This window comes from Lichenostomus cassidix, chromosome 12, assembly GCF_008360975.1.
Source record: "Lichenostomus cassidix isolate B80296 chromosome 12, HeHo_3.0, whole genome shotgun sequence".
Classification (NCBI taxonomy): Eukaryota; Metazoa; Chordata; class Aves; order Passeriformes; family Meliphagidae; genus Lichenostomus; species Lichenostomus cassidix.
This window is the reverse complement of record NC_139493.1, coordinates 6485800-6621252: the sequence shown is the minus strand read 5'-3', so window position 1 is coordinate 6621252 and position 135453 is coordinate 6485800. Positions and strand designations below refer to the sequence as shown.

Here is a 135453-nt window from a genome sequence, read left to right as displayed (position 1 = left end):
GTGGCCATCGAGCTGCCCATAGCAGAGCCTCAGTGATGGGTAAGACTTGGAGAAAGTTTGTGCTCCTGTTGCATGAATTCGTGTTGCAATTGCCTGACCTGATTAGGTTAATTATTTCCAATCTTTATATGCTCTCAAATTGAATGAGCAATCCAGGCTGTAGCCCTGAATCAATCTTGGCTGAAACTGTGATGTGCTGATGAAAGAGGCAGTGGCATCAACACTCATTGCACCTCCCTGTAGTCTGCTCCTGACAATATCTCCAGAGTTTCACAGTTAATATGACAGACAGATTAAGAACTACTGAGTAAAAACTGCCATGTATTGTTTCATCCTTTTCTGAAAAAGTTCTCCCCATATTATGCCATATCATGTCACAATCATTTATTTCTTTGTCCACTAGTTTTAAGATATAGATTTGAGTCAAAATTCTTTATATATGTGAATGGATGGTCTATTTAGCTTGTGCTTTCCCTAACTTAACTATTGTTTTTTTAAGATTTCTTTCCATTCCCTGTGTCTGCTAAATCTAAAAGCTTTTCCTTTTGGAACTTTCTAACATCAGCAATAATGTATTTTGCTATTAATATCTGGTGCTGACTATCCCATCATTTGTCAATGCCATCTATCCTTATTATGAAGATCTTAGCATTTTGATACGAAATGTTAATAGTTCAGTGGGGAGACATCCCATTTGTTGCCTTTAGTTTCTGTTCTTACATTTTTATTATTGTATCCCCCTTTAATGAGATTTCAGGTTTTTCAGAATATAGCTGCCATCCTGAAGTCTAAATGTCCTATAATACAACACTTCTCAGAAGAAAAATTATTTGGTAATAATGCTTTCAGGATTAAAGATCATCTAGTTCCATGGGCAGGGACACTTTCCACTAGACCAGGTAGCTGCAAGCCCCGTCCAATCTGGCCACTTCCAGGAATGAGACAGCCACAACTTCTCTGGGTGAAGAATTCAAGCTCCTACCTGCCTGGGTGCAAGTTAGCAGCTCTTCTCCTGCAGCTCCTGAAGGCTTTGCTGATGAAATGAAGTCTGAGAGTCTGAGTGGTGTGAATGCATCTCCTGTTTCAGGTATTCCCTTGTGCCTGTGTCCCTCAGGTCCTGCCCACTGCAGGCAGTGCCTCACCTGCCCTGCCCATGGTCATCTCCAAGGCAGCCAGGGCTCTGTCACACCCCCACGTTTCACAACAAAAGCATTTCCTTAAAAAAGGAGGGGAAAACTCTGGGAAAATACCAAAAGTGAAGCAGAGGCTGTGGCTTTTTGCAGTGGCAATTATTTTATTTTAAGTGAACTGCCTGTAAAGATTTTGCAGTTTGAAGTGGCAGGTTGCGTATTTTGCGCAGACAAGATTGTTAACGTGTGAAACATGCTAAAAATTGACCGATAAAGGCACCTGGATATTTCAAACATAAATAGTGTGTATCAAAATAGCTACAGAGCAGATGGCCTGGCTCCCCACACACCTTGCTGACCAGAATACTCGAGCAACACGCACAGCCAAAAATCTCAGTCTTCAAAGCTGATCATCTGCAAAGGCAAGGGTTATCCTCATGCTACCCTTTATCTGTCAGGCACAAACGCTCCTGCATGCACTAATTAGTGTATCCTAGAGGGATAATGAACCCCAGGCTTGTTTGAACTTGTTACTACCCCAGCAAAGCAAATCACCTGTTCTAGAGCTCAGGCTCTCCAAAGTCGGTGAGATTAGAACAACTGTGAGCTGAAATCTGATCTGCGGTGGAAAGATCCCAAAACACAGAGGGCTGGGTTTGCCAGCCCGCTCACAGCACTGCCTGCCACTGATAAACAGGCAACTGAGTCTGTTTCTCACTCTCATTTTTTACCTTGGACGCTAAGACCAAACATTCCCATTCCACAGATTAAGAGGGATGTAAGGCTTTTCATGCCTTGTTGTATGGTTCAACAGATGTGAAAGGGAATTATCACTTCAACATGATATCAAGACTCTTTTTTTTTTTTCTTTTTTTTTTTAGCTGATGGCAGATTACTAAGCCTGAATTCTTGTTTAATTTTAGTGTGTTAATTGATGGGATAATGAGCATTGATTATATGTGTTTTGGCTGCGTCATTGCAATTACAGGCTCTGTTTTATTCATGAGCCAGTCCTAAAGAATGCACTAGAGATCTAAGACAGCTTAAACCTCTCAGAAAAAGGCTCTGAATTGTTTGAGTAATGACACTCTTAGATGGAAAATTAAAGGTTCTCTTTTCCCATGCTTTTTAAGATAATTAAAATCCAGGAACGGTAAGGTGGTGAACATCCTTATTCATTAGCCTTCAGTAATTTAGCTTCTACTAAATGAGGAAAACATTTTAATTCTCTAGGCCATCTGTTGCAGTCTCCTTTGTGTGTCCTGTTACATAAAGTCTCATTCTGGATAGTTTTAACATCAGTATTGTATCCTTTCACCGGGAATGATGAGCTGGATGAGGTAGTTGAAGTCACTACCTGTTAACAGACCACCCTGGGGTTAAAGTGGCTGCTTGGTCTTTTAAGCTGAAGTTATCCTGTCTAGACACCTCTAGGCAAAGGATGTGCAGAGAGGAGCCCGTGCATGGAGCTAGGCAGTGTGACAAGCTGTGTTTTCTAATAGCAATATCCATGCCAATAAATAACAAAGTTCATCGGAGCCCTTCCAGTTCCTCTGATGTGCGACTGCTCTGCCATATGGCTCCGTGCTGCTTTTGGAAGCAGGCACTCTGTTCGGGCAGAAACCACAGCAGAGGCTCCGGGCTGGATGCTGCTTTGGAAGTGGTTTGGAGGCACAGCAGGTCTCTTTGCACTGTGACAGGGAAATAGAATAAATATTAGAGCAGGAGTGTGCTCACCTAGGATGAATACTGGGTCAGGAACTGGGAAATGCTTAGTTTCTGACTCTGGCTGTAGGAATAACTCACTTTATAGCTTGGGGCAAGTTACAGTATCCCACACCAGAAAAGTTGCTCATTAAAATTATAATTTGTATAGCTGAATGGATGCAGTGTCTAAGTTATTCCTGATGCAAAGTAACATCCCCACAGGTCTAAGAGGATCCAGGCTCCTTTACGAGTTAGGCTTGTTTCTGTCAAATTCTCCCATACAATACAAGCCCCACGACTTGCAGGGGCTGCTGTAGCCCGGTGTGTTCAGCTGGCTTCACCATTCCCAGGCAGTGTTTACATTATTGATGGGCATGGCTGCGAGCAGGCTGCTTTCACTGGGCACAGCTCAACCCACCCGCTCGCTGTTACTCCAGTTGCTTGGAGATCACAAACACCCTGCCTCGAGATGTGTGGCTGCAGAGCGAGTGTTCCCAGCACCAAGCACTACTCGGTCAATCAGCCAGCTCCTGCTTCCACCAAAAAAAGCATGCCCAAGGGGTAAGTCATGGCTTTGTTCTGGCGGCTGGGTGGTCTGCCATTTGTCTTGAAACTCATTGTCTGGATGTGTTTGTCTCTATCATGTGCTCTGTAGTTTCTGGGACTTCAGCAAAAGGTAAGCAGGTTTTAGGTTTTGATTGAAAGGAGGGTGGTGATTCTCACAAATGTGAGTCCTGCTGGGAATAAAAGCGATGTGCCTGCTCCAAACGGAGAGCGCTGGTGAGGAGGGCATTGCAGACCCCTCTGCACTTTTCTGGGGGTGGGCTTAAAACTGAGAAACTTCCTGGACTACTTTCATGTTCTGAAGAAATTACATGAAGGGTGTTGCAATGTCCCTCACTTAAAATCAGTTAATAAGCAGCTTTAGTAACAACTCCAGGCTACTTGCCTAGGTGAGGGATTAGAAGCTGTGTGACGTTCTTGTGCTGCTTGTAGAGACCATTTTTCTTCCCACTGTGGAGGAAAGACTGTCTCTTGGGAAGCCCTGAGTTCCTGGGGGACTAAATGAAACAGAAATGAGCAAGCTCATTGATGGAGAAATTAAATACCCACACACAGTTCACCAAGTGATAACTGTGCCTCTCTTCTTTCTCACCACCAGCATACCCATAGCCAAGCAGCTGGCATCAATAAAAGGTAAGGGAAGCCCTTCATTGCCCCTTTGGGGTTCAGGTCTTTCACAGCCCATGAGCAGAAATTTCTGGTGATCTCACAGGGCTGCAGAGGCTGTGCAGATCCTCAGCTGATGCAAAACAAGAGGGTCTCATGGATCCCTGTGCTCCTGTGTTGTCACATCTCCTCTTCTGCTTGCCTTTTCATTAAAAATCACAACATAAATTACCTGTTTAACCTCTGCAAACAGAGGGTTGTGTGCATGCAGTCTTTAGGAGTCACACAGGAGTGGGGAGAATGAATCCAGCCAAAATCCCAAGTGTACCACAGTGCTGAAGTGCTGCACTGATGCTCAGACATGGACATTCCTGTGCAGCCAGGCTTCCCAAATGGGCCATGTTTTCCCTGATGCAGGACTCTGGGAGCCCAAATGTGTCCAGGAGATGGCCACCATGGCCTGTCCCTGTGGTGTGGCAGGTCCTTGCTGGATGCCCAGGGTCAGGATAGACCAGATGGGGTCCCAAGTCCCATGCTGTGCCACAGCCTGAGCTCCTTTGGGGTGTGATTCCACGGGACATGAGGCATGTTGCTGGCCCACTCCAAATAAAATCTGGGCCAGGTCCTCTGTGGGTATAAACAGTTTCAGTCTCATTAATTTTAATGAAACTACACATATTTCCACCTACCCAGGATGGTTCTAACAGATTCCTTTCAATTATATCTCAAAAGCCACTTTTTTTTTCTTTTTTTTTTTTTAAATAAACTTTTCCTCCCTCCAGCTCTAGGAAAAGGCTCAGACCTTGAAAAGGCTTTTGCCACAGCAGCTTTGGTGTATAACAACCATGCTGACCCCCAGGGCAAGCTCAGCAAATCTGAAACCAAGAGCTTACTGCAATCCCAGTTTTGGCATTTCATGCAGGTGAGGGGGTTTGCTGGGTGGGTGGCACTGGGACAGCCCTGGCCAGGCACTTTGGGGGCAAGAATGGCACCTCAGGCTGTGTCCTGCAGCTGGGCAGACCTCAGCCCATGGGGTGATCCCAAGTGAGACTGCAGGGATTTGGTACAAACATATTCAGTGAATGAGTTGCTTTCTGTTGAGCCTGTGTCTAACACAAGGCCGAAAGAGGGGGACAGCAATAAACCACAGCTGATGCCTGCTGGAATTTGTTTAAAGAAAACAGAGACATTAAAAAAAAAAAACAAACAACAAACCAAGTAAGAACCCTTGGATGATGACAAGAGGCTGTATTTCTGAAGAGAAGAATTAATGAGGTGTTTGGTGGTTTGCCAGAGCACTGACCCAGCACTGAGACCAGCTCTGTGCCGTGGAACTTCGTTCACTGCAGTCACTAGTGGGGCTGCTGGGAGACAGGGGCAGAAAGTCCTCACCCATCCAGCTGGCTATGGGGAAAAACAGCCATAGCACCACTTGTGGCTGGAAACTTCCTGCAGGGTTTTTTTTTTCCCCTCCCTAAATTAAAAAAAAAAAAAAAAAAAAATCAATTGGTAGGAAAAGCTATATATGACTAATAAAAAAGAGCTCAACTAAGTAAACGAGAGAGGTAATACCTTTGCTTCCAAAAATAACAAAATCACATGACTGGTTGGGGAGGGGAAATTGGCACCAAATTAGAAACTAGGCACCTTATTGAAAAAGAATTGAAAATATCACTAGCCAATTAAACTTGGGATCCTGAGGTGATTTGGTGATTATTAAGCTAAAAAAACTGTCCTGGAACTCTAGCAAGGTTTTTTCATAAGGAAATATGAATAATAGATATGTTATATAATTTTAATAATCCATTCCAGCAGGAATGCCCAACAGGACCAAGAGTATCAGTACTAAAGTTGTGGCTATAAAATCAACAGTTTCTAAGACCTTCACCATATATATTTGTATATTTTTTAATATTAAATTTAGGAGGGTGGGTTGGTTGGTTGGTTGGTTGTTTCTTCCTTCCAGTTTTATCAAAACACAGTTTTCTCCCAGCATTTACCAGCCATATCATCATCATTGTCAGATTTTCAGTTATGATTAGATTTCTTATAAAAGATATATTCTGGATTCTGGTGGAAACTTTGAGGACTGGTTGTTCCCTTTTCTGATTGCAGTAATACTTCTGTTTGAATTTCTTTGGATACCTTTAGAAAAACTAATATGAATGTGGACATAAAAACCTGAATGGGAGGATAGAAAAATACATTAATAATTAGACAGATGTCTCTTTTTAAAATTATGTCATAAAAAAGCAACTTCATGGTATTTTGTTCTTTTTTTTTTTTTTTAATTCTCCATAGGGCCAAGAAAACAAACCAAAATACCAGGAGATAATGTCTTCCTTGGATGAGGAGTCAGAGAACAAAATTGATTTTGAAGATTTCATGATCTTGTTAGTCAGTCTCACTCTAATGTCTGACCTGCTGCAGGAGATCAAAAATGTGAAAACCACAAAATGATCTGTGATTTTTAAAGAAGAAATGGCTTGGCACTGTTTGAGGAAAGCGTGAGTGAGCTACCCAGAGAGATCCCACTGCGTGCCTGGACACCCTGTGCTGATCCCTTTCAAATGGAATAAAGTCGTGTCCAAACCTGGCTGAACTTACTCCTCTTTAAACACTCCAATAATAGGTGCTCAGGGGGTTGTGTTGGTGCTTTGGGAGAGTGACTGACTGGCTCCTGCTGGTCCAAGGCCAGTGAACAGCTGGGGGAAACCCCAGCCCAGTTTAGTTCTCACAACAGGCAGTGACCACAAAACTCATTGCTGTCTTTGGTAAACATTGATTTTAGCCTGCGTGGTTTCCACCCCACCAGTAACCCTGCTGAAAGGAGCTTTCTTTTTTACTTTTATTTCCTGCTTCAACTGCTGTCTGCATTTAGAGATCACATTGGAAGGTATTTCAAGTCTAGCATGTGCAGGGTATTTTGACAGTGCTGTGGTTGTACGGCCAGGAAAAGCATTCAAACATGTCAGTTGAGTCTGCTGCTCCATGAAACTGAAAAGCAGAAACCAGATAAGAGGTGGTCTGGACCAGGGGTGGTGGGGAAAAAGAGTGGCCAATAAATTGTATTGGTACTAAGTGACATTGGTTAGGGCCAGAGCCTCAGTACTAAATGCTCATCATCCTAATATTTGGTTTGATTCCTACCTACAATGTCCTGGCTCAGAGTCAACATTTATCCCACTGTGACATCCCTTTGGGACACAAAAAGCAGTCTCATGCCCCAGGAGCAGAACAGCCTCTGTAAGGATTTAAAAAGTCTCTACCAAGATGAACAAGCCAGCAAAACGCTGGAGCACTTTTAATTTTTTCTTCTTCCTTGGCTGGAAAGGAAAAGACAAGAATGATTTAACTTTGGTGCATGAATTTTTAACAGGAAGGGATCAAACCCTTTGGTGTTAAAAGAGGGAAATTAACGCTAGCTGAGTAACGAGATTTAACTCCTTGACATAAAAAGGCTCTTAGTGTTTCCAGGAGCTAAGAGGATGTTTTGTAATGGATTTTGATGTGAAGAAAAGACACATGGCAGCAGGAGACCAGCAGCTAATTGTTTGGAGAAGGAAGGCCTGTGCCTGTGTAGTGTGGGATGGAGCTGAAAGAAGAAATGCAAATGGATATGGTGGGTTTTGAAGTGAAGCTCAGCAGGTAAGGTGCAAGGTTTGGACCTCAACCAGGACATGGCCTGGTCTGGAGGCTAAACATTCACAACTTGTCCTGCTACTAATAAAACCTTGCATTAGCAAAGCCCCTTTCTGGAATGGTGGCTTGCAAGACCAGGCAGCATCCAGCCTGTGGCAAGAAGGGACAAAGCCAGCATGCACTATTTCTGTCTGTTTGACTGCTCTGGACATGTCCCTGCAGTTTAACCTTATACTGTGTCCCTGGTGTTCCTCAGTCTCCTTCCATGTCCCCTTGTTCTTTGGCCAGGTAGATTTGTGAAAGCTTAAAATATCAGCACCTTTTCTGGGGTAGAAAGATGGGTTGAATGTGAGTCTCTAGGTAGCTTTCCCATTACTAAAGCAAAGAAAATACAGCACAGCTCTGAAAAGATTGTTTGGGAGCCACTGGTGATGCTGGAAGCATAAATTTCCTAATATCCCTCTGTTTAAAAAAAAAAAAAACTGAGAGGAAAAATATTGTGAAGCCAATTAAGAAAAAGTTCTTTGAAATTGCTAAGGCTCTAACAGAGTTTTTGTTATTGCTGAAATGTTTCTAAATCTTGCACGACTTGAATTAATGACTTAAGAGCCTTTTATCAGATCAATTCCCTCTGTCATCTCATCATGTGCAAACCCTTTTTATCTGCATGCAGTGTGTTGAGAGCAACATCCTGAGTCTCTGGCTTGGATCAAAAGCCCCTTGTTCTAAGCACAGTGAAAATTCAAAGTGCGAAGCAATTCCTGAACAACTCAATAGCAAAGATATTCAAATGGTAGGGAAGGAATCAGAGGCACAGAAAAATCAAGTGCCTTGCTGAGCGCATGTAGCAGAGCTGGAGTTGGATTCCAGCCTACACTGTGCTCCTCACACAGAAGCCAAGAGGCACTGTGATGGTTTCTGCAAGAGTTTCTGAACAAAGGGAATGGGATGTGCAAGGCTCGAGCTGCATCACTCCTTGAAAGTCCCATCTGATGCTCAAAAGCAGAAGGACATGCTTGGAAGAGCCCCAGCATCTTCTTTTAGTTAGGAGTAGGCAGAAGTTTGCAGCTTGACTGTGGAAGATGCTCTTTTATTAACTCAGACTATTTGTGGCTGCCCTGAGCTATTGGTTTTGGAGCTGATCTGCTGCAGACAGCATGTCTGGCTGCATCCTCAGGGAGCAGGCTGTAAGCTTGCTTAAAAGGCTACTGTTGTGCTTTATTTTGTTCCTAGCTTACTCCTGTTGGAAGCAAAGGGAGTTTGTCATTGATTTCTCATAGCAGAGCCCAGCAAGGTCTAAGGAGTTGAGCAGCAGCTGAATTGATGAAATCTGCAGGTTCCTCTGCCTCAGCAAGTGGGAGCATCCTGTCAGAACCTGATACCCTCAGAAGTGAAAGTGGGATGGAGAGCAGCCAGTCAAGGCCTGACCTCTGTGTGCTTGGGGTTGTGTTAGGATTTGTGCTGTCAGAGTGTTCAGGTACAAACCTTGGCAGGTTCTGCAGACTTTGGATCTAAGCTTAAAGTTCTGTTCTGAAAAGTCTGAATCATCTCTGCAGCTACATGAGCTTTCAGATGGCTGCCAGAGGAGAAAGAGGGGTCAGGAAGAGTTTCAGACTCAGATCTTCAGCTTCCATTTCCAAGTATCAGCTCAGGAAGGCAGGCTCATTCTCATACTTTAATTAGCACACCTGCAGCTGCTTCCCATGACTTCTTACTTTGCATCTGGCCTTAACTCTTTGGCCTGCTGTACTTGGAAAGTTTTTAAAATCTGGCTTTAATCTAATCTCTGAGGTGTTCTTGCAGATTGCAAGAGAACTTTTGTATCTCAGTGCATTGACTTTGAGGAGGTGAGTCAGGGCAGGGCTTTGCATGTTGAATTTTATTCTGAGAGCCCAGGGCCACACACACTGTATGTACAAATTTTCATAAGTCTTTCAGGGAAGAGAAATATTTTTTTTAACTGTCTTGCTCTCACTGTACCTTCAGTAAGACCTAATGTCTGGGGCACTGGAGTCTGGATGCTGAGGGAATCCTGCAGTCTGAGGATGTTTTCTGTCTCCTCCTCCCTCAGAAGTGTTGTGTTACTTTTTCATATAAGTTTAAACTTGCCCTGGGTGCACACACTTTCCAAGTCCACATGTGATGCACACCCCACTCAGTGCTGCCATGTGTCCTGGCCCATGAAAGCTCCTCAGCAGCTACATCCACCCAAGTGGTTATTGCAGCAGCTCTCTTTGCAGAGAGGTAGAGGTTTGCATCATAGCCTGCCAAGGAAGTGGTTAAATTGTGGCTCCATGGCAGGAAAACCTTCTCCAGGAGTGCTGGAATGACTCAGAAAGATGCTACATGGTGCATCCACTTACGAGCTCACAGAGGGCAGATGAAAAACTTTGTCCCAGAATTATGTTCTCTCCAAAGGGTGATAGTTTGTGAGCCTCAATGGAGTGTCCTGAAATGTCTCTTGGAAAAAAAAAAAAACCACCTCTTTACTTCGAGCGCAGTCAGGGAAGATAGATGTAGAAGAGGTGGTGGTTTATGGCTTTTTGAACTGATAGTTTTTAATCATGCATTGACTTCTACTGCAGTCAGTGGTTTACAAGGTTTCCAGGGAAGCTGTGTCTCCTCACTTTGCTCACCTGCTCTTCCCTCAGCCCTATGTAAGTGTTTATAGCCCTAGAACTGAGTCCTCATCCAGCAGAGGGAAACAGCAAATTATGTTCAACAGCCCCTGGGCCAAAAAGCACATTTGGGTTTGTAATAAATGAGTGTGTGATGGTTTGTCAAAGATCCACTGAGTCTCAAACAGGACCTGGAGTACTGAGGGCCTTTGGGCAGGGAGGGACCCCAATGCCCAAGGTGTCTCTCACTGATGGCAGCGTGAGCAGCTGCTCCTTGCAGGGATGGGTGACACCCTCACATCTCTCACACCCACAGTGCAAACCCTGGAACCAAAGCACCCATTTCATTTTGTGATTTCCTCTTCATTTTATCCCACTTCAATGATCCCTCTTTCTTGGCTGCTCTCTGCTGGATCTTGATGTGCAGAGAAACACAAAACACAGCACATGCTCCCGGGAAGCTCCTGCTGGAATCAATGAGAGGGCAGGACCTCTCTGGTGGAGACAAGCAGCTCCTCAAGTGGGCTTGTTTCCAACCCTCCAGTAAAACCAGCAGCTCAAACAGATGCAGCAGCTCATCAGGGGGCAAAACCAAGCCTCTGATTGTCCTGAGATGATCAATAAAAGACATACAGGATAGCAGGAGCTATTCCACTCCTGCAACCTCTTGCACACTGCTTGGCCTCTGGGCACTCAAGCATCACTGGAGCAAAGGAGAGCAAGCATCATGGTAGATGATCTTTGGTTTTGGCTTGATGTATGTGATTGCTGGGAGCCTTGTTAAGCATTAGTCGATGATACAAACTGAAAAAGGAGCTCTCTGCAAAGGCAGAGTTGGCTGGATAAACTGATGGATGCCAGGTCTCTGCTTGAGTTTGGGAAATGAGGCTGGCTAGTACTGGGAACAGTCCAAGTATTCTTACAGCAGGGACAAGCAGAAAAATCTACAACCCAGCCTTGAGACCATTCCTCCTCCTCCAGCAGTGGTCCAGAGAGCCTTCCCATTATTTCTTTGATTCTTTTGCCCAGGAGTATGAGATTGTTTACTTTGACATCTTTACTTTGACACCTGGGACTGCAGGAGGAAGCCTGTGTACAAATGCAGACCCATTCCCTGCATTTGCTGGTGAATTTTTCTTGACCCAGTTGTTCTGCCTCCATTGCCACATAATGCTCTTTTGAGGTTTGTTTGAAGAAAACCTGCGCTAGCAGAGACATCCAGGTTAAGCATTATATGACAGCTTGTTTCTCTGAAGCTGACAGGGGCAAAAACCCCACTGGGGATAGAATGTCCACAGAAAAACATCCTTTTTTCCTTGGACACTGTAGCTGGTGTCATGGCTTCCCTGGGTTTATACACCACTAGGTGGATTATATAGAGTTTTGCCTAATTAATTAATGAAAACAAATTGTAAAATTACCTTCTTATTAAACTGATCTCACTGCGGAAATAAGGCTGATTACTTCCCTGACAAATTTTAATTAGGCAACTACAACAAACTGTAATAAAGAGCACAAATTAAAAACAGATCATACTAGATGTGCCTTTGTCAAACGCTGTGTTAGTATCAGGCAACATACACAGTGATTAAATTATACGGAAAAAACTCATCTTTTTTCCTCTGGTAAAAATCTATCTTCTTTCTAGGGGAAGAAGCATTTATATAAAAACATCACATTAATAACCAACACATCAGTGAGTGTTTATTAGTCATTGCTTTCCAACAGCAGCTCTTAACTTGCACATTCTGCAAGACTCAGCCATTACAATGTTTTTTATCTCTCCTCTAAATTTATACTTGTAGTACACACGACCCAAGGTTACTGCAAAGCCTCTGAGGACAAGAAAGGCTTTATTACCTGCACATATACTCCTCAATTTGTCTTTCCTCTTTTAGCTTTTTAGGGCTTGGATCCAGCTCAGCTGAAAACAGAACACAATTTGATAAGGATTTGCATAAGAATTGTAAGCAGAGGCCCACACAAATTAAGCATTAATTAATGAGCACCTAAAGCCTTCTGCTGAATGCAGCCTGGGGCCAAGCAATGCTGGGAGTGCTCAAGTGTACGTGAGGGGAAGTGTGGGTAAGCACAGCAAATTAAAGAGAAACGTTTAATTCTTCTCCAATATTTATTCCAGCCCTTGAGACTGTAGAAGAATTGCAGACTCCTTATCCCTGTTAGAGGATAACAAAGGTCAAAAGAAAAGCTCTTCCACATGGAACTGAATTAATCGAGAAGCTCCCAGGCTGTGTTGTGTCTGGGATGCTGGACCCTGGCTGAGGAGCAATGGTGCTCTGAGCTGCCCCTGAGCAGTGTGTGGGTGCAGAGTGGGGCTGGGGGTGCTGGGTGAGTGTTTGGGGTCTGCTGATGTCCCAGGACAGGCAGACAGGACCTGGGAGAGGCAGCAGAGAGGCAGCATTGTGCTGCCTGGTACAGGGTCTGGGGGATTCACCTCCTCTGTGGGAGCAGAGAGAGCCCTTGTGCAGCAGAACAGGGGGCTTTGGGCTTGGAAGAAAGCCAAGAGAGTCTGGAGACTTTTGAAATCTCAGGTGACCATTTTCCTTATGATGTTGAATGTATACATCTAACACATTGGAAAAGGACTGCTAAGGAAACTGGGTTTGGTCTTTCATGGGTGGCAGCCACACTCTGGACACACCTGCTGCCCCCTCACCCCCACCTGTTATAGCCAGAGCCTTCTCAGGAGAACATTTTGGCTCTGGTTCTCTCCTTTTTCTGGCACAGAAAACTGTTTAGCAGGTCTTCCCCAGGCATTTAACTGGGAGCTCTCAGCTGCTGCATATTTCAAATCAGCTCAGAAATTCTGATAAAAGGAAAACACCATTTTTCTGCAGAGCTTTTGGGAGAGAGGTCAGGGCACTGGACTTCCCAGGCTGAGCAGCTAAAGAGCTATTTTGTGATGCCTTACAGGTATGTGAAATATCTCCTTGCACTAGAAATCTGTTCATATACCAGAAAATAAATGTTGCTATTAATTGGAGATGGGGGGTCATTGGTGTCCATGACCTAATTCAGTTGTGTAGCTGTCTTGAGAACAACACTTGCATCCTGGTAGCCTTGGAAAGGTCCAGGCAGGTCTTGTCTTTTTTTTTTTTTTTTTTTTTTTTGTAAGCCCCAGAAGCTTTGAAATGTCAGGACTGTCCCCTTGAGCTGGAAGCCACTTGATCTTTCTGTGTGCTCTGCTGCAACCTGGGAGCATTTTGCTGTTGACAATTATTTCATAACAAGACTCCTGGCTGCATGTGTGCATCCTAATGAATACTAGGAGCTAACAGGGGCCAAGAGGTGCTTTAAGATCAATTGAAGCACACAGTCAGTTTGTTAAAGTAATGGAGGAGAGCCTGAATTTCACTTAATAAGCGAATGAATTGAAACAGTTGTGTACTGATTGCTGCAACATCTCAGGTCTCTGTAACAACTCGAAAGGTTCTCATGGAGAGATGCTGTCCCTGCCTGCCTGACCCGTGCTGGAGTTGGGGTGAAGATGGGCTGATGATGCCCCGGGGCAGAACAGGAGGGTTTGGAGCCCAAGCAGTTGGTTTGGCTCTTGGTTTGCTCTGAAGGAATGTATTTAACTTGTTGCTGAGAGGCTTCTGCCGATGAACCCCCATGGAGCCCCACAAGCTGCTATGCTGCCTCCCTCCACACCTGCCCTGGAGCCTGGTGCCCAGAGAGAGATGGCAGAAAAAGGTATTAGCTTATGTATACCTGTGTATGTGTGTAAAATATATTAATTTAAAAATGTACATAATATACTTTGACTTACCTATACACAATCTATAATATGGTATATATGCAATGTGTACCATATGTAATGACTAATATACACGTGCTACATATAAAATATCTCTATGTGCATATACACATATAAAATCTCTTCCAGTTTTCACTATTCTGACTTATCTCACCTAAAAAACTCTGTTTTGCTGCTAAATGACTTTCTAGGCCACTTATGACTACAGTGAGCAGTACAGATCCCTGGACACTTTCCTTTTCTGTTGAAAAACTGGGGCTTATTCCTAGCCTTGTGGGTTTTGGTTTTTTTATCCCTCTATTTACTAATGCATTAAAGGATACTGCTTCTCATCCTGTGACATCCTAGCAGCTTTAAGTGCCTTGGAGATGGGCTTTGTTAAAAGCCCTTTGGCATTAAAATGCTGCTAAATGGAGTAGGCAATCATTCTGCTGGTCACTGCTCCTCTTTCCTGCTGGTGTGACAGTGCCTTCCTGTGCCAGGAGCAATCCTGGTCTCTCCCTGCTGCTGCTGATCCTGACAAAGCTTTTCCTCAGCTTGCAGGAATTGGTCCCCTAACCCTTAGCAGGCTCTCTCTTAAAGCCAGTCTCATATTTGTCATTTCTCTTGTCTCTGGTACTGATGCTAATGAGGGCAGGGTTGTCACCCACCACAGGCAGCTGTGACTGGCATCTGTGGTGGAAGATCCTTGAAAAATACTTTTTTTCCCCTTTTTTTTAATATCTGTGAGCCGAGTACTAGTTTACTGGCAGTGAGAGTATAAAGAGTACAAAGCCAGTCTTTTTAATAACTTAATATTTCTCTTCTCTCCTTTCCTGCTAGTTAAAACCCAAAGGGTGGCAAATATTTCATAAGGGTTTGGGAATTTCCCAGCACACACCACTTTATTTTTTAATATCCTTTCTTTGTTTCTGGTTTTTTTTCCTCCTCAGAAGCTCCTCCACTGTAATATAGCCCATTAGTTTAGAGGGAGGGGGCCATGATGATAGCAGAGCCTTGCTGCTTTGCCATTTTGCCTGTGACACACTGCTGCATTGTGACTGTGTCTTGCTGAAGGTAATTACCATGGAAAAGTCATCAGCTCCTTCTCCAGAGAGCCCCTCTCACAGGTGCATGCAGTGTGAGCTCTGAGGCACTGCTCCAGAATGAGGATTTCAATTATTCATTAGTTAATGGTTCCCTGGGGTGTAAGGAAGGCTGGGACTGTATGGAGCCTGTCTGGAAACTCAAGTCCAAAGATACAAAGGGTTTGTCTTTACAAGAATGGGTGTCCTGGAGGTGCCCTGTGTGAACCTGATTTCAAGGAGGAGCACAGCCCTGTTTGTGATCTTTGGTCATGAGGAGCCTTCACAGTGACCTGGGCATGTGGCCAGTGGGGCCAGAGCAGTGACTGACCCCTTGTACTTGGCACTAGTGAGGTCACGCCTCGAATCCTGGGTTTAGTTTTGGGCCCCTCACCAGAAGAAGGACATTGAGGGGCTGGAGTGTGTCCAGAGAAGGGAATGGAGCTGGGAGGGTTCAGCCTGGAGAAAAAGAGGCTCAGGGGAGACCTTTTCACTCTCTACAACTCCCTGACGGGAGGATGCAACCAGGTGGAGGTCAGGCTCTTCTCCCAGGTAATAAGTGACAGGACAAGAGGAAACAGCCTCAAGTTGCTCCAGAGGAGGCTTAGACTGGATATTAGGAAATGTTTCCTCACTGAAAGCATGGGCAGGCATTGGAACAGGCTGCCCAGGGCAGTGGTGGAGTTTCCACCCCTGAAAGTGCTCAAAAAATATGTGAATGTGGCACTTAGGGACATGGCTTTATGGTTTTGTGGCAGTGCTGGGTTAGAGGTTGAATTCAATGAGGGTAGAGGTCTCTTCCAACCTCAACTATTCTATGATTCTCCACACCCAGACTTTATCCCAGGGACTGCTGAGTGACTGCAGCACCACAGGGTAGGGATGCTGCTGTTTAAAGTATCCAAAACAAAGTTGTTGGGAATGTTTAACAAGCTTGCGCTTTTTTTTTTTCTCCCAACAAGTTTTCTCTGCCTTACTGCAGGGCTCTTAATTTGATGAATTAATGTGAGATGTGCTAATGTAGCAGCAAAGACAGCAGGCAAAGGTCTGTCTGTTGATCCCAGGCACGACAGATTTCAACTGTGCTGCTGAGCTTGGTGTGTGCTGATGCCACTAAAAGCTGCCATACAGATAACAGCAGTATCTGTGTAGCCTCACAGGAAGGTGTTTGTAGCTTCTCATTTCTCCTCTCCCTCTGGGATAAGACTGTGAGTAATTATCTTTGAGACATGAGTGCAGGCTGGTGGGACTCTGCTCTTGAGCACACAGGGCAGAGGTGCCCAGGCTTTGAATGGTGACACTCACACCTCCTTTCCAGAGGGTTTCTTTTAGGGCTTTGGAGGATGAATCCCATCCTGGACCCTGCTGCAGGCCATGATCCTCCTGCCCTGGCTGCCCAAGTGCCTCCTCCCTGCTGCAAGGGCTCTGCTCCTGCAGCAAGCAGCTTTGATTGCCCAGTGCTGGAGCCTGAGGAAAGAAGCTCACAGCTCCAAAATCTGCAATTCAATCCCAGAGAGAGATCTAGAGTTGAAGACAAGTCAGAAGCCTCATGCTCCTGTTACTGTGTTTGAAAGAGGTCAGGTTAAGGTGTCTGAAGGGGAGATGCTGCCTTGCTCCTGATGTGTTTGGGTAGGCAGCTCGTTGGCTCAGGCTTTCCACATATACCCTGTACAATTTTACAAGGCTTATTTAAAGGGCATGTAGTGATAGGACAAGGGGGAATGGCTTTAAACTGAAAGAGTAGGTTTAGATTGGATATTAGGAAGGAATTCTTTCCTGTGAGGGTGGTGGGGCACTGGCACAGGTTTCCCAGGGAAGATGTGGATGCCCCATCCCTGGAAGTGTTCAAGACCAGGTTGGATGGAGCTTGAAGCAAGTCTGATCGAGTGGAAAGCGTCTAGAGAGGCTGAAACTGAATGATCTTTAATATTCTTTCCACCCAAACTATTCTATGGCACAAAGGCCTGTTGTTGGGTTCTGAGTGTTTCTAGAAGCAGCTCTCCCATGGTCACTGCACACTGTGACTTGTTGGTGCTTTCACAGCATAAAATAGCACAGTTTGTGTATGGAGAAACACCTTTACAACTTTCTGCCTGGCTGAACTTGTCCACAGCAGGTTCTCAACTGATGCATATTGAAATGGAGCCACCTCGAGATGCCTGTGTCTCGAGAGACCTCCAAGCAGGGAGGACAAGATTGCTCTGCTGCTCTTTTGAAAGATAAATGACCTGACTGAGTGACAGTCTGCTCACACAAGGAGCGTTTAGTCATTTGGCATGAAGCAGAATATTTAAACCATTAAGGTGTGTGGGCTCTGCAGTGCATAAATAAGTTACAAATTAAGGATTCTGAGTGGCTGCTCACCCCTTGCATGCAGTGCTCCAAGTGATTACTGTTCTCTTTGTCTAATCAAAGTTCCTCAGCTCAGAGCAGGTTTCTAATTTAAACACTTGAGCACAACATATTTCACTAAATTAAATAACCTTTACCCAGGCAAATCATTGCAGAAATCTGTGTCTCATGCACAACAGATTCTACCCCCACCTTATATATGACTTTTTTCCTTGACTCTGTAACACATTTTCCTCTGAAGGGTAAATTATTCCTAATATAAATATGAATAACCTTGGCTTTGCAATATTGTATCTCCAAACAACTCATTTAAGATGTCTTCTAGAAAATGCCAAAAGCAAGTTATAACATAAAGCAAATATTGTAGCACTGCTCCAAAAAGGAGCCTTCTCTGTGTAAATGCACTTTTATGTAAAAAACTGGTAGTCAAAGCAGTAGGTGGTCATCAACACAGAGGTTTCCCCCAGAGCCTTAACAGCTCATGAATCTTTCCTGCCCTGCCTTGGCTCTCAGCTCCTGGCATCCCTGCCTGCAGGGTTGAATGCAGACTTTAAGCCTGTCTGATGGAAAAACCACCGTGCTACAGCTGGCTGTGATCCAAATTGGAGAAGGCTTTGGTTCCATATATAGTCTTGGAAAGATAATTTAGGTGTCCAGGGCTGAGAAAACCTACAAATGTTAACTCCTGTGCTTGACCCGATGAGAGTGTGCTGTGCTTTATAAATGATGACACCTAGCAAAATGTACATCCCAGGGCTGAGGGATGCAAACAGAGCATCCTTGTAAGCAGAGGGAGAGAACATGGCAATGGATGTGCAGGGGGAGAAGATTACCCTTGCCAAGAGGGATTTAATTTAGAGCCTGACATAAGTGTGTGCTTGGGCTGTAACTCACAAACAGTGGCTTTGTAGGGTTTCTTTTTCCCTCTGCCAGAGGCAGAGACATCTCAATTGGCTGTACAGCAGCTGCTGAGCTGCTGCACTGGGCAGATGAGCACATTATTGCACAGCTGATGCAACTTGGCTCAATTTGCTGAGCTCAGAGCTGTGGCCACTCAATAGATATAACACAGCATCCGTGGGAATGGGAATGCTGCAGCCAACAGGTAGAATTTATGTGTGGGGGTTATTGGTTACCTGGCATATCCCACAAGGGTAGTGAAGCAGACCTTTATATGCTTTGAAAAGATCTGTGAAATTGTGGTTTAAAAATTATCCTTAGCAGAGGATTATGGCAGTTAACACCTTCTGAGACTCTCTGTGAAAGAGGTAAGCCCTGTGCTTTGCTCATGGAGGGACTCTCATTGCCTTTTCTGACTCAGTTCTGGCTTTTATGGAGGTCAGCAGCTTATCATCTTGGGAAGAGTTACATCTGCTCTGTTGTGGGTTTGGCTAAGCTCTGCTATGAAGAGTGGTGCTGTCTTGTCTTTTGGCAGGCATGAGGATGGATGGTGGTTGGACAAAACCCCTCTGTCCCTGCCCAGCTCTGAGGGACCAGCAGGCAGAGGCTCATGTCTAGAAGAGCTGGACTTCCCTCTGGGTGTGACAGAAGAGTTCAAGGGCACCTGTGCCAGGACACACTCGTATTTCAAGTACAGCTCATCACAGAGAAGGGACAGGTCTGGTTTTATCTCTGGTCTGATGATCTTTCTGCCTGTTCTGTAACCCTCTGTGCACAAAGCTGGGGGGAGCACCTCCAGTCTGTGCTGCCTTGGCCCTGGGCAGGGAGCAGGATCATCACAGCATCAGCAGTCTCAGGGAGAAGTGCCATCCATCAGCAAGGTGGTAGCAGCAATCAGAGCGGAGCTGACACAGTCAGGTGATGAGCTGCAAATTAGATCTCTTTCTCAATAAGCAGTTAACTTATAAAGCGTTTTCAGGGTTGTTGGGCTTTTTTTATTTTTTTTTATCCAAGTGATCAACAACTCATCACTTCTGGATGTGTATCCTTCAGACAAGGGACTGCTCACAGATCGTTGACTGGAATTGTTCCTGCCTTCTGGTTTTGATCTAAACCATGCGCTGATGAATGAGAGAAATATTTTTAAGGACAAGAGGATGGTGGATGCCATATTTTTGGGGTAAACTGAATAAGGAGGCAATGTGCTAAAACTCATGGAAATTTTGTGAGCATCTCTCAGAAATGCCAATCTCTCCTTGGCATGTGAATAATCCTTAATAATGAATAAAGCTGTTAATACACCAAAACAAATGTGAGGGAGTAGTTTGCCAAAGGAGCAGATGCTGTGTTGCATCCCATTGTATGGTTAAAACTCCCAGAAATGACTTATCCCCAAACATTATGCTTTTCTATTAAGTGAGAATTCCCAGAGTTGTCTCATTCTGCAATCTCCTAGCTTCTCACAAGAAGCAGAGAGCACTAGATGTAAGACAAAGCAATAATTTCTGCCTGTGAAATTAAGAAGTTCTGAAGATTTTTTTGGTTGGTTAGTGGGTTTTTTAGTATGAGAAAACAATTCTTTTTTTCTTTAGCTTCCTTTAATCATTAAATACATTTCTTTTGAAGTCTAGATTATTTTTCTTTTAATTTTTCCTTCCATTTTCCCAGTCAGGCCACTAATCCCCTGCCAACACTATTGTAGGAGATACCAACATTCTAGTGCAAAATTACCCTGAGAGAGATTCCACAGAGTCTTTCCTCCTCTTGTTGCTGGGATCAGAAGGTGAAACCCCTCCAGGTGTGTTGAGTAGAAACAAATCAACCTTTGCATCATGCCTGTGAGCCCAGTCCTGGTTTAACCTTCCCAGGGGAGGCCAACACCACCACTGCAGCTATAAACTCCTGGAGCACAGTGGAACCTGCTGTGTTTGTAGTCAGACAGGGCAAGGGGCTGCTGCTCTAGCTTGGCAACATTTTATTTTCACTTTGCCATGGAATAGAATAAAAGAAATCAAAAAGATCCCATGACAGATAACTGTGTGTGCAAAGTAGCATCAACTGGAAATAACTAGTCCTTGTTCAGCGTGGAGAAAAGGAGGCTCAGGGGAAATAATATTGCTTTCCAAAACTCCCTGAAAGGAGGTTGTAGCCAGATGGGGTCAGCCTCTTCTCCCAGGTGAAAAGTGACAGGACAAGGGGAAATGGCCTCAGGTTATGCCAGGGAAGTTTTAGGTTGCATAATAGGAAATGTTTCCTCACTAAAAGGGTTGAGCTGTGGGAACAGGCTGCCCAGTGAAGCGGTGGAGTCACCATCCCTAAAGGTATTTAAAAGACACATAGACATGGTTTGGTGGTGGGCTTGGCAGTGCTGAGTTAATGGTTAGACTTGATGATCCTAGGAGGTTTCTTCAACGTGAATGATTCTGTGATTTTTGCAATGTTAATATATTTCCACTGTTGCTTTACAAGCCTGTGTTGGTCAGCCTCCATCTCAGTGTTGTCTCCACTTCACACACAAACACTGAAGCCCATAGGCAGAGATTTCAGTGTGCAGGCACAGAACAGCATTCAGGGTAACAGGATGGTTGAGATGTCTGAATTAGCCCCATCCAGGCATGGCCAACCAGACTTTTGGAGTCTGATTCTGCAGCTCTTCGTGGTGCATTGTGTGTCACAAAAGGGTAGGGGGTTGTTTCTTCTACAAGTGTGTTACAGAAGATGTGGAGAACCCCTGGCTGGGCTGCCCTGATCAACCCAGGGGCTGCTCTGTGAGTTCACACTCGTTTTTCAGACACTGAGTTGCACCCATGGGCTTGGCAATAGCTGTGTGGGTTTTAACCCTGTTAACATAAGTGAAATTAGCATGGTTGATAGGCTCATTATCCAGTCCTTTTAACACATTTTCCTCTCTAAATGGGAGGTAGGACTCTGCTGTATTGCACAGACAAGTTTATCCAAAAGAAAAATGACCAATAACTCATCCCTAATTGCAGCGAGCACAGGAGAGCACAAAGCACTTTACCAACTCTCTGAATCCACAATGTAGAGCTGCTCCAGTCCCTCCCATCACAGTTTAGCTGGGAGCTGTGCAGCTCTGTCCCACCAGTTCCACTGTCGGATACAATTGCCTTTTACAGGGAGGGCTCACAAAGTGGCTGCTCATCACTATTCCCCTCAATGTCAGTTGTAACCTGTCAGGCATTGAAATAAAACAAGCTGTTGGCACTGTAATAGGTATTTATGTCACCTTCTGTGCACATCACGGATCCTGTAGACCACATGAATCTACATAATCAATTTACTCACTGCAAAAAGCCGCAATTCACAGGGCTGACATGGCTAAAATATTAAAACTCTCTGGAGAGGCCCTCCCTACCATCTAGACAGCCAGATACCTGCAGATTTCACCCTTTATCTGTCAAAATGATGCGTTTCCTTTGATGTTGCAGGTACAGCCCAGGGCTGTGGTATTGGAACAGTTTACATCTCTTTCAGCAATGTGAAATCCAGTGTGTTAAATGATTTTCTCAGGAATTTAACCAAGGGGGGAAATGGTATAAACATGTTAGCCAGAGATGCTATAGGGGAACTTGAAGCCTCTATTTGACACTCAGGGGTCTGTTTGCCATCATTTTAAACACAAAGATCCCCTGTGGAGGCAGAGATGCCTGCGGGGCTCCAGCTGCCAGCAGTGCTGTGGGATGGGGAGGGAGGCACTGGGAAGCAGGCCAGATGTCCCAGTTAGGACTGGGCTGGGGGGAAGCTGAGGTCACAGAGTGTTGCTGGTGGAGGGAGGGACAGAGGAATTGGAGTTGGAGGAGGCTGGTTGGTGATAGCAGTACCTTGAGGTGCTCCCACGAGGTGTATTGACCACCACCTCTCTGGTAGAGTCCTAGCAAAGCAGGTGTGAGAGTCCCTGCTAATTGCTGCAACTTCTGAAATTTAGAGGTGTTTGTTTTCTCAACATGTTAAAAATGGGCTCCAGAGCTTTGCTGTCTCATGATCCTAAAATGCAATTGTATTCCCTCAGCCTTGAAAATCCTTGTCTTAGCTTCCCCTGGAGCTCTGGGAAGCTCTCCCTTCTGGCCACAGCAGGAGGGGCTCCCCAGGCCATGCTTCCTCTGCTGCACATATGCTGCACCAAGCAGCTCTGAGAGCTGGGAGACAGATGTTGCAGCTGAGGTGACAAAACCTGGTTTGTGTGTATTTGGGAAGCTCTTCAATTGCACTGATCTGTTAGTAGTTTGAATTTTTTTTTTTTTTTTTTTTAAAGAACTGGCATAGTTCAGAATCCCCCAAAAGATAAAATTCTGCTTTGTAGTGCATCCTAATTCACAATCCTTCCAAGCAGCTATCATTTATTCAGGAAAATCAGATAGTAAAATGACCATGACTGTATGCTTGAGAGTGATTAGAAGAATGTAACTGAGCTGTATGAGAAAAGCTGAACAAGGATCCCAGAGTCTGATGGCAAACGAATTGCTGGTTGTTCATAGGAACTTCTTTATCTGAGATTAATGACAGGAGGTTAGTGGCATCTTGCTCCAGACCCTTTTTTGGCTCTGGGACCCTTGCCAAAGTTTAGACTCCCATTCTGAGTGTTGACAGGCGGAGAGAGCACTTCAAAATGTGTTATGGACATAATTAGTTACTGTTATCACAGTTTTCTTAATTAGAATATCATAAAAAGGGGAAGTGTGATGATTTACATGAGGAAGATCGGAAGAGTAGCAGTTCTAAAGGCTAGAGACTGAATACCAGAGAGGAATATAAAGGTTACCTGCCTTTGGAATGAGGGATGCTGCTCACCTGGGACATTCAGAGGGATGCCTGGAGGTGCTCTCAGTGATGACTGAATTTTTTTTTCTTTTCAATCTTCCCCTAACTCTGCCAAGCTGCCGGGGCCTTTGTTCAGCAATTGCCCATCCATCTCTCCTGCAGGATGGCTCACCCGCTGCCAGGATCCTGGCAATGCTGATAACTTGCAAATGTTAAAAGGAAGCCTTACTTTTGAAAAGACAGTGGCTTCTTTCATAAGCTACATTTTTCTTGCTGTTTCTAGACGACAGAATCGAAGACATAGAAGTTATTCATTCTCATAATTGTGGAGAGAACTTATAAACCTATTTTAAAAGGAATGCAAGCAGCTAAAGAAACCCAGTTATTTTATCACTCTCTTGCCTGGCAGCTCCTTATCAGGGCTGTGCCTCACTTCCCAGCCATAGCAACCTTTACAAAGGCAAGGTCTCACCTCTCCCAGAGCACAGCTTAGGAAGCACTGGGCTCTCCCAGCCTCCACACCTGGCTGAAGGCTGCTTCTCCAGGCTGTTTTCTATATCCCCTTGCTGGTGAGATCTGGCTTTCTCTGCCATGCTGAGGTTTGCTTTGCAGGGAGGAGCATTTAACTGGCTTTGAGGCCAACACTCTGGAACATGGGATGTCCCCACTTATTTCTTTGGTGCTGTGGATCTAAATCTTGCAACAAAATTTTCCCAAACTGCCACAAACCCAAGAACGAGCTACTCCCAGATTAGCCAGATTTGGAGAAGGTGCTTTGATGCCTGAGCTGTGCCACAGTGCCTCCCCTGCACCTCCCTGCTCTGCCACAAGGAAGCACAGGCAGGGATGCAACTCACTAACCAAAAAGGCTTTCTTCTGTTGCATTAATCCTTTGTCTGCAAATAGTGATTAAATTGTTCCCAGGGAGCCTGGGTCATGGCAGCCCACACACTGTGATCCCAGCTGGGTGTGTCAGCGGCCATCACCTCAGTCAGATGGGGGAGATGGCAGCTCTGAATGTCCCCTGAGCCCTGGAAACAATCCCTCTGTCCCTTGTTCCTCAGGCAGGAGCCCCTAGCAGTGACAGGGAGCACTGTGCAATGGTAAACGTGCCTTACACAGAGCCATGGTACCAGGATTCATTGGGATAAAATAATCCCCTCCCTCTTCCTCTTCCCCTGACAAATAATTTCTAGTGTGACTGAACTTAAAATACCTAAATGAAATTCAGCGTGACTTTCTTCCCTCCCATAAAGTAGTGACTGAATCATGGTTTTCTTGAAGGCAAAAACTATGCTTTTTCCCTAATGTCACTCCTTGTGCATACGGCTGCACAAACTCTCCTCTCTGCCTGCATCCACCCCCTCGGCACTGTGCACGCTCACGCTCACACATGCACTTGTTGGTGGAGCAATGATGGTTCAGGAGGTGTCTGTATCCATCAGAGGTAGCTGAAACTACTGCTACAAGTGCTCTCTGTGTTTAATTGCTGGGAAGCTGGGAGCTGAGAAGCAGAGGGGGAAGCGCTGGTTTTGGGGAAGTGGAGGTTGCCAAACTCAAAACCACAAAAGCATCGCATTTGCGCAGACTTTCTCGAGTTATGGGAGGCTGAATTTCAGGCTGTGTTAGAAAATAATTACAGCAAGGTATTTAGCCATAGATGCTGAGAATTGTCCCCTTGGGACTCCTGTGGCTCTTCAGGAGTGGCTCCAGGGAAACATTTCCTGACCCTGCATGAGTGATGGGCTCAGCGTGCCTTGGTGGGATGGGATGCTGCATCAAGAGAATCAGAAGTATTTTTTTGTTTTTTCCCTAATCTTAACCCTCCAGTGGGAGATGAGAATGGGAGCAGCATGGCCCCCAGTTTTGCCCCAATAGAAAACAGAGCTGATGGGGTGGGAAGGAAAATGAGCACATTTCTTGTATACCTACCCCTTGTTTGTCCTTCCCTAGCAATAAGGTGAGCCCAGAGATGCAATGGTGCTTTTTGAGACACCTTGGCATAAATCTGTGAAGAATTAGTATTGTTCAAGCCTTGTCCCAGGGAAATGTCCCCTTTTGCCTTTCATGCTGGGTGTTTTTTAGGTGTGGGCTACCTCACCCTGCACAGCTGGCACCCAAATTCCTGCTGTTGGTGTCAGTGCTCCAGGCAGCCCTGTGCCTGCTGTGCCTTGGCTCCACTGGGAAAGAAGGGAAAATCAGGATGGGTTAAAAATTCAACAAACTTTGCACATTCATAGGAAGGGACTGTAATTTTCACATTTAACACTCCGTTAGATCTAATGGAAAGCTGATATTTTTCTGTAGGTGTGAAATTAACCTTTCAATAAAACTAAAAGCTATCTTGAGCGTTTTCAAGATGAAGTTTAAAATAGAGCAATTATGAAACTTGCTGAAAGACTGCCAAGTTTTCTTGTTGAAAACTGCTGCAAATGAATTATGTTTCCCTTGTGATTTACAGCACAGTGTGAAGGAACTATAGTTTGTATTTAAATCTGTTTCCATTAAAGACTATTTGCATCTTACAGAAATGATTTTTTTTCTTTTTTGGACAAAGTTGTCAAACTCCATCAGAGAAAATTCCTTTCAATGTTTAATGCTACAAATTGCTAAACATGGCATTGTTTATGAGTGCCATGTGTAGTAATTGTATGCCTTGAAAGAATATTTTCTTTCTGAGAGAGGATGGCTGACACTAAACAAATTAGCTCCGTTACTTGTGGAGACTGCTGGAGGCAAGCAGGGGGATGAGGGGGGTTTTATCTTGTCTTAAATCCCAGCAAAGCCAGGATCTTCCATGCCATGCTCCTTATCCTCATTTAGGTTAAAAAGGAAGCTGAAACAATGTAGGTTTTGCACTCACACGTGTCCATGCACTCGTGGTGTCTGTGTAGCGATGATGTTTGCCAATGGGATTGTTACAGGACACTGGAAAAACTCATTGAGTCAGCATCCATTCTGGAAATGCAGCCAACTTTGCAGCCTACTCCTAGAAACAGGGGATTAAATACCAATTCAGAGCTCACTGCTCTCTTTTACACAGTGGCATTCACTGCAGACAGCAGAGAAGAAATTCTTGGGGATGTGAAGTATGGGGAAGATGATTAGTCACATTAACACAGCTGTAGTGTCTGGAGTGGAAGCTGCTTCATTGACCAACTTTCTAGGAAATTCATCAGACTTTCTGTGAAATCCAGCTGATGGGTATGAAGGATAGGAAAATCAGATGGGTCTGCAGCAGGGATTTTTAAATAGGAAGTTAACATTAAAAATATTCCTGTGTGGAAAGGCCTCATGTCACATTACACATACCGTAATTTCACTTACATTGACACCTGCAGCTTCAGTTGGATCCTCATAAACTCACTCCTCAGTGACCTTGAAAGCTTGACAAAGCAAGCCAGACCTCCAGTTCTAGGTGGTTGTTAAAAATATACGTGGTTGGAATCACATTTTCCATGTAATGACAAGGTAATTCTACGAGGTATTCATATCTGAGGTCAAAAGCAAAAGAGCATTTATCTCTTTATTTTTTTAACTCTGAAAATAGTATGTTAGAGGCAATAATCAATCTCCTGCTCAAAGCCACCTCTATCCTCTGCAGTCCTGAGACAGAAGCATTTCTATTCAGATATCTCTCATCCTTTCCCTGCTTCAACCATGTACCCAAACCCTGTAGCACCAACTGCTTTGGAGCACATCCACCTTGCTTCCAGCTATGTGTGGGCTTGGGTCAGGCTAGACACCACCATAAACTGGGTAGTTTTTGGCAAACAAGGCACCAGGGCTCAGGTTTACTTCACAGATGGTGTTCCCAGCCTTGGTTTTGCTTGAAGAGCTTTCCCATGCTCCCTGGCACAGAATGCAGTACATCTGGGGACCTGTCCTGGTAAAGACACAACCAAATTATTTGCAGTCACCCCCGTGCCTGTGCATCTAATTAAAAAGAAGCTATTAACCTGTCAAAGTAACTGATATACTTGCAGTCTCCATAATTATGCTCCATAAATGTCTGTCAGCTGTACAAGGCTCATATTTTGCCATCCATCCTAATAGAAGACAGGCTGCTCTCCTGGCTCCTGTAGGTGGGCTTGGTGCTTGCCACTGGCTTCATCAAGGTGGTGCTGATTTACATCGCTGGAAACCTGTTCTGAGAAATGTAATAGCTACTAGGTAATTGATTTCTTGGTAAAATTCGGCTGAGTGAGTGTCATGATTCTTGAAAAACACAGCGAAGTGGCTTCTAAAAGTGATGAATCACACTTGGGATTGCATTTATGTCAGTCTTGCATCAACGCAGCGGTGAAATTTGTTGGCTGCAGGTTCAGCTGTGCTGGCGCTGAAGTCAGCACTGATTTAGATGGTTTGAATTATTTAAATGATTTAAATGATGCTGTGTCTTGCTGTGCTGTCCCAGAGCTGGGTGAGCAGCCCCACGAGGGGCAGGGTACAGAAAACACAGAGGAGCTGGTTCACTGCCAATAGAGCTTGAATGGAGTGAATCAAACACCCAGCACAGGTACTGAGGATGGGAAGCAAGTCCCAAAAGAGCAGGAAAGGGATTTTTGTGGTGGTTGTGCTGTGTGTTGAGTCAGTCTGCAAAGGGTGAGTCACCAACTGTGCAGAACTAAATGCTGAAGTGCAAAGCTCACCATCAGTGCTCCAGCACACAGCTGTGGGCTCCTGGGGACTCAGCTTGACAGTCACAATTGTGCTGTGCAGGAACACTGGCATTTCTGGTGTATTTTTAGCATGCAGAAAATCACTAGAGGCTGTAAAGGAGAGAAAAATTGGAAGTTTTTTTCTTAAGGGGAAAAAAGTGCGTTTTTCCACATGCACATGCTCTGCAGGAACTTGAACAGCAGGAATGCTCCCTTCTCCACAGGGATGGTTCTGCCCAGTGGATAACTCTGGGAAATTACTTGCTCTGCTGTCTGAAATCGCTTGACTGCACTTTCAACCATAATTATTAGTTATCAAAAGGCTGCAACAGATACTGATACCTTGCCAAAGTTATTCTTGGAAAATGAGCTATACCTGGGCTTGTGCTATAAACAGCAGCAAGAGTTCATCAGGAGCTCCTTGGTATAATGAATATTGAAAACACTGCCACACCAACAATCAGGAGCTTAGCAGCAGCCGTGGGTTTGAACTGCTCCTGCTTTATGGTGCATTGCCAGTTACAGGGGGAGGTTTTGGCTGCCACTTGATATCTGACAGTTCCCCTGTAATTCTTCTGTCTCCAGTTCTTTTCCTGCAGCCTTGTCACAGTGACCAAATTAACTCAAGTTAGGGTTAGGGTTTTGTGTGCCCCCTTTGCCTGAATATTTTGCTATTTGAGCATCCACAACTTCTCCGGGTAACATGTTCCAGTGCCTCACTACCCTCATAGTAAAAAACCTCTTTTTCTTTATATCTAATCTAAGGTGCTAGAGGGAAATATTTTTTATTAATTTCTGAAATTACCAGATTCTTGTAAAGCTACTAATCTTGGAAGCTGATAAAAGAGATAGAAAATCCCATTTCCTATTTCATGCTATAACACTGTTCCTAAGGCAGTTAACAGCAAAAGAGGCATAATTTTCACAGAAACCTCCAAAGCTCTAAGTCTTTTATTGTTAAGAAAGCAATATTTTCTTCAACACACCTCTTCTCCCCAAGGTCCTTCAAAACTTCTGTCCACATGAAAAGCTTTATTCAATGGAACACAGCTGAGATTTTCCAGCCAGCTCTCATCTTAGACAAATAAGTGAACACAACTCTCTTTACCCAGTTGAATAAAGACTTCTTTGGTATCAATATACTTGCTGTTGCTGCCAAGTCTTTCTGCTTTTGAGTTACTTGAGAGTATCTTCAGTTAGTTGTGGCTGCCCTATCCCTAGAAGTGTTCAAGACCAAGTTGGAAGAGACTCTGAGCAACCTGGTCTAGTGAAAGGTGTCCTTGTCTATGGCAGGGAGGTTGAAACTGGATGAGTTTTAAGGTCCCTTCCAACCCAAACCATCCTGTAATTCTGTGATCAGTGGTGTTTGGTTGGGTTGGGCTGTGTGGAGTGGAGCTCTGGAGAGGATAAGGGGTTGTGCAAGGTCCTTCACATTCACCGCTTGCACTGTTTGTGATCATTATTTCCTTTTCTTACCACTGGACCCTGTTTAGACACACATGTAATGGGGATAAAAGTTCTGCTGGTTAAATTATGCCTCCATAAAGTGGAGAAGAGAGGCATGCAAAAATGTCTAAATTAGCCATCAAACTAGGGGTAAAATCACAATACTTACAGAGGTAGATGGCCTGCCCCAGCTCCCCAGCAGCAATAAGAAGCCATTTAAGGAATTTCATGAGTTTTTTGGAGGTGGGATAACTATCATTGTCAATTATTTCAAGGCTAACCTTAGGGGAAAAAATGCCTGTTAAAAACAGATTAAAGAGAATAGGCTTCTATATTTGACAAGGCCAGACAATATTAATATGCAAGTGCAGAGACATGGCTAATGAATAGGATTTGTTATTACTAAGGCAATCTATAACTTCTTTGAGTGCCACAAGTGGCAGGGAAGTCACTGCTAAAGTGACTGGAATTAATGAGCTGTCTCAGGAATTTTATTGAGGTCTCTATAGAAGTCTTTCCCTTGCTCCCGAGGAGATGGATATATTCAGAGAGAAGCAGAGAAAAAATTTCTTTGTATCTGCTTAAAGGCTGAATGATCATGAAGGCCCTGAGCTTAGGAAGCTCTTCATGCTGAATTTTTATGGGAGCTTTGAACAGCATCAGGCCCATTAGCAAAGAAATACATCTAACCTCTTCAGTCTGGTGGTTTACCTCCTACAGCTCCAATCCATCAGGACTCTCTGGTGTATGAGCATGGTTTAAACAAGAGCAGTGACATGAATAGACTGGACTGGGCAGAGGTTTTGATGTAGTTTTTTAATAAGGACTCTACTCTGCAGCTTGCACAAAAGTTATTGCTTCGTGTTTTCCCAGGGCTAGATTGATTGAACCATCCTACACCAAACTGATTATTTATGTAGCAATTATAGGAATTTTAGAGGAACACAAAAGCCCAAGGGTGTCAATGTAATTTGTCAGTGACTGGATCTCAGGTGGAGATGCCTCATATCTTTGTTAGCTCCACTGAAGGTGAGGAGGATGTGAAACCCCACTCACCTCTCCTGCAGAGAACAGATGATGCTCACAGTTGTCACAGAAAGCAGCTACCCTTCCATATGTCCTACCTTGCAGGAACAGGAGGGTAAATGCATATTTATTAGAGTAGCTGTGCTATGGCTGACTTGGAGACAATTTATTCCCATGCCCACGTCACAAAATGTTCTCTTTACAGGTTCTCTGTTACATGTTCTCTTGTATCAGAACCCTTGAGGAGGGCTCAGGTTCACCCCCTTCCTTGTTGCTGAGCTCTTGGTTCATGACACTTCTTTTAAAAGTGTTTCCTTGAAGAAATTGAAAAGTCTCAAAGGCTCAGGGTGCATGTTTCAGCGAATGTATATATGCATTTATTCATAATTTCCTGTGGCAACTGTCATCCTCTTTTTATTAAAAATTTCTCACACATATCTACAGATATATATAAATTGCATGTAGGAGTTGCTCTCTCCTGTATCCTAAGAAGAGTGCAGAATAAGTAAGGGAAGATACAGGACAAGAAATGTGCTTTCCTGACATTACACTGTGCCTGTGTTTGAAAGTGCCACCCATAATTAGACAGCACTAGCAAAGAGCAGCACTCTTTCTCCTGGTTTTTGCTCCTCGTTTACACTCAAGACCAGGGGTCATTTCCCAGCAGGTACAGAAACCTGCCAGGCTGCAGCAGGTGGATCTCTGGCAGCTGAGCATCTCTGCTTCCTGCTGGGAAATGATGCTGGAGGAGCTCTGCTCCAAATGTTATTGAGATCTGAGAAGGTTGCAAGGCAGCCCTAAACAGACAGCAGAGATACAAGAAGAGAGGAAAGTGAGTCCTTTCACAGGGTCGGGTTTTGATTATTTTTATTTTAAAAACATGAAATAAGGTGCCTGAAGAAGGAGCTCAAAGTAAATAGGTAAGAACCTTGTGATGCCTAACGAGTTGTATGTGCAGAATAAATGAATGACTTCAGGATTTGCCATCAGACTTTGTTAGATGCAACTTCAGGGTTCAAGAGGTTGTTTTCCAGTTAGGAAAAAAAAGGGAAGTATCTGTTTTCAACATTTCAAAGTATTTTTCTAAACCTCAGGTGGTTAAGCATGATTTTCTGTGCTGGAGAGCCCAAATACCAAGAGTGCAGGGGTCTGTCAGCAACCAGCATCTCACAAATCCTTCAGTTTAGTGCAGACACAAACAAGTCTCTGCTGTCAGCTGAGCCCTGCACAGGGAGAACAGGTACATGGGAGCTTACCTGCTGTCCCCAGACAAAGATAACCCCAGGGCTCAGAGCTGGACTCCTCCAGGAGGGCAAAGAGTCTTTCTCCCTTCTACAGAAGAATGCAGACAGCAAACACACTTCAAATGCAAGCTTCTAGCAGGCACTAGTGACATTTAAGCTATTAAAAAAAAATACTTTTGTTTCCTACCGAAACCTTCTGAACCATGATTTGACACCTTTTCCAGAAGCTTTGAAGCTGTGCTGAAGGAGGGAGGATTAGCCTCGAGGCAGGGCATGAGCAAGGACAAAAACTGGGGCTTGCTCATCACTCAGCTGATCACTTCTCATTCCAGGGCTAGTTAAGAGATATGTTAATTTGAACTGGCAGCAGATTTTGCATAAATACATCTCAGAACACCAGTCAGCCCTAACATTTGCCATGGAATTTAGTTTTCATATTATTAGAGCCTTATAATGAAGTTTTACATTGTGGATCTTTCTTCAAGCTTTGCTGCACTAACGTACAATGCTAGTAGAGAATACACTTGCTCCAAAGGGTGAAGGCTGGGATTTTATTACTATTAAGTGTCCTGTGCTTGGCCCTAATGTCTTCACAGTGGAGGACACTAAGAAATGTGGGGGTTATGTCCATAAAATTTGCAGCATCCTTCTTTTCATGTATGTGACAGAACTGCCTAGATCTTTTATGCAGGAACAAAGCACTTAGTGTTGATATTGGAACCGTTTCTATGACATCTTCTTTTTCTCTAGAATGTATGTATTTTATCCTCTTTTTGTAAAGGCAGTTCCACCAAAGTGGTTAGCACTCTTCAGGGAATCTTCCCTGGAAAGTTTGCATTTCCCTTCTGGAGCAATAGACACCTCTGGAAAACATCTTCCCTGCATCCCCATGGAGTCTGAGGCACTGCAAACAGCACAGCTTTGTTCCTGCTGTTCTATGAGGGAGCAGCTCCCAGAGGGGAAGGGGATACAGTGCCTGGGGAGGGCAGGCAGGGAGGCAGCAGCTGCTGGGGGTAGCAGAGCTGCAGGGCTGGAGGGGTGGGAAGGAGCTGGTGAGTGAACTTTGTGTAGCTGGGGTCGATGCCTTGTCCTTGCCTGTTAATCATGGCCCTTCTCTTGCCACCCAGCCTGATGTGGGGGTCTTTGGGGGGCTTGATGCCCCAAGGGAGATGCTTTGGATGAACACAGAGGCCTCATCCACCTGAGGGACCCCTGCACTTGGTGCATTGTGGTAAACTCACTACCTGACAGGCTTCAGCTCTTATCTTCCCATGCACGTGTCAGGGATGCTGGGAATTCTGGCTCTGTAATTAAGACACAGCACGTCTCGTTCAGCAGGTTTTCATTCCCAAGGGTTGCTTCTGCTCAGCTCTGTGGGGACCTTTCCCTTGAGCCAGGCCTGCAGGATGGAAATGTGTTCTCAGAAGTGCATGCCAGTGTGGGTGATTTTCCAGGCAGTGAATGTCTCTGTGGGAAGTGTGAGCATCCCTGGGTGCCCCCAGGCAAGGGATGAGGGAAAAGCCTGTATGCTGATCCTCAGTGCAGACCTGAGCTGGAAAAGGCAGGGAGGTGAGATGGGGGCATGCCCTGGCTGAGGTTTTGTCGCTCCTGGAGCAAGGGCAGGGCTAACTGAGCAAGCCAGAACAGCTTGTAATTTTGGGTTTCAGATGAGAGGGAGCTGCACACTCCTACCTTGCAGACAGGTAACATCAGCTGCCAGGACCAATTCCTGCTGCAACCCCTATGTCCCAGGAGCAGCCAGCAAAATCCAAGCCAGCAAAGGCATGACTGGATGACCACTGCTGTGCCAACCAAATGGCCACAGCCTGTGCAAATTCCTGGGATCAGAGTTTGTAATTTCTGTTATCCTTTTTTTCAGCCTGGACTTGGCTTGAAGCAGTTTGACCTAACAGCAGCATTTCCTGGGGGATGTGCAGTGGCTGCTGCAGGCTGGGGAGGTTTTCAGCTGCAGAGTTACAGAGAGGGTGATGCTGCTGTGTCTGGTACCTGCTCAGGGCCCATCTCTGGTGGCCTCAGACCATCTGTCCTCCTTGACCTGCCCCACTGCTGGGTCAATCCTGGACTTGGAGAGTGGGAATCCTTGTAGGACAGTCCAGAGGGACTCCATTTTCACAACATCTGAGCACTTTGTCTGTATTCCTAAACGAAGAAAAACATAAAGTGAACCACAGTTTGGTTCTGCATTGGCTCAGAAGCAGAAGCTGGGGAAGGGATAAACTTCAAATTGTTTTTAATATTTTTGTTATTGCAAACTACTGAGTTCTTAGCCTTGTTACGCCTGACGATGTTTTAGTGCTTAAAATGTAGTTTTGAATTTTATGTAATAACTGAATAAGTCCCCCTAAACAGGGTTCAGCAAAGCTGCTTGGTCATACTGGGCAATAGCTGGACCAATGATTTGAATGTGGAAAATGTTATAGCAGCTCTGAGCTGGCCTTAGTGTGATGGGAGAAGGTCTGGTGAGACACTTGCTGGCCTCAGGTTGTCACCACCCCATGTTGTGACAGAAGAATGTTGTCATGTTGTCACTGAAAGTGAAAGGAAAGCTCAATACTCATTCACATAAGGACTTTACTGAAATTTCCCCAAAGCATTTAACAAGCAAGAGACACATCTTAATAAGCAAGAAATACAGAAAACCTCCTAAAACTTTAATTGCTGGTCTCTAACTCTGGAATTGGCAATCTCACTTTTAACGGGTCTGCTGAACAGCTGGATCCTCAGCCACTGAAGATATTAGTTTATAATTAAAATGCTGGCAGTTCCTTAATTACAGGCACTGCTACTGTATCATTCACTACTCTAATTGTTTGCCTTTCTGATGGGGAGCATAAGTAATTATTTTTCTTCAAGATTTTCAAATAAAATGTTATTGGGAAGGATATGTTCATCCTGTCCCTGTGCAGGTGGGAGGATTGTGCCAAGCTGGTGCAATGCACAGTGTGAGCATTCAGCAGGCAAAACTGCTTCCAGAAAGAAAGGATCAGGGTGAGGTTTTCAGCCATCCAGTCTGATGGGAGACGAGGATCTGACATGATAAATGGTGTGATTGGTCTCTTCCCTTGGCTACTGGAAATCTGGGGTGGCTGCACTGATGGTAGGAAGGTAATAACATTGCCTGAGAGCTCAGTTCCTGTCTTATGCGCAGCTCTAACTCTTCATCTCCTATTTTGCCGCAAGAAAAACCAGAGCCCCACTGACAGAGGAGCTTTTTTAACCTGTTCCATGCTTTGTCTAAATGAGCAGTAGCAGACTTCTACTCTAACTTTGGGGTTAAAAAATTTCCCAGTTGTCAAACATTGGAACCAGGACCCATAGAGGCAGTGGGACCTCCACCCCTGGGGACACTCAAATACCCAGATTCAGGCTTAGAGCAACCTCACCTAAACCTGAACCTGGCTCTACTCTGAGCAGGAGGTTGGACTAGAGACCTACAAATATTCTTTTCAGCTGGAATCATTGAATGATCCTGCATGGCCAGTTTAGGTACCTTCCTTTTACTTGTGAGCTAAAAAAAGCTAAAGAAAAGCAGGTGCAGGAGGGGACAGGGGGACATGCAGCAACCCCACAGTGTGTGTGGGTCCTGGCAGGCACAGCAGGAGCTGCTGTGGAGCCCTAAGAACAGACAGCTCAGTGTGACTCAGTGTCTTTCTGGCTTGAGCACACCATGCAGGGAGCTTTACAGCGTTTTAGCAAACAAACACAACTTGCTGCTGTTTCACGCCCTGGGAATTGCTGCTGAAATTAATGAGCAGGAGAAGGACGGGGTGCTGAACCCAGCCTGCTGAGTCTGACGTGGTTAATCACAGGCACAGCGACTGGCAGGGAGCAATTCGGAGATAACACAACTGGGAATCATTCTTGTCTCCTCTGCACTGACGCATCCATGTAAACAGTACATTTTGGTGGGTTACTATTATTTCTTGGTGAAATTGCAGCTCTCTGCTCCATGTGCCAGTCTCATTCCCAGCCGCTACCCCAAGGGATGAGCAATTGTAAAGCAAACAAGGGGAGGAAGTTTGACAATGGGTGGTAACAGGACAATGCGAAACAGCAAACTAGTTGAACTTTCCAGTGCTTCCCCGAGTGTCAAGACAAATAATAACCAGTATTTACTCCTCCACAGTAGCTCTGTGTTTGTACTGCTTGTGGAAGTGTGGGAGTGGAGGCAGTGGAGAGGGCTCTGGGCTGGCTTGACTGAGAAGCTGTGGCAGGGATGGGTGCAAGGCTGTGAGCTGCAGTCAGAGAAAATGGGAGTCACTGAGACATGTGTTGGTTTAATCATTTTAAGCTTTCAGATGTTCTTTGTACAGTATACCCAGCAATCTGCAAAGTTTCCAGTTGCAGGGGGGTGTGTGTGCAAATGTGCACATATGCCTCCATATATGCACATCCAGAGGCTCTAGGTCTAGTCCTGGAGAATGGGAATGAGGAATGGACAATCAGCTCGCAGTTAATTGGCTTTGCTTTTCCTTTCCTTTTGCTTCCTTTCTGCTCTTCCAAGACCATAAACCCGCTGGCTCACATCCATCCCGCGGTCGCTCCCTGCGGGCAGCGCAGCAGTTTGATGCTGCAGCCTGGCTCTGAGCACTCTGCCCTGAGCGTTTGTTGTGTTCTAGCTGTTTGTCCCTATGGAGCTGTGTCCCGTGGTTTCTGTTTGCCCCCAGCCAGGCTTGCTCTGCAGCTGACCACATGCAGGTTACAAGGGTTTTGAAGTCCCCTGCTTGCTACTTGCATTAGCAGGAGAAAGTAAATATTCCCACTGCTTTTTAGCAATTCTCCTCCTCAGGCGCTGTTAGTGGCATAAACCATCTATCAGCTGGCAGCAAGCTACAGCGGCAACTGGCACACTTGAAAAGCCCATGACATTGGATTAAAAGGGATCCACAGGCCAAGTAAACAGTGGTGAGGATCTGGCCTGTGGGAGCAGGGAGCAGGCAGCCCTGGGCAGAGCCTGCAGTCCCTGCCTGTGTCACCGAGGCTGGGTTTGCACAGTGCAGCCTTGCTGCTGCTGCTGCAGCCCAAACTGCATGGAAATGCTGTGCTGCCAAACAACCCTGCTGCTTCCCTTAGGATTTTGTCTCTAACTATGCTGTGATGTTTTTGTTCTTTCTCACTCTTTTTTTCTTTTTTTTTTTTTAATCTGAGTGGTTTTGCAACCTCCCTGCATAATTTTCTACACAACCTCTCACCCAGATCACAGGAGCTGTGTGATTTCCTTCCTAAAACTTGCTCATTGGGTGCTAGCTGCAGCCCTGATATGATATCTAGCAAATTAGCATCATGTGAGAGGTCTGAAATAGAGTTGAACAGTTTTCTTTCATTGATTTGGTGTAGGATGGCACAGTGTTAGTTGATGTTCTTGTAGGATTGGGGTCTGGGTTTAGTCCTATCAAGCTTAGGGAATGTTTCTATGTGCATCTTGAGAGACAATGCAGTGGAGCACAAATCTCCTTTTTACCTCTCTACAGTCACTAAATACGCTGGCTATTTACTGTATTGGAACAAGATTACACAAGAGGTTTTCCCCACATCCCTTGAGATCCTTTGCCATTGCTGGTGTGCTTAGTGCAGCAGCTGGCAGGTTTGATGGGTTAGGCAGTAAAGAAGAGAAAGGGAGAGAAACCGTCACAAGTTAATACAAATATAATCTTTCTATTCAAAGAGGGATTTGCTGACTCTTATGCCATTCTCCTGAGTGATAGTACTGGCAAGTCCACCCCTAACATAGCTCTCTGGTCCCCCATCTATTCAGCACTGCTTTTACATCCAGGCAGGTCTGTAGAGCACTGCCCATATGGCCAGCCCAGCTTCTGTCCCAATCACTGCCACCCTGTGCCCCATGTTCATGAGCAAAGGAACCCACAGGCATTGCCAGAGCCACAGTGGGGAGAAAGCTCTCCTCCACTTTGCTGAGTATTTTGGGGCTGTGAAAGATTGGTTCTGGGCATTTTGTTCTCTTTACCAACACGCCAAGAAGTGCTGGGAAGAACCTGTTTTTCTGTATAAGAAACTGAATGAATGTGTGCCTCTGACAGGCTGAGTCCTGGGGTGAAGAAATTCTCTCATTCCTTCAGTGAATCCTGCTGCTGCTACATACCAGCAAGTTTTGCTGCTCACATTTTATTTGACCGAGGCACAGGTCTCCCAGGGAAGGTTTCTGTCATCAAGACCACCAGTTTGCCTTCAATCTCTCCTCAGGTCACCTCAATAACATGACATGTCAGTATGTCAGAAGGGCAGAGATCTCACACAGATGTACAAGCTTTGAAAAATAACCAGCACGTGTCAGCCACTGAGGGAAAAGCTCCAGCACAAGCAGTTTCCTGACACCAGGGCATTTGTGGGTGTGTGGCAGGTAGTGGATGCTCCCACTGCAGGAGATGTTCCCACTGTAGTTTTGCACCTTGCTGGGCACTGGGGACACTAATGACATGGATGGCAGTGTGGTGGCCCCAGTGCTGTGTGACCCTTCCCATCTCTAGCAGCCACAATAACAGAGCAAAAGGGAATTGATTTAAAGCTCTCTGTGAATTCATGCAGAGTGAGTAGGAAGATACTGACATTAACAGGCACTAAGAAAGAAACCAAGACATTTTTATCCCCAGGTTTTCTCTCATATAAGTTAAAACATCTTCACCTCTGAACTTCCACTAGGTTGTCAAAGTTTCCTTAATGTAGCTGGGAGAAGCTGCACTGGGCAGTGGTGGTTGTTTCTATGTGTTATGTCTAAACTTGTCTCAAGCTTGGTAATCAGCCAGAATTTTCAGCTTTGAAGCTTAGTGTTGTTTGGGAGTTTTTCAGCAACAATTCAGCACTTTTAGGAAGATATATAGTTTGGAATAGGAACTCAAGCATGGGATTTTGGTGCAGCAAATATAAATGGGAATTTCATTTAGGTTCCTATAAGATTTAAGTGTAGTAATGTTTTGTCTAAGTCTTTGGGAAGGTGGCTGCAGTCAGCTTGCCCTGCCAGATCATAAATTATATATTTCGTTTTTATTCCAAATGGGCTCCTAGTGGGGCCTATTTTTTACCTGCAGCACACACAGTTATTTCCAGTATACACTTCTGATGAGACTTTTGAGTTGAGAAGAGCCAAATCCTTTCCTCCTTGGAGCTAAAACATCATTTCCAATTCTCTTGATGGTGACTTTTTCATTGCGAGCAAACTGGCAAAGCATAAAAAAATTTGTTTAGGTAGTTATGTTTTTATTTTCCCTTTTTTGTGAGAGCAATTTAAAAACACATGTCTTTGCTGTTAAATATTTTAGGAATTCTCACACACTATAACACTTTTAGCAAACTTTTGCTAAGTTTCTCACTGTGATGTTGTAAATTCAGAGCAACCCAGTATAAAATGTTCCTGAAACAACTCCTGCCCTGGTTTCAGGATGATGGGGCTGGATGTGTTGGAGGCAGCAGAGTCTTGCATGCCAGAGGGTGCTTGTTTCCTGCTGCAAACACTGCCAGATTCTGCTCTTCCAGCCCTTGCTTTGGAGAGGCAGCATGGAGGGTTTGAGATCTGTCATCATCTGCAGGAAAATGAAATATTGGATACACTTGTGTTGCATCATGGGGTATCCCAAAGAGCAGAGGTTTTGGGATTGCATCTTCTGCTCCTGGGCAATGTTTTATGTATTTTGGGGCAGTTTATAGAGAGGTTTTGAGAATCAGGGTAGTTCGGGCGAGACAATGAAAATGAAGACTGGGCGTGAGGACAGGAAGACCCTCTCGGGGTTGTGCTGTGCAGGGTCAGGACCTGCAGGACCTGGGCTCCATGAACATTGTGGGTCCCTCCAGCTCGGGATATTCTATGATTCTCTCGGGTTTTAACCCCTCTGCACACGGGTAGGACTGGCTGCGAGTGCGAAACGGTAGAGAAACCAAAAATGAAAGGTCTGAAAGGGGCTCGCAAGGCTGGGAAGCGCCGGCAACGGGGCCGGTGGGTCCCGGGAAGCACGAGGAACGGGGCCGGTGGGATCGGTGGGTCCCGGGAAGCACGAGGAACGGGGCGGGTGGGATCGGTGGGTCCCGGGAAGCACCAGGAACAGAGCCGGTGGGATCGGTGGGTCCCGGGAAGCACCAGGAACAGAGCCGGTAGGATCGGTGGGTCCCGGAACAGAGCTGTGCGTTCCGCGGCTCCGCGAAGCGCCGGCAAAGTTCGGCGTCAGCCCAGCCCGGCCTCTGGTGCCCCCTGGCGGCCGCGGCCGGCACCGCGCACAGTCCCACGGCATCGCCGCCGCGGCTCGAGTGCTCCGAACGCGCGGCTCCTCGCAAAAGCTGCGAGTGTAGAAAAACGAGTCTGTTCCCAAGTTCTTTCCTCGTGTGTTGCTTGATTGAGACAGCAACGGCTGCCCAACACAACCCGTGCTCTGCCTCCGGCCAGGGCAGGTCCAGAGCTCCTCTGTCCATCGTTTCACCTGGCACCGAGGTGTAAGGTCTCTCATCCTTCCCTTCTGGACTCTGCTAGCCCAGGCAAAGTCCACAGTATACTGCACCCATGACTTTAGGATTACTCTTGAATGCCTGGGAAGCTCCTTGGTACAAAGATGCTGAGGTTCCCTGGTGGGGATGTGTTGGTGTCCCACTCCCCATGTCCCTTCAGCCTCACACAGCCATGCCATGCCATGCCACGCCAGCAGGACACTTTCCTGCTGCCAGCAGGCAGATGAATCACACGAGGCAGGCAGGTGAGTCACACGAGGCCAGGGTGGACACAAACCAAAGCCAAACCTGGCTTTGCCTCCTGACTGCTGTGGCACTGCTCAGCACACAGGGACAAGAACAGCCTTTCTGTTCTGCCTTTGCACACTGCCCAGCAACACACAGGCCCTGGGCTATGAGTGGAGAGAATTCTGCAACAATGCTAATAACCTTTATTAAAATAGACTTGGGAAATGAAGGCTGAGGTAAGTCAAGAACACGTTTGACAATTGGGGTGAAGCACAAAATGTGGAACACTTCTCTGTTGCTAACTTGCTTTCCCCAGTGTCTGTTGCATATAGATCTATAAAGTAGTTCATGCACTGGTATCATGTGTCCCTAATGCAGCTAAGTCTAGAAAGAAAAAACCACACAGGTTACCAGAGCAGAACTAACAGCATTTGCCTGCATTTCTGAATTTTTTTTCTTAGTTTTTTTAAACTCACATGAAAAGGAGACCCTCCTCAGCCTCAAGAAAAGGAGTAAGGGAAAGTCAGCTGTGACATCTGAAAAACTTACAAGTATCTCAAATAACTCATAATTTCTAGCTCATAAATATCTGGGATATATTTTTTTGCAATTTTCTTTGCTGGCAGCAGCTTTCTTCAAATTAACATGGTTTCAGAGATATCCCATCACTTGGCAGTGTGTCATGGTGACATTCTTTCTCCTCCTTCTCCCATCCCTTCATGAAGCTTGCTAAATCTGTCTTATTAAATTCTGCCCAAGTTACCAATTCTGTCCAATGTTCCACTCTCCCTCTGCTGCTCTCATTTGGACAGGACAGAAAAACAAGTCCTGGCATTGAAAATGTCAGTTTATCACTTCAGCAACTCTCTTTCTGCTTGTATTTTCGCATCCACATGGCAAGGGCACTGAGATGGAACATTTAGGCATATAATAATCTTTCAGCTTAGATAGGGTCAAGGCAAATCAAAAAACCAGGAAAGATTTATTTTCAAAGTAGTGTGGTTGTTGAGATTTATGTACCTATATTTTTATACACATATATTTAGAGTCAGTGCAGGTAAGCAGCATGGCAGAAGTGAGCTTTCAAGGCAGGGATGAAACAGTGACCACCATCTGTGCCTTGGAAATATGACACACAATAAACTTCAGGAACAGAAGATTAAAGGAGATGCAGATATACATTTTCAGCATATGCAAGGCAGATTTGAAATTGGAACCTGAGGGTGGTAACAAAGCAGGTTAAATATTGTCTGGTATATGAGTTCCATTTGATTTTGTTTCTTTTTTGGTACAAATCTAATGTTCAAGAGGTTAGATGTAGAAATGTTTAAAAAAATAGGGGCAAATATTTTGGGTGTCCCACTGAAGTTGTTTGCAATAATTGATGATGCTTTTTTATTTGATTTGCCTGGTGACATCACCTTTTTGCTGCCACATTGCACTGGGGTAACTTAGTTTTCTAGGGCAGTAATTTGTTTTCAAGATTGTGTCACTGTAATTTAAACAAGAATTTATTCCTTTGCCATGCATTTGTATTGTTTCTCTCGTGTACAACCCTTATTTCTCTGTAAATATTCCTTACCAGAGGGACAGACTTAGGTGTTAACATGTTTCTGTTTAGGTTCCATACAGAGCAGTACAGGTTCTGATTACCTGACTGATCCAAGCAATTTCCAAAGAACTGTGTAAAACAATGAATGGAAAAATTTGAGATTTTCACTGTTATAGAGACTTTTTAACTGGTAAATGTCATCCACTTCTGCACCCAAATAGTCTGGATAGCTCATGAAGGGTATTTCAACCACAAAAGAAAAGGTTAATATGGTTTAAAAGAGTCCTTGACAATTCGTATGTTCATGACAGTGACTCCTCCCTTATTAGGCAATAATTTATTGTTGCCACTTTACAAAATATTTTACCATTCCCTGTTGTTAGGAGGGGAAAAATCCAGTACACTTAATACTTTTTGACGGTGTACTTTTCCTATTAAATGCCTGTTTGCTTAGCCACCCCCCAACCTGCCAAATTCGTAGTGCATGAGAAGCACTGCATGTCTGCACAGGCTCCATCAGGCAAACCTGAGCTTCCCCTGTGTTCTGAGCTGACCAGCTGTGAACTAAAAGACATTTGACAGCTTGTTAGTTCAGGGCTGCACTGAGCTACTGAAGTTGTGTGACTTCTTGTTCAGCTGGCTTGCCTTTAGCAAACTTGGAATGTGAGCAAAACAAGCTCAGATATGTCTGTTCAGCCCGACTCACACAGATCCACAGCCACTGAGAGTGGGAATTATGTGGCATTTAGATTATAAACTTCCAGAATCTCAGTCGTGGAAATCCCCCTCAGCTGTCACCAAGTGAGACAGCAGCTCTGCTCTGTGTAATGGTGTTACTTCACTTGAACTATGTATGCTTATGGCACAGTCTGAGTGAGATCCAAAATGCTTTCCTTTACCCAAACCACTGGAAGGCTCCATTTAGTGGCTGTTTTTGTGACTTGATCTACTACTGGCCCTTGGTCCTCCCTGCCTTACAAAAGCACTGAGCATATTCCATTAGCTTTTTTTTTTAGAGAAACTCATATTGAAACTCGCATTTCCTACTTCCCAACAGACTGCTCAGACACCAGGATGATCCAGGTGGATAAATTCCACTTTCCCTATTAATAATAAAAGTAATTCTGATACTTTAACATCATGATTACTGCTCTACTGCTTCAGTTTTTCATCATGAGAAAAGAAGGGTTCCACCATCTGTTTCAGAAATTATTTTCAGAAGTATTTTGATAATAGTCAATAGAAAGATAAAATCCAGAAGCAGATTACAAATAGTATCAGGATTAGATTCCCGGTTCTTCAAGAACAAAGCTTTTAAATTTCAGTTTTAAATTTTGATGTGGTACAACACAGCAGAACAAGGCTTGGATCACTGTGGTTCTTTCGATCACTTTGAGGAAAAAATTAAAGCTAGTACAGTATCATTTTTATTGTTTTACAACCCTTAACAAGCATCAATTCTACAGAAGTAATTTGTTTTACATAAAGCTATCAAATTCTAGTCTAGACACAGTAAGTTCTAAAATGGCACTTACTTGAAAAACTAAGACCCTACTTAGATCAGATTTAGGTCCCATCTCAAACAGGGTATGGAAGCTGGGACTCATGACAAGATGCACTGCCCTCAATCTGATGTCAAGTAAGAAAAGAAGCCCTTATTATAAAACTCAATCCCTACTAAAAATAGGAAAATCTGTGAAAACACCTTTTATTGGCAATGTTTTGTAAACACCATAGTTCACAAGCTTCATCCTTTGTTTAACAAAGTATGTTTGTCACTAATTAAAATGTTTGTGGATTAACACCGAGTACCTGACACATCTGCAACTGTTTTCCCCTGCAGCATATGCAAAACATGTATTTTTGTACAAAAATTCACAGAAGCAGTAGAAAACTATTTTCAGCTCCATCTCTCTTACTGTTGATTTCAACACAAAGTGAAGATACTTGGACTTTCTTAAGCAGAATTGTCAGTCTTCGTATTATATCTACTGCTTGGCCTCTGTTTCCATCTGAGTTTCTTGGGATTCCTCAGCTTCTGAAAGTTTCTCATCATCTAAAATTCAATATTATTGTTAGTCAAACATCCTTGGCCATATATAAAACTATATTGCAGAACTGTAAGTATTTTATTTTGATTGCCTTAAATGTGTAGTTGAGTATCTCATTCTGTAAAATGCTATGTTCAAATAAACAAAAAAATCCTTCAAAGTTTTTAAGGATATTATCTCTAACAGCTGTTACTGGAAATATGGGGTAAATTCTATAGTATCAATTCAAGCAAACAGTACCAGATTGCTTCAAATCACTGCTTTCTCTCTGCCTACTAATGGTTTATTTATTTCTAACTGAAGCTGTGCTTTCCACTAAACTGCTACTTCCTTCACAAAATCCTGAAAGCTGAAAGGTAATCTATATATTCACATGAAAATGCATTTTAAAGACTAATACTTAAGCAAGTGTTAGTAACACATAATAACAATAACCTTCTGCTAAAGTGCACCTAGGATTAATAGTTCATTCTGTTTAAGAAGATCTAGATGGCCTTAGAGAATGAAAGTTGGTTCTTATAGCCATCTCTGCATTTAATCAGGTCATGCTCAGAAGCTGCACCAATTGTTCTGTCTTCAAAAGACATGGCAAATATCCAGCAAATAATATTTAAAACAATATTATCCACATTAGAGCATGTAAAGTTTGTGCAGATTTGAAAATGTTAGGTATTTGTATGACAAAAGATGAGTATGACTAATTCCTGAATTTAGCTCGTGTCTGACAGTTTTAGTCCTCGTTCTATCACAGATTCTCAATCTGAGTAGATCATCATTTACCTCCCTTGTATTTCAATTTCTTTTTACTAAAGCCCCAAATGATACCATGATACCAATGACATGTTCAAAACTAATGAAATAGGAATTATAAAATTAAATTTGGAAATAAGCACAAGAATAATTTTCTGTAAGAAATATTTTCTGTTAAAAAAAACCCCTCAAATTACTTTTCTGCATTCTCACATTTTAAAGAATTCTGCTGCCTACAAATTAGCCTGAAGCTAGTCAGGAAATGACACAGTGGGTAGCTTGTAGAAGAAAAAAATTCTGAGCAGTCTCAGGCTCTGGACTGCTACTGGGGGAAAAATTCTGTCAATGCAAGAGGTCATCAACCTCAATTGCACAGAGCTATCCCACTGCTGGAAGTTGTGATTCCTTTTGATCCACTGAAACGTAACCCACTTATATCTATTACCAAAGAACAGCACTTACTCTCCAGGGTTTGCTGAAGTTCATGGATGGTGCTTAGGAGAACATGGAATTGCTTTCTTCTCAGCTCCAACTGGAATGATAAAATATATGTTGTAAGAAACAGAGCACATGCAGCCAAACAACCCATAGCAAATTCTACATTAATTGTGCTCCTAATAAATTATTATATAACCATCTCTATGAAAAACTTACCTTATCTTCAACATTTTCTTTAATGTGAGAAAGATTTTGCAGTTCTTTTCCCAAAGCTTCTAGCTGCCTGAAAAGAAATAGAGTATTCTTAAAAAGCTCTGTAAAACTCTTACAAAACAGATTTGATCTAAGTAGAGGAGAAAGAACTATAAAATAAACAGTTTATGTAAACACCAGCTCCTACTGGCAAATCTCCAGCTTGGTCCTTCTACTTCTAATGCCGACCATAATTTATGCACCATGCAATGAGAACAAACAGTTTCTTTAAAGGTAAAGTGGACTGAGGCTGATCATCCCTGATTAATTAGCAGGCAGAATCATAGTGGGGTAAGCAAAGAAATCAACCTTTTTTCCTGAAACATTGACAGCTGCTGCACCTAGTCTAGGTAGGGAATGACAAAAAGCCCTCCAGTCCTAAGTACCTCACTGTGGATGGGAAAAAGGTCTATTTTAGTGCTGGGGGTGTTATCTGTTTTTGAGCCATTATGTTTGGTACCTCAAAGAGAATGCCTGAGACAGGCTTGGGTGTGACATTATCCCTTTCTTTGATGGAAACAGGCAAACAGCTTATAAGCTCATACACTGATTTTGCTCACATTTGGTTTCCAGTTTCTGAAAAACTTCAATTTGGCCAAATCTTGCTGTGTACACTGTGCTGTCAGGTGAAAGCAGAGTGTGAGAGGACAGGAGGCAATTTTTTTTCTAGTAACATCCAAGCTACATCCACCTGCTTTACTCCTTTTACTTTACATTCCAGAGAATCTTTGCTTAGCCTTCTTAATTTTACATGTCCTTTTCTAAAACTCAATGTCATTTCTTGGTCCTCTGAACAGCTCCTCTGATACTGCATCTAATTACACTGTGGGCACTGTTGTTTAATAGTTCAGCTCCTGTCACTTCCTGAATTGGCTCCTGTGCACTACTTGTGACTAAGCTGCTAACAGCTTCCTTTGTGCTCTATGACTTGTTCCAAGAAACAGACTCTTAAAAGCATAAAGAAAGTATTTTTCTAAACTTTGTTCTATTGTGCCACATAACCTGCAAAAGCTATAAATGTAACTCTTACAATAAACCTTTATGTTTCTTTTCACAAGTAGTTTTCTCAGGTGTTTTTAGTTGATTAGGAGTTCTATGGAAAGTGTGACATTGTTAGTGAGGCTTCCTCTATTCTGATTTAAGGGTGGCCTTCGGTTCATTGTATCATTTTTTGTATACTTTCCTATATACTGCGTTCTTACCAGCTGTAACTTACCACTCTTTCTAGCTTTGCTTAAGAAACTTGTGCTTGGATGTGTTAAGCAAAATTAGAACAATCCCTGCAAACCTAAACAACCCAGTATCCTCTAAGATAAGAAAGCATAATTTATTATAGAATTATAGAATAGTTTGGGCTGGAACGGACCATAAAAGATCATCTAGTTCTAACCCCTTGCCATGGGGAGGAACATCTTTCACTAAATCAGATTGCTCAAAGGTCCATCCAAACTGGCCTTGAACCAGGGATGGGGCAGTCACAACTTCTCTTATTCAGTTGTTTCTATTCTTAATTGACTTATCTGAAAAACTGCACTTCTGGTAGTTCTTTATTAAAGCCTCACTTGATAAACACCACATGCTGACTAATGAAGTAACAAGTAGTCAAGCCTCATGAGAATTGCCTGTAATAATCAAAGTTGTGGTAATGAAATCAAGGCACAGAAAAACAACATACAAGAAAGCAATGTGTGAAATATTGTCAGTGGCTTATAGCTATAAAAATGCTATTACTGGGGTAATAATATAACCAAAGCACTTCCATTTGCTATGAAAGGCTATGCAATATGAAAAGGCAGCCTCCCTTGGCAATTTCACTGAGAGTGGGCAACAGGATAAGTGCACAGCTGCACTTAAATGGGACCATTAACCCCATACTACATCTTTAATCAGCTTAAGAACAAACTCATAGATGCAATAAGTCCAGGACTGTTTCTACGGCTCACTAAAGTTAATCTCCCCACAAGTACCCCAAAAGCACAGATAGTGATGCAAACCCAGAATGTGACAAGCAGCACTGTGAGTTACACGCCAGACGAGTTGGACATGGGGCAGGTCTGACCTGCATGCCAGGGCAGGTTATATGTGGTGCACAGCACAGCCATTTATAACTGGGCATGCAGGAACAGCTACCACAAGGAAAACATAAAAAAGAACCCTCAGAGCTTTCTCTGGCTTTCTCTCATTCCACCTTACTTGCTTGTGTGTTATGCATTTCGAGTGACTACTGAATCTTTGCTGGTGCAAATTTAAGGACTTCCCACTATCTCCCTTTTTGGAGCAACTCACTCCTGGTAAACTGACATCAGATGGGCATTCATGTCTGAGTTCACTTATTCACCCCAACAGTGGAAAAATTTCAACTACAGAACAATTAGCAATGCTTCTGACCCATACAGATGGAGATAAAAGAAAGCTTGTAAGGGCACAGAAACACAAGTTTTTATTGTGTCAAAGAAACTATATAAAAGTGAGGAAAAGTCAAACTGAAACCAGGGAAATGTCAAGTCTGGTGACTCTTAGCTTACTGTCCTATTATAATTTAAAGTAGTTTTATACTTACTTCAATGTTTCGTGTCTATCTGGATGATGCTGTATGACTTTGGCCAATGCATCATATTCTGAAAGACATTTAAATAGTTAATCTAAATACTTCTGAAAGTACTGATTCAAGAACCAAACCTCAGGTACCACAGATTCTTTTTAACATTTTTCAAAACACCTTATGATAGCATTGCTGTACACTTGGTCTTTTTCATCTAATTCATAAACATTGGGTTTAGATACAATCAAATGTATATGTACAGAAAATGGTGCTGATGTTACGCATGAACATTCAAGATTTTTAGAAAAAAGTACAAAATGATGCATGGTTGTGTTTTTTTAATTTTTAGGATTTTTTTTTAAACTGTTACACATTAAGAATAGTATTATGGTTACACAGGCAAGTAACACAGCCATTTGCTGATAGTAAGACTGTACATATGCCAACTACCTCGTTCACATGGAAAAATCTGTGCTGCAGACTGGACAGAACATATCAAAAAGCCAACACTTGAGACCTCTGTTTGTGAAGATGTAAGAACTCTACATTCCTACTGGTTAAGGTTATTTTAATATCCAGTTCAAAATTATCCATGGCATTGATCAAAGAGTTGTATTTAAAATCTTTCATGTTATGTTTCTAAAATTTTTCATTGGTATTTCATTTATCATGAAAAAATCAATTTTTGCTTCTTTTTGACTGCTCATCTTTTAGAATGCTTGAAGTTTCAACTGAATTATGAACATATACTTCTAAAAGTAGGGAAAATCCACCTCTTGTAACAGGTATTCAGAAAGGATGCTGTTGTAGGTTTCCCTGATGTTCCATGTCATTGAGATCTCCTGATTCAATCTTGCCTGTGTCATCCACCCAAACCTTTCAGTAGTGGGTGTGGAACACAACACCTTGAGTACAGTAGTCATGATGCCTAGCACTTTCAAAAATTTGGAATCTATTTTCCAGTACAATGCATTTTAAAAAATAACAAAACAATGAAGCCCACCAACGTAAATACTCATATTGCTCCTTACCCTGGCGATTTTTTCGAATCCTTTTTGCTTGCAGGATTTGTTTTTTGCATTCAGAGATCTTCTCATGAGCTGCAGCTATACTGTTTTCTTAAAAAAAAAAAAAAAAAGTTATATTGAACTCAATAAATAAGTCATTCTGCTAAATTATGAAAGATAAAGAGTTGGTTTTGACATTTTCTCATAGTTACCTATATCCTTATAGATTTTTTCATAATTTTCCATCTCTCTCAGGTTCATGTCATACACCAGAAGAGTTTTTCCCATTGAAAATTCACACTGTGATAAAGTACTCAGCATTCGTTGGTACTGGCTGTATCTGAAAACAGACATGACATTTATTCCCAAGCAGCACAAAAACACTTCCTGACTTTACAGAACAAGAAAGCAAAATTTCATGCAGCATAAGGGACAGCTAAATAACAATTATTCAATAAAGAAAACATTTCGAAGATTCAATGTATAATTTCGTGGGAGTTAGAAACACTGTACACATTAATTCTACCATCCTGTCCTTATCAGTGTACAGTGGGTATTCCAGCAGTTTGACCCAGGGCTTAGAAATTTCCCAGCTCGGTTTGGCTCTGTGACCACCGAAACAGAATTTTAATACTGCAATGCTTCTCTGTATACACACTCGTAATATTGTGTCCTCTGGGGATTTCTATCCACTACTAACAGAGACCCCACAGAAGGCTGTCACTCATCCCTTACTACTTCAGACTTTTTTTTTAAAAAAAGAGAACCACAGCGGCAGAAATACCGGCAAGTATTTCCCTTCCCTAACAGAACAAACGCAGAACTGCCAACTAAAATATTCGAGTCATGCTCCTGTTATAATAGCGGGGCTCCCGGCTGGATCACGCAGCAGCACAGCAATCCTGCGGGCATTCGAGCGGTGCTGGCAGATTTCACGATACAGCCCGCAGCCTGCAGTGGTTCCTGACCCGTGTGTAGCCCTGCTCTCCCAGCACAGCGCTCGCCGTTTGTCCTGGAAACACCACAGAGCCACGGGAAAAACAGCTGGGCACGTTTTAACGCGGATCTCTTCCAAATGGATCGAGCCCCGTTTCCTATTGAAAAGCGAGCTGAGCAGTTCCGAGACTTAAAAAACCAAAACAAAACAACAGATACCCTTCCTCCTGAGATCCGGAATTACACCACTTAATGAAACTCTTCACCAACAAATTGATCCGCCTGTCGTCGCCAGCTCCATCGCCATCGATCAGCAGCCGCTTGCGGATAACTTCATCTGAGGGAGAACTCCCGTTAGCCCCTCACGCCATGGCAGCCGCCTCGCAGCGCCAGGCGCGGCTCCCTCCCGGCCCTGCGGGGAGCGATTCCCGCAGCCGGGGCGGGCGGATCTGCTGAGCCGCGGGGCTGCGGGGCGCACGGAGGGCCGCGGGGCCGGGGCCGCGATGGAGGCCCGAGTGCGGGGTGAGCGGCCCCGGGGTGAGCGCGGGGGCCGCGGGCAGCCGCTCCCCGGAGGGAGGGCGGGCGGGGGGCGCGGCGCTGCGGGGAGCCCGGGCGGGGGTCGCGGGGCGGGAGGAAGGAGGGGAGGATGGCGAGAGGGAGGGAGGGAGGTCTCACCGTCGGTCACGGCCCCCATGGCGGCGAGTGCCGGAGCCGGCGGGGCGGCGGCAGCAGCGAGTGAGGTCAGCTTCCCACAATGCAGCCGGCGAGAGCGGCGGCCATGGAGGGGGAGGCGGCGGCTGCTGGGGCCTGAGCCGGCGGGCGGCGGACGCGCGGCCCGGGGAGGGCGGGCGGGCGAGCCCCGCGTGGAACCGGCCCCCTGGCGAGGGGCGGCCCCGCCAGGTGAGCGCCCGACGGGGGAGGGAAGCGGCGGTCCCGCAGCCAGGCTCCACCTCCCCGCCCCCGCCACCCGCACCGGCCCCGCCGCCCCCCGCCCGGCCGCCCCGCCATGCCCCCGGCACATGGTCCCGCGCCATCGAGGCCGCCGCGACCGGGGGCGCCTCGGCCGCGCTGCCGCCACGGCCCCGGCTCGGGGTGTCCTCCCCGCGCTGCCCTCACCGTCACCCTCGGTGCTCCCCAGCTCCCCGCGCAGGGCTCCCGCACGGCCGCGGCGGTGTCGTCCCACCTGCGGCGGTGGTGGCGATGGCACGGGGGAGCGGGTGGACGGTCCCGCCATGGTGGCGGTGACCCGGGGAGCAGGTGGACGGTCCCGCCGAGGTGCCCGGTGACATGGGCACGGCGCTGTGCGGGCGGTGGGATCCGCTGCGGAGGCTGTCCAGCCCCTGCGGCTGGAGAGAGCGGGAGCGCGGGCTCCTCGGTGGCTTTGGCTAGGTGAGGCTGTGCAGGACGTGCCCGTGGCGCAGGTGACGGGGAACTGGGCTGGCCTCCCTTGGGCTCATCCTCGCTCGATGCTGGGAGGACAAGCAGCAGGGCCCGGGGCGTGCTAAAAACCATTATTCTGGTATGTTTCCTGGCGAGTTTGACTGTCATCAGCAGATAGGAACAATAGTTGTTTCTTCCTGTCCTGGCAAACTAAGCTGATGCTGGAAAAAGTGTCGGAGGTAACCTAGAGGAGTCTGGAGAAAAGAGATATTAAGGTGCTACCATGTGTTGAGTTTTAGGCTTTTGGTCCATAGACCTGAACACTTGGACAGTTCTAAAGCTGGAAATGTTACTGTAGTGTATTTCACAGTACCTGAGGTGTTGCTAGAGCTTGACACCTTCCTATTCCCTCTTTGATTTGGTTTGGATAGTTAAGTGGCTTATGGTCTTGTTCTGCTTAGCTCTGTTCATTGACAGTTTTAGGGTGGTGGGGAAAATCAGGGTGAGAAAAGAACGAAGTTAATGTGTGCTGTAATCTGTTAGTTCCTGGTTTTAGAGCTCAGGGAGATTAAGAGGCGCCTTTTTGTTCTGGATAGAGGCATTTAACAGCTCTTTACGGATTTGTAGATTGTTTCAAGTCAGTACTTTGTCTTCAATGGGCAACTGGTCGAGTCCTTTGGAAGGTGCTATTGGGGAAGCATTACTGGGAGTGGTCATTAAAACTGCCTGAACTTTTAGGAATAAAGAGTTTCCAACATGGAAAACTTAGATAAGTGGTTTCTGTTCTTGAAATTTTTATGTACTCTTTTGTGGTTGGTGAGTGATATAATTTTATATGAAAACCTACCTCTCTATCTAGTTACCCAGGTTTGAGCCAAAAAATGTGCCATGCATTCATGAACTATGTAAATGCTATTAAAAACGCTCACTTATGAGCTCTGATTTTGTTGCTATTTAGTATAGTTGGTTTGAGTAAATTTATTTTTTTTCTTTAGGCTTTGGTCACTATAGTACAGCCCTAGTATTTTGCAATAGGGTGAGAAAAAGACCTAGCTGAACTTCTCTATGCAAATCTTAAACAGTTACTGCCTTTCCCTCTTTACCCACTTCCTTTTGGAAGTCTTAAGCATCTTGAAACATCCAGTTTAATCAAGACTTAATATTTTTCTTTTCTCTCTCTGAGCTCTTTCCATTTTCTGAGCCCTTTTAGTTCTTACCACAGAGAGAAGTTGGTCAGAACTGAGGACTATTGTAGCTTAAAATCCACAATTATTTATTTAATCATCTCGGAATTTGTGTGATTTTCTGTCATTTAGTCAAATACAATCTTTTCTCACTTTTTGTTCATCATTCCACTCTTCGTGAGATATTCTTAAGCTCTCCACAACGACAAATAGATAGTCCTTGAGTAATTAATTTAGGATACAGCAGTCCATATGACTAGTTAATAATATTTAATGACTTTTGTGCCATTCTTCTCTTCATATGGGTTACTAATTACAAGCTTCTATGAATTTTTTTGTTCTGGGTCTTAGGCTCGTAAGAGCAATTTTGAGAACAAAGCCATTATTTTTCTTTTTAAGACAGGGCTTTCAGGCATCATCAATGTTCATTAACTTTTCTCCTTTAGAATGGGAATTAGAACTTGGTAAATACATGATCAAAAATCTCACTAAGGCTAGGTATTGATGCAATAGCCTGTTCTCTCTCCTGCTCTGTTTTGACATATTAAATATCCATGAGATGTTTTTGCCTGGGAAGCCAGTTCCAGCTTGCTGGATTTCTATGCGCATTTGAGAATTCACTCTGTCTTAGCAGTATTTGTTTTGCTTTGTTCCATTTCTGAGCAGAATTCCTTGTCTTGTAAGTGTGAAAAACAACCCTCGTTTCATGTGTGGGGAGTGTGTTGCACTGGGCTGTTTACAGCCTTGTCTTTGCCATTAATTCAGTGTGATGTATGATGTAGATCTCTGGAGCAGGGTTGACCTACTCTTATTTATTTGTCCTTCACCACTTCGGGTATTCTCTGCAGATTCTATCAGCTGCAGTCTTTTATATAATCCTTCAACTGACCAGCAGACACACTGAGTAGCACTGGACCTTTCCTAAAGCATCAGTAGTGGAGATTCACAGGATAGGAAAAAATGTCTTGCACAGGGGATAGCACCTGACTCTGTGCCAGCTCTTCTGGAATAAGTACCTGTGTGTGCTTTCAACCAAGCTAAATGTGATACCGTTTTCCCTCTTTCGTTGAGTTCCTTTATGTGTGCCATATGCTAAGACCCTGGAGCAGCTTATACATAATAATTTGTTGCACATCTGTCCTTGTCAAAAGTGTTCAGTGATCCTCTCTAATGTTTCCAGGTGACTCTGGATGCAAGAAGTATAACGTAGGTGAGTTTAGTACTGCAAGATGTTACACGTGTGTGGAACTGGCTCTGATTTTTCATTAGTATCTTTTTTTTTTTTTTTATCCTGAAAATATGGCTTTTAAGTGCACCAATGTTTTCTTTGTTGAGGAAATCTGTTAATGCTGAAGTTTTCTTTCCTGAAAAACAATCTATGGGAGTCAAAGTTTAAAGTGACTTTATACCTCCTCCCTTTTTCCTTAACTGTGTGTATATATTTTTTTTTCTCAACTGCAGAAAAAGTTAGAGGGGAAGAAGCTTTTTATAGTATTCCAGGCTATAATGAGCTATGATTTTTAAGAGCTAAGAAAACAGCTTTAACTATTGACGAGGTGGATTTAAAATATTTTTCTTAAGCCTCCCTAATAATTTATGAGGTGGTTTTAGATTCCAGGTTTTCTTCATGTTGAATAACTTCTAAATCAGACTTCTGTGTAGCACTAAAACTTACAGAGATCTAAGTATAGTAGGTCAGAAACTGCAGGGTATTTTTATCCAGTCCAACCTATATTCTTGTCAGAAAGCCATACCAAATTTATTTAGCGAGACCTATTTTCTGTAAGCCTATGTTTAGCATTACTTTTTACCACCATCCTTTATTTTTTCTGTTGATTATGTACCAAGACTTTGTGCAAGACTGATATCGAGCTAACCTAGCGGGGTCATGCTGTTTTTCTCATTTTAAATTATGTTAGTGTTTTATTTTCTTTGCAGTCTTCTGTAGCCTCAGCATTTACTGAAAATTAGCATTAGTGTTCCAAGAGCTTGTCATCTCGTTCTGTAAGAATTCTAAGACATGGGCTGTCTAATTCTGCAGATATTAAAATAGTCACTCTTGGCAGATAAACCTGAAATTTTTCAACCCAGCGATTGAGGTATAAAAAGTAGTGAGTGGTTCTTAGCCTCGTAAAAAGCTTTCCTGACATGGACCCTTGTGTTTCTGCAGAGCCAGCACATTTTCATAGAATTACAACAGAACGAGAGAAGGGAGGGTGAAAATACTTGTTGTGACTGTAGTGACAGTACTAATAATTTAAAAATGCAACATTTAATTATCTGAACAGTAATCAATTTTGCTGTCTACTGCCTGTGTTACCAAGATTGATTAAATGTACTGTTAATCCCATACTTTAAAAACCAGGCTCCTGTCAGATAATAGTGTAACCACAAGTCGTGGTCTACAGTATTGGTTTTATTTGTTATTTTTTATTTTGTAACTGAAAGAAGCCTGTAAAATTCCAGAAGTTTTGACAGAAGCACTTTGCAAAATTCTTGTCCTGGAAATATTTTGTTCATTAGAAAGACATTTTATCACTATTACTTTTCTCCTGAAGGGAGAAAAGCTTATCTTAGTTATAAAAAAATGGGTGCTGCATGGTCCTTTGAAATATTTTTCTTCCTAAGTAAGGGCTCTGTGTCTTAGTTAATCTCAATTACACAGGTGGCATTTTGATATTGTCCTCTTTCAACTATCTTCACAGGAATTATGTAACAGCTTTCTACATTTCATATCCGGATCCTACTGAATATTTATGAAGCTTGAAGATCAATTATTGTACATTTTAGGATGATCTGTGACTAATATATTAAAGCTTGTCAAACTCAAGTTGAAATTTCATGATCCTGGCAATGTGGGTATTCAGTGTAGAAGCCAGAGATTTCAGGTGCAGGGCTGCAAAGGAAAATGTGCTTTGTGTGTGTGCCAAAAGGGGCTCTAATTGAGGAGTGGAATTAGCAGGAGTGGCACCATGGGTCATGATACCTTTTCCCAGGGACTTGGTAGATTCCCACTTAGCAGGAAAGTCAGGGTGTTTTAACAGGTGTCTTGAGAAACTCTCTGTCATGAAGCTACTGCGAGATGGATTAGCTGGTTAGAATTTTCTTTTACTCTAAAAATCATTAACACTGTAGACTTGAGCTGCCTGTGCGATGGCTCGAATATCCCACATGATGTCTTCTTTCTGTGACTTAAAGTGACTCAGGTAATGTTAGGGGTGGCATTTCATGCTGTTCTGTGATTCTGTTTCATGTATTTTGTAAGAAAGCAGTTTATGCTTTTGGAATTATTTTTGACAGGATTAGTCAGTTATCTAGCATTCTCTTCATTTGTTGGCAGGATGTTTTCAGGGTGACTTTATTTTATTTTACCAAGGAAAAAGGGCATATTTTTATTTTTTCCTTCCTCAGTCCTTCAGTTCATGGCTTTGGTAGTGATCAGTGTCATGCCAGAGTTTTCAGAGGAAGAAGTGGATGTTTAATGAGGTTTCACCACTGACTTAAAAGAAGAATTTGTCTTTGCTGGCATTGGGCCAAATGGTAAATGTTTGTATTTAACTGTGGTTTGAAACATTGGGTGAACAATAAGAGAGCTGTGAATATCATATTTACTTGTATCAAGTTTAAATAAATAACTGCTAGTGCTACCGAGGAAATTTTGCACAACGATTACAAGGGAAAACAGGCATTTCCTCCTTTGGAAAGCAGCTCTTGCCCGACTTCAGAGTGGTGTTTTCTGAATCACGTGGCCAGATGCTTTGACTCTGCTAAGAAAGCTGAATCAGAGCTATTGCGCAGCTTCTGAGTCAGCTTTTCAAAGTTTAATAATATTGTTTGGTCAAGTTTGTTTTCTTTTATTTATTTGTTAAAAGCAGTCCCAAACTGTAAAAGGAGACATAGAAATTTTACAAGGCTTTAAGCTTGGCCACATCATGGAGAGATGTTGAAAGAAAGGTTTCTGTCTCAGGAGATGGAGAAAGAGAGTATCAGGTCTATCGATAAACATCTGTTTCTTGTTTGAAATTGGGTTTATATTTTGCTTTGAATTATTGTATGGTTTATTTTCTTGTAATAGTGAAACTGGCAGTGGGTAATGTTCAAGCACAACTACAATTTACAGTTCCAATTAAACATGATACACTGACACATGTTCTCACTCTCTGATTTCTTAGGTACAAGCCTGAGCAGTGAAATAGAAATAATTGGAGGCATGATTGCATGCTTGGGTGATACCTGCTCGGGTTGAGGTTTTAGTTTGTAATGTGTTGAATGAAATATGGGTGGCACTGGTCAGGCACTGAGCAGGCTTCCCAGGGAATGGCCACGGCCCCAAACTTGCCAGAGCTCAAGGAGCGTTTGGACAATGCTCTCAGGCACAGGGTGGGATTGTTGGGGTATCCTGAACAGGGCCAGGAGCTGGACTTTGATGATTCTTGTGGGTTCCTTCCAGCTCGTAATATTCTGTGGTTCTGTGATCCTGTGAAAACACTGAACTTTGTTTCTGACCACTGTTAGCCTACCAACAAGGACTGCAAACAGTGTAAAAAAACCCAAAGTGAAGTTGTAGCCTTAGGAAGATGGTGTATTCTCTTCCCTTTCTTTTTCTGGGGTGCCAAATGTAGCTCCTAAACAACTGCTTCAGTTGGTGTCAAAACAGATGGTTTAAACAAATATTTGAAGAGAAATGTGATGAGAGGATAACTGGGCATTTCCAGCAGAGACTGTGAGACCCAGAAGAAGCAGATTCAGGTTGTGGCTCAAGCTGGTTGTACCAAAGGGAAGGTTGGTCTGGCTGAGGCCAGTTGAGTCATGTTTCTATGAAGGTGCGGGGGCCAAATTCTTCAGTATTTACTGGCATTTTGTTAAAATTATACAGCCAGAGCAGCTTGAAGGAGATGATGAATCTGCACATTTTCTACGCAGTAGCTGAAGTGGGAACGTGCTTAAATCCTGCCTCTATCCAGGGCTAAGCACCTTTCTCTAGGGAGCATTTTGGATTCATGCTCTCTTGAAATTAGGATCATAAGCCCTTTCTTTCAGAAAGGGAGCAAAGGTCAATCTTTGCTTTCAAAACCCAGGAGGTGGCGGTGGTTCTGGTTCCCTTTTCGTCATTAGCAGAGCTGTTATCCGCTAGACTGCTCACCACATGTGTGGGAGACTTCAACCCAGCTATCCTCCTTCCTGAGGGGATTAATGCCCATAATTCTTTCCATCAGAGTGAGTTTTGTAATCACCAGACTGTTGACTAGTACGAGGTGGTGTTGCTGTCAGAAAGATAGACTGAGCACAGCAGTGAAACCCAACACAAAAGATATTCAGTGACTGAGGACTGTTTAAGGGAGCAATTCATAAAAGCAAACCAGTAATTTCAGAAGTGCAGGAACAGAACAATCAAGATAATTTTTGCATTGCAGGTCAGGTTCTGTTCAAAGATGCATGAGTGCCTCCCTGGTGATTTCTGTACTTTATTTTCAAGCAGGGATAGAATTTGAGCTTGAAAAGTACAAGGAACAGGAAAAAAACCCAACAAATTGTGGAATAAAATTATCTGCTTCATAAAATGTTTTGGTGAGTTACAAAAGGTAAATAGATAAATTTATGTCAAACATTAGGAAAAAGAGGAATTGGACACAAAATACATTGTTTATAAAGTATGTGTATATCCATATGTATGTATATATACATGTAAATTTTCAGTTGAGATATGGAAGTGACTGTATGTGGGCCCAAAACACTGAGCCCAAAGTGTTATTTCTCTTAGTAGTAGTTACAAAACTAGGTAACAATGTATCTGCTTTTAAATTTTTATTTTAAGTTGGATACAAGGTAACATTTCCTACTATGTTTTAGCTATGATGGTATAACAAGCATTTAGATTTGCTTACTGGAGTTTTGGGTTTTTTTCAGAACATTAGCGCAGAGTGCTTGAAAACCATGAGTTCTTTTTGTCCTCTGCCTTTTGCTTTTATTTTAATAAAAATTGAAGTTTTGATTATACATGGAGAGAAATGAACTAATAAAAGAGGCAAGGAAATAAATTGTATTTTATAACTTAGATTAATAAAGATTGGCTTGTAGGAGATGAGAGTAAAACAAAGCCATGCTAATAATAAGTATGCACCTGTGATTTTGCGGTCCATGGTAAATATTTTCACTTCAGTTTCATTCCAGTGTCACTTTGACAGTTATGAGTTGGTGAGGTTTTTTCATTTTTGGGAACTGCTTGTGGTTTTTGGTGGGTGTGTGTGTATATATAAAGTTAGGATGGTGTTGAACAATAACATCCTGAAATAAAAATGTACACATATATATTAAAATAAACCACATGAGATTTTTTTAAATGTCATTAGTTTGAAATTTAATTGTAGAAGTACCCAAGTTGCACTTGAGCTGCAGCACTTTGGATTGGAATTGGAGGATATTTACTGTCAATTTTTCTGGTGGAACTTTTCTTTCCTGCTATTATGTGAAAGACTTGCACAAGCAGGAGTGACTGACTTTAACTGTAGTTTATGTCATCAAACAAATGGAAGGAAATAGCTCAAGAGCTGTCGTTTTCAAATGTTTAAAGAAGTCTGTCCTGGTCTTGCAAACCCTTGAAGGGATTTTGAACCTTACTCATCCTCTGAAATGTTGGCATAGACTTATGATGATAATAGAGGTAACAAATTTCCCAATAACTGGATTATTCTTATCGAATCTTGATTTGTAATTGCCTCTTCAGAGTGTTTCTCATGTCTTTCTAGGACTGGCCTACTAAATTTGGCACAGAGAGTTTCGACTCTAAGACAGCCATTTTGCAACCTACATTTTCTTCTCTTTCTGCTAATATCAGTGAGTGAAACTGCTGTTCTGCATTTATTTTGAGATGGATGCTATGAGAATGTGTTGCTTCTTTGCAGAGACCTCTAAAAGTTAAGTTGCCTTTAAAGAAGCAGCTGTTCTCTGCTGGCTTTGGTGCAGGTGGTGTCTTTTAAGCAGCTGCACTACTGTCAGGGCTTGGGGAAAAATAAGTAACAGGCAGCCCTAGCACAGGGCACCTTCTGGGAGGTGTGGGTAGGGTACAGCACCATGTGTTGTGGTTGAGAAATGTGTTACAGCAATTCACAACAAAATGTACAATTTCTTTTTGACACAGCTATAGAAATAGGAAAATATTACCTTAACTATGTGTCAGTGTAGTTAAAGGAATGGTTTCTGCTAATCCGGTTGTCAGCAGGGTCCAGACTTGGCTACGCTCCATTATCCTTTTTGTTGAGAAAGGAGGAAGGAGTAATTGGAAATTCCATGATCTCTGGTGTCGAGTCAAAGATCTTCCCAGGCAAGTGTCTCATCGAGAGCAATGTTGATATGAGATATAGTTGTCTGTTGTTATCAGAGAATTTAAAGCCTAAGAGTGATATTTGCCTTAGAAATAGAAATACTTCAAAAAGAGAAAACATAACTATTGAGACTTTATGCACATAAATATAGTACTATAGGACGATATATAGAAGAAAAACCTCGCTTTCATGTGGTCATATTTTGTGAAGATTTACTTTGAAGCTTTGAGATCAATTTTTGACTTTTTATTTTTCTTGCCATTTGATGAGTATTTTTATGCATTTCTGGTTTTTCACAGCTCTCCTTTGTGCACCATTTCTCATATCAGTGGGAAAGTGCATAGCTTTGTTGCAGGGCAATGGGACCAAGCTTCTTTTTATATTTGTGCTCACATCATAATAGTGAAGTTTTATGAACTCAGGAACAGGATTTGAATTTTTAAAGTGATAGGAATATCATCTATGCTTTTGTTTTACTTATATGTAAAATTGCTGCATAGAGTAGGAGTGCCTGCTGTGTTCTAGCTGAGCTTCCTAAAGTTTCTTAGACAAAAACCCCAAAATAAATCTATATAATAATATTAAGGATCCTGAATTTGTGAAAATAAGTCTGCTCCATCTGCTTTACTTTTGAAATAAAATATTCATTAACTGCACATATGGAGGACATCAGGTCAGGAGTGAGTGAAATTAGGAAAGAGGAGGTGTGGAGATGCCAGTGCAGTTGCTTAAAGATCTAAAAAATCATGACACATAAACAATGTGTGTCACAGGAATGCAATTCCTAATGGTAAAAAAGAGGGGACTGAGAGGATGAGAGCATGGATGTGTTGAAGGGCATTGCAAAGCAGGGGGCTTGTGGCAGGTAGGGAAATAAATAGATCATATTCAAGCAATGAAGATTGATCATGGGCAAACACAGTTCTCTAGTGGAAGTATTGAAAGGCTGGAATAATCACCTGTGGGACAGTAGCCTGTCCATTGCCCCAGGTCTTCAGGAACAGGTTTGATTACTTGTATTGTTCCCATCAGGCAGTCCATCCCACTCAGCACCATGGCCTGGGGCTGAGGGATGGACTGCCTGACCTTTGGAGGTTCCTTCCATCTCTCCTTTGGTTAACAGATCTCTAACTACATGTTGGTCACATTTTAATAGGATCATGCTGAAACTTATTTTCCAGCTCTGTAACCTGTTTATCAGTTCTGTTTCAAGTGGAATTTGTTGTATCTGTAAAAAAAGGCTGTGGTAGTTGTCAAGGAAAGGTTGTGTTTTTCAATGGATTTTTTTTGCAGTGCTTCTTTCATGTCATCCTTCAGGACAATTCTACAGTGAGTCCCTGTCATCCTTCTGTTTAAATATTCTTCTCTGCTGTAGTGTTGCATCTAGGCCAGTTACAAAATTGTTATTCTGCTTGGAAAAATGATGGGGATTCATGGAGTGCCTTGTGGGGAAAATCATGTCCTGAGTGTGGATCAGAATGAGCAATTGTTCCAGCTGGCTGCATTCAAACTGTTGATTTCGGTAACTACAGCTTGACATTTGGTTCCTACATAGGTAGCCGTGTTCAACAGTGAGATCTGTAATTCCATTTAATTTCATTTTATCTGTGAATGTGTATCCCCTTAGGAGAAATTAATTTCTTAGTGGGACTAGCAGTAAAAGGAGGGATACTGTGGAACCTGGAGGTTGTGTATCTAATGGAATGATAAATGTGGGAAGAAATCCTGTGTTTTTATAATGCTCCATTACCAGTCTGCCTGTCCATGAGCAGCAGAGTGAGGAAACTGGAGAACTGATTTCTTCACAAGGCATTATTAGTCATAGCTAATAAATTATTTTAATAGCTAAAGAATATGCTAACACTCACACAGCTTTGGCTTTGCATCTGTATATGGTTTGCAGAGAAGGGAACTGCTACTGGGAATATTTTAAAATGCAAATTATTATATTCTCCAGGTAAATGATAACAAAAAAATCCTTCCTTTTATTCTGTTAAAGAGTATCTAGTGGTTGTTTGACTAATGCTTGAGTATTAGGCACCTTATTAATAGTTACATAAGTAGTAGTTAGAAAAAGATATGATTTTATACAGTATAATAAGCAGCTGTGAATTAATGCAGTATATAAATATGTGTCAAGCTTGCAGTGTGTCAGAAGTGCTGTTTGCTTGGGTGGGTTTTTGCAGATATTTAAGCCACTAGTATATTTGGGTCAGTATGAGTGTATTTCTTAAAAGGACAACATTAGTATTTTTTAATTAAATTTCATGCCACTAAAAATACATTTCTTGTCTTATTAATATCACTAGTGTCATGAATGTTAAAGCCTTGTCAGCATTTTAACACAGGTAGTCTTTGAAATTTCACTGTTGCATCTTCAGCTAATGATGAGATTTTGTAGTCAGTTCTTAGCATGACCCTGCATATTTCTTAGCAAACAAACTGAAACACAGTATTTACTTGAAAAGCAGTGTAGTGCTATTTTATGTATATTTTCCCCATCTTTGCACCTTAAATGTTTATAACGAAATTGCAGTTTTCAGAGAAAAACAGGGAGACATGGGCCAAATTCTCATTAGTCAGAAGGCATTTTTAGAAGAGAAACCTAACTAATTTAATCTTGTAAGTTGGTTGTAACTTTCTAGAGTGAGTTCTCGGATTTTTGTTTGTTTGTTTGTTTGTTTTTCTTTTGACTAGGGGTGACATTTCTGTCATTGCTGTAACGTTTTTCTCCTGCTCCTGCGAGGCGATGCACTCTGGCTCTAGATGGCAGTCACTGGTAGGCAAAGGGAAGATTCCTTCTGAGGTGGATGCTAGGCTTGGTCCCTGCACTGATTGGCTTCTCCAGCTGGAATTTTTATGGTGCTGGACAGCAATAAAAGTGTCACCTCTGCTTCTTTCCCTTCTGAGCTGCAACAGAGATACTGTGAAGAAAGGGGGGAAAAAGAGGGTAAAATGGGCAGATAATGTTGCAGTGAAATGTTCTCAAAAGAGAGCTTTAGTAATGCTGACAATATGGAAGAGATTTCTTTTATATCAGCAGGACTCCTGTCCTACATTAACAGAGATGAATTTGTTTATAAGGGAAGAAATACCATTTTTTTACTAAATTCAGTTTCATAGAAAAAAATAGATTGACCAAAGTGCAGTCAGGGATAATAGGAGTGGAGAAATGTGTTATTGTAATTTCATTTAATTGAGTGAGGATTTCCCCACAGTCTTATGGGTAAGTGTTGAAGCAGAAATAATTCTATTTTTTGCTTAAGATCTTGTGTCTTCCACCCTACCCCCTGCATCCCCATCCTTCCTTTGCAGTGTCCATCCTTTCTCAATTTCCAAACTCTCCCATCGTTATACAGGTAACTCCCTTCCTTCTTCATATTTGTTACCAATCTGTCTCTTGCTTCTCCACTCTGTCTCTTCTCTTTAGAGCAGGATGGGCTTTAAGGTTTTTCTTTCTCTTGATATAGGTGATGCTTCCCTCCCTAGCTCCTCCCTGCTAAACTGTTTGATAGAGAGCTGCTGTTGGAAAAGGCATCAGCACTCAAGCAAATGAGCAACAGTTTCTCACCCCTTGCTGTGTTGGACTGATTGCACTTCAAGAGATGAATGCTGCTTGATAAGAAAGCTACTGTTACCATAAAAATCTCAGTTCAAACCCAGGATTAATCTATACATGTTATTGATCTCTGGTTTCAAATACAGTGCCAAATTACAGTCTTGTTTACTTATCTGCAGATCCCGAGAAACTGTTTGGAAAGAGCTGGAGTAATTTTGGGTGTACAGAGGTATACTAAAGATCATGTTTTGGCCTTCAGTTTTAAAGATAAAGAAATTATTTACTGTCATTTTGCATGTTGTATTAACTACCAGCTCTAGTAAAAGGACTCTGATCCTCTAAGTGCTTTGCAGATATTCTGCAGGATATTTTTGCACTAAAAAGATCTTGATTTTTGCTTAATACAAGCCTAGCAGCAAGCTTTTAATTTCCTAACATACTACATTTAACTGTGGAAAACTACAAATTTTTGAAAAGAAAGGTGTTTTAGCTGCAGAAGAATTTTAAAAACCCCAAACCACCAAAAACCCGCCCCACAAAGATTTAATTAGGTCTGTATTTTCACATCTTTATAATGAAAAAGACCATTAACATTTCCAGAGCTGAGTTTTACAGTTCAGTCAAGTGCATTTTCAGAGCCAGTTTGAGAAATGTGAATCATCATCTGTGAGGGAAAGCTTTCTGAGAGTTAGAGAGTAATTTAGTGTGAACTTCATGCGCAAGAAATACAAGATAGAGGTAATTCTGGTATTATGTCAAGATTATATATTAGGGTGACAGGTATCAGAGTCCCTAATAGATCGCAGAGGACAGAGATAATGAAGAGTGATGCTTTGTGTTCCCAACCCTGCCTTGGGCCTGGTATGTAACTGCAGGCAAATCACTCCTCCCTCAATTCCTCTGCCTGTGAAAATGATGACAATGATGTGGATTATTTTGTGTTTCGTTTCGAGATCTTAAGGGAATACACGGAAATGAAGTGATAGGAACATGAGAGGAAGTACAAGGTGGCAAAATAAGCATCTGTATTACAGACAGCTTTGTTCTGGCAACTGATTATAAAATTATTGATTCTACTGTTCTTTCCTGTTGAGGGTGTCACTATGTACTTGTTCACAGGATTGTAGGAAAGAAATTTGCTATTTCTTACGCTTGCCTATCTTTCAGCTTCTCATTCAGAATTTACAATAAGGTTATTCTGCTTTTATTCTTGCCCATTACCATCCCCATGAGGCACAGTTAAGGCTGTAGTTGGTGGAGGATGACAGCAAAGGTCTGTCTGTCTTTATTTTCTCTATCTCCTCCCTTTCTATCTCTCTGTCTCTCTTTGGCCGTTGAAAATGTAGGTCATATTGCATCACCATAAAATGGAACAGTCAGAAAGGTGTTTGAAAAATGCTGACATCCTTAGCCTGGGGTGCATGCCAGTGTCCTTTGTTTACATTGGGAATAGTGTTGTTCCTGTGTAGGAACCAGCATCTCTGTTAAGGTTAGTGGTATGGTACCTGAATTATGAGTCAGATTTTAGGATGACTTTCATCTGCCTGCAGTAATTTAAATTAGACAGATAAAATGCAGCCACTCAAAATAATGATATACACAAGGAGCTAATTTGAAATCCTTAATCTGCAGTAACTGTGACGGTGTCGTTTGAATAATGTTACCTTTAACAGAGAAGCTCAGTAATAAATTTTGCAAATCATATTAATCATGTACTCTCAATTGCCTTGATTAGCTGTGCCTTTCTGCCTTGAAAAGTATGTTTAAATTATATGTTTGTATATTCTTCTTAGTTTTTTGCTTCGTTACTGTTTTACTTCATGCACCCTTTAAAATGATCCAGTCAGGATTTTTTTATTTTAAAAATGGAAAATCCTGATGTCCAGTGTCATACTGCTAGCTACCAGGCTTTTATTGTTTGTGTTTCTGATGTAATACAGGTTGTAATTGGTGTGAAATATTCCTGTGGCTTAGAATGCAGAAGATATCTTTTTCTTCTCTACAGACATGTATAAATACCATTTTCAAAGAAATGTGTATATATAATATCAACTTACATTTGCTGCAGTAAGGTAATGTGTTTTATGGATTGAACTTTGAAATAAACAGTGGCATAAATCATGCTGCAGGATGTAGGTGTTTTGAAATATAAGACAAAATACTTGCTTATAGAAAGTCTTGCCTTATTTCTAAAACCAAGTATGTTTTTTACCTTTCTGTTCAATGCTTTGTGTAGTTTTACTTAAACTGGTGAAGTGGAATATGCAAAAGCTTTGTTAATGACTTTGTTAATCTTGCTGCTGAAGAAGACTTCAAAGTTAAAGGAGAAATTGTTGGAAGATAAAAATAAAATCAGTGATGACATGATTTGTTGAGGAAGATAATGAAAGTTAGTCTTTTCCTGTTGCCATTAGACAAAGGAAAATTATAGGAGTCAGAGTTAAGACCCATCAAGTACACTTTTCTGTGCATAATTATTTTGTAATTTTTAATCAATTTTTTTAGAATTATCCCAAAAGTGTTACTGCTTGTCCATTGATTAAGATATCAGTTATGTAGTAACTAGAATATTAGTTATTAAAACTTGATCTTTCTCATTATTAATTAAGATACCTATGCATGTTTGAAATAGTTTCAGAATAACTTGTATCATTATTGTATTTTGCACCAAATATTCTGTTGCATTTGTGTTTGCACAAATAATAGTAAATATTTAGGTAATTCTGAGAAACACTTCCTATTGGTGTACATAGGAAATAGACGAAATCTTGAGAAGCTGCAATTTTGTAATTGGTGTTTACAAAAGTTTGGTATTCAATCTCTGTTTGAAGTATGGAGCTGGTAGTTGTTTTTCAGTCTGTGAAGACGTGAAGAACTGTGTCTCCTGGAGGGACTAGCAGGGCCAATTATGCAATTGGTGGCTCTGATACCATCTTTGACCCCCTGAGATTCTGTGGTTGGTGGGTTCAGAGTCAGTCTCCAGCACAGCTGGGATTTATGTGGATTTAGCTGGGTTATCTGAATATTTAGTAGATAACGTAGGGGAAAGAATGCTTCAAAATTTAGGCACATTCTTTGTTGCATATTTCTGACACCTGAAGAGGAAAAGGACCTAGGATAGCTGGGGCATTAATTTTGATGCTTTCAAAAGTTAGGGATGCTCTATCACATCCATTTCCATTTTCTTTATTTTAATGAGTTGATTTGCAATTACAATTTTCATCTAAATGTGTTTTTCCTTAAATGGATAATACACATTTGTAATTGTAGCTGTGCCTATATTATATATCATCTGTGTAGATACAGTTTTGACTGGCTATAGCTTTAGTTCTGCCAGGCTGTGGTTTCCTGTCTTACGTATCAGTAACTCCTCAAAGTATTAAACAGCAATTTCATCCAAGTTTCTTTGATAGTCAGTCAGTGAGAGTGACATAATGCTTCACTGGTTTGGAAATGCAGGCCTTTTTCCATTTTCCTGGATTGCTGCTTTGGCTATTTTTGTCATTTTTCCACCTTTTAACTGGCTCTTCCTTTTCCAGGGGACCAAGCAGCGAGCTCCACCTGGCTTGTTCTCAGTCATCCCATCACTTCCTTGCATTACTCTCTGCTGACAGTTGTGGTTGTAATTGACCTGCTGTAAATTCTCAACAAGAATCATTCCTGTTCTCTGCCACCCATTATCCAGAGAGAGTTCTCTTTAAAGGGTCGTTAAACTGTCAGTTTACTCTTTTGAAACTTACTCTTTTAACTTCCTTTAAACTCAACTGCAGGTGTAATCCCTACAGCAAAATTCACAGGTGGTGACATAGTATGCTCTGATCTTTCATACACAGGAATAAAGTTGTTGCTGATCCTTCCTTCACCCTTGTCTTGTCCATTTCTTTACTACCCTATTTCTGGATTTGTAAGTCTTTGGAGATGTCTTCTGCTTTATAGGTTTTGTTTTCATTTTTGCATGAAGCAACAGAACTTGCCTTTTATCTTAAAAGTAACATTTACATCAGGACAAAAAAAAGAACATTTTGCATGCAGAGCTCTCATATCCCCTAAAGAAATAAGGGTGGAGATGGAGGAGTGAGTTACTTCCACAGCAGGGAGGTCATATGCTCGAAGGGATTGGGGCTTTGGGGCTGAACATCGAATGATCTTCTGGGAAGGGGATGGTCCGTATCAATTCTGAGTCTCCTGTCCTAAACTAGTGAGGGATGAAAAGGATTTTTGACAAGCACTGTATTGCATTTTTCTAGTCAGCAGCAGCAAGAGTTGAAGAGAAGGTTTTATACTGTAGTATTCAGTGAGACTCGTGTGTGTAACAAGGAAATAAAGTGTTTTCTGAGACTTCTACTAGTGTAGAAATTTGCTACTTTTATTAAGCATAAAGCAAAACAGTGCCTGCAGGGGAGAGACAAAAATAATACTGGACTTGCTCTAAAGTCTTGTCCATTGAAAACAAGAAAAATTTGGATTTTCTGCAGTTAACTAGAATATAATTAAGCGAGGATGTGATTCTTAGGATCAGTTACGTCAGTGAGCAGAGTCGATCTTAGAAGTAGTAAATATATCTCTAGGTGATCTCAGTCAGGGGAATGTTAGCTGCTAAGCTGCACTTTAAAGGAAAAGATGAAAAAAGAGTTTATCCTCAATTCATAAAAAGACTTTAAAGGCATAAACTTAATTGGCAGACATCTTCCCAGAGGAGCAGCCAGAAGCCAGGAAAAGCTTCATTCTGCGCCTTCCACTGGAGCAGAGCCCTACAGCGTGGGGGACAGCTTGGATGCCCTCTTGGACTGCATTCCTCTTGTCTGGACTTTAGTCCTTTGAGGGGAAAAACAGTTTTCTGTGAAGTGTCATCCAGGCCTAGTGCTAGGCTGGCTTATTAAAATGTATCTTCATGTCTTTTTTGTGATGAATAAAACCCACCAGTTTCATTTCCAAGCACTTGTAAAAATCAATTAATTGATCTTATATATAATCTGTGCACGAGAATAGTTGAACTTTTTTCTAAGTTTTAACAGGGCTTTGGTTTAGCTTTAACTAGTTAGGCATTGATTTATGCTAAAACAAAGCAAACTGGGCTTAAGTTTAGTTTATATAAACACACTTATAAGCATCTAGTGAAGGAATCTTTAAAACCTAAACTTGAGATGATAAAAGTCCCTTTATTCTCAGGTCTCTGAATTCTTCGTTGGTGGTACAGTGATAGTCCCTGATGTTGATTATGTGAAGGATTGTTTTTAGCTCTCCACACTCTGTGGCACAGTAGTAAAGCTGTCAATGGCTGCATCCCAAGAGCCCCTCTTCTTGGAGTCGTACGTATGTTAGAAAAATCCTGTGCAGAAAATCCAGCACTGTCATGTTCCCAGCCTGTGCTACAGACACAACCATCTGCTTGGGAATCTGGTCAGTAAGAGTCAATGCAAGTGCAGTAACTGGGCTGAAGATTGAGGTTTCATCCAATGCATACCTTTCTGCTAATGTCAGGCTGCCATTTAAAGAGCTGCTCTGTACAGAAGAGACCATAACAGCTCCCTGCTTACCTTCCAATTTGAAATCCATTGCAGAAACTGTGTTTGCAAAATTGATAAAATGCTTCGGAGTAGTTTTTAAATGGATACATTTATCGTTAGGAAACAGACATAAGGTTTCAAAGTCTTAGTGCTGTACTCTTTTTTTTCTTTTCTTTCAGAATTAATCAGGTACAAGTTAGGAAAAGCTTCCAAAATCTGAACAGATGAAGATCAATTGATAAGTCAACCCAGCGATTCACCATACTTTCAAGGTACTGTGACATGCTTACCCAAATATCTTCCTTAAGCATAAGATCCTCATGCTTTAGACGTGAGAAGCGTAGAGAACAGGATATTAGCAGGGCTGCAAAGCAAGTCTGAAGTGTTACCAGATGCAGAGGGGAGACTTTTTAAATGCAGATGTTTAATGTATGTTTCAGTGGGAAATAAAGCAACCTTACAGTCAGCCTAAAAGGAGTTCAACCTGGCTTGCAACTGCCAAACTTAAAAAAATAAAATTAAGCTGGATTATATCTTTCAATCAATTAGGTGAAGTGGTTTGGAAAAGTAAGTTGTGGCAGACATGGAATTTAGTAGAATCAATATTTTAAATTCATTTACTTTTTGTATTTTAGAAGAAGTAAACTTCATTTTCTGAAGAATTATTTTTGTCTATTTCCTCATTTCCATGATATGTTAAAGCATTTGAAGGCTGTTAGGCTCTGGTTTATGCCGTAGCCTACCAGCTGCATCAGTCCTGTTATCTTACAAGTTCAGAAAGTGGAATTGTAATCTGAGATAAGACTGTACAGTTGCCTGACACAGTGGGTTTATTCTGCATGACTAGTGTTCATAGCAGAATGTTAGAAAAAAGAGAATATTATGATAATAAATTGAAATTTTGTCTGAAGGGCTGCTAGTGCAAATTATTTTATCAGGTACTGCTAATTCACTGAAAGGTTATCTGTTTCTTTCTCTGTTTCCCTTACATTTATCTCTACTCTTTATCATCACGTGCATTTCACCATTTTGTATATTTTTGCTTAACTCCATGAAAAAAGAAGACTTCACTCTTATGCACAGACATGAAAAATCCAGACTATTACAGGCTGGCCAGTATTTGCTGTGCAAATCATCTTTAACTATATTTTTAAATAGATTGCAGCAGAAAGAGCCATTACAGTTAGCATGGATCTGGCCTGCAGAGCTTATTTAAGTGGCAGAGTTAACCTGGGCTCAAGAACACTGAGGAAATTTTGTTACAGCCTGAATCTTGCAATATGTAACATTGAAGGCTGCAATACCTGAAGTTTTTATAGCAAAATGCTTCCCTGTATTTTCCAGCAACCTAGGAGGTGGCTGTCTTAGTGAACCCAGAGTGTCTAGGGTTGCAAAAACTGGCTTTGTTCTTATCTACTTCCTTGCTCCTCATCACTGAATAGGGTCACAACATCTATCAGGCTTTCATGGAATCCTAGGAAAGTCTAGTGTGGAGCAATCCTCTGGACATCATCTACTCCAACCTTCTGTTTAAGGCAGGTTATCTGAGGCCTGGTCAAGATAAGGGTTAAATATTTTCAGCAAGAGACTATTCACCATTTCTCTGGACAGCCAGTTCCAATATTTAATTGTCCTCACAGTACATATTTTTTTTGTTGCATCTATACAAAACTTCTGAAGCCACTTATGCCTGTTGGCTCTTGCCCTGTCGCTGTGTTCCTAGTGAAGAGAGTTACCTCCATCTTCTCTATAATTATCTTTTCCTTCTTGGAAGACTGTGATTACATCTTACCTGAGCCTTCTCTTCTTTAGGCTGAACAAACCCAATTCTTTCTCATTTTTTCCCAAAGTTTTCTAACCTTCTAATCACCTTGTTGGCTCTCTGCTGGACCTTGTCCAGTATTTAATGTACCTCTTGAAATGGCTCAGTCTTCCAGCCTGTCACAGCCTTTGTACCTAGGGACACTTTGGGTGGATCTACTTGTCTTCTGAGTTTTTGTGTCGTCTGCAGACTTAACGATGCATTTATTCCAATCATCCAGTTAATTCTAAAAGATATGGTATAGGATTGAGCCCAGTGCCCTGAGGAACTCTGTGACTGATTGCCATTTGGATTTGAGCCATTCCCACCCTTTGAGCACAGCAGTTTAGCCAGTTTGCCAGCAATCTCATGGTCTCCATCTGTGACCTTCCAAACTAATTCTCTTAGCATCCTTACATGCATGCTGTCAAGTGCCACAGATCTGCCCATGTCCAATTTGTGTGATATTTTGTTGGTAAATTGCTAAGCATGTGGTCAGAGCAGGTAGCATCAGCAAAGCATCAGCAGGCAGCAGTCAAACATGAAAAGAAAGTTTAAATTTAATTTCCTTGTGCCAGGGTTCTTAGGATCCTTGGTTTGATGTTAACAGCACATCAAGGAACTCAAGTCCTGTGAGCTGTGCATGGACCCAGAGTCTTAAACTGGCAAGAAACCAGGCAGGGTTATGAAACCTTGCAGGGTAGTTAAGTTCCAGCAGAAGATCAGTAGTACCAAATTGTTTCCATCAAGTGCTTTGGTTTCAATAAATGAAAATCCAGCAGTAATGTTTTGTTACAATTGGCCTGAACAGCTGTGTACTTTAATAATTCTAAGTTGTAATATCATATTTTCTGTGTATAGATGAGAATCTAAAAGGTCATACCTGTTTATGATTCCTCTGATTAAAATGATTCATCTGCATGGCTAGGTTGCTAAAATTGTTTTAACATTTCCGAATTCAAAAGGTGATTTCAATACCTTATGTAGAATTAGTAAACATTAGTTTGATTTCCAGATCATTCAGTGGATGTATTTTGTGTCATTTTACCTATTTACCTTTAACACTTGGAAACTTTATATCACTACACAGTGTTTTCTCTGTAAATTTGTCTTCAAGAATTGACAGTATGTGGTGACATTAAGCAGGGCAAAGACCTGTGCTCCTCTATTCATTGTTCTCCTTTAGATCACTGTGTCACCAATTCTTGTAGACATATTTGAAAGTTAACTAAAGAAGGAAGTGGTTGTAATGTTTTGCTGGTTTATTAATGCATGGCAATGACATTGGCTTATAATTTGGGTGTAAAAGTTGTTATTGTTATCTTTGGATAAACATATAGGGGCATCTATTGCATTCTCATTCTAATGCAGAATTCTGTGCAGATTTACTTAGTAGCCTCCATTCCCTAATTCCTTCTTCTCAGAAAAGGGTACCTTAAGTTAGTCTTCTAATCTTAACAATATTGTTCTTTCCCCTGGTACAGGTGGTTTATAGTAGGTATGTACAATACTTTATATTCCAGCATTTAAAGTAGCTATATTCCTGCACTTCTGAGCATCTCCATCTTCACCTTTGAAGTGTTACTCATAAATAAAATTATACACATCAACCTGTTCCCAGGATCTGTGGGAAAAAGGATAATTGACTGGCATGATTTCTTATATAATTTTTTATTGTGTGCTGCTTATGATTAGTATTATTTTGCAGGATCACATTCCTGTGTATAGTTATAAAGGGAGAAGTTGCTTGATTTCCTGGAGGTCAGACTGAACTCTACATTACCATAATGTGTTTTTCTTAGCATATTAATATTTTTCCATAATGGGCCTTAAATTAAATGGTCTGTTTGTTATGGCTGGGTAGTTCTGTCTTCATCTGGATGTTCTGATTTATGTGAACTTTTTATCTCTTGCTTCCATACTTGCCCAATTATAGTCTTACACTTCTCATGCTGGAGATATATTTTAAAATGCACAGAATGTGCTCCCTGTTCCAGCGCTGTCAGCAGGAGCTGATGGGAGGGTCAGGACTTCACTTCAGCATATCAGCTGCTTGAGTTGTCACTTCATCCTGAGTCCCATCTACCAACAAGTCTTCAGTAATAACATTTGTTATTAGTTTTTAAGCCCGACTTGATCATTCCATACCTTTTGGCTAGAATTAACTTACTTGATTTAGTTTAGTGCTATAGTGCCCCTCAGAGCTTCTCCTTGACAGACCTTTTGTAAATTGACTATTTTCCTTTCTTCTGAGTACTGATAAAGTGACAACCCTGTGGATTCTCCCTGTCTCTCCCTTTGCACTTCAACTCTCACATCCTTTCACTTCCATTGTGGAAAATCATCGGTGAATTGTATCATTGTACTTCTGCTCATAAAAGAGTTCAGCTGCAGATTCATCCTTCCTTTTTCATTCCAGTTAAGAGTTGTCATATCTCAGGTCCTATATGGAGGCTGTCATACAGATTCTAACTGAACAGCTGAAGTAGGTGTTCCCTGTTTGAACGGCTTTCCTGGACCACCTGGCAAAAGAATGAAACCTGCTGGTACAGGTGAAAAAATGCCTGCAGTGTCATGCCATGAAATAACCATCCGCTGCAGTTTTCAGCAGTTGCATGCTGTTTGTAGGCATACATTTGATCATAGTGTCACCAGCCATGTTTAATATATTATTAAATCTATCTGGTGAGCTTTAAAACTGTGGGTTTTCCTTTTCTGTATGTTTTGTTCCCTATTTTTGTCTCCTTTCTTTCCTTTTGCAGGCTGTGTTATATGTTTTGTTCGTTTGTTTATGCTTTCTTCACATCTTTATTTGGCTGTTTTCTCTACATCATCCACTGTTTTCTGCTGTTTTCCTGCCTCATATTTTTCCTTCTCCACTTTCTCTCTGAGCTTAACTTAATTCCTCCTTGTGTTTTCTCTCTGTTCTCCGAATACCTGTTCTCATTCACAGGTATGAGTAGTTTATGGTTTTTCACACATTTTCTCAGTCCCAATGCTACTGCTTGGGCTATTTCGCTTCCTCAGATAAGTCCTTAGAATCAGTGGCATTTCCAAGCTCCTTTTTGTTCTCTTAAAGAGAAGCATTGGCTTCTAGGCAGTTTTCTACACTCAAGTGTTCTCCCCACTCCTGGCCAGATTCACCCCACTTAATTCTGTATGTCTAATGCAGGTGCCTAATTTATGTGTATGGTCATCCATGGTTGCTTCTGTGGTCAGTGGGAAGAGAAGGTCTTCTTCAAATATTGTTTTGCACCAGGAGGGACCAAACTGATCCCAGAAGTATCCCTTCCTCTCTGCTGACCACTAAGGGAGCTTTGGATTGTAACTCTGTTGAAGTCTACAGCTTGTATGTGTGTTTTCAATTCTGATTTCCTTCTAACTTGGTGGATTTTCTGGGGTTTTCCTTTTTTGCCTAAAATAATCAATGCATCTATGTACAGCATTTTGGAAACAATGTAAGAAAATCGAGCTAGTGTGCTTTAAAGAACCCAAACAATATATTCAGCCTAATGACTCTGTGGGAAAAGAAAGTTCTCGCCACTTGCAGTCCTTGTAAAATTAGTTTTTCATCTGCCCCTATTCCTGCTGTCTGACTAATCGGTCTTGTGCACTGAACTGATGAACTGATCCTTCTGCTGCCACTTCCCTCCCTCTGCTGGAATACTGATGTACTCACGGCACAGTGAGAAAATATTTCAGTAGCGGAAGGTTTACTAAAGGACAGCCTGAGGCCCAGACTGCAGAATTAGATCTTGAGTGGGAATATAGAGGGAAAGAAGAAAAGCTGTGAAAGAGGGAGGGAAAAAAAATGCAACAGCCAGATTGAAAGAGCAAAGAGCCATAAAGAGGATAATCAAAGCTGTGTGAAATAACAGTGGCTTGTGCTTTTTACCTGTGTGGCTGGCACTGCTGAAGCAAGAGGCGCTTCTGAGTAACTTGATGAGTGTCAACTTTGGAAACTAAGAAGTTGATAATCTATTGGCTTGTTAAAGTAGTTAGCTAATTGATGTAATTTTGCCAAATTAAGCCATTTTACTTTTTGTGTAATTTGACGTAAATACATTGGTAATGTTTAAAGAATTGTGTGATGTGTGAACAGTGAAGTGATCTGCCATAGCTGACTCTGTCACTGTTAAAGGGTAGGTGATGGTGTTCTATGATTCTGTTTGGTCACTCATCACTGTATTTATGACTTTTGTAAAGTAAATAATAGAAAAACCCTTTAGGAATTTGATGTGCACGTGGACATACCAAGGTTTCTTTTTCAAACTGCAGCTGAGGCAGCTTTCTGACAGCTTACTCGAGGACAAAGAGGAGCTGCATGAATGAAGTTTTTAATATAAATGAGAATATTTGACACAGAGAACGTGTTACCTGTCTGTAACTTGCTTTATCCTATGGCTGGAGTCTGAATTCAGCTACAGATGATATCTTAGACTCCATTTATGAACCACTGTTGAAGAACTATACTGGAAAGAAATCAGGCATAGGTTTTTTTTCTATCTAGCTTCTACACCACAAAAAAAAAGCTGATGTTCAGAAACTGTTCAGCATCTGCCAGACAGTTTTCTTCCATGATGTTCTTAGCTTTAATTATAAGTAGTTTTCTATATTATGAAGTATTCTATTTGATAATTAATCAAACAGTAATGCCCTCCATTCATAATTTATCTTTAGACTCTGGTTCCATGAGCACCTTTGCTCAGGCTCACACTAAGAGTTTTGAGAAGGTACAGGGCAGCGAAGAGCCAGTGTAACTGTCTGAAACATCAGGGCCCAGCTCAAGAGGCTGATGGCCTTTGATAATTAATCCTGCTACAAATGTCTGCAGTAGAAGTCAGTGTTGCTCTCTTTATCTAAATTTTATGGTGTTGGCCTTTTGTGAAGGAGTTAAGTTAGACTTGCAGTGATCAGGGGGAGAGAAAAATCACACTAGCTGTTCTGTATTAGATCTACAGTTTTATGATATGCATTCTGAGTGTGACATAAATTATCAGTTGGGTGGAACACTGAAACTGTTCTTATAATTACAGCCTATCCTATTCCATATGACTATGGTGTGATGAGCTTGAATTTATAGATCTTTTATATGCATAAATTTGGAAAGAGACATCTCTAGCTTATATAGTCTCACACTTCAAATGAAAACAGAAAATGAAAATTAGCTAAGCCCGCATGTATGTGCACCTCTGCAGGCTAAACAAATTTATTTACAGTTCTGATTTCTGCTGTGTGGTTTTGCAAATACGTGTATGAGATCTGTGAGCAGTCCTGTGCTCTCGAGTACCTGTAGAGGAGGCAGCACCTCAGATTTATATATTTTTAGCTCTTCTTCGAGAATGTTGTTACTGGCAGTGGCATCAAGTGTGGCCAGAAGTCTTAACAGATTGTGGTCTGTCACTTTAATTTGACATTGGTACTTAAACGTTTCAGTGGAGAGAAAACCCTCTAATGAACGAATTTTAAACCCAGATTTTTTAAATCAAGTAACTTGATTTTGCAAAGCTCAAACTTTGTAACTAAGAGTTATCAGGTACGACAGCATCCTTTAATCCTCGCTTTTAACACGGCTCAACGTCATCGCAAAGTTTAGGCAGGGGAAAAAAAAATCAGTTTAAAAAAGAAATGTGGAATAACAACGACAAGACCCTCCCCCTGGGAGACAGGTTACGGGTGTAAGGAGGGCAGCAGCGCGCAGGAAACCCGCTCGGTGTCCCCCCTGTGCCCGGGGCCGGGCGAGGAGCGGAGGGAGGGGATGGGAGGGAAGAGCAGGGATGGCAGGCAGGGAGCGGGGGGACGCGCCCGCCCAGAGCGAGTTTCCTGCTCGCCGCTGCCTTTAAGGAGGCGCCGGCTTTAAGGTGGAGCGGCGATGAGGGCGGGGCGCGCCCTCCCGGCTCCGCCCGCCGCGACGCTCTCCGGTCCGCCCCCTCGCCGGGGCAGCGGGTGCCAGGCGGGGTTGTGATGCGGCCGTTGTTTTTGTAGGGTCGCGGGGCCGCGGTGCGGAGGGAGCGAGGCGGCCCATGGAGCCGGGGTACGCCTGGCAGGCGGCGTAACCCTGCCCGCCCCCGCTCCCTTCCGCCGCTTTGTTAGCGCGAACACAAGCGCGCCTCACTTACACGGTGAAGAGGAAGGCAGCGCTCCCCGCACAATAATGGGCACCCGGGCGCTGCCCCCCGGGCCGCCGCAGAGGTGAGTCGGCGCCGCCGCAGGGCCGCAGGTTCCCCGCAGGGAGGAAGCAGAGCGAGCGGGCGGGCTGACAGCGCCTCGGCGCTGCCTTAAGAGCGCGGCGCCACCTTAAGCGGCTGCTGACTTTTCTCGTTACATTGTAGCAGCGGAAAGAATGTCGGCGCGGGCCGCGGGTGACGTCAGGAGGGAGCAGCGCGGCGCGGCCGCCAGGCAGCGGCAGCGGCGGCCCCGCCACGGCGAGGGAGGAGGCGGAGGAGGCGGGAGCGGCGCCGGCCCCGCCGCCACCGCAGCGGCAATGGCGGCCGTCGGGGAGCGCAGGTCCCTGCCCAGCCCCGAGGCGATGCTGGGGCAGCCCTGGAGCCACTGGGTCGATGCTGCTAAACTTCACGGGAACGACGGTGAGTGGCCGCCGCCTCCCCCCCCCAACCCCCCGCCCCGCTCCTCCCCAGCGCACCCCGCGGGGCTGCGGGTGCCCCGGGCGCGGCCCCGGGACGGCACGGCGGGGTGCCGGGCCCGGCGGGGAGGTTGGGTCCGTTCCCCCCCCCGCCGGCATTCGCGGCCGAGTTCGTTGTCCGGTGCGCGCCCCCCGGCCGGGCTCGGGAGCGGTGCGGAGCGGGCAGCGCCTGCCCCAGTTCCTGTAATCCGGGACACGGTGCGAGGAGGTCGGAGCCGGTCCCCGGAGCCCGGCACCTCTTGCCCTCGATTCAGCAGCGGCGTGGGGCGGGGAGCACCCGCCGCAGGTGAGGCATCCCCGCCGCTGACAGCGGCTCCGAGGGCCGGGAGAGCTCGGTCCCTCTGCACCCCTGTTTACCGCCGTGTCCCTGCGTGTCCCTAGGTCGGGAACGGGGGGTCAGCCCTGCCCTCTGACTTCTCCGTGGATTGAGATCTTGTGGCTTTTTGGTTTTAGGAACAGCATTAGAAGAAAGTTTCAAGGAATACGGAAGAAACCGAGAAGCAATGCGACTTTGCCGAGAAGGTGAGTGCGATTCGTTCTTGAAGAAAAGTACATGGAGAAGTTTTCCTGCTCATAACTACTTAGGAGAGGGTCAAGCATGGGAAAGAGACAGGATCGGAGTTTCCTATCAATTTGGATTTGGGATAGGTGCCCTGTGATTAGCTGGTGTTATTAGCCTTATTATCAAATTATTACGTATTCTGAAAACTACAACTAAGAGCATAGACTGTCTTTACTGTGTTTCTACATGGCTTTTTTTTTTTTTTCTCTTTAGCCTATAAATAGTCCTAAGGAAGCTCTGAGACCAGCAATGATAGTATCTTCTCTGGAGTTACAATATTTTTTGTTCTTGGTAGAATCCATGTTAGCATTTCAATACCAATCCCTTCCTCTGTCATGTCAATGTGTTATGTTTATTGCTTGGTGCTCTGCTAAATGAGAGTGACCTTTCACCTGTGATTAGCAAAAGCCCATTACGGCCTAGTTTGTTGCAAGAGTAACAATGCTACTTGGAGTTGTAAGCAGGTGATGAATGAAAGCTATAGATTATTGGTTACTTTCTAAGAGGCGGTGGAAAAAAGGAAGTGATGAGTCTGATTTGTGATATTAATTTTTGTTTGTTTGTTTTTCCAATTTAGCGATTGTTTTATAGCAGATAAAGCTTTAGAACCTTTCTTAATATTGTTGGTGCTTGGTTCCCTCCAACTGCCTGAGACGTGTGCCAGAGAACAGGCCCAGCTATTTTAAATACTAGTTAGACCCTAGTCATTTATTTGATATTGTAAGAAATGGAAGACTGAGTTTGTAAACATGGTTTACAATCACAGGAGGCAGAACTTGCCAGGGACCTTAGGAGATGATCTGATTCGGCACTTAGCGACTCGTGAGCTGCAAGCAGCAAATGAAACCTAAAGCAAGGTGGCACAGACCAGTAGGATTGGGAGGCAGTGATCCATATGGAGGCTGAATCAAAATAGCTATTTCTTGTAGAATTCCTAATGTTGCAAAAATTTGGAAAATAGCTGTTTCCGGGATCAGAGTCAGTGGTCGGTGGCATAGAAGAAAATGCAATAGGCAGCTGTGCTGCAGCATTCAGATTCACTTGTGTCATTTTACCATATTCTTAAGTTCTTAGGCACTTGAAAAATAGCTTTAGTACTTCATTGCCAAATTCCAGTCTAGTAATTGTGCTGGATAGGTAATTCATTTTTCTGAACAGGCAAATCTTTCAAGTGCTAAAACAGCATTTACAATAATAAACACACACATTATCCTAGTAAAAGATTTTACCAGTAAGAATTTTCAATAATTTGCTCTTATTTCTGCCTCTTAAAATGCAAGCATCTAAGGTTTCCCGATTCTAAAGATTAGCTGGCAGGGTAAAGAATAATCTATCCTATTTTTTTTTCCCTCTGGAGAGAGATCATGAAACTGTTTTTGCACAGGCTGATCACCGAGACACGGCTTTTCTGCACTGACTCCAACCATGTGAATGATTTGTAGGGTTATGAGTTGAAGGAAGTTCATGAAATACTTTGAGAATTTAAAGTGAAACTTAGTAGTCCTGTCAGGCTTCCAGAAGTCTATTTATTTTGATTGCTTTATGACACATGAATAACACTGACTTGGCGTATACCTGTAGCTTGTCTGTAGGGAGCTTGGCCCACTGCAAAATGGAGCTAAAGTAGTATTAATTAAGTTTAAATTAACTTAAGGAACTAGAGGAGCAGCAAAACATACCAGCATATGTATGTGTTGTGTTACCATATAAAACTTTGAAAATACTGTAACTGATTCCTTTTCCCAGGAAGAACTTTGCATTCAAAATTGAGGAACAAATGTTTATTACATAATTGGCCTGCCTAAACCTTGGTTCTTAACACAGAAAGGTGAACCAAAAGTATAAATTTTGTCAAATCCACTCTAACCTTAAGACTTTTGTCATGCTACCACACAGTATTTAAAATACAGCAGCGTAACAGCAGAGCTCCTTGTGTAAGAAAGTTATTTCTCTATGGATTGGGAGTTGACTCTGAGGCCCAACTTCACAAAAGGATTTCAAGGTTATTTAGGCTAATTTAACCTTGCATTGCAACTCTTCCAGTTTGCATAGAAGAATTAAATATTCATGGCCTGGAGAGGGAGCGAAGGAAGGAACATGACTTTACAGCCCACATATTAGAATTGGGTTCAAAACCAAGAACCATTTTCTTTATTTAACAATTGTCAGGCTCCCACTGTCTGTGTACCCACTGGGGTATGGGTGGTAGCTGTTTCTTTTCCCACATGCTGTTTCTCTGCCTCTCCTGGTGGGAATGGCCTCATCCTCAGCATGCCTGGTGGCGAGAGGTGGATTTCAGCCTTGCAGGCATTTGAGTCTGAGTCTTCTGAATGAAGAGTGAATGTTCCTCTTGTAACACCGTATTAAAAAAGGGGCTTAACATTGCCAGCTTCTCCTTTTGTTAAGCTTTAAAAGAAAAGAATGATGCATGTTATTTCTTTTAAAGGAATAAAGGAGGATGTAACTGTGTCATTCCAGGGCAACATTTGCAAGCAGTGGAGAGAGGCAGGATTTCAGACACACCTTTGTCACTGGCACTTCCTATTTGCTGATCAGGCAGCTCCTCTCTCAGCATGTTAGTGGTTGTGAAGCCTGATGAGTCCTTAATACCTGTCAGTGATGCTAGTTCCATGCAGGGATCAGGAAACTAAAATTAGTTCATACTCTCAAACATGTTTTTTTCTGTATCTAACCCTCCTTGTCATAAGCAAGCTCGCATCGAAGTAAGAACTAGAATTTCAATTTGGGCTTCCCAGACTCCTGGTGTTTCTTTTTCACTGCTCTCACATGCTTTCTTGTTCTGCTAATCCATAATATTAAATCATTCCTGCTGGGATCCTCACAGACCTTCATCAAAGTGAGAAACTCACTGGATACTTTCCTACGTGTTGCTTTTTGAGACAGTAACAGCCCATACTGAGCTTTGATGCAGAAATCAGAGCGGCAGGGATAAGGTATGGGCCCAATGGACTTGAATTGCTTCTGGTATGAAAAATCACCAGGAGGTGGAACTGAGAGATGGATGTCCAGTGTGATGGGAAAGTTTTGCTTTAAAATAACCCTTAAAATTTACTTTGGCTTTGTACACTGGAACCTCCTTGTGCTGAGCAATCTTATCAATGTAAGAACATGTTAGAAACAATTGTGCTTATTAGTTATTTTCATACGTAATTGACATGACAGGATCTTTTGGCTCATGCAGTCACTGAATTACTGCTTGTGAACCAGCTAAAGGTGTGAATCCCCTGCCACTCACTCATGCTGTGATGAAGCAAGGATAGCATGCTGTATTATAATATGTAGATGAATTCCAGAGCTCCAAGGCAGAAAAATCTCATCCTCTTTGTGCATTTTTCCTATATTTTAAAATGAAGCTTTGCTGAAGTGCATTTTCCAAACTTGTTTGTGTGATAGTGGGAGTGAGTGCCATCGGATGCAGCCAGAGTGTTTTCAGACACTCAGTTCATCTTGGAGGTGCAGTAGATCTTAAAAAGAGGTTGATGTGTCTGTAGTACCTGACACTGTTTGATTTGAAAAAAAAAAATATTCTTAGTATCAAACTTCATAATCAGTACTTGAAGCAGTTTTTCAGGAGATCCTTGTTAACTTGTGCTGAATTTAGTTGGCTTTTAAAAATATTTCTAGCCCATTGTTGTGAAGAGGATCTCTAAATAGAGCTGTTTGTGTGAGTGTAGAGTTCATGTGTGGTGACTCTGACAGAATTCAACAGAGGCAACTTTTGCTTCTTGCAAAATTTAACAACAGGTTGGCTCATTTTGCTCTGTGGAAGAATGGAGAAGTTCTGGATAGAAACAGTGAGGACCAGAGTTGTTTATTGGGGCTGGGGGCCTAACCCTGTCTCACCACCCAAGAAACTCTGACACTCCCCACAGTAAATTTTCAATTGCTACAGGTTATCATGTATTTTTTTTTAAATAAAATGAAAACATGGAAAAAGAAAATCCAAAACAAGAAACCCAAAAGCAAGCCATCCCCACCCCCAAATCTATATTGGAGAGTCAGAGAGAAAGGGCACATGTACATCATCATTACTTACAGTATTACTTACTAATTTGTACAGCCCTTTTGAAGTGGTTGGGATAAAAGTCTGTTATATTCTTATATTGACACATAAAATAATTTTGAAATACTTAAAACTATAAAATTTTTTAAAAAGGAAACTGCAGCATCTCAGATGGGAAATTAAAAACATGGGGAGCAGAAAAAAGATTTGGTTAGACAATTTAAAATTGAGTGTTTCTTTTTAGTTGTGTATTCAGTGCATGCTAAAACTATGGTGTGTTTGCTAGATCTTAAGCACCTAATTCTTTCAGTTACACGTACAGCCCCTTTTTTTAGTTTTTTTGGCTGTTTTTGTGTGTGTTACATCCTTTGAGAGGTGAGCCCCTTGATACTGTCTATTTCAAGCACTTCTCTCGTACTGTCACCATAGCTTAGAGTTAACTGGCAACAAAGTAGAGGAGGAGGAAGGCAGAACATCTGTAACTTGGGTCACAGTCAGAACTGGTGCTGACTGTGGCCTGATGTAGCACAGTACCAGTCTTACTGCTTTTAGATTATACTGTCTTAATAAAGCAAGTGCTGAATTTTCTGTGGGAATGCAGATTGTCAGTTTTTGGTAGACACCTTCAGAAGATGCTCTAGAAGGCTTTGTGACAGTAGGAATCAGTCAGGAGAGCAAGTGGGAGCAAATTCTGTTCAGCATTGTGTCACCTGGTAACAGTTGAACTTCTGGTCTTTGACAGTTAATATGTCTTGGGGATTAAAAAAAAAAAAAAGACTCTGAACCTCTAGGGCATTCAGCAGAAGCTTTGAGGTTTGATTATATTAATTGCTATTAATGGTAGTTACCAGAGCTGTGACAATACTAAGAGCCATGTGATGAAACCCTTGTTCTTCCTGAGATCTTTCTACGCAGGGTTGAGCAGTGAAATCCAGGCCTGGAAGGCTCACTAGAAGCATCTTTATCACATAGACCCAAGGTCTAGAATTTTCGCAGCCCCAGGTTCCATAAATAATTAAAGCACTGGTGAAAGTTCTGTTCCAATATTAAGTTGTAAATACAAGTAAGAGACAGCATCTTATTTCAAATTTAAATTTGTTTTTATTCAGCCTTGGGAGGTGCTCAGTTGAGTTGATTTTTTGTTGTGTCAAATCATGTTAGAGATGCTTAGAGGGCTCTGTAGACCCTGACTACCAGCAAATACACGTGTGAGAATTTTTAATAGATTGAAATAAATATTTTAAGGTAGCAGTACAAAGTGCCACGCTTCTTTTTTGACATTCTGTGTACCTCTTCACAGTCTGTAATCAGATAAATCTCTTCTTCATTTCATTGCATTTTAATTGCCTATTTACACAAACTATTTTAAGGTTTTGTCGACTGGTTATCGTAAAACAATTACAGGGAGACTTTAAAATTGCATTGAACTGTTAAAGAAAATTGCAGAGGTTTTATGAGATTGCTTGAAAAACAAGCAATTTGAAAGGATGCTACTTTTGAAATTCTCTGCAGTGACTGGCCCTCCTATTTTTCTTGTTATTTTTTCCTTTAAATCCAAGTTCTGTTTACAATATTTAATTATTTCTGGCGAGATGAGTCAGATGTTATAAATAGAATATTGTGATGTTAGACTGCAAGTTAGAACTGTGTCATCTCATATGCTTTAAAGATACTTTGCAGGTTTTAGATATTACCATAGTATTAGTGTGATATGGCAAGGCCTTGGGGACATTGACTGGAACTGCAGCCACAAAACTGTCTTGATCTGTCCATAATATGTGAGGAGGCAGGATATTTTCTTTTTTATAAGAACCTTTTGAAATAGTTGTCTGTACACATACGTAACAGTCAGGAATTCACTGTTATCTAATGCTTCTTAAGTGGTATGTATGATTAGCTAGGTTATCCCTGTGCAGAAGACATGATGTCTTGATAATGCTTGGCTAAAGATTGGGTTTTGTATAGTTTCTGTGCTATATTTATCAACAAATATTCAGTGAGGGAAGAACAATGCAATAAATATGTAGAAATGTGACTTTCATACAATTTGGTAACTTTATCGTCTAATTAGAGCAGGAAAGACAAAAAGGCTTAGTGAAAGATACTTTTAAATAAATTAGGTTAAGAGGATGCAGATTACTCTCTCTAAGGTAACTATTTTAAAAGGTATTTGTTTCATTGCAGAAGATCTATAAAATCAAATATGTCCAGTTCTTACACCTCTCCTGGCTATGCCCAGCCTGGGACTGAACTGCTGGAGGTTGTCTGGGGATAGATGTGATCTCTTGCCTCTTACAAGGCAGAAAAGATTTCATCTTTCACAAACTGTTATAATACTTGACTTGTAATTAACTGTTCTAAATAATCTCTTGGATGCTTAAAAATTGTTTCTCTTCCTGTGCAATGAATGAAATCATCCACTGCTGTGGAAGTTTCCCTTATGTGTGATATTCAACGTTATTTCCTAGACATTCTTACAGTGTAGGTGACAGCACAAAGATGAATAGAGCTTTGTACTTACACTTCAGGCTTTTTAGCAGCAAGTGTTAAAATCTGACAAAGGGAATTCAAAGTATAATGCAGCAGAGTAGCACGACTATAAAAGCAGTTGTCATGGAAGGCAATAAATTTATTGTAATCTGTGTTCCCACTGCTAGAAGGCTTTGCACAGTCAAAAGCTGTCCCTGCTTGTGCAGGCTGTATGCAGCTGTGAGCCAGGACTGGTGCTGGTGGCTCTCACACTGATTCTTGTGGCAAGTCAGACACTCATGGTAACCTCAGATACTGTGAGGTATGACAGGATATGACTTCATCAAAGTAAACTGCACACACAGCTGCTGCCACATTGCTCAGAGTCACGATTGCTAGCTTTGGAAATGGCAAATATTCTGGTTTATTGGCTCAGGTAGATTGGAAATACTCAAATGTTTAGTTACTTGTGTTTGCATGCTGCCCATCAGCCCTGTGGAATAAGCTGGTTTGTGGTAAACTGTTTTCCAAATGAGAAAGATTGTTTATTTACAAGCTCACCCCTACTCTCCTACTCTGATCTCCACTCTCAATAGCTTTGGTATAGTGCATGGACAAACTTCATTGATAATACAAGGGGAAAGGGATAATTGGTTATACCTAATTTTTCTTCTGGGGGGATTATACCAGGCAGAAAACTTAAGCAGTGTTCTTGATCTGCTCTTCCTTCTGTTGCTAAGCAGGACTTGAATCTTCATCGACTGTCTAGTGCAACAGAAAATGCAGCATTCTCAACTGGCACTGAAAAAATGTGTACAAAGGAGCTGAAGGACTAAAATCCTGTAGGGAACAATTTTAAGGTTAAGTCCATGTTGTATGCTTTGGTTCTGAAATCTAGAGCTGAAGGTTTTCTTTGCAGGCAAGTTGGTTGGATGCTTTCTAGCTGATACAGTTGCCTGGAAGTCCTATAGCAGCTTGCCTTAAAATGAAGTGTGGAGGCTTTAATGAGTTAAATTTGAAAATCAAGTCCTGTGATGAATACACAGTAAATTGGATATTTGCTTTCCATGGACATCAAATTCTGGTTTATTTTACCCTTCGTAAATTTAACTTTCAGTCTATGGTTTTGTTCATTGACTGCGTAAGTGGCATAGTAGAAGTTTTGAGTAGGAAAATGGGAGTTCTGCTGGTTTATTAAGTGTTACCTGGGGATGTAGGGTCTTGTGAGCCACTGAAGTCAGCAGAGTTTTTCTTGTGAATGGAAGGAGGATGTAGGACCAGGTAGTGGGGGTCAGTGGGTGAGAGAGGAGGCAGCCACGTTCTCTGCAACCTCGAGATCAGACAGACACCAAAGTACTTCACTATGCAAACATTTAATTGTCAGTCCCTAGATATTATAGCCATGGCTTTGTCAAGGTATATATAGCCTAAATTACACCCTCTGGCTATTGTTACAGGTGAAAATACGGAGGAAAATCTGTATCAGTTTACACCTAGGGTGTGGTTCTACAATCTTTTTTTTTCCTCCTAGTAATGCTGGATTAAGCAGCTTCTCTGTTTCTGCTGAGTGAAACAATTGTGAAATAATAGTTGTATTCTAACTGTAAAGTTGTTTCCAAAACAAGGTGCTGGCTGCTTAAAGAATGTGAATTTTCCATCACGTATTTGGTCTGGTAATCCTAGAATCCGTTGGACTGTGCTTGATTATGTCTCTTTTCAGCGTGAATCTGATCTGAGTTTTACATGTCTGCCTACAAGGCTGTATAGCATGGTAGATCTCGTATCTTGGTTATCTTTGAGTGTTAAAGATGTTGTGTCAGTGAATAACTGCAGTGTAAATCAGGATCAGTCGTAAGAGGTATATTGTGAAAACTAAATGAAAAATAAGAACTAGTTTATATTATTATCATTAATTAGTATGTTTTTAATTCCTTTTTTGTAATTAGTTATGTCAGGAGATCGGGTAATAGAAATCAGAAGTTTTTCTAACATTCCTGAGGTGGTTCTCAGTAACTTTGTGGACTGGAAAAAATACCATTTAAATTTGGGTTACTCCACTGAACAAGACTTACAGCATCATTTATCTTTATCTCTTACCAGAGGGTTGTTGCAAATGATGCCAAAAGGAGAAAGAGGCATCATTTATACAGTATACATAAATGTGTTCCATACCAAATATTATTTTTATGCCTTCAAAACAAATCTGTAGTTGTGTGGAATATCCAGAAGCCTCAAACGCTGCAAAGATTTGGGTTAACTGGCGATACTTTTGATGGATATGTCAGAGAAATAGAAAGTATTTCCAATAGTCAGACAGTGTAGGTGTTGGATTATTGAGACAGCCCTGTAAAATAATTTGGAAAGCAGTTTTAAAAATAATAAATTTTCTGAAGAATTTTCCCAGGAATGTTGAAATTGTCTGTTTCATTCGTGTTCAATTAGAATGACTCTAGAAATGTATTACAGGAGTGTAACTTGCCTCTGACAACTAAAAGACTTTGCTGTGCTTTGGTTTATAAGGAATATAATTTTGGAGTTTAGAATGTTCAGAAAATTTGTTTTTTAAAGCAGAGAATCTGTGTTTGAATACGTCTGTTCTGCTCTGCTGAGAGATGGCAGTAGTCCTGCTCTCACTGGTATCAAGTGGAAGTATTTGAGAGGAAAGGCCTAAATTAATTTCCTGATAGGCAGCATTTACTTCATAAAAGTACTTAAAGATGAATTCCCAAAAGCAATTTTGTTTTTCATTTCTGTGAAGTTACGTTACTCAAATCAACTGTCTAGAAATTCTGCTTGTTAAGGAGCTTCTCTTCCATACTGTAGTTTGTAATTTATAGAGGAGAAGTTTTGAGCCAAATTCAATATATCTGTGTTGCCTACCAAAGGCAGTGTAGTATGTGCTTATATAACGGATTGCAAATTTTTGTCCTAAATACAGATTCTGGGTTTTTTTTGTGGCCAAGTGACTGAAGAAAGAGTTTTACTACCAGTTGTGTTATTAGATTGTGGGGGAAATATCAATGTCTGAGCTGTACCTGATATGATCTGATTATGGTTTGTACCTAGGCTGGGTAGAGCCCTCTCCTTGTCTCATATTTCTTCCGTAGAACTTGCTTTAAGAGCCAGCTGACTGTGCCTGGCTGTTTCAACACCACTACTTCCATGGGGTGTTGGAGAAGTCGTAAATGCATCAGTTCTTGTTTGGGAGGTTTTCTTTTGGTTCTGCCTGACTCCCACCTTATGCCCTGAAATGTACAGTCAGAGACCATCGTGTCATTTGCTAGAATAAAACTTGTAAGTCACTTTTCTTGTTTTTGTGGCCTGAATTTAATGATCTGAAGCGTTAGCTCGATAGCCTTGGAGATAAGAATACTATTTTTATCTGCAGAGTAGGTAGAGCACAGGAGTAAAATCTTCAGTGCACTGTCAACATGTCTCATCTGAGGCTTGTTTACAACTGCTTGGAATGCAAAAGGGGTTCTCTGTGCAACACTGCAATTCTCTGTCCTCCTGCTGACGCCATCTGAAATTGTCATGGATAACCACAACAATGTGAGGAAAGGCTCCTGTCCCAGGAAAGGGCCAAAATCCCAGCCTGGATAGATGGTGCTCTTCATTGTGAAATAGGAAGACATGATTGATGGTAAGGTGCGGCATCATCAGTTTTATTTATAATTTAATCCCTCCAAGACTTCTCCAGCACTCATGTGAGAGGTGTTGTGACCGAGGTCTCGCAGGGAGTGTGGCATCGTTCGTCATCGCAGTGACTCAGGGTGATGTCACCAACTCACGGGAGCATTTGGGGTGTCCTTACTGTTATGGTGGCCTGGCAATACCCTTTCCTGGACTCCTTTGGCATCTTTCCCCAAGTGCTCCACGCTGTTGCTGGAAGCAAAAGCTTTTGAGCAATTTCCAAACACAAAGCGGTGCATTGTGGGCCAGCGCTGGGAGGACTGGCTCAACAAGTTTGGCAGCAGCAGCTTTGGCTTCCTGCCTACCCTGGATAGGCACCAGTAGAGATTGCCATAGTCTCCCAGTGAGTTTGAGCTGAAGATCCCAGCCTAGGTCCTGAAATTCATGTGTGTGCAACTGCTGTGGCTGGCAGAGGATCTGCTTCTGTTGTAAACCGTGGTTTTGTTATCCTAGACGTGTTTGCAGTAGTTATCTTTTGTCTGCTTTAGGAAGGTGGATCTGTTATTTGTTTTCAGTGTACTGGAGGGTGGTAAACTCTGCAAATTTGTTAAAATATCAAAGGATCCTGTTTACCTTTCAATTTTCTGTTGTCTGTTTAATCTTACTGTTTTCATCCTGAGTCATCCAGGGGCAGTTAACTGGTGCTCTGAAAGGTCCTTTTCTGTGTGTTTTTTAAATACCAGTTCTGTGTTCTTTGTTTTTCTGTTTCTTGATACTGACCCCATGTGTCTTTTGTGACTTCTTCTTTGCAAATAGACCTCATCTTGTAACATGATGCATCAGGACCCCTATTGAGGTCTGGGGGGTTCCTGGGGGAGCAGGACACCACCTGCCTGTGTCTCATTGCACAGTTTTGTTCTGAATATGTCTAATCTTATATCGGTGTATGGATGACTTTATATTATCAGGTTTATTGGGTTTATGTCCTTTTTGACGTGAGATATCTGAAAATTAAAGCTGGTGGCCATTTCAGTACCTTCTCCCAAGGGTAGAGCATTTTGCTCCCTAGCTGGCCTACAAAAGGGAGAAAAGTTCTTTTTTTCACCTCCCACTATGTGTTTAGGTCCATTCATACATATCCAATACCTTCTTCCCAATTGTGATGAGTGCTGTTATCTGCAGACATACCAGAGGAGGGAAGTAGTCTTAGAAGTATCTATCAAAAATGTGACTTGGACCAAACCAACCAAATCAAAACATTAATAGTCTGAGCAAATTCTTTTCTTCTTTCCTTTTGTTTTGTTCTGCTGGAGGCGTTAACTTCTGTGTACATCCCAAGTGGGCTGGTGTTCTGGTTATGTTAACAAGGCCCAGACAATGAAAGAGCAGAAAAGCTACTTTAAAATGTGCCAGTCCGTTCAGATCTTCTGCATGTATGATCTAAGGGATCTTCATTTTTTAATACATCTTAATTTAAAAATACTAAAAGTTGCAGTCCTTCCCAACCTGTTTTTATTTAAGAGTGAAATGGGTGGTTTCAGTAGTGGAAAGCTAGTGCCAGATATGGAAGATAATACCTGGTGCAGATTTGTTCACCCAGTGTTTTCAAAGTTTTGGGGTTTTTTCTGTAACACACATTTAATGTGTTTTCTGTATGTCTGGAGATGGAATTCTGGAAGATTTTCTGAAGGCAGGCTCTGAAAATAAGGCAAATCCACTCCTAACAGTGAAGAAATAAATCTTAGAATAAAGATAGCAATGGGTTTATTCTAAAGAGGAGGTGACATGCAAAGGCATTTCCTAAATTTCTTCTTTGAAAGAATCCAAAATTCCATAACTATAAAAAAAAATTCGCTTCCACAAAGATTTTTTTAGGCTGAATTGTATTTGTGTTGTATTACAAATAGCCAGCAGTGAAATTACTGACCTTATTGGGTGAACGGGTAGCCTGATTTTTGTTCCTTGCTTACCTATTTAGTTCATATAACTGTGTCAGAGGACAGCTAGCACTGGTTTAAAGCTAACCCTTCTGAGCAGGTGGATCCCCTCTTGGAAGGAAGGCTCTGATGACTGTAGCTCTGTATGTGCTGGAATATAGCAACTGTAAGAAGACTCAAGGTTTACTAGTTCCTCAGCTAGATAATTGAAATAGTCATATTTCTTTGTCTGAAGGTATGCAGTAGCCAAGTAGAAAATACTTTGTGTAACTACATGTGTGTTCAAATACATAAGAAGTAGGTTAGCCCTTTTGCTGCACTATAATAACAAAAACACTGTTTTATTTTCCACTTTATCTTTTAATCTTATTAAATATCACAGTGCTGTTGGGGTTTTTTTGCTATAGTGCATTTATATGCCTGTTGCTGTGCAACTCACGTTATTTTTTTTTATTGTATCAAATCAACTCCCAGTAAATCTGCAAAGCAAAGGAAGTAAATTTTAATGGAAAAACTAATAGTGCCTGCCAAATTGAGAGGAGTGAGGAAGTGTAAGCTGGTATGTGAAAATCAACAGGCATCAGTTTCCTTATGGCTATATTAGGCATGACTGAAACAGTCTTATTTTTGAGGTGGATATTGCAGTGCATGGAGAATGGGAGTGGCAGGGGTGGGGTGATTTTAGGTAGTTGGGTTGCCTAATAAAAGAAAATATTGATATACATTCAGTTGACAGATCCTGTGTATTATTTGCCTGACTTCTTAATTTTTATTATTATTATTATTTGAATATGCTGATTTGCTCCGTCAAATTATCAGGTGCATGATGTGAAAAGTGGTCAGAGTATTCTTTGCACAAAGATGTGTTGCCCTTGCACAGTCAAAGAATTAACACCATGCTGTTGTCACTCAGGAGCTGGGGCTGTGGCCAGCAGGGAAGAAAGGGAAGAGATGGAAGGGTGAGCGCTGTGCAGCAGGGAACAAGATGCACTTTATTATTGCTGAATTTTGGTGTGTTCTATCACAAAAGATGTAGTCATGGGCACATTGGATTCCTCCAGTTCCCTTTAGTAAGAAAACGTGTAAATCTGAGTGGCTGTTCCTGCTCTGCTCCCTCAGTTACTGAGTTACAGCCAGCACCCAGCTGCATGGCTGGGTATGGACAGTCACACAGCAAAGTGACAGCAAAAACCACACACGCCAGGGTTTTTTCCATTAAAAGCATGTCTAGGTAGGAGATGGGAGAGGCTGAGAAGCCTGGAACGTGTTCACCATTTGCAGTCACGTCGTATCAAAATACTTCTGCTGCAATGAGCAGTTTTATGTAAACTGTGAGTTTAGGTTTAAATAAAACAAACTTCCTTTTTCCTACTCCAGAAGTACAGCTGCTGCAGAGTACACGGAGTGCTGTGTGTGAAACAGGAGAAAAATACCAAACCTGTTGATGTTAAAACAATTCATAATTGTGGTGTGCTTCAGGCTATGTGACTTAAGATACATTTTAGAATATTCTATGGATGATTTATTTCAGTTTAATTGAGGTTGTGTTTGACTAGTGGCTTACCCAGAACTTTTCTCTCCCCTCATAATAGACCCTGGTTTTCTGAATAATAATTGAAGTGTTTCTCTATGCACTTTCATATTAGCTTAGTTCAGATTTTAATTTTACTGTGCAAATTATAGGGTTTTTACTCCCTGAATTCAGTTTCAATTTTGTATCATAATTGCAAAACTCAATTCATTTTTGAGGGTTCCTTAAGCTATTTTAGAATTGGATTTTTAATTTTTTTAACAGAAAAACACAAATAATAGTTTGGCTTTTCCAAAATACAGCAGCGGCACGATGAGATCATGCCACCTAAAAATAATGGATGACTTTGAATGAAGATATCTTACATGACAAATTGTGTATTCAACATTTTGTAATATACAAATTGGTTGGAGAAATTTAAAATATCTTTAGGTCTGAAAACTCATTAAAAAGTAAATGGGAATAGTTTTTGCAGATGACTGACTTCATTCAAATTGCTGATGAAAAATTGATGTAACAGGATACGATGTGTGTGGGGAGACTTATAAAGCTTTTCAGCAGATTAAAATATGCTACTTGTATTTCATTGAGAAATTTGCTCATCAGTCTTTCTACAGACAATCTTCTGTAATCTTGTTCACTGAAATTATGTATTATTCTGTATAATAAACTTAGAAAACCTGTTTAATGGTTTGAATGAACAACTTGACATGCATTTTGTGTTAGATTTTCCAAAAAATTAATTGTGTGTAGATGAATTCATATACAAAGAATTTAACTAAATACTTAGATGTCTGCTTTAATATGCTTTATATATAATTACAGGAACATTGAAATCTTGGGAGCCTAAAATTAGAACTCCCAGCTGCACGCTAGGCTGCAGGTGCACGTGTGCATGACACACTTCTCTCTGCTATCTGCTGCTCAGTTTTTATCCTTGGGTACGATACAGACATTTCCCAGAACTGGTAAATTTTAGAGAACTAAAATTTAGTGTTTCATTCTGCATCCTTGCTGAGAGAGAGAGGAATGGCTCTGGGGGAATTGCTGTGCCCATAGCCTTGCACAGGGATTGCTGTTTGGCTTTGCACAGAGGATTGGTGCTGCCTGCAGCAAACCTTTTTGCAGGAGCTGTGAAGCTTGAGGGGATGGAGCTTTGGGAATGTAACATGGCTGAACCTATGGAAAAGAGGTAGGTCATCCTTTACTCTTTCACCAGGCATCATTCTGGCTTGAATTTGGGGAAAGTGAAGTAAAATCTACAGAGTAGTAGCTTTGAAAATACAAACTGTCATGAATTTTGAAAGGAGACTGAACAGAGAGGACTCCACTTCTAGAGATGAAATATTCTATCAGTAGTAGAGATTTATGACGGTGATCAAATCTCATAATGCAGCTCCTGTGTCTAGTTAAACCAGATTGTGGGGATTTTTTGTCTTGAACTGAAAGTCATTTCTCTGAGCCAAAACTTTGAGGTTTGAGGATTCAATAAAATGCTGGGTAATTGCTGTGTTTGCCAATGTGGAAAACACAGTAAAATCAGTTAATCAAGTCTTCAGCTGTTCCTTCCTTCAGCTGATCAGTCAGCAACTGTTCAGTGAAACAAAGTTCATGCACTTGTGCTCAGAACCCAAGGAGAGTTGTGCCTTTCAAATGTCCCTTCAAGTGGCTGGGCTTCCAAAGCTGTCTGTGCAGGAAGTGTAAGGTACTTAATGTACGGAGTGGAGTTGGCAAGGAATTTAAAAAATGGGTAACCTTGAAGAAAATACTTCAGCAATTCTTTCCTCTGAACCTAAATGAAACAGCTCAGATATGGGAATGTGCATTTGGTTTGTTCTGTTTTGTATTATAAGTCTGTTTTGTATCTGAGGCAACATGACCACAAACCTTATGGGAGAGATTTTTTTAAAACAGTGTTTCTGTGTGTAGATTTGATCATTTTATGTTTGGTTTGTTTGACTATATGTATGTTCTTTGCAGGCACAAATTTGTTAGGCCTGCACATATGGTTCATAAAATACTTGTGTTCTATTAATACCTAAGTGTTCATTACTTGAAATTTTGCAGAAAAACCCCAAGTATGTATGTTTTATTAGAATCTCTTATTTTGGTTTAAAATTTGTGTTAACCAGAGCACTCTAATTTCTATGTGGGTTTAGTTATTTTGTTCATCTGTTTAAAAATATTCTTCTTTCATTATCATCTTGCATGTGTAGTAGTTTAATTTTACTTCAGCATTGATAAGTATACAAAACCACAGGTGTTCGTGAATGATAAGCACTTGAGTGTTTCTCCAAAATATTTTGGAAAAATGTTGTTTAGAAAATAATGTTTTAGTTACAGAAACTGAAGGGTATGTATATGAAAGGGAAGTTTTGAGGTCCTAACTTGGATCACTTGATTTTTTTAATAAAACATTCATATCAGTTAAAATAAGGGCATGTATTACTTCGAATAGATGGGAGCTTTACTCAAGATAACCAGGTTAGTTAAGATACATTGCAGTGCTGTTTGTAGCTGCCTCAGTTTGCAGCCAAGATCCTCCTTGTGCCTGAAGATTACCTGTTATTGACAATTAATGATGTCAGCAGTAGATTCAGCAGGACTTACCTGCTGTGCAGATTTCTTGGCAGAAGTTTAGTTTTTTGGGCCAGCTAGGAGTCATTAGTCTGGCAGTAATAGCTGAGCTTTCTGTCTGAAATTGGCCTGGTTTTGGTACAATATATTTCATGTGGTCCTCGGTGCTTGTTAGTCACCTTCCTTCTCCCTCCTTGTGCCTTTCCCTCAGATCACAAGTTCTTAAAAATAGTAATTTGAGAGGTTTTGTCTGCTTTCAGATGCTAAATGACATTCATCTTCACCAGAGCCATAAAGGATAAAACACTAGAAGTATTTTTATTATTTCATCAGGTACCCGAGACACGTGTTACCAGCAAATTATGGGAGCTATCAAAAATTTCTTTTCCTTCAAGGTGTCAACTGCGGAGAGTTGTGTTATCTTAAATAGAAGTTCTACTAAAAGTGTGCCTGTAAGGAAGAGATCTGCTAGTTAAGTTAAAACAAGGTGTACTCGCATATTTTTTACCTTCGTATGATCAAGACTAATTACCTTCTAATGAGAAGAGAAAACCCAGCTAGTACAGAGCAAATGTATTCAAGATAGCTGTTGGTGTACATTATTTGAATTTACTTGGTCCATGAAGTAAATAGTTCAAACAATCCAGATTTTGGCAACATTCCAAAATAATGGGATCTATTTACAATTTCCTTAAATAGTACTTCTGAAACAGTTCCCTGATGTCTTAAAGGAAAACCTAGTGACTTGATAAAAGCTGGTACATTTACTTAAGGTAGATTTGGATCAAACTCCACTAAAAAAAATTAATTCTGTGTTTGGGAGGTTATAAAGATAATAGGGAGTTATATCTGGTCTGTGAGTATAAATTTAATAGTGTAGGGCACTGTGGTTTTAATGCATCTAATATTAACTATCATGATTAAAATTTTCTGGAAGTATAACGAGGTTGGTGTAATGCTGAAAGCATGTTATGCTGTGCTGTGGAATCTTTGTAGCCAAAACCTTTTACTGTTCACATCAGGCATCAGCCTACAATGTCCATTGTCAGATTGCACTTAGTGGTGAGTAATATGTACATGTTTGTCATAGATCAGACTTGGACTTTAAAAACTAATCTTAATAAGCAGGTGTTTATGATGGGAGTGGATAGGGAAGAATGTGCATTAGCAGTGTCTGGCTTAAAAGTATTTCTGCAGAGCTCTTACATATTCTTGTCACTTTGTTGATCAAGTTTTCTCTTTTGTCATAACCTTGATAGTTTGTTCTTTGCCCTTTCACTTCTGCCCTCTGTAGTTTTGCTTTCTCTTCCTCTGGTTCAGTTTTCGCTCTCCTCTTTTTTTGAGTTGCAGTAAGCAGACTTCTGGCAAATAGGAAACTTGTGTTCTGCTCTCTGCACACAGCCAGGATTAGGGCTCCCCTTACCCTCTTCCTCCAGCAATTGCTGTCCTGGAGATCATAACCTCACTTTTTGTTGATATTTCATATAATTTCTAGAAGGGATGTTGTTTTGTTAGATACTAGGATAGATGGATTGTGCAATGGTCCCAGTCTGAAAAGGGACAAGATTTGTAGGAAATTTGATAAATTTTGGGAGTTAGAAAAATCCAATTGAAATATGCAGCTGTGGTAGTCACTGAAGTCTAGTGGCTCAATAAATGCCAGCTGCTGGCCTGCTCTCTAACTGAGGTGGTTTTAGCCTGTTTTATGTGTTCTGTTTTATGTTTTATGTGTTATGTGATGTTAAGTAATAGAATTGAGAGATTGAGAGTACACTGGCACAGTTAGTTTTAATGAGCATGAGCATGAATTTCTGTAGTGTAGCTGTACTGAAAGAGAATGCTGGAAATACTAAGAAGTTATTCAATCAGCTGTGTGTTTCCACAAAGTGTTTCAGAGAAGAAGAGATGGCAGATCAGTGTAAGAAAGTTTTCCAGATGATGCATGCTGAGCTCCATTTTTACTTGATGTACAATATGCCAAATTATCCATTATTGCTTTTTCTTTTTTTGTTAGAAAATGATGCTACATTGACCTTTTACAAGCAAGAAGCATTTTCCTTATTACATGCTAAACAAGCGATGCAGTTTTCTCAGCATTGCATTTGGCATGGGCTTGTTCTAGTCTTGGTAAAGAGTGCAGTAATGCATCACTTAAAGTTACTTATTTTAAAATAACTAAGTTACATTTGAAAGGAGAAGTGAATTCTGGAGGTCACAATGTCCAGAGGCTTCCTATTATGGAGGTAAATGAAGTTGTTTATGTTGTTAACAGAATTAATGTAACTAGGAGCTCTTATAATACTATCTGTGTGTTGATACTATGAATACTGTATGGAAAGATACATGGAAAGTTTGAAGTCTTGATTTAAATTTTTAGTTTGACCTTGAAAAATATTCCCAGATGGAGGGAGTTAAATGAGCCCAGCTTTGAAAGAGGAACATATGAATCATGGTTGCCAGGCTCTTCCTTCAGAGGCACAGGCTTTACATAGTGAAGTATTTCAAAAAGTAATCTTCAAACCCAGAGTAACAGTGCATTGAGATGACACTGGTGAAATACTATAAACTTCATTAGACTTTTAAATAGAGAATGAGCATGTCATGCAGTAGAAGAGGTATAAAGTATTAGAATATCAACTGCTTGATATATGTGATCTTTCATAAATGGCTGAGGGGGGACAGGAAAATTGGTACCTATTCATGGTACATGCTTCTTATGTAAGTTTTGTTAAGCTGTAATGTATATTGTTCTCTAAAATTTGCATGGCCTAATTTGTCACTCCCCAAACAGTGCCACATAGGTATTTATCCTGTTGGAACACAGAAAGAGAAATAAGATTTCCCTGAAACTTGAGCTTGCTCTGCTCAACTAATGACAGTGAAGCACAGTAAAGATGTGGGAGCTTAACTGCCTAAGAATGAGGCTCCTGGGTTGGGAAGTGTGGACTCAAGTGTCTTCCAGTTACCTTAAGTGATCTTGGTTGGGTCACACTCCTTACAGTTTCAAAGCCGTTGTTAAATTGCATTTAGTCCTCTAGCCTTTGCTGCTTCCTCACCAGTTACGTTGAGATGCTGCTCTGATACCAGTGCTGTAGGAGAATAGATCTTTTACATTGATTTGTGTGGTCTGGCTGGAGTCTTGTACATGACTTCCTCTGGAATCAGGTTGTGATCTTGAGTGTGCAGCAAATCTTTTTCTCTGTGTCAAGTGGTTTTACTCTTAGAATGGTCCTTTGTGAGTCTGTGAATTTGCTGGTATTCTGTCATTGCTTTCTGTCACTTGGAGCTAAGGTTTTAAAACTGAAGGTGTTTCACAGTGTAAAGGACATTTGTAAATTATTCTTGGGATCCTCAAGCTGAAATAGGAAAACACTTTTATTTACATTAATTTCTGTCAATTTGTCTCAGTTAATATTTAAAATTGCCATTCTGTATTGCCACCAAATATTCATAGAAGGTTTCTTAGAGTGGTGGTACTTGGATGTGATGTCTCAGAGTGGTGTGAAGGAGTGCTTTACCTTGCAATCCTTCTCTCAATGATTCCCCCCTGCATTCGGTACAAGCTGGTGTAAAATCTGAAGATCCAGCGTGGTCTGAAAGGTACAGCCATGGGAACAAGTTCCAGGGTGTGGATTTACAGTTCCCTAGGCATCACATGGGAGCAGCCTCTCTGTGGGCTATTAGCAACATAAATGTCAGGCAGTGCACACTGTCACTGCCCCATTCATCCTAGTGTATTGGTACCCAGGTGAAAGTGACCCTGGAGTATTTGCACATGTGTGGAATCTTTTACATGCAGGCATACCCAAAGAGCTCCTGCATGAAATATTAGCAGTGAGATCTAAGCTTATACTTGTTTTCTTATGTAGCTTAATATTAGATCACAGAAAGTAGATATTGAAAAATAGAAGTTTGTTATTCTTACCTGATCTTTTCCCCCATAGCATATATTTACTAGTTTTGCCTAGTTTGCAGTAGTTGGGTGTGCCAGAGGTCTTAATGCTTTTTTCAATAAATATCATATAAATAAATAAGCAAGAGTTGCTACTTAAAGAAGGGCAAATCAGATTATTTGTTTATTTGCTGTAACCTCAGTTGAGAAAAGGTGCCTGTGACTTAGGTGAGTGTAGCTGTGATCTCTCTCAGCCAAGTCAGATGTCTTCGGTGATTGCATTTGCATCCAACTGCAAAATCCAGTTGGGGCTGTTCTTGCAGGTGTCATGCTTAATTTTGATGTAGCACTGGTAAGATTTTTGGAACACGTGGGATAGACCTTATGTCTTTAAATAAAAGTGTTTATTTTTTTATGATGAAGATACATACTAATTCTGGGAGCAGTTTTGGTGTGGGTATGTTCTCTGTCTGCGAGAAATAAAGTGGGCAGGGCTGATGGTGTCATTCTGGCAGTGGTTGCTTTGCATTATGGCACACTCAATGTGCAACATGCTCATTTTATTTCATAATTGCTGTTCTAATAATGAACACAACAGTGGATGTTGCTAAAAGTATACATAGGCAAATTAGTAGCTGTAAAACAAAACTCTGATGTCAGTTCTAGCACAGGAGTAAATAAGTTTAACTTATTTGATAAATTACTTTTGATAAAGTAAATTTATTTTGATAAATTTGTATTTATTTTATTTGATTAAATTATTTATTAAGATAAATCTAGTACTTGAAGGTTTTTATAAGAAAATAAGCTTGCGTTTGTCAATTTTTTACCTTTAAATAATGTTAAATAGTCACGTATTATGTTTGCAATTTTTTGTCTTTAAATGATTGAATAATGGTTTTAGTTATAGAAATGTAGTATACCTTTAAGTTGTGTAGTGAATTCTGTGTTTATTGCTCCGGTAGTCTCTGAATGCAGTTATAACTGTTAAATATATTCTTAAACTGTATTCTTAAAAACAGAATTGTAGAAACTAATTTTATTAGTAAAAGTCTACAAGTATGTGTGTTATCTCTGCAATCCACACATGCTCTGACATACTGTTATCTCTAGTTCTCTCTCCTATATAGCTGTTACATGGATCTCTGGCAGCAGATGGCTGGACTATAATGCACTGTTAAACAAATAAAACCATTAGGCATGTAATTCTGCCCGGTAAATGACTGTGTGTTTAAAATGGTTTAAAAAAAATTAAATAGAAAATGAAGTTCACTTTTGAATTCATTTAATGACATTGGAAAAAAATCCAAACCCCTTTCAGAATACATAAAACATCGCCTCTTATGTCATGTTTGTCTCAATTGAAGTCAGTCTTTTTTTATTGCATTCTTGCATCTGGTACAAAATAATCAGTCCTAAATCAGTTTTTTAATAGATGTTTTCTACAAGTAATCGCTCATTTTACATTTATCTTTGTAGGAAGATTTTTGCTTTTGTAATACTGCAGCACAAAATTATCTATTGCATTATATGCTCTTTTTTCCTCATTTTCAAATTTGATACAAATGTCTCTAAAATTATGATTCAACACTAGTGTCATGGCTCTGTAATTAAACTGTTTTTCAATAATTGTCAGCAGCTGAGAGATGCCATTTTGTCTTTTTGTTTTTAGATATGCCAATATTTGGTCTTTGCCCGGCTCATGATGATTTCTATTTGGTGATGTGTAACCACTGTAATCAGGTCGTAAAACCACAGGCATTTCAATCACATTATGGTAAGTGCTTAACTATTTTTAATAATTAAGGGTGAGGTTAAATCAGGATTAAGCCTGGCAATTTTTTTTTTTAAGTTGATGGTACATAGATCATTACATTATAAAAAATGCCAAAGAACATAACATGTATTTAATAATTTTATATACATTGTAATGCAGTTACATAAAGATCTTGTTATTTTTAATTTTTTAATGCTTTAATGAAATGCTGCATAGCTCCAGTTCAGTTTTGAAATGACATATCTAGTGTATTTCACAGCCAATATGTGTAGTGTGTTTGTGTCTCTGTGTGTCATTTCTCTTTGTGTATTTATACAGATTATTTTTACATGGGTTCTGGTATAGCATGAACTGTGAACTTGAGCTGAAAGCTAAACTTACAAGGAAATTTGTAAAACATAGTGAGCTTGCAATAGCCAGTAAGCTTATTTATGTATTTTCAGAAGTATCAATTTGTATTTGTTTTACTAGTCCAATGGTTTTGTATATAAACTATGTGAGGAAGCTCTTGTTGTGTTGGTTGGCCAGTGTTTAGAGAGGACTGAGAAAATGTGAAGTGCTACGCCAGTTCAAGTGCTCAGTTACTTCCTCCAAGCCTGACTGGGGGAGGTTGGCACTTCTGCTTTTCCATGCTCCTGGCAAGACTAGAAATTAACCTCAAACAATTTCATGCCAATATTTGCATAGGAGTTTTTTCTGGAATTCGGCTTTTTGTTTCTTAAGAAATTCATGAGATGTTTTCTGACCAACTCCTAATAAACATGATCGACAAAGCATCTTCTGGACTAGTCCTTCCTCCCCCTGTGTCCATGTATTTGTACATTCTCTCGTTTCTCCAGGCCAGTGCACCTGCTGATTGGCTCTGTTTATAAGGATGTGAGCTGGGTATGAGCAGGGAACCTATTCTAAGTGTTGAGAACAAGGGATAACCTTTCTTGCATCTTAAACAACCCAACTCTTTGGCAAGAAAAGATATACTCATTTCTGCTTCCTCGAGACTGGAAAAGGGTCTTTGAGCTGTGTAGAGGGTGAACTTCTTATCCTTTCTCCCTCTCACTTGGCTTTGTGTTATATTGCCATATGGATTATAGCCCTACCCTTGCTGCTGGATCCTGCAGTTGTGTCACACAGAGTGACTCGGAGAAGAACCTGAATAGGTTTTGTGTCATAATTCTTAATAGTTTGCTTGTTATTCTGTGGATGGCTGCACTAATCAATTTTTTTTAAACCCACAGTTTTGTGGACATAAGTCTCCAGAGCTGTTGGGAGCCAGAGGAAGAAAAGGCCATCGGCTTTTCTTGCTCTGGTTGCAATAAGCCTTTTTAATAGCCAAGAGCAAGTTTACCCCTTGCCAGTGAGATTCCTCACGTGTCACTGAATATCAGCTTAAGACGTCCAATAACTCCTTCTAAAATATCATACTAAATTGATTCTGACAGCTAAAAATAAATTTATGGGGGAGGACTGGATGATACCCAGTTCTGAGTGATGGCATATTGAATATTCCATCTTGAGGTCAGTAATGTGGTAGTGATGGAGAGCTGTGGAGAGCTGCAGACACTTAAGGTTGTCTTTGTGAAATGAGCAGGTGATCTCCAAACACTGTCTGACAAACAGGTGTCTGTAAGGTAGGAACCAGCATTGTGTCTGTTGGTGTGACAGCCTTATGGCCACGTGGCAGAAGCAGCTCAGGAGCTGAATAGGTACAGCATTGTGTCTTGATAATGGACATGAAAACATGGCAGGTTGTAATGCTGCTTGTACTACTGTCAGACTTACTAGGTGAAGTTAATTCAAACTCTTCTGTAAGCACTGTTTGCAATTTAAAAGGGGCAGAGTGAACTGCAAAATGAAGGTATGGAAAGTATTTTTAAAAGTCATAATAAATACTAACATAATGTTTCCATTCTGTATCACTTTGTAGGAGTGTGATCTCTAAATGTGAAAATTTCTCCAATGCAAACTGTACATCAGTGGCAGATTCATACTTTAAGAGAGGTGTAGAAGGAGAGGATAGAAATGACGAGGTTATTCTTAGTATTTCTTAAGCCTGTTCTGAACAATGAAGAGGCTCAGCACGGGCTGTGGCGTGCAGAGGAAACAGGCGGGGTCATTCTGATGAGAAAAACAGGCTTGGGTGGGGTGAACGTCATTAAAGGACCTTAGTTTGCCAAACTAATAGCCTCAGAAAGGTAAGAAGGCTGACTTGGTGATTATGTGGAGCACTAGCTCTCAAAGCCTTGTATCAGTCTCCACATTGTTGAAATTTTTACGCAGTTGTCCCTTAATTTCGAAAATAAAATGTGAAAGCTGATAAATAAGGCAGGTGATTGATTACCAGACAATGATCTAATTTTTTTAAACACAGTATAGTTCAGGAGAACGAAATTGCTGAAGTCCTCAAAACACATGATTATTTTGAAACAAAAAGTATGTTATCATGATAACAGGAAAGCAGGGCACCCTTTGGATTCACCACAGTCAGTTTACCTTTAATTAAGTTTTTTATTGATGATTTCAGGGATTGAAAAATCATGAAAATTTGCAGTGCATCAATGTATCTCTTTGTCATGTTCTTAGGGCCCTTTATTTTTAATTGTTACCAGAGAAGTATTAATCTCTTAAAATATTCTACAGCTCCTGGTGGTGTGTGTTGCTGGTACTTGGTGTTCTTTGAAATTTGTCATGTGGAATTTTGTTTTCTGAAGTAGTAAAATATACTCTGTTAAAATGTCACTTTTGTCAAAGGAAAGCTAAATAAACTATTAGTTAAACCTAATGAGCTAATTAATTTCTTCCAAAGCATATTTGTGATAAACTACTTAACTAAGTAGGCTGAAAGTGCTTTGCAGGGCATATGCTGGCTTTTTTCTATGAACCATAAGAAGTCAGAAATAATTTGAATGTAACATTATTCATTAGAATATTTCATTTTTTAGTAAAGTACTTTATTGATACAAATAAGAGACTTGTATATGTAACCAATTATTTTCTATTTCATGCATTTGACATGGAATGATACTAATTCAAAATTAAATTTTAATTTTTTAGGCAATTCAAGCATATGTTTGGGCTATGAATTTCCATTTTAATAACTTATTCAATACTGTTGTTATATGTGCTATGATAAATTTGTAAAGTTGGTATGCATAACATCACACACAGATTTGTTTTTAAGAACAATCTTAATATAATGAGATATCTGAAGTCAGCTTGTGGTATTCCTTCTAGCCTGGGTGCAGCAGCTGGCTGGCAGTGCACTCCCATGGCTTTAGCCCCTTGGCTTAGGGTGGCAGTGCTGCTGGGGACACGGTGGGGCAGGAGCAGGCCAGCCAGCCAAGGAAAAGTTGTTTCAAGACAAATCCTCTGTTCTGTCAGATCACAGCTGTTTCATTTGAGGGACTGAGCAAGTAATTGAAGCCGTTCATTGCTCATATTCCTGCTGTTGCTTCGTGAAGGGCTGCACTTTGATGGTATCAGCATCTTCCTTGGATGAGTCAAGACCAATTCAGAGGTGAAAGATGAAAAAAAGATATAATGTTCAGGCACTGATTCTTGTGGGTGAAGCGTGAAGCACCTGAGATCAGTTATCATGATGACCTATTCCCAGAAAGTGTTTTTCTCCAGGAGTGTTTCTCTAGGCTTTGGATGATCATGTGCCAGCTGTCACACTCCTCAGGACAGTGAGATGTGCCTGTCTCCCTTTGATTTCCATTCCCCCCTCCCTGCAGACATGTCAGATACAGTTCCTGTGCTGCACCCAAAGGTTGCTCTCTGAGGAAGCCATTGCGACAGTTATTTCAGGTTGTTCGTGGAAACCCTGAAGTGCCATGGTTTTCGGGCTGTGTGACCTTTTGATGGCATTTCAGCCGTTCCACGGGTTTATCTCATCTCTCTGTGGTTATCAACCTCCTGGCTGAGGAGAGCTACTTCTCTGCTCCAGCTGAGCTGCTGTTGTGGCTCAGAGAGAGCTCAGCAGTGTGAAAGCAGCATCAGCATAGAGATGTATGCTGGGGTTTCTTCCTTCTAACTTTACTTATTTCTGTATTTTTGTCTTTGTGCCTTGGTTTCCATGAATACAAAGTAGGGTTAAACTCTCAGCAATAATAATGAAGGCTACCTGTAAAACTTACACTGAGAGTGCCCGTGACTCATGTAGTGATTGTGAAAACCACAAATACAGTACGTGTTGGAAAGAGATGATGATAGTGTGTTGGGCTGTTGAGTCATTAAAAAGCTATGTCGAGTGTTTTGATTAACTTCCATGGGTTTGGCATGGTGGCAAAGGTGAGCAACCACCGTGAGCTTTGCCTGCTGCTACTGCCCTGTGAGCTGGTGGGGAATCGCTTAAACATTTTGGTTTCCCATCAGTACAAGTTTAAACCTGAAGTATAGGAATCAGAAGCAGGATAGCTATACAGATATACCCATCTATTGTGGTTTCTAGGAGGCTGTGGGATTGGAATAGAAAGGTCATCACACAACCTTATACTCGGAGGGCAGTAGAGAAAGAGATGTTTGCTGATTACTTAGATCCATCCTGCGAGTCTGTGCGAGGTCTTTTGTGATTCTCCTTCTTCCAGTTGTATAACTGAGCTCCTTCCTCCCTCAGCCAGGGCCCACATCCACCTTTCATTTGCAGGTCTCTACCTCAGAGTCCTGAGGGTTTTTTTGCTGTTGGTGTTAAGTGCCTGGATTCAGAGAGAACATGTGATACTTGTGATTTTAATTGAAAAAAGTGGTCTGTTAACTACCCCTGTCAATGTGCTGATGTATTTTGGATGCGTATCATACATAACTTAAGTATTACAGTCCCTGCAGCATTACATGTTAGGGTTCTTCTCACACTGTGAAATGAATACAAATTTGTCCTACTGGATTTTTGTTAAATTTGGCAGCAGCTAATTGTTCTGAAAAATCTGACAGTACTTAATATTTTTAAGTTGTATTTTTTGAAGTTGTGTATGTATTGCTTGTTTAGAGCAGAATAACAGAGTGTGTTTAACATGGATTCATGGATTATGAAGTCAAAGATAAAGTGTCTGTACAAGGCAGCATTTGAAGCTGATAAGAAAAGAAAGGAATGTACTGAATCTTGTTCCAAAGCCATTGGACCTGAGGATTGGGTTGTTTGTTGCTTGGTTTTTGGGTTGTTTTTTGGGTTTGGTTTTTATTTTGTGTGTGTGAGTGTTTTTTCCCTCATGGGAGATTGCTTGAGCTCTTCCTCATTTTGGAGGGATAAGCCTTCATTATGGCCTGCATACTTTTGGCAGCAAGCAATTTGTTTCAGTAATTAAATGTCCACTGTTCACTAATGTCTTTTTAAAGCAGTGTGAAAAGGTTTTGTATAAATCATAAGAATTTTCTTGGGTATCAGTGATCTTCTATGGAAGTCTAACAACCAAAATAAAACTTGAATATTCTGTAGTGTGTCACAGATTTGCTGGAGCAATCTGCCAAGCATATTGCCAAAGATGCACAGGTGGCATTTAGTGTATTATGGCTCCAGTTAATGTATATGTTTTAACAAATTATCATTGGCAGCTTCAGGAGCTTCTGTTTAAGTGCACAGTCCTCTGACAGCAGTTCACACAGTTCAGGTTCCAGCAACAACTAGTTTAACTTCTTGGTAGGTATTTATGAAATTTTGTAGCTTCTGCAAGAATCATCTTGGCATATAGCAGAGAATGTACTCAGTGGTCAGCACAGGATTTGTTTCAGAAGGAAAAGTTTCAGCTGACTATTTAGTAATTTTTAAATAATGCATCATTAAATAAGAAAGTATTATGATGTGGAAAGAAACTGACTAAAGTAATTTTGAGCTTTGAATTGTGCACCCCCAAGCCATTAGCCAAATACCAAATGTGCCATGCAGATTTTATGGAGCAGTGGAGTTCAGCACTGTGGTTACTTGTAACATCACAAACTGTTCACATGCAGAAGATTATTTTTGTGTACAGAATGGCTGTGGTCTTTGTTTATTACATGAAAGCACAGGGAGTCTGCTTGGGAAGCTGCTGGCAGTTTTCTAGTAAAACTTCTTCCTTTTTTGTGGGTACATGGTTTTATCAAGCTCTGGTTGAGGACATAAAACATTTTTAAATATCAGCTAAGAAAAAAGGTGATGTTCAGCTCCAGATTTAAGAGATACTGATTATTCAGTTTACTGCTTAGTGTGTAACTCATGTTATTCTCCCTACAGCACCATGTGTGCTAAAATAGTGCAAACTTCAAGTGCTTTGATGTGCTTTATGCTCTTTTTACCTTTGCTTAATGTGAAATTAATTTCATGCTGTTCTGCCATAGCAGAAGACCTAGATGCAACAATCTTTCTGGTTTAATAGTGGCTGAAGAGAGAATATATATTTTTTATTCTATCCTTACCAGAATGTTAAAATATTTAAAACAAGTCAAACATACAAAATTATGCAAGGGTTCCGTGAGAGCCCTGCTCCTTTATAGTGATCTCCTTGCTGGATATTTGCTTGGGGACTGGGACTGACTGCTTGCTTTTCAAAGTAAATGTTGATGGGGAAGAACAAGTGGAAAGAAAAAAAAATATTTATCTTTGTGGGAAAAGAGGAAGCAGTGCCATATTCACTGTCACAGAAGTAGTTGTTCAGCGAGAGGGATAAAATGTGTTGATCAGTAGATTGGCATAAGATCTAAAGAGAACAAGTAATTCCAATAAAAAGTAGCTATTGAGTGTGTTTGACCACAGCTTCACTTTGGAAGAAGCCAGCTGGAATAGTTGCATCAGGTCTACAATTAAAAATGACTGACAATGAGAGAGTTAACCAATCTAGGAGTCAAGGTTGAGTTTGATCGCTCAGAACTCATTTTGCGGGAGGAAGCAGTGCATGGAACAGGACACAGCTCTCCCAGCCATCGTTTCAGACTGTCTGCAGGTTCAGGGAAGGCCATCCTGCATCAGCTTACGTGATCCACATCCCTGGAAGGTTTCCTTCACAGCTAAAAGGCTTCTTTTACTGCCTAAGCCACTCCTCTGGGCTGCAGCCCAGCCAGGGGAGGTGGCACGCACTGAGGACAGGCCATGGGCACACAGGGTCTGGCACACTGCCCTGAGCTGAGTGCACGAGAATGAAGCTGCAACCTGTTAGGAGCTGGGGAGGTGGAAATAGCCTGAGCTGAAATAAAGGAGCCGAATATCTACTGTTCTGGAGAGATGGGAATGTGTCAAAGTCATGGAGATATGAACTTGGTGTTGGAGGGTGGGGTGAGAAGTAGTTTAATTTCAAAAGCTAACCACATGCAGATCAATTATTTGTAAGGACTTTCTCGTTTATTTTCTGGGGAGAAGCATGTGTTCTCATGAACTGGGTAGATTATTCCAAGAACTGCAAACCTCAGATGAACACCACAGCGCTTTGTGATTCCAGGGAGGAGTATTCTGGGAAGCTTGTAAAATTGTTTTGAGTATTGAACTGTCACGAAGAAAATAATTTTTGGTTGGTTTTTTGGCCTTTTTTTTTTTTTCTCCCATGGAAGTACATCGTTTCCAGTTGCACAGACTGTACCCTCTCTTGAACAACTGCTGTGTTTGGGATGGTCACTTTTTCTCTGCAAGCACAGCTTCACAGGTCAGATAGGAAATCTCATCAGTAACCATCAATTACATGAATTTTTTGCAAAGATAGCTGTGCTCCCAGTACAGCTGTGCAGTACCTGGCTGTGCCCAGCTCGAACAGGCAGGGGGATGGCAGCTTTGGCAGGGCTGGCTCAGCACAGCTGGAATTGTTAAGTGGTTTGCAGTCTGTGTGTGTGTGTCTGAGGAGGGGAAAGAGAGGGCACTGGGGAATAGCTAAAATTGGGAAATGTAAAACAAAGAACTTGAGTAAAATGCATGTAAAAAGAAATAGATGAATACAATAAGGAGGAAGCTAAATAAGGAAGGTAGGACAAAATGACCTTGGAGAAGGGAGAATGAAGTAGGTACAGTGCTGGTTTTATTACTCTGTAACAAGGGGTAAAGTGGTAGGAAGGAGGAGAGGCTAAACAGGGCAAAACAAACAAAAGCTTTTTCACTAGTTTTTCCTCTCTCAGTGTTTTGGCAGCAATGCTATTAATGTGGTTTGTGTAATGCTGTGGCATTTTTGGATTTTGCACATTTTGGCGCAGGGTGAGGTGAACAAGAGTGTGTCCTACTTGAGACACATCTGGCTTTATCAGGCACTAAACATCAAGGAAAGAGATGGATACATGCATTCATGTGCATTTATTAATAATTCATCTTTTGTTTTCTTATGCATTCCTTTTGCCGTTTCTATCTGGACTTCTTAATTTTGTTTGACAATTTTCATTTTCTATACTGTAACTACTTAACTAGTATTTTTAGAGAGTAGGATGTATGTGTAGCTTTCAGCAGCTTTTACATTAAGAAGAAAGTCCCCCAGAGAAGAGGAGAGGAGAGGTGTACTGTACTATGTGGAAGAAAGTTATCCATGCTGGACCTACATAAAAGCAATGTTTTGTAGGAACTTCATCTGCCACCTCAGCAAAAGTAGGCAGCATTCTAAAATCTGTATTCTCACCTACAGCAATAATGCATGAAATGGTAACCAGGCATTAGGCACAAGTCACATTTTCCAAAAACTTGAGACTCTTGGTTCTCTTACCAAATTAAAAGAAATCAGTAACATTTTGGTTTTAGGCACAGCTAAAAAGCAGCTGCTGCTTATTTTAGTTGGGCATTATGTCAAGTAGTTTTCACCTTTTATTTACTTGGTTTTAATCACCAGTTTGCTGGCTTTTTAAAAAGAAACATGATACTGCTTTGAGGGCTTTTTTCTTCCAAGTAATATGATACACTTAAAATCTGACATATGATGCACTTTAAGTCTAGAAACTGTGTTTTTAAGATATTACCAGAAGAGGGAGTGTATAACACTTTCTATACAATGAAACCAGTACATTTTTGATAAAAAGCAATCAATAACCACATGACTTGTATATTGAGTCAAAAAAATAATAATTGTAGGCTCAAATTCACTTTCAAAATAATATAATTAATGCCAACTTTTTAAGCTTCTCATTAGGCTTAATGCAGTTTAACATTAAATAATTATATTCAAGTAGTAAATGGCCTGGAAGGCAATTCACATTCCTCAGTGTTGTGTTATATCTACCAGTAACAAAAATTCAAACACCTTTTCAGTAGCAGTCTTGGATTAGCTCTTGCAGTATCCAGCTCTTTGAGAGCAATAACAGTATGGAACAATTACAAATATATTTTTAAAATGTAGAAAATAAACATAAATTGATAAATATTGTATGTAATTTTATGTAAGTTGGTGGTAATATTATTGACTAATAGGCCATCGTTAGCTATCTCAGACAGTAACAGCCAGAATACTTCCAAACCTATTATATTCTATTGATGAAACAAATACATAATGTAATGTTATATAGAAAATCAGTATTTTTACTGTACAAACTGTGTAGATGTTCCTGCAGTTGTCATGCAGCTGGGCAACAGGTTAATCCATTCAACAATACCAAAAAAAAAGTAGGAAAAAAAGCCATCAGTGTGTCTAATACATAAACTCCTGATCAGCTTTGCCTATTGCAGTGCCTTATGCAAGTTCTGTCATGTCAGAGTGCTGCTGACCACAAAGACTGCAATGATGTTTTGTTTCCCCAAGCAGTATGAGAGAAAGAAGGACCACTGTCAAGAGATTCTTAACTTATATTCTATTCTCTTTTCTCCAGATGACAAGTTGCCCAGGTTGGTATGACACTCTCACTCTGTGTTGCTTTGTAAGGGATGCAATTAGACCAGGCTGCTGCAGGGTTGAAGCACTTCCTAATAACTGAGTTTTTCCTTCTTGTTTGGCAAGATTGTCAGAAAACCTTTAATTCACAATTGTATACAGAGTAGCTTTCCTAAAGGTAGCCTTTTCTTTTAGCCAGATCACCTTCTCATGTTTTTACCCCACAGGATTTTCTCCCTCTGCCAGGCCAGGAGTGGTTTTGTGCTGTGTCCTGCCTGTGTGACCCTGCTGGTTGCAAAGAACCTGTTTGTCATGTCTGGCTCTTGGAGAAGCCCTGGTTTCTGTGGAGTGTTGTGGTGAATTCTGTGCATTAGGTAGAAGGTGTGCCCCTTTCCACCTTTGAGCCTAAAACTTTCCAATGTTTGTGGATTATCTGTGGAGCTGTGTTTGAGCTGTCAGGAGTTTTGTGTGATGTACACTGAGAGTTTTCAGAGCTGTTCATCACTCTGTGATGGTGCACATGGTATTCACATGGAATTGATGGCTCTTCTCCTTGCTGAAAGGAAAATTGGCTGTGCTTTTTTTGTTACTACGTGGTTGAAGTTGTGACTTGAGTTCTTAAGCAGTTTGGTTTTCTGCTGTATTAGGGTGGGCTTAGTAAAGTAATTGTTTTTATTTCTTTCACTTTTCTAGGTTATAATGAGAAGCCTTATAGTACTCTGTAAAGCTCTGGCCCTGCTCATCATTGGCATGGGACTAGCTAGCACTCATTTTCTTCAGTTTCATTTTGGCTTGCAGCCTCTGACAAGCCACATGTAACCATGTATATGCCTGGAAAGATGCCACACTGGCCCTGTCCTGGCCTCTAAGGTCAGAGGAAAGGTTTTTAAACTGCCACAGTTCAGTCCCCTCCCCATCACAGTGCCATGTACTCTTTGACCAAAGGTCATCATGTGGGTCACGAAGCAATCCACCAGCCAGCTTCTAAAAATACCTGGGACTGCTTCAGTACCTGTAGAAATTATATAAACATACATATGTGTGTAGTATTGCAAGGCTTGATGCTCACATCTTGCTGGCCATGGACAGAGAATGACAGCTGGTGACACTTAGTAGCATATCAGTGCCAAGTTTTTCTCTCTGTAGGGCTGGTATCTGTTCAGGTTCAGGATGGGCACTGACCTTTAGGGCCATACTCATCCCCTTTTTCTGTGATCACAAGAACGTACCCAGGGAGGCTGAAGTTGGCAGATAGTTAGGACGTGCTGAAAGCCCTGACGAGCTCCTGGGCTGTTTGCTATTTCCTCTGCCCTGTCCCAGTTGTCCAGGTGGCAGTGATTCACAATAGCTGTGGCTGTACACTTGAAATCTAATGGACTCAATGTCCTTTCCTGATTTGAGTCCCTGGAAATGACATAATTCTTTACAGAAACCTTTATTCTCTGTATGTACACACGTGCTACATGAGTAGCAGTTATATTTTGTATTTCTGGTGTAAACAAGCATGTTGTGTAAGTGGAGTTGGTACTAAGGCATAAAATGCTGTCACTTGATTGTGCACCAACAAGCCTGTCAAGTTGTTCCTCTGTACTCAGTCATCCATTTCATTCTGGACTCGCTCCAGTTTTCTGAAACCTGAGGAACTTCTAAGCTTGTTCACTTGGAAAAGAAAACATCAAAACCAGTAATCTTGCCCAATATATTTATTTTGTTCTGCAGCATGTAAAACACTTTCCAAAGTGGCAGCTGCTAGAGAAAAAAATAAAATCCACGTATTTCAAAATCCATTGCCTTGTGGTTCTGGAGGTTCTGGGAATTTGATTCATGATGGTACTTCAGAGCACTCATTTCCAAATGCAGGGCAGTAGCACTATTTTTTATATGATTTTGCTGCTCCTTTACTAAGGCTGGCTTTGTGCTGTCATGTAGCAAGTCCTGGGGTCCTTTCCATTCACCCCCCATAGCAGCAAAGTTGATTTTCCAAGTAACCACGCTGGAGTCCTCAATTGATCAACTTTAAGAAGTTTGGTGTTGGCTCAATGCCCATCATTCTCTTCCTTCCAGGAAGAATAATAATAGTAGCCAGTAACCAAACAATCTCTTTAAAGCAAAATATTTACAACAAAATCATCTTAGACAGTACTTAATGTAAACATAAGCAGACTGCAGTGTAAGCAAGCCCAGCTTATGCAGTGTTGATATCAATCAGATGAAATTCCTTGGAAGTCTGATTTTTTTTCTATGTACCCCTCAAAGCTTCTAGGAACTGGCAAACTCATCAATACTGCAGCTCACAACCCAGTTCTTTGTCATGCCCAGTTCTTAGGCCTGCAGCCCACTCCCTGGGGTCAAGTCACAGCTTAATTCTTGCTGCTCCTCACTCAGTTCACTGCCAGCTTTGGCACAAGCGGGCGTTTGGTTTGTGGCACTTTTGGCCTTTGAGCGGATGGTTCTGCTCTTTGTTATGGACAGAGCAGATGGTGCAAAGGCTCAGAATGAGTGGTCAGGATTGGGGGAGAGGGCAGGAGTGCTTTTTGCTGTGGCAGTGTTAGCTCACACCAACCAGTTTAAAGTGGTTGTGAAACTGGTGCCTGTGTTTGCTGAATTTTGAGAAAGGATAAGTGAGTCTTAATATGCAGTGAAGATAGTGAAGCCTGGTTGTCTGTGGCTTTGTCTTGTGTGTTGTGCCATCTCTCTCCCATTGCAGCACGTCCTGCTCTGTGCACAGGCATAGCTTCAGGTTTCATATCATGATTTGCTTTTTTTTTATTTGCTGGTCAGTTTAATAAGACACGTGCACAGCTGGGCTGGAATGTGCTCATGGTGTCCAGCCAGCAAAGATCTTCCTGACTTCCTTCTGTAAGGGCACCAAGAAGTCCTACCTTTGCTGTCTGAATGCTGCTTTTGTTGCTAATGATAAACACCAGTATCTTCAGGACATCTCCCAGCAGGGATTGGGAGGGCACCATCTCAAATCCAAAATTAGCCTAATTTTGAAATACAGAACACTTTAATGTAGACAAGTGGAAGGAGATGTGATAGAGCTGCATTTATCTAACTTTACAAAGCCAGACAAGAAATGTAACACAAGATGGCTTGGAGAATTTTTAATCTTAAAATAAATTTTCCTGGCAGTGCAAAATGTGCAGAATACTTCACCTTGTGGATTTCTCTCCCCCTCCCATTTCATTTTTTTTGTTTGTTTATTTTCCATTTGTTAACATTCAGCAGTACTCATTCATACAAGGGAGCTACTGTATGTGTGTGTGCAGTGATAGCATTGCAAATTATATAAATATCTTTGTGTTACATGTGTTCAGTGAGCAAATAAGAGGAGATTGATGCTGCTCTTTGTTATCTGGAGTGGTAGGAAGCAAACTTTATTCCATTGCAATGGTTTTGGCACAATTCAAGTTGTCCCTCTTGGGTGATTGTGTAACACCAAAGACCTGGAAATTAGGTTCTCTGCAGTGATTCATATCAAACTGCTTCTCTCCCTCCTGTGCTGTCCTGATGTCAGAGCAGGAGTCTCCTCACTGCAGCCTCATTCCCCAGGAGTGAGCAGTGTGCACAGGTGGGTGTTCTTTGTGTATGGATCTGCGCAGTGCATTAGCACAGCTTGCAGGGCTAATTTTAGGCTTCTGAACTCAGGTATTAACTGATGGTGTGAGTGTTTACACTGAATCTAATGTTGTTGATGTTTTGAGGATTTTTTTTCCAATGGCTTCAAGTACTGTTGATAGAAAATAAAGCTTAAAACCTCTTGCAATAGTTAGTACCAGGAGAAGAACTTCCTAATTTCATTGCCTTATATAATGGGTTGCTTTTACTACGTTAAGTAAAATTACTTTTGCATTTGTCACAGTACACTGGCAGCATGTGATTTCACTGTGCCACGTGCACAATCCATTTCAAGGTGAAACCCTGTGAACATTTACTGCATAATGTTCCTCAGAAACCTTTAGACACTGGAAAATAGCAGATAAAAATGCACGGATTGGAACAGTTGGCATATATGCTGCTGCTATAACATAAGCAGGCAGAAAATCCCATTGCATTGTGTGCCTTCCCATGGGCCAAGGCTGCTCTCTCCCTGTGTGAATGTCCCGTCATGCCTCTCCCTTCCATTCCAGCTCCTGCCTTGATGCCCAGCTGCTGGGGTTTCTTAGCGGTTGGGTTCTTTGTCCTCACTCCTACCCAGAAGGAAGACAGCTTTCTGTATTGTTCCATGTGGGAATTACGTTGCCTGATCTTGGTTGGTTTATTTGTGGAACAGGCAACAAAATAGGACTTACTTGCCCTCTTGTCCCTGAAATAAGAATGGGCCAAATCAAAGACTAAGAATTCTAGTTTTTAAGACAAAGTACATTAGTGCTTGTTCCCCACATAGTAGTTCGAAGTCAAGAATTTAGTGAACCACTAAAATCTGTTGGAGACTTACCCAGTTTTAATTATGGGTGTGAAGCAGAAGAGTGTACAATAGAACCAAATCCTCCAAAAACATGCATGCCTCTGGTACTAATTTTAGCGGTGGAAAGAGTTGTGTTTTAAAAACAGCATAATCCAAGGAAATGTCTTTGTATTCCTGAGTTGTCCTTAACAATTAATGGGTAGGTGACATGAGCTGTCAACTTCTTGAAATTCAGAGCCACAGAGGAGCTGGTTGTTGTCTCGTATTCTCAGTGCATAGGCATGGGAACGTTAGTATTTAGTATCTGTGGTTTAGGATGTAGTATTTATTTCTAAGCTTGGTAATGGGAGCAGTAGCCTCCAGGTTTCTGCAAGTTTCTTTAAATGAAGGGAAAAAACCAATCTGAAAAAAACCCCAATCCGCTAAAATGGTACGCACTTCTTCTGTTTAAACCTGCCTAGCAAAGAAAAGTAGTATTCTAACACACTGATGGTAATACACAAAGGTGTTTGTACAAGCCAACTGCCTCTCTTCTTGGCAAACTTCTTACATTAGTAAAAAAGTAATTTGCTTGGTTTTAAAAATGAATTTGTGTGTAATTTGATACGTGAGGGAAGACCAAAAATTTCAGCTTTGATTATGGTAACTTAAAATAAGAGCAAAAGCCATAAATCGTTTTTTCCTATTCCTTTTGTCAGTAAATATGCTGTAATTTTTATAAGCGATTACTTAGGAAATGGTCCAGAAATAATTCCTTTGGTAAAAATTAGCTTTTATTGTCCATGTGCTGGCTTTGTTTGGAAATCAGACCTTGACAGTCAGACCTCAGAGCCTGGAAACTTAGGATGTGGAGACCCATGTGGATGTTCAGGACAGTAAATACTGGAGTAAATTTTTGCTGCTGGAAAAGCACAGCACGAGTGTCTAATGGTGCTCTGCTGGGGTGGCAGGGGCTGTGTCCCTCAGGCCACCTGCAGCCCAGGGAACTGTAGCTCTGGGTACCCCAGGCTGGGTGATTTCAGCCCAGGGAGCTGTAGCTCTGGGGATGGTAGTTACCCCAGGCTGGGTGATTTCAGCCCAGGGAGCTGTAGCTCTGGGTGCCCCAGGCTGGGTGATTTCAGCCCAGTGTGGGGTGGCTGGTGGCATGAACATTTGCTGGGGGAATTGTCCTGGAGCCACTGGCACACTCCGTGGAAGTCACAGGAGCATCCACTGGCGCCATGGCTGTGTGTGACCGGTGCCGATGCCACCCTGTGCTGGCAGCAGGTTTGTGGGTGAAGCCAAGGCAGCTGGGGGCAGCTGTTGGCCACATGGTCCCCCAGGCCAGCCTGCAGCTGCAGTGGCCATGGCCGTGGGCCTGGGCAAGCTGTGTGCCGTGGATAATCCCACAGCCAGGGATTAAGCGCTGCCAGCAGCCCCGTGAGCCCTTCTGAAATGTCACCGGAGCCGTCTGGCACTGCTCCAGAAGCAGGCAGGCAGCAAGCTGGCCACGGACAGGGACAAGCCGAGCAGCTCTGATCCTCCAGAGCTGCAGGCCTGGCAGAGCCACTGCCCGACAGGGCTGGACGCTGCTTTGAGTTGTTTCCCTGCAGAAACTGAAAATCCCCAAAAGCCGCAGCTCAGATGGGGAGACTGCAAGAGAGAAAATAGCAGTCAAACCATAGAGAGCTGATTGCAGTCCTGTCAGGCCCTTAGATAAATTGGCAGCTGTTAATCAAAATGTTAATTAAAGAAACCATTAAGAGCGCGTTCATTTTAGCTTGTTTTTCTGCGCGTGGTCACCCGTGTAATTTATAAATCAGAGGGCAAACACATTGCTGTTACAGCTCTGCGGATGGCTGGCTGTGGGCAGGATGGTCTGTGCTGTTCCATCTCAGCGCTGGAGGAAATGGGAAACACAGGCACAGCCTGCATGTGTCAAGTGCAGTCATGTTTTTCATTTAAAAGGTTAAACTGCACAAACATTTTAGTTAGCACATCCTAATTACAGCATTGCTCCATTCTTTCAAAAGGAAGTGTGAAAAGGCTGGTAATATTTAATTTGAAAGACATTACTGTGCAGGCACAGTAAGTCTGTGCCCTCGTTTGACTGTATTAGTGATTTCCCTGAGATTCTGCTGCAGTAAATTTTTAATTAGTGTATAGTTAACATGGTCAGTGTTTTTAAACATGAGAACAGTTGTTTTATGCCAATTGTGATTGACCGGTGTTAATGAAATAAGCAGCAATTACCATTTTTTATCCTTCAAAACTTACTAATACCTAAAAATGTTAAATTGGTGTAAAATAATGTGAGGAATTGCATGTGTGGAGACAGGTGAGACACAGGTGTGACATCAGAGAGAGCTCTGGAAGCTCTCTCCTCAGTTCCATCAGTCAGTGCTTCCTGAACTCTGCCATGAGCAGAGAGGGGCTTTGTAGCTGGCCAGTTCAAATAGCCATGTACATGTTTATATTTTATTTTTTAATCTTACAAAGCTCTTGTGTATCATGGCAGTGGATGTCACTAGTTAGTCATCTAACAGTACATAAGAAAAATATTTGTGCTCAGTGTCTTTTCTTCTCCTCTAGTTTCTTAATGACAAAATCAAAGAACGTGATTTCCTTAGCTGACATCACTATTTTCTTGCATACCCTGTGATATTTCCTCTTATTTCCATGCTCAAAACAAAGTCAATTGCACTTTTCTTGATCTCTTTTCTGTGGAGAGCTTTCCATTTCAAGGCCTTTCTTTTACACCCATCTTCAGACCTTTATGAGTTAACCTGTAACCCTTTGTATTTTGATTTGCTAAAAGCTTTTAAGCAAGTTTTCATTGTCAGCATTTTGGGGTTTTTTTGTAGCAGAACTGAGTCTGGTAGTCAACATACAATAATTACAGTTTGCTACATGTAAAGAAATAGCTACAGGGGAAAACATTAATATTCCCAGTCTGAGTTGAGTGGAAGCAATAGGAAGATGAAAGCCAGGCATGCATTTGGATAAGGGAGCTCATCTGAAGTCACAACACAGTGTTATATTATGTGATAAGGTCTTCTAAGGAACACTGTTGATGCTGAAGAGGAAGAACATGGTGTTTAAAGATGTAAACCTAATTTCTGGGTAAAGAATGGGCAGAGAGACAGAAAAGCAGAAATTAGGTGGTGGTTCTTCCCTTAATTCTTTATTTGAATCTTTCAACACACCTTTCTTTATTAATCTTCTGTTTACCAAAGTTTAATAAAAACTTTGGAATACTGTTGGGGTGTGGTATTTATTTTGAATTTGTTTTATATTCTTTTTGAAAAACTGAAGCTTTTCTTTAATGTCATTTGGGGTAAGCATACAAGAGCTTGAGAATTCTTGTCTTCTATTTTTGAGAAAGCTGACCCATTCTGCATCTTGAGGCACTGCTGATCTGTACTGCTTACCCTTGTCTGTTTGATGCTCTTGTTTATCATCACTGTGGCTCTTCTGAAATTTATTTCAAATAAGAATTATTTTTTTTAATAGCAAAAGAATAACTTATTCAATACCTGCCTTTTAATCAGACAGTGCAGGTATTGTCATGTCATCAACAGTCTACACAGAGATTAGTGCTCCTAATGTGGATGTTATAATCTCCCCATGGCCCGATTACCATCTAAGACACTCTACTGTCCTTCCACGATAACTTTGCCATATTTATATTTCAGTGCCTAACAGATTTACAAGACAGTTACTGACCACACCTCTCGGCAAGTTCACTGGGGAGCTGTACCAGAAGTTTGAGCTTAGATGTTAGGCCACAGTCTTTTTGAGACGTTAAACCCCTGACTTTTGTGTTTACCTGGGCAAAGAGAAGGATGGGGTGAACATCCTTCTCTGGGTGATGAGGGGAGACATCCTCACTTGGTCTCCCTGGCTCCATATTTTGCTTGTGGTTCTGCTCCATGAATAATTTAGTGTCCTGCCTCTATCAGTTTTCCCACATTGTTCTCAAGAGTTTTACTGATCTGAGTGGGTGTTCTACAGCAGCTACCATAGAGGAAATGGCATTCCTGCCCAGGCAATGTGTGCTGCTAGAGATTTAAAACCCATCCTGGCTATGCTGTAGTTATACCATAAAAAGCATAATTCATTCTAAATTATAGTTACAGAATTATCTCATTTTTGAAATATTTCAAAGTATTGAAGTTAGCATTCAGAGTCTTACTAATGAGGATGATCATTTTCCACTTTTCTGTCTCTTTTCTTCAATAGTAGCAACAAAACTGACCCTACATGATGTAACACACCTTTATCTAACATATTTTGCACAGTGGTCACTTGTGAGTGGATCTCAGTTGTCCAAAATAAATGTCTACGAAAACTATAAACTTACTGTGCTAAATATTTTTCAAGCGAGGTGCAAGACATCAGGTTGCGTCAGTATTGCTTGGCCATTGTCTGTGTAAAAGATATTATATATGGCTGTTTCTTAGTGCCACAAGCATATGTGACTATCAATTGGCTTATTTTCATGGTTTTGCTAACACTGAGTGATAAACAATAATATCAGCTGCCAGATGCAAAGCAGCTGTTGGTTTTTTTTTATGAAACAGTAAGAAAAAGCATCACAGGACATGACAGATTGCACTGGTGCCCATCAGGTCTCAGTGGTCTGTCATGCTGGTCACTTGGGCTTCGTAAATATTCTATTCTGTGGCCTTCTTGCTGAAGTGAAGATGACTTTGTTGAGCTGCTCTCTGTTCAGCTAAAGGTGTAAGGTCAAACACCACACAACTGAAGATGGAGTGACCTCATCCTGACTTACAGTGCGCACAGAACTGATGGGATGATTAAAGGGACATCAGTGGAAGATTAAGGCAGAATCCTTGGTATCTAGGTCCCGTGATTAGAGCAGGATAATGAAGCAGCAATAAGTGAGTGAGCAGCAGATCAAGCTCCTGCACAGACCAAGCAGCTGCACCCTGCCAGGGTGGCAGCAAAGGAAGAGTAATTTGCCTGCTATGCCCATGATTGTTTTATCTCCTGGTTTCTCCTGCAAAATCCTCATGGACCTAATTTTTTTTTCTTTTTTCTTTGTCATGGTGAGATCAGAGTGATGGTGGGCTAGAGCTGCAAAAGGGATTTTAGTTGCTTGCCAAGTAAAATCTGGAGCTATGTTGAGGTGCCCTTCCACAGCAGTGTCTGTGCTCTGCTGTCATGTCATGGGTCTGATCTTCCTGGAAAAATGAGAAGACCAAGTCAATTAGCTCTTCACAGTTACTCTAGTAATGGAATACTCTTACTGGGAGAAAATAATTTTTTTATCCTCCGGTAAAAGATGTTTGTTTTAATATGCTTGTCTTAATTTCTCAAATGACAAGTCACACAGTTGCTCAGTGTAATGGAGAAAAGGACAAGTTTGCTTTAAGTTTCACTGTTAACATGCTTATACTTTTTGTGATACAGACATACAGACATATTAAATAATTGCTTAAGCATAAAGGGGTTTTTATGCTTTGTTTCAATATATACATCTAATTGTATAGTCTGAGCCATACTCTTACACTTACTAAGAGCCATACTTTTACACTTACTCTGCACAATACACTTAACCTGTGTTAAATCTTTTTCTGAATGTTCCCTGAAGTTACAACGTGTCTGACTGAACTAATCTGGAGTGTGTTCTCCTGGGTGTGCTTCATTTTTACCATGGCTGTACCAGCACTGACACAGGGCACTTTGACTTTTTGCCCAGTACTTACATAAGGAGCTGGTATTAAAAAAATGGGTTTATGAAACTTGATCTGTACATCTTGTATTTGCTGCCCAAAGCTATTAATTGATGCCCAGAGAGAATGAACAGCACAAAACATTTCCTAGATTTTGGGGAATAAGTGTAGACCTGGGAGGAATGTTTTGAAAAGGTTTAAGAGTATTGCTGCTCTTAAATAATTTTTTTCTTTTTTTTTTTTTTCTTTGCAAGCATGCAGCAAAGAAAGTAGCATGTTATGAAAAATCAAATGGGTTTTTTTTTTCTAAAAAAGGGTATCTTCTTTTAATATAGCAATAAGTTCTGAATCACAGCAAGTCCAAGGGTTTACTCATTGATAGAAGAATAAGCAGTAGTAGCCAAACATGGTGAGAAGCTTTCTCTTGGGTTTTTTTTTTCCTTCTTTTATTTTTTGCCCCTTCCAGGTTACTTTTTTGTATTTTGTCAGAGATTATTGCACGTTTAGTAGGAAATACAGAATGGAAAACAGGATTTTTAAACTCAGGAAAATTGGCAGCCACACTAAGGGCCAGGTGAAGCTTTTTTTAAGCCCTGGAAGAGATTTATATTATCAATATCTATTTAATCAGGAAGTCCTCTGGCATGATGCATATATAATTCTTGCTCAGCTATAGCACAGAGATGCTGTGTTTTTCCAACCTGATAGTTAACAGTTGTCTGGTCATGGAGCAGAGACATCCTTTGCTGGAATGTCATCTCTTTTCACAGCTTTTTAACTCTGTCCAGTCCTTCTCCATAGTTTCACAAACCTGTTATATAAATTCAAAGATATTTAGGGAGGAGTTTATGTGGTAGTTTAGTGTTGAATGCAGCTTTCATTTTAGATCAGATTTGTCCCGGTGCTGTGGCCTCAAGGAAGAATTTCTGGTTCTTTGTCCAAAGCCCAAACTTAAATTTTTATGAGATTTAAAAAGCAAAACAAATCAATAAAAAACCCGCAGAAAAACTCAAACAACAATAAAACCCATCCTTCCCCTAAATTTTAGAGTTTAGAATCGTGATACACAGGTGCAGAATTTGAACTATCACTTTAATATGTTGCATAAGCAATCATGACATTAAAAAATAGTTTTCCTCTCAAGAGTTATGTGAAGGGAAAGGATATGAGTGCCAACTTTTAAAATTTGAAAACTGAACACCTGGAGATAGTTATATTTTTTTAATGTTTTCAGGCTGAGTCAGAATTAATGACAAATGGGAACTATGTTAAATTGGCAGAAGATTAGTAGAATTTATTATTATAATATGCTTAGCATAAAAAGCATGGTGGTCTTGATTATTCAGTGACAGTTTGTGTAATAATTTTTCCAGTAAAAGACTGTGTCAGTCTGTCAATAACTATATTCATTAGATCAAATATGCCATGCTTAACACATCTGGTTTCAGAAATATTAGCTTTCTCTATTAAGATGAGACTTCTGTGCTCTTCACCTTTGCAAAACAGATCTCAAGCAGATTTCACTTGAAACCATGAATTTTATAAAAAGACTGAAATATGAAATATAAGCAGATTGTAGTAGCAGCCCTACGTCAACTTGTACAGCAAAAAAACAGGTCCAGGCAGGTTATGAAAAATGAGCTGAAAATTCTTCTTGTTTTGTTGATAGACAACACAAGTCGTGATTATGCACAGAAGTGGTAAGTGAAGATTTCACAGCCCTGCAATGTTACAATATCTCTTTCAGAAGTTGTCCCAGAATTCTAGAAAAAGCTCTTTTGATTTTTTATTTTATTTTTTTTTTTTTTCCTGGGGGTGCATGTCTGTGTATGGAAATCTTCTCTGATAGGTAGACTGGAACCTTGGTGTGTGATCAGCCGTTAGCCTTAGTTCTCTTAGATAATTTTTTTATCATCACCAGTTTAAAACACTTTATATTAAACTCACTTGGCTGAGCCTGGTGCTATTAAGCATTCGTGCAAATAGCAGTAGCATCTCAGTTTGGTGCCAGAACAGTGCGAGTTAAAGTTGCCAAAATAGAAGTGTTCCTATCATCCAAATTAATAGCTGAGATTACTATTTTGTCTAATTTCTTCCTAATGGTGGAACACAAGGAGGTTCTCAGTTTTATTCTAGCCCCTTTTTCTTTTTATCTGCTAGGTTTTTTTTCAAGAAAGTAACACTCTCACTTCCTTCAAAAAGCTAAAGTCATCATAACAAACTCCCAAGGATTTCATTAGTCATCCACTATCTTGTTAGAGATTATTTGTAACTGTGGTAAGCACTTGGATTTTGAATTTTCTAAATATACAGAATGTGGAAGAGCATTGAGCAGTGTTTCTCATGATCTCACAGGGTGTAGCATCACTGAACTAAATGGCCCTCAAATAGTAACTTAACAGAGCTGCTCAGGGATTCTTGCCATTGCTATAAAAAGCCATTTGGCAATAAGCAGTGCATCATGTTAGAAGCACAGGCATTTACTTGAACATAAATATGCTAAAGTATTTCATTTACAGACTCTTCAGTGGCAGCTGGTTCTAGAAAACTAAGTGGATTATTTTGATAACTAATTGTTTTAAATACTACAATTTTAAAGCAGTTGTTCCTTGAGGTGGGTGATAAGTTACTGTATTTGTTCAGTATTTTGGTTGAGCATTTCACACTTGACTTCACAGCTTTTTGGTAATTACCCATCCAGAAGTGATGACTATTCTGCAAAATTTTTCAGTAGGTTTCCTAGGTGGTTTGCACCCATTTTTGCAGTTAAACAGAGAAACACCCAGGAGTTGGTTCAGTTTATTTCTTAGTCTAAGCTCTATATTTGTTCATTATTTTAATTTTTCTGAACTAATGAACACATTTCAAATGGTGTTTGGCCGTCACTTGAGTGACAAGTCATTTGCCCTATTTAAGACTGGCAGAAAGAGGTCACATAAGCAGAACACAGATGTACTGATTTACATTTCCCAGAGTGTTACAGGCTTCTGCACAGGTTGCACTGCACTTGGCTGTCACTCTTGGCTGTAACTCCATGAGTAGCCTGCTGCTTCCACAGTTCAAAATCTGTAAGGTGATCCTGAGATTGATTGGTGCTGGATTTGGGCACCTTTAACAATACTTGGCTGCGAAAGAGGTGTCACCACTGCCTTTCCACTCCCCTGACAGACCTCTGTCTGATGTCTCTTAGATCTGTGGTTTGTGTTTACTTGATTGCCAGAAGTGTCTCTCAAGCAGGTGTTGATTACACAGATCGTGGAGGAATTACAGGTGTCCCAAGTATCAGTGAGCATACAATCCATCAATGTGTCTGTGTAGGCAGAGTTGGAACTGCCAGGTGTTTGGAGAATTCATGGTTCTGAAGAACTACCTTTACACTAGATTCTATTTTACCTGAAGTGGTGTTAGCAACATGGAAGTGTTCATGGTTTCATGTTAATTAAATAACATGTTCAGTGACAGAATCGGACCACTCTAAATTCAAATATTTAGGTTTTTGTAAAAGAATATCTGTTGCTGCTTTTGATGTTGCTGCTAAATAGAAACAAGAGGGAAAAAGCCAATCAAACAAAAACAGTAATGCTCAAAAACCCCAATGTAGATCAATATTTGAGCTCAGAATTATTCCATACTGAAGGTGTAGTGGATCATACCAAAAATTTGTCAGGAAGTAAAAGTGAAAATGTTGGATTCAATATCATTTTGACGATTAGCACACATAATTACAGATAATTCTTATCCTTTGAGGCAATATGATATTTAAGCTTGCCTGGCCTGAGGATGGTCTCTTGGCTTTCATGTGTCTGAGGTCCCTTGCTTTTTGTTTGAGATGGAGGGAGAGCTAAGTTTTAGTGGCAGAGGAATCTAAGTCCCTAAGCTTAAAGAGACTCTGGTAACCCTCTGGAGACCAGCATTGAGTGGAACCTCATGGATTACAGAGAGGCTTGAATCCTCTATGCTCTGTGTGTGGCAGGGGACCTCCCAAGCCAATAAAGGAAAAATGTTAATGGAGTAAATGACAAAATGAAGCGTTTACAAATTCTTTCTGTATGGGAGCTTAAAACCCCTTTTCACTCTTTCAGAAAGAAGACACAGCTCCTCCAGCAAGCCGCCTTTGACTCCTCCCTCCTCTTCAGTATTTTCCCTCATTTCATCTTTCCCTTCAAAAAACAAAGGTAGCAGTGGAAGTGGGAGCAATCGTTCATCCAGTGGAGGTACTAGTGCATCATCATCAAATTCCAAGTTGTTGAAATCACCCAAAGACAAGCTGCAGATCAGCGGAAACAACAGGTTAATGCATTCGGTACAGCACAGCAAAGTTCCCCATGACAAAATGTGAGTATGCCTTTTGACAGAGAATTAAATGGTATTACTTGCATAGATGCTGCTGTATCAAAAGAGTTTCCTTCTGTTTCAGAGGGTTTTTGGTTTAAGAGATAATAACTTTTAACTCCTCCAGATCTATTCCTGCAACCTAGTCAAAGATTATAGATAACGTTCATAACTGTGTAGAAGAAGAACTCTTGCCAAGCTGCATCTTAAATCACCACGAATAAAGGTCATTTTACTACAGGCTCCTAATTCTTTGATGTAATCTGCATACTTTGATCATAAGGGAGTTTTAGCTCTGATTCAGGTGATTTTTGACCTGCATATGTGAGATAACAGCTCTGCTGATAAAATTTACTGCCACAGAATGGTGCATTTCTCACTGAAATGGGTCCATTGCAGTTGCTTTGGTGATATTCTCTGTCCATGAATTCAAATAATGGTTTCTGAAGTCCCTGGACACTCTAAAATGTCAGGGAAATGGGGGAAAGGAGGACAGAAGAGATTATGAACATCATAAAAGATGTGAAAATTAAGACGATAATAGGAGGAAGGCCTACATTTATATAGGGAATAGATCAGAGTATTGTTGAATGATAACATATTTTAAGTACTGTTTTTCAATTTTTCTCCCTTTGTTTTTCATAAATAACAGTATGACTCCATCTGTCAAAGTGGAAAAGATTCATCCAAAGATAGATGGTGCCCAACTGAAAGCTGCTGTTGGTCCAACTTGTTCTACTACTGTGAGTTCCTCAATAAAGACTGGCCTTAATTGTCCCTCAATACCAAAGCCACCCTTGCCTTCCCCTGGACAGATACTGAATGGTAAAGGTCTTCTCTCTGTGCCTCCATTTTTGGAAAAGAAACCTGAAGAAAATACAAATAATAGGAAATTTTTACATAAAAGATTGTCAGGTAATTATTTTTATTTATTATTGACTATATTTCTCTTAGTAGTGTATCTAGAGAAATGCATATATAGAAATAAGTTTCAGAAGTAAATGAAATACTGTAACTTGTAGTAAGGGTTTTTATATTATAATTTAGATCTATAATTTGACAGACACTTATAGGTTGCAAACACCTTGAAATGTGGCTTTTCCTTTCAAAAACCTCCTTTTTTCCGAACCCTCCTTTGGGGTCACTTACAGGTGTTTGTAGACTTGAGGTCTGTATTTCAGCACACCATAACCCTGCTGAGAGTGTGGAAAAATTCATTTGTACAATTTTATTGTGCATTTTTATTTGTACATTTGCCTGTGTCATATTTGAAAAGATGGTTAATTTTTATAATGAAACTAAGTGTATTTCAAAATGTCTTTTGATAACTTTTCAATACTGTGTGTCTTTGACAGAGAGAGAATTTGATCCTGATATATACTGTGGTGTCATTGATGTGGAAACCAGGAAACCTTGTACTAGGTCTTTAACATGCAAGGTAGGATATCTGAATCAGAGTAAGATTATCTGAAGTTTTTATTCAATTTTATTCAATGTCCTGAGGAATGTGATGGAGAATGGAGAACACTGGAAAATGTTTGCTGTCAGTAATTACCACTCTAATTGGTACCTCTAAAAACATGTTTCTCAGAACCAAAAAGAAATTGGTTTTGAAGTTCAGTTAATTATTTATTCAAAAAGTGTTTCTTAAAGTAACCTGGAGAATTGTATTTTTGTGTAAACCCTTTAAACATGGATGTTGACATGGGACAAAATGTGTTACTCCACATGTAGGTAGCAGGGAGCCAACATGTTCCTCTCTTTGGGGGTAACCTTCAGGTTGTAGATCATGAATTTTAAAATTCCTTATAAGCATTGAAAATATTGTTTATGCAAGATTTAAATAATTCAAGCTCTTCCCCTTTCACACTCCCTCCTCTTCCCCAGCAGAGTCTGCAGCAGGTACTTGGTAGGAATTTGTGTAAATGCTAATGCTGCAGCCAGCTCCTGAAAGAGCCATGGAGCACGCCTAGAAGTCAAACTCTAAATGAAACAATCCGTAAAATCTTTCAGTCAGACAAAATATATCCTCTGGCTCCAAAATCCTGGGTGACAGAGGGCTGCCACTTTGTCCCAAGGAACCAAAAATTCAGATCCCCTGCACTTGTGCAATATTTTGCTGCTTTTCTGCAAAGCAGCTCTACCCTCAGTTTGGGAAGCGTCTGGTAAATAAACCACCTACAGAACAAAGGTAAGTGGAGCTGGCACTAATGCCCCAGAGGAACTGAACTTGAACACATTGCCCTTTTGGAATTACAGAGGGGAGGAAATTGTTTCACTAATAGAGGAGGGAAAAGCTGCAAGATTTTACAAGAGAAACAGTCAAATCAAAAGTGAAAAAGAGGAAGTAAAAACATTTCTCAGTAATTCCTTACTATATACCTACTTATGAAAAAATTTTTGGAATTGCTATTTGTGTCTGAATTATGTGACAAAAATTTTTACCTACTAAAATGAACCAAATCAAACCCTTTGTGCCATATTAAGAAGGTATTGTGTGTGACTTGAGCAATTCAGAAAAGTAGCTTCCATTTACTTCACCTTACTTAGAATTTGTGCCATTTATGCACATCCACATCTTACTGTGTGTAGTGTTCAGGATACTCAAAGAACTTTGAGTCCTGACTGACTCTGGATGCTGCTGGTTGTTTTGAATTCCTTAATATCTTTTTGATTACATTAGTTTTCAAGGAATATATTAGTATGTAAGAAGGCAGCAAAGTACTTTTGTAAATATTTTCAGTTCTCCCATTAGAAGTCTGATTTTTAAACATTATCGTGTTGAATATTTTCGTAAGAGAAGGTAAATATTTTCTCTTTCTGGTTTTGCAGGAGTTGGCAATTGAAATATCAATGTAAAAAAAGGTTTTTAGTTCTAGTTGTAAATTTATTAAAAATTTGGCAGTTTGGTTTTTATTAAGAAGTTTGAAAGAAGCCTCTTACTGAATTGCTGGTTGTGTTACTCTCTATTAGACAGGGATCTAATCATGCACCCAGCAGTTTTAAAGTTTGTTTTCTAAGTCATATTTCCATCTGTTTATTAAACCAGGAGTGTGATGATTTTCTCTGTTTTGGAGCTCCAGACACGTGTTTTGAGTGTTTGACTTCCACAAATGTTATAGCCTGGGATTAATGATTTATTCCTGGTTCTGCAGACACATTCCTTAACCCAGCGGAGGGCTGTACAGGGTCGAAGAAAAAGATTTGATGTGTTATTAGCTGAGCACAAAAGCAAAACCAGGGAAAAGGAACTTCTTCGACATTCGGATCATCATCAGCAGATGCCCCCTCTCAGGGAACCACATCCCTCACCTACTAAAACTTCCCAGGAGCTGCACCAAAATTCTCATGGAGTTACTCTTACAGAATCAAAGCCTTTATTACCTAATAAACCCAAACCTCACCCCCCCAGTCTTCCAAGGTAAGGAAAATCTGCAGATGCAGTGCTGTGGAATGAATACTGTGAGCTTGATGAGGTGGATTTTGAGGGAGTGATACAGATCTGTTGTCTGGGGCAGTGTGTTTGCTCCAGGCCTGGTGCCTGTCTGCAATTAGCAATTACCTGCTGAGGGTAACTCCTGGTGAGGAGGGGTTGGTATTTGAAGTAGCAAAAGCTGACTTGCATCAATGGAAGCAGTTCAGCAACAATTGGGCAATGCTGATTTCCCAGGGGTACCACCATACCCTGTCCTTCCCCTCTGCAGGCTACACAACTATGGACAACACCAGGAATCTGTTAATGTAGATTTCTTTCTCTCAGTTAGAGTAAGTGCTTAAATGGCAGAATTTTTAGCTAGACTTGGTTCAATAACACCTGGTTACTGCTTGCTTTGCCCAGGCCTCCAGGCTGTCCAGCCCAGCACAGTGGAAATGCCCCCAGCGAGTCTCCTTCTGTCCACGAGTCCCCTCACCCTCCCTTGCCTGCAGCTGAGCCAGCATCTCGGTTATCCAGTGATGAGGGAGAATGTGATGAAAAAGAAGAGCCTGTTGAAAAACTGGATTGTCATTATTCAGGTCATCATCCTCAACCAGCCGCTGTACGTTTTCAAAGTTAACCTCAGTCTCTCCCTGGCTCTAACTGTAAACAAGTTACTTTGGGGTTTTATGGGTGGCTTTCTGTGGGGTATGTGATTTTATTTTTTTTTGTTGTTGCTATATTTTGAGAGAATTATTTTGTGGCCTAGTAGGCGGTGAAGGTTTAACTAGTTACAAAATAAACATGCCAAAAAAAATGTGTTCATAGCTCACTTCCCCAATCCAAAAGAAACCAAAATGCCAGAATACTAAAGATGAAATTGGTAACTGCTCTAAAGGGCTGTGGTTTTGGAATAAGGACATGTAAACAGTGTCTTTTTGGTACAATTTTCTTATTGGACTGCCCTCTCCACACCCACACACATTTTTGCTCAAGTTACCAACGTCACATTAAAGGTAGCGGTAAGGTATTTTAATATTTAGATCTTGAAAAAAGCTAGTTAGTCTAACTAAAAGCAAAATTATTGCCTAACCTGGATGTCAAATTATATCCTTTTTTTAAAAAACAGGGTACAAGCATATAGCTGGTTGGTCTTCAGAAGTAGGTGTTACATAGATATGCGTGTGTATGTGTAATGTTTATACATAAACAGAAATACTGCTAAACTTCTCTGTTTAATCAGAGGAATTCAACTTTGACTTTTTCTATTAATCATAAGTATGGGAGTATCAGAAGAGAATTATCTCAATATACCTTGGTATATTGAGAATTATCTCAATATACCAAGGCCAAAATAGTTGTTAAGCCATAGACATAAAAACTCTAATTTATATATTTTATTATTCTCTACTTAAACATCTAAAAGCATATTTTTATAAGCAAATTGTTATTCAGAGAATTGTCATTGAGAGTAGAAAACGCCAATAAAAATCATGTCTTTTCAGTTTTGCACATTTGGTAGTCAGCAAATTGGAAGAGGTTATTACGTGTTTGACAAGCGGTGGAACCATATTCGATGTGCACTTGACTTCATGTTGGAGAAGCATCTTAATTCACAGATGTGGAAGTGAGTAGAAGTGGGAGAGTTCTTATTTTTCTTGGTGTTTGTGGAAGTATGTGGAACCTGTGATTCTAGTTAAAGAACAGTAATCGTGTGTTCAGACTAAAGGTTGATGGTTATGCTTTACATTTTTTGCAACAATTAACTATCAATTAAATAAAATCATTTAGTGGCATCAATCAACCTCAAGATGTGATCATTTTAAGGTAGTATTATTCGACTGGGTATTGGTGTGAGGAACAGTGGCTATGTGGGGTTTTATCTGTGTATTTCTGTTCACCTGCAGGAAAATTCCTCCAGCATCCAGTAACACAGCATCAGTCCATGCCCCGCATCGGACAAACTCGATGCCTGCTTCTCAGCACAGTGTCAATGCAGCAGGGTTCCTCTTGCCCACCACGGTTATGTCATCGCCAGCGTTGGTCTCTCCTTCCTGTGTGTCTCTGAACAACAAATCGGTACCATCCCACGGGACGACACTAAATGCCAATCCCGCTGCTTTGGGCGCAGTGGATCCTGTGTGCAGTATGCAATCAAGACAAGTGTCTTCATCCCCTTCAACACCTACAGTGCTTTCCTCTGTACCTTCACCTATGCCCAGCAAACCTCAGAAAATGAAATCCAGCAAATCTTTTAAACCTAAGGAATCTTCTGCTGGCAGTGGCACCTGTAACAGCACCGGCAGCGTCAGTAGCAGCGGCGGCTCAGGAAAGAAGCGTAAAAACAGTTCCGCACTGCTCGCACCTTCTCATTCCACAGAGTCCTTTAGAAAAAACTGTGTGGTTAACTCTGGAAACTCTGGGACCTCCTATCATCCCTCGGTGACAGCTTCGTCCCACAGCGTTGGCCTCAACTGTATGACTAGCAAAGCTAACTCTGTTAGCCTCAAACATGACCAATCAGGGAGGGGTCCTCCGACCGGGAGCCCTGCAGAATCCATAAAGAGAATGAGTGTGATGATGAACAGCAGCGACTCCACGCTCTCCTTAGGGCCCTTTGTTCATCAGTCCAGTGAGCTGACTGTAAATTCACACAGCAGTTTTTCACATTCACATACTTCCCTTGACAAATTAATAGGAAAGAAAAGAAAGTGCTCACCTGGTTCAAGCAGCATCAACAGCAGCAGCAGCAAATCAAACAAAGTTGCCAAATTGACATCGGTGAACAATGTTCATGCAAAACACACTGGTGCAATCCCAGGGACGCAAGGACTGATGAACAATTCTCTGTTTCATCAGGTAGGAAATTTTGTCTTGAACTAAGCCAGCATGGAATGGCTCCTCATGTGCTTATATTACATGGGTTCTCTTTAGTATTAAATAGGCAGCCAGTTCCAGATCCTGCTCAAGTAAAAGGTAGTTCTTCTCTTTGTTCACTGCTCATTTTGAGTGTTCTTACAGTACATTTATGCAAGACTTTTTTAAACATTCTGAATAAAAAAGGCTACACTTTATGAAAGAAACCTTAAATATGGTATTTCAAGTTCCTTAGATGCTGTTGCCTGTGGATTGCTTTCAGATGAAATTAATTCCTCTTACTTTTAAAACACAATCGTAGAAGTGAATCTTGCCAGCCTGCTGTGGAACTGAGCTGTGTGCCTCAGCCTGACTCCTTGTTTCTGTGTCAGGAATAAACATTCTGCAAAGTGGAACATAATGATGCTGATAACAGAACTGTCATAGTGTGATAAAATAAGCCTATTATCTCAAGGTGTCATTGACTAGCATCTTAGTAATAATTAGATTAAATATTATAAATCAGATAATAAACCTTTTTTGTTGGTAAGGCAAACCAATATGCTATAAAGGAAGCAGATGTCATGAGAATGTAAGATCCCATTTTAAAAATTAGTTTGGGATTTTCTTTTTTTTTTTTTAATATCTCAGTGGAAAAGTAGTGCATTCAGGATTAAAAATCCAAGAAACTTTGTTTGCTCAGCTGCTAAAAACCTGAAATCTGTGTACCTGGAGAGCCAGGAGGGTCAGTAAGAGCTTTTTCTGAGTGGTTTCTTAATTTTCAGTTTCAACCACAGAGGAAGATTTTCACCTTTATGTGTTTTTACTTAACCAAAACAAAGCCTTCAGATGTCTGAATTTATTTTTTGACTTACCTAATAATTCCTATTTCAACTGTGCAATATAAGTAAAGGAGAAGTATAATTTGAGCGAGTTAAGGAAGGAAATTGTGCATTATAACTTTTAAGAAGTTTAGTTGAGGATTGTCAAGTCTCAGAGAAGCCAACCTTGTGTCATCGAGGTTGCTTTGTGCCTGAGATTTTCCTGCAAATATGCCTTTGTTAGCCACCAAATGTGTTTGTTTTGAGTGCCTCTGGCAGGCTGGCTCACTGCTCCTTCTCTCTTTTCTGCCCCCAAGCCAAAGGCTCGTCCCTGATAGCTGAAGGCACCGCGGTGAGAAACAAACTGGACAGTTTTCACTACAAGCAAAACCTCCATCTGGATTTCTGGACTCCAAGATGCCTTGAGTTTTCCCGACTTCCCATGGTCCTCAGGTGTGGAAATCTACTGGACTGTCACTTAAACAAGGAATTTCCCTGAAGCCATGTCTGTAGCAGCGAATATACTAGAAATGGACACTGGATGAAGTTCAGCCACATAATTGCTCTTATCAGTGTTAACAGTGGTCTGGACTGTTTGCTACAAATCTGTGAGATTTTCCTTACAGGAGTACATCATCTTGCCACTATTTGACATAGTTTGGCTGGGCAAACGAATGTTTTCTGGGGGGAAATAAAGGTTACTGTGGACTTATTTTTATACTGATGGTGTCTTTTGTAGGTGATAGCTAACCAGACAGACACCCTCAATGGAGAGGACCCCACAGCAAGGGGAAAAATGTGTGAGGCACAATGGAAAGAAGCCCTCAAGAAGGGAATATGGCTTTAGTGTTTTTATAGCAATGTTCCTTTAATGGAATATAAAAAATAGCACAATTCAAAAAAAATAGTCTGTTTTGCCCAGCCTTTTGCAGGTAATTTGGGATAAGAAGCTATCAGGAGTTTAAAACAAAACAAACCCAACAAAACCAGAAAAACTTGTTTGAGGCCATTGCTCAGAAAACAAGTATAAAAATGTCATATTTGTGTGATACAAAACCTATTTTTTATTCTTTTGAATGAGATTTGATTGTGGAGGAAAAGTTAATTTTGTTCTTTAAAAACTCAAAAAATATTCAACAGACAAAGGCAAATAACCTCTAAAACTATGCCCAAAGAACGTATTTATTGACCTATACTGTATACCACAGGCCTTTGTTTTTTTAAAAAAAGTAACTGTATTGGTGAAATTAGGCTGGATTTGTCTTCCAGCTGATGAAATTAGCCCTTTTAAAACTAAGTTTTTAAAGTGTTTAAATATTTTATAACAACCATAAAAGTCAGTTTCTTTCTGCCTTGTTTGTGTAATGAAATTGTTGATGTGTGATGCCTTCCACCACTCAGTAAGATTTTTTTTTTTTTTGGTCAGAATTCTGGAATAAATGCCAATTTGACAGCAGAGTTCACTGTGAAGCACAGCTTTGTGTGTCACAGTCATCCCAGGCCCACCCAGGCTTTATGAGCACGGGGGGCTTTACAGTTTTGTATAATCCAGCCAATTTTTATGAAGTATTTTATCTTGCTTCAAAACACCTCAAAAATGAATTCTGCTAAAGGGCTCATTGTGTTCTGGTTTTACTCATCTGGATGTTTTCATTAAGTTTTTAAACATCAGGTAAAGGCTCAAAACTGACTAAACTTTTATTAAGGGAGCAAAGCAAAGGAAGATGAAATCCTAACCAAGAAGATTTTTTTTTCTGCCTTAAAGGGGCACCAGCTATTGCTGAGAAGAGACAATCTGAGCCTGTCCAACTGTTCACGTAGCCCAGCCTTCTCCCCATTCTGGTGGCAAGTAGTAAGTACATCAGGGAATCCAAAGCCACTCTGAGTAGCAGTTGCTTAGTTGTTTACCTAACAATGCTTTCAGTTTCTCCTGAACTTCCTATGAAATCGTTGTTATACAGCAAAACAACAAGAAGCCTCTATGCAGACACTTTAGCTTTGAATTGATACAAAAGATCACATTGAGAAAGCAATGTACTAGAGACTCTTATTATGCAAACTTAAAAAATAGTAGTCAACTTTTCAGGAACAAAAGGATTCGTATTTAATAGGATGCCCTGTTGAAAGGATTGTTAGAACTGCGATTGGTTTAACGTAAAAGGAACCAAAGCGAAACGCCACAAAGAGAAATCCAAGCGTATTAAATCTGCACGTTTGGAGAGAAATCCATGCTCTGGTGAAGTCCCTGGGGCAGAGCTTCCACTTCAGGATAGCATCAGTCACAAGTGCAATTTGACTCTTGGTAGAAAACAAAGGTAAAGGAAACAAAAATTCGGCAAGATTGGACGCTGGTGAGTTTGTGATTGAACTCTCCTCTGGTTTTTAAGGTTCTGTTGATCTGAAAGCAAAATGGCAAATTTGTGCTCCTTCAGTAGCGTGCAGATGTGTGCAAAGTGAATTCCTGATGGCTGTTCCCACAGAGCCAGTGTGTGCAGCCACCTGCACTGAGTGGGCTTGAGCCACTGGGAGCAAAGAGTCCGAGCATAAATTCTGTCTGCCCTTATAGACCTGCTCTAAATATTATGTTTTAGATCTTGGTTATAAGCAGAACATTGTTCCTGAAGCTTTTATTGTCACATAGTTCGTACTGTAAATAATTAAGGAAGCTTAAAATTAATTTTCCTTGCAAAATTGAATTTGCAGTGGCTGGGTTGTTTCTAGACAGATTTTGGTATTAATTTAAGAGATACAGTTTTTATAGTCTTTCCAACTTCTCGTTATGACTCCTGCAGTTTTCTTAACCTAAAAAATTGCTGCAATGATGAACAAAGAATTATACAAGAAAAAAAAACATACTTTTGTATCTTTATTTTGGAATTTCTTGTTCTATTATAAATATTGAAGTATCCCTATTTCAGAAGACATATTTTGTTAATTGATTGTACATATTTAAATATGTATTTTTGCACAGGTCTTTTTTTCTTATATCCAGTTTTGGTACAATTGAGATCATCTAGTATTTATTTATTAATTAATTAAAAAAAAAAAAGCAAATACCTTTTTATAATTTGAAGTGGTTCACTGCCAAGCCAATAGTTAACATGCCTACTTTGCAACGTAAGGGATGCCTCTGTTTCGTGAAAGCTGTGTCCCTTTTCCCTGTCTTGGGAGTGGATCCACGCCAAGGATCCTTGCCCAGGAGCCCACGTGGTTGAGATGGCATTGCTTATCAGTTGCCTGATTCCCAGAAGATCCATTTAGTTAAGTGACACACTGCTTCTCTTTTTTTAGTGTTGGTGTGCGTGTGTGTGCGTGCGCATCCGTGTGGGTCTCATGTGGTTTAAACTAACGGAAAAACTGAAAGTGCCTGATATTACTAGTTTTAAGCTTGGACTGTTTAGACAGCTTCTCCTTAAAAGACTTGAATGTTCAGTTGAAATTTCGGAGCTTGCTTTTTCCACCTATATATAATATATGTGTGTGTGTATATATATATATATATATGCACACATGCATATATCTATATTTCTGAAATTAGTGAGATGGGTTGACAAAAGAAAGCAAATTATGCTGGTAACTTTTGTAAAATCTTTTAATTCGAATACCTTGTGTTGGAACAATCCCATTGATGACTCATATTTAGTGTAATGCCAAGAGTTTGAAATATGGTTTTAACCAGCAGTTTATTTAACTGTCTCATTTTGGGAAGGGGAGGGAGCAATATTCATTAATCAAATAATATAGGAAATGTTCGAAGTTGTTGGTGTTCCAAAACAAACGAAAAACCCCAAGTAAGTACCTCTTAAAACCACGAAAAAAATAAAGATGTGATTTCCAAATGACATTTCTAAGGCAGTTGTCTTCCTGTAAGAGTTCTCTTGCCAAGGAATCTCTCGTCTTTTACTCATTCTGTCCTGGAGGAGGGAATTGGGCTTAGAAAGATTCTTAAATGTTTCACTGTTCAGCAGAAAATAATCATTTTTACCTTTTGTGCGAGATATTTTACGTTTTAAAGATAATTTTGAAATGAGCACTACATAATGTCAATGTGAATGTAGGCCTTGGAAGCATCTTGCTCGGTGTTGAGCCTGGTTCTAAAAGCAATCTCCTGTGTAAAATGTGTGAATAGTTTGATAATTTGTATACATAATCAAGAGCATCTGATCAGCTGAACTCTGTGTTGGCTGCTGTATAGTACATGAACAAATGTCATGGGATAGAAAAATTACTTTGGATATTTAAAAGAAAAATAAATATATAGTCTATTTGTTTTGTAACAAGTTTCTGTAAATAAAATAATTTATACTATTTATAAGAAAAAGTTGTGCTTTGCTTCATGAAAAAGATTAGTTTGTTGAACAAACATGTTACTAAACAAGGCAATAAAATTAGGACTTTTCAATAAATGAGGTTGGTTGCATGGAATACATTATATGTTTCTGCTTCATTATAAAATCCTTCACTATTAAAGGAAAACATTATCTGTATCGGTGCCTATGTGAACTAATTTCAGAGAATTGGATGTGGTCAAATTCTGTCACTGTCCCTCGGCATCGTGGGTCAGCCTGGTAGGATCAGAGCTGTCTGTCCTACAGGGGGTTGGTGCCTGGTTTTGAGCCATGCCTGTGTCACCTCTGCAGCATTTTCCTGTGTAAAGGACCTTGTGTTA

At 41.1% G+C, this 135453-nt stretch overlaps 3 protein-coding genes across 5 annotated transcripts; 2 read left to right on the top strand and 1 right to left on the bottom strand.

Annotated features, from left to right (window-relative positions):
* Positions 1 to 3067: 3067 nt before the first annotated feature.
* On the top strand, positions 3068 to 6603 carry SNTN (sentan, cilia apical structure protein). The gene is made up of 4 exons (XM_085072391.1): positions 3068 to 3398; positions 4000 to 4034; positions 4790 to 4929; positions 6309 to 6603. Exons 1-4 carry the CDS (start codon positions 3307 to 3309, stop codon positions 6465 to 6467), a joined length of 426 nt encoding a protein of 141 aa, XP_084928517.1. The 5' UTR covers positions 3068 to 3306; the 3' UTR covers positions 6468 to 6603.
* Positions 6604 to 43458: 36855 nt separating this feature from the next.
* Positions 43459 to 50552, bottom strand: THOC7 (THO complex subunit 7). Its single transcript, XM_085072390.1, has 8 exons — positions 50418 to 50552; positions 49962 to 50079; positions 49019 to 49146; positions 48831 to 48917; positions 47818 to 47875; positions 45222 to 45288; positions 45030 to 45099; positions 43459 to 43822 (listed from the first exon to the last, which is right to left on the bottom strand). The coding sequence occupies exons 1-8, from the start codon at positions 50434 to 50436 to the stop codon at positions 43755 to 43757; spliced, it is 615 nt and encodes a 204-aa protein (XP_084928516.1). The 5' UTR covers positions 50437 to 50552; the 3' UTR covers positions 43459 to 43754.
* Positions 50503 to 135209, top strand: ATXN7 (ataxin 7). Of its 3 annotated transcripts, XM_085072388.1 has the most exons (13): positions 50503 to 50642; positions 68874 to 68966; positions 76828 to 77082; positions 77592 to 77660; positions 99436 to 99540; positions 123443 to 123695; positions 124345 to 124607; positions 125048 to 125130; positions 126848 to 127113; positions 127531 to 127729; positions 128613 to 128734; positions 129015 to 129966; positions 131102 to 135209. In XM_085072388.1, exons 3-13 carry the CDS (start codon positions 76839 to 76841, stop codon positions 131117 to 131119), a joined length of 2574 nt encoding a protein of 857 aa, XP_084928514.1. In that variant the 5' UTR covers positions 50503 to 50642; positions 68874 to 68966; positions 76828 to 76838; the 3' UTR covers positions 131120 to 135209. The 3 variants fall into 3 exon arrangements, with proteins under 3 accessions (XP_084928514.1, XP_084928515.1, XP_084928513.1); XM_085072389.1 differs by lacking the exons at positions 50503 to 50642; positions 68874 to 68966 and adding an exon at positions 76423 to 76687 and having other exon boundaries at positions 76831 to 77082; XM_085072387.1 differs by lacking the exons at positions 50503 to 50642; positions 68874 to 68966 and adding an exon at positions 76423 to 76687.
* Positions 135210 to 135453: the final 244 nt, after the last annotated feature.

Coding starts and splice junctions, on each gene's coding strand:
- SNTN (XM_085072391.1), top strand. CDS start 3,307: ATGTGTGGCTGCAGAGCGAGTGTTCCCAGCACCAAGCACTACTCGGTC. Junction 4,035..4,789: donor GCAGCTGGCATCAATAAAAG/GTAAGGGAAGCC, acceptor TCCTCCCTCCAG/CTCTAGGAAAAGGCTCAGAC. Junction 4,930..6,308: donor AGTTTTGGCATTTCATGCAG/GTGAGGGGGTTT, acceptor AATTCTCCATAG/GGCCAAGAAAACAAACCAAA.
- THOC7 (XM_085072390.1), bottom strand. Junction 45,100..45,221: donor AAGAAAATGTTGAAGATAAG/GTAAGTTTTTCA, acceptor TTATCATTCCAG/TTGGAGCTGAGAAGAAAGCA. Junction 43,823..45,029: donor ACTTCAGCAAACCCTGGAGA/GTAAGTGCTGTT, acceptor ATTGAATTTTAG/ATGATGAGAAACTTTCAGAA.
- ATXN7 (XM_085072388.1), top strand. CDS start 76,839: ATGTCGGCGCGGGCCGCGGGTGACGTCAGGAGGGAGCAGCGCGGCGCG. Junction 77,083..77,591: donor TAAACTTCACGGGAACGACG/GTGAGTGGCCGC, acceptor TTTTGGTTTTAG/GAACAGCATTAGAAGAAAGT. Junction 99,541..123,442: donor GGCATTTCAATCACATTATG/GTAAGTGCTTAA, acceptor TCACTCTTTCAG/AAAGAAGACACAGCTCCTCC.